Source organism: Lissotriton helveticus, chromosome 7 (genome assembly GCF_964261635.1).
Source record: "Lissotriton helveticus chromosome 7, aLisHel1.1, whole genome shotgun sequence".
Lineage (NCBI taxonomy): Eukaryota > Metazoa > Chordata > Amphibia > Caudata > Salamandridae > Lissotriton > Lissotriton helveticus.
In genome coordinates, this window is record NC_136068.1 from 1,645,515,059 (window position 1) to 1,645,659,237 (window position 144,179).

Genomic DNA, 144,179 nt, shown 5'->3' on the forward strand with positions numbered 1-144,179 from the left:
CACCGTAGAGCCGTTCATAGTGGCTGAGCACACCGTCCGCAAGGACATCCAGCTCCTCTGCGGTGAAGGGACGAGACCGGATCTCTCGTACTCTCTGCATGGCAAGGTCCAGGACTGTGGCACTACAGCAGCAGTTGTTGGATAGCTCAGCAGCAGCAGGTCGAGGTGACGGTCGCAGGCAGCAGTTATTCGATAGCTCAGCAGCAGCAGGTCGAGGTGACGGTCGCAGGCAGCAGTTGTTGGATAGCTCAGCAGCAGCAGGTCGAGGTGACGGTCGCAGGCAGCAGTGGCTGGAAGCAGTGAATGTGTGCTGAAGAAATCCACACATATATAGGGCCCTGAGCTCATATCTGTGGCACACGTCTGCAGCAATTGGTTTTCCCTGTATGCATCATTCAAAAAGAGCCAATGACTCACCCTGGTGTGGCGGTGCACGGCTTCCGCTATTTTTGAATGCGCTTACGCACTCCGCGTAACCTGTTTCCATTGACTACATGTGCACGGACCGTCACGGTCACACACCGGCAACCGCATGTGCACGCTACCGCGATGGTGCATCATTTGAAAATATTCACTCACTGGCGTCGCTATGGTGGTGCACGCATTCCGCGGGGGCGGTGCAGGCTAACACATACATTTGAATATGCAATTCAAAATGGCAGTTGATATCCCCCTTACAGTCACATTGCAGCACCCACCGCAGCCCGCCGGTCCTGGCCGGTCAACCACCGCCGGTCCTGACCGGTCACCCACCACCGGTCCTGGCCGGTCACCCACCGCCGGTCCTAGCTGGTCACCCACCGCCTGTCCTGGCCAGTCACCCACCGCCGGTCCTGGCCGGTCACCCACCGCCCCTCCTGGCCGGTCACCCACCGCCGGTCCTGGCCGGTCACCCACCGCCGGGTGCTGACGGTGGGTGAGCGGCCTGTGCATTGAGGTCACCATAGCATGGATGGCCCTGGCCGGTCAACCACCGCCGGTCCTGGACGGTCACCCACCGCCGGTCCTGGCTGGTCACCCACCGCCGTGTGCTGGTGGTGGGTGAGCGGCCAGGACCAGCGGTGGCTGAGCGGTCAGGACTGGCGGTGGGTGAGCGGCCAGGACCGGCGGTGGGTGAGCGGCCAGGACCGGCGGTGGGTGAGTGGTGTTGGTGACCTGTCCCGCTGGGCACTTGGGTGAGGGGGTGTTGGTGTGGCGCGGGATAACCACTCCCTCCACAGAGCAGTTTGCTGGCCCATGAGGTCCACAATTTGCCAAATACGAGTGTCCATGGACCGCAACAGCTGGCTGCTCTCTAGCGAGTCGTGGTGGGCCCGATCGGCCTCTGCCTGCGACCGCTCATAAGAGGCATGGACTCTGGCGATGGTCTCGTTCCCGATGGGTCTTGTTCCCGACCTCACCTAGCAACTGCACTCCTGGTTGTGAGCTGTGGCCTCACCTGTTACCTCTCCCACCCACTCTCCCTGCTATCCTGGGATGTCGATGGCCCATCATCGGGCGATGGGTCAGGCAGGGTGGCACAGGCAGGAGTGGTGGTGGTGGTGGTAGCTGCACAGCTCACAATGGCAGGTGTTGATGTAGTGACACAGGCCAAGGTGGTGGAGGCCGGGATGTCCTGGGAGCCTGATGGCCCTGGGAGTCTGCTTGGGCCAGCATGGTCCTCTGCACCCGAGCTGTCAATGGGATCGTCCCCAGAGAGTCCTGGCTGTGAGGGGGGCGACTGGTGCTGGCGGTTGCTGCTTTCGCCGGTCAAGTTGCGATCACCTGAGGGACAAGATTTTCAAAATTAATGCTGTGGACATGACATGTTTTTGGTAGCAACATTACAAATCACTATGGAATCAGGACATGGTTGTTGTTGTCATCATGTTGTTGTGGTTGACAGTACAGGGCAATATGGTGGCGTGGCGGTGGGAAGGCAATATTTGGATATGTGTGGTCCTGTCCTGCTTTTGGATGTTCCCCCTGAGAAGCTGTCTATCTACCTGTCAGGTTGCAGGAGGAGATGCACTGGTCAGCAAATGGTGGGCGGACTCAATCTCGCTCTGGGGTGAGACATGGGTGCTGGTCTCTCACACAACCCACCCACCTCTCACACACCCCCCAACCCCACCACCCTCCCTGTCGACATTGGGGCCTGCGGGGAGTTGTAGTGCTGGTCTCTCACATACCCCACCCATCTCTCACACACCCCCTCCCTGCCGACATGGGGGCCTGTGGGGAGTTGTAGTGCTGGTCTCACACACTCCACCCACCTCTCACACACTCCCCACCCCCCACCGCCCTCCCCGTAGACATGGGGGCCTCTTGGGAGTTGTAGTGCTGGTCTCTCACACACCCCACCCCCACCACCCTCCCTGTGAACATGGGGCTCTCTTGGGAGTTGTAGTGCTGGTCTCTCACACACCCCACCCACCTTTCTCACAACCCCCACCCCCACCACCCTCCCTGTCGACATGGGGGCCTATTGGGAGTTGTAGTGCTGGTCTCTCACACACCCCACCCACCTCTCACACATACCCCACCCCCCACCACCCTCCCTGTAGACATGGGGGCCTATTGGGAGTTGTAGTGGTGGTCTCTAACACCCCCCACCACCCTCCCTGTAGACATGGGGGCCTGTTGGGTGTTGTAGTGGTGGTCTCTAACACCCCCCACCCCCCACCACCCTCCCTGTAGACATGGGGGCCTGTGGGGAGTTGTAGTGCTGGTCTCTCACACCCCCCACCACCCTCCCTGTAGACATGGGGGCCTCTTGGGAGTTGTAGTGCTGGTCTCTCACACACCCAACCCCCACCACCCTCCCTGTCAACATGGGGGTCTATGGAGAGTTGTAGTGCTGGTCTCTCACCCCCCCACCCTCTACCACCCTCCCTGTAGACATGGGGGCCTCTTGGGAGTTGTAGTGCTGGTCTCTCACACACCCCACCCACCTCTCACACACCCCCCACCACCCTCCTTGTCGACATGGGGGCCTATTGGGAGTTGTAGTGCTGGTCTCTCACACACCCCACCCACCTCTCACACACCCCCACCCCCCACCACCCTCCCTGTAGACATGGGGGCCTGTGGGGAGTTGTAGTGCTGGTCTCTAACACCCCCCACCTCCCACCACCCTCCCTGTAGACATGGGGGCCTGTTGGGTGTTGTAGTGGTGGTCTCTAACACCCCCCACCCCCCACCACCCTCCCTGTAGACATGGGGGCCTGTGGGGAGTTGTAGTGCTGGTCTCTCACACACCCCACCCCCCACCACCCTCCCTGTCGACATAGGGGCCTCTTGGGAGTTGTAGTGCTGGTCTCTCACACACCCCACCCACCTTTCACACCCCCCACCCCCACCACCCTCCCTGTAGACATGGGGGCCTGTTGGGAGTAGTAGTGCTGGTCTCTAACATCCCCCAACCCCCACCACCCTCCCAGTAGACATGGGGGCCTGTTGGGTGTTGTAGTGGTGGTCTCTAACACCCCCCACGCCCCCACCACCCTCCCTGTAGACATGGGGGCCTGTGGGGAGTTGTAGTGCTGGTCTCTATCACTCCCTAACCCCCACCCCCCTCCCTGTAGACATGGGGGCCTGTGGGGAGTTGTAGTGCTGGCCTCTTACACACCCCACTCCCCACCACCCTCCCTGTAGACATGAGGGCCTCTTGGGAGTTGTAGTGCTGGTCTCTCATACACCCCACCCCCACCACCCTCCCTGTAGACATGGGGGCCTGTGGGGAGTTATAGTGCTGGTCTCTAACACCCCCCACCACCCTCCCTGTCGACATGGGGGCCTATTGGGAGTTGTAGTGCTGGTCTCTAACACCCCCCACCACCCTCCCTGCAGACATGGGGGCCTTTTGGGAGTTGTGGTGCTGGCTGCTTTGACAACATGCAAGGCTGGGAACATAGGAGGCAACATTTGTGTTTGGTCATGGTGGGTGCATTTGAGCCCAGGACTTAACATTTGGGTGACTATGTGGCACACATGCATGGATTGGAGCCAGGGAGATGTGTCTTGGCAGTTGTGCAAGGCAGACCATGGCAGTGTGATAGTGCTCATTGGTTTGTACTTACCAGCCTCTAGTCCCTCTTAGATTCCTTCCAGGCTCTCAGGGTGCAGTATGCCCAGCACCTTCTCCTCCCATTCTGCAAATGGATGGGCTTCGGGGGAGTGCCGCCGCCAGTGTGGTGTGTCCGCAGGTGGTTCTTGGCCCTGATGCCTTTCACCCTTGCCTTGAGGTCGTGCCACCGCCTCTGGATCTCGTGTTTGGTGCGTGGCACGGTCCCTGACGCATTGACTCTGGTCACTATCCCGTCCCACATGTTGTTTTTGGTTGCCAAGGTGGTGTGCTGGACTAGGGTGCCGAACAGATGTGGTTCGACACAGATGATTTCATCCACCATGCCCTTCAACTCACTGTCTGTGAACTTGGGATTTTTCTTTGGTGCCATGGTGTGTGATGTGCAAGGTGTTGGTGGGGTGGGGTGGGATGTGCAGGTGTGTAGTGTGTAGGGATGGTGTTGTGGGGGTTTGTGTGGTGGGTGTGTTTGTGTGCAGGTTGTATGTGTGTTTGTATGTGTCTGCTGCTAGTGGTATTCTGGCTCTTGCTTGCAGCTATGCTGTGATGCAAAGGACTGTGGTAGTGGGAGGGATTCATGTTATACTCTGTGTGGTGGTGGTGTCCCAATGGTTGTTGCCAATCAGGTGTTCTGTGGGTGTGGTGATTTTGGTGCATTTTTCGGTGCTTGGGGGGGTGTCATTGGGGCGTGTAGTTGCTGGGGGTGGGTGTTTCAGGTGGTTGGGTGTCCTGTTTAGTGTGTTTTCTATTTACTTCCGTCTGCCATTTTGTAATCGGTTTGACGGCAGGGATGGTGTTTATGTGGTCCTTCCGCAGTCATGGTCCGTTTGGCGATGCATTGTTTCCGCGGTGGTCGAGGACGGTGGTGAGTTCCGTTAGAATGGCGGCGTTATCCTAATCGCGCGGCCGGAACCTCCGCAGGTATAGCGGCGGTTGGGCCTGTTCCCGCGGTCATGTTCATCCGCCGCGGAGGGTGTTTCTTTGGTACCATCCGCTTACGGCGGTCTTTGGTGTGCTCCGTCCCCCGCGGACGGTGTTTGATGAAATCCGTCCGCCGTGGTCGGAGGTTCTTGACATAAATATCCTAATTGCAACCGCGGATTCTCTGCGGTGCGGTCGGGAGTGTTTTTGCCGCGACCATGGCGGACCATTTCCGTCCGCCATCCTAATAGGCCCCAATTTTTGTTAATAGTCTCCGACTGTACGTGCCACCGAAGGATTCCTAGGATATTACTTCGATTTTAGTTGCTGTCTCTACACAGCCCCTTAATTGTGCCAGACTAACTGTTAAATAAGCCTCAGTCAGTCCAGAATACAGCTTCCTGTGTGATGTTGAAAGGTCCAGGATCCTCCTTTTCCCTCCCCTTACTCTTCCATCTTCACCAGCAGCCATAGATTCTTGGTAGGTTCTATCAAACTATAAAACTCCTGTTAGTTTCAGACCTTCTCTCCAAACCCCGATAGTCCACTCAGCATTTACATCCTCCTGAAGTGTTCCACTATGACTGATCTATTGCCAATAAACATATGGTGATCGAGTGCTTTATACATTTTGTAATATAACATGACAAAAATTTTTTAACACTTGATACCAATGTTAACTATTTCACTGCAATGTACAGAACAATACATTCCTGAAAATGCTTTGTTATCATCTCTGTCCTACATCTTGTTCATAAATGTGTGCCCTTGTCCAGGTCGATGTGCCTGGCCGCAGAGGATGAGGTGCATTGAAGAAATCTACCTAGTGGAGAAGTGTGGCTCAACGGTTAGAGCGGCAGACCCTGATGCAGAGGTCTGGCCTGGGACCAGGGTTCAATTCCCGCCTCGGCGGGTCTTGGGCTCAATTTCCTCGGACCTGATAAATCTCGCCTCGGTGCCTATTCTAATCATTGGTCCCACTCTGCAACTCTGGGCAATAGCTTGCTTAATCTCCACAATGGCCCCAACAGCGCTAGGATGCCTGGCTGCACCTTGGGGGTGCCCAGGAGTGGACACCCCAAGGGAAAAGCCAGGAAGGGTTCCACAGCGGTATGCGTACAAGCGCCAGAGATACCCCATGTGGGGTGTTTCGGGCGCTATACAAGGACTACAACACTTACATTTACCAGAGTAGGTAGAGCTTGCGTGAGGTACTGGACCTCTACCTGTCAGACCCGGGATACAGAAAAGCAAGGATTGTGCAGCAGGGCCATAAATGTGACTATGAATCTGGTTTCCAAGAACAGCGTCAAAACACTACTGCTAGAAAGATACTTAATGAACTGACTTTTTGGGCTATATAAACAGAACAGCTATGGACTTGCATAGCATAGACCTCTACTGTAATAACTCTACCAATTGTCATTGTAACCAACGGTGATGTGCGGATTTTTCTACAAACTCCACTTCCCTCTTGGTAACTCGTTTATTTATGGTGACATGCTGTATACTGTACAATGAATGAATGAATGAATTACGGACTTGTACCGCGCACAGCTACCCAAAGGCATCCCAGCGCCTTTCGCTCACTCATTCAATAGATTAGACAAACAGGTGAGTTTTTACCAGCCTCCTGAATTTTTGGTGGTTGGATTACAACCTGATGAAGTCAGGAAGGTTGTTCCAGAGGTTGGTCGCTTGAAGGGAGAAGCGTCTCCCGCCCGTACGTACTCTCCTTGTTTTTGGGACCACTAACAGATTTTTGTTGCTAGATCTGAGGGTCCGTGAGGGGAGGTAGGTGGAGAACATGGCTTGAATTAATCGAGGGCCAGTCTTATAGAATGCTTTGTGTACAGTGATCAAAGCCTTGAACTCTACCCTCCTTTGCACGGGTAGCCAATGTAAATGGCGCAACCCAGGTCTGGCGGATGTTCTCCGTGGGATGTCCAGCAATAGACGTGCGGCACAATTTTGCACAGTCTGAAGGGTTTTCAAGGTATTTTGCGGAGCTCCCAGATAGAGGGCGTTAGCGTAATCAAGCCGTGATAATATCAAGGCTTGTACCAGAATCCGCCTGGAATCGAATGGGAGGAGTTTGATGACTTTTCTGAGTTGTCTCAGCAAGGCAAAGCAGGTCCCTGCTACCTTGCGAGCTTGTACTCCAAGGTTAAGAGCGGGGTCGAGCCAAACCCCAAGGCTCTTAATTTGGTCTCTTGGCGGGGAGGCTGACCAAGGCATAATGGCCACCAACAGTCTGGTACGTTCCAGTCTTGCCCCCGCTTTATAAAACTCTAAAGGATTTTTAAAAAATGTAACGTGGCTTCTGATGTCATCAGTTCCATGCCCATTTTGTTACAGAGGATGCAGAAAATGGTATATCTGGTATTCGCTCTTAGAGTTGTTTTGGATGGCTTTTCAGCAGGAGGAAATCCATAAAAAGGAACACCAATGCGATCATAATATAGAAAGAATATGGTGCTACCAAGTGAAACTTGAACATCATGGATCGCAATAAGGCAGTGGAAGGTCTTGGAGGATCTTGCTAACTGTTAAGTCTCAGACATTTGTTAACCATAGATATTTAGAAGAATTCAACAATGAATCAAGGGATTAATCTAATCTGTGCAGATATCCGTGTAACCTGTAAGGAGGGAAGCCATTTGGATTTGTTACTGCTTTTCAGATATGAGTAGAAACCTCCCAAAAACAATGCAGGAGAATCAGAATGAAATATCCTGTATATTCTATAACAAGAAAGCAAGCTTGATCAATTGAAAATATTAGAGGCTGAACATCCCTTTCCACTGGGGCTGGGAGCACTTTCACGTACATGGTCCAGGGAAAATCAAGGGATGTGGTGACTGAGAGAAAAAGAGTCTGAGGAGGTGGGAAGAAGTAATTAGAATTTTAGTCTTGCATTTCTTTTGAAAAAATTACATATTGGAGGTTGTTATGCGGCTATTTGTTCTAGTTTATTAACTCCTTGATTCAAAAGCAGAAGATATCTCCCGAAGCTCCGGAATATCGGCATTTGGGGCTTCTGGGTTGGATGCCTTTTAGGGTATATCTTGGTGGAAGATGACTGAAATGGGACAGACAGGCTACAGGGGTTGTATCATATACAAGCAGGGAGGATGAGAGAAGAACTGGGCACCACTCGTTAGTTTCCCATTCAAAAACCTATTTATGGAATGGAGTAGGTCAAAGACCAAGGGACCAGAATTTAATCTATGGTGTTTTACTATTAAAAAGAACGGGAGTGCTTGGCTAAGGACCAGCATTTGTTTCCTCGGCATACACCTTCTGTTTTCTGTGAAACTGGAGGTGGATGAAAATAACTTAATGGAGTTGAAAGAGGGATGGACAATCAAACACAGCTGCCATCACATTAAGGATAAGTCGAGAAAGAAAAGCACAGCACTGTGCCCTTTAATGACTATCCAGAGGGTGTCATTCTAGACCTTGCTGTGAGCCAATACCTGCACTGTCCCATAATTTTCCATTTGGATTGAGTGATATGCGCGGTTTTTCTTGGGCTAAACTTGAAAAGAATATTAATACCATCCTGCCAGGGCCAGACTGGGAACTCAAAGCAGCCCTAGAACATTTGTCAGACCAGCCCCGGTACGGTGCATAGTGAGTGCAGCGAGTGAGCCTGACCACTACAAGGAGGGTTTGGGGGATTCTCCCCCAATACCATGTGGGTAAAAATGGTGCTTTCAACAAACTATTTTTCATTATTCATTCAAATGAATTAGCTTTTAAAGCATAGTAAATGATGACCTTACAGTACTCCAGGATACAATAATCTTTGTTGGCGCTCTTCAATGATTATATATGATCAACAAGAGAGGAAGGGTTTAGGAGGTCACTCTTCAACCCCTATTCAATATAATACAACAACAAAAGAGTACCTACTCAAAAAGACTATAAATATACAAGTGACACAGTCCCTACTTACTAGAAACCAAACTTGGAAAATGTATGTGTACAGAAATAAGGTCAAGCAGACTGAGAAAAGAAAAGGCTATTTCTTAAAAGAACCCTCACTCACCCTAGTGGTGACATGCTTCATCATGGGGTTCCCACAGGAGGGACCGAGTGCCCCCCCTGTGTGCTACAACGCCTGCAATTGCAGCGGAGCAGGTTGTCTTGAACGAAGTGTATCAATGAAAAGTGAATGGTGATGTGAGTGAGTGTTAACCCCTTCGACGCTCATGACGAGCTGGGCTCGTCATGAGGTAGCCTCCTCGCACGCTCATGACGAGCCCAGCTCGTCATGAATAATGGGTTTTTTAAAACATGAGCACAGGAGCGGAATTTCGCTAGCGCTCATGTGGTTAAAAGATCACAACTGGACCCAGACCAACTTTATTAGTGGACCAATTGCTCACATTAAAAACAGTGAGGACACGAAATGGTTTTTGATTAGAACCATTGTGACCTAAAGTGGGTGGTCAACATGTTTCTGCTGGTGGATGCGTATTCAGCTCAGCTTTCTTCAGGACCAGTGAAAAATTACATAAAAAACCCCCAGGGGTCCACGCTCGCTAAGGCGTGTCCACTCCGTGAGGGCAAGTGTGAAAAAATCAATCAAGGAAAAAAATTATTATTATTATTTTCCTATGCGACTCACGGTTTTACCCGCACCTTGCACTCCTGGAATTTGCCTGGAGAGTGTATCGCTCGTGGTTTGAGCAAGCCACATGGACTCACAGAGCGGCAGTGTCTTCACGCTGTGCTCCGTTGAGGGCACAACGACTCGCCGCCGAAAACCTAGACGTTAGGCATCTGCAGTCAATGATTCCCTCACTATTACCCTTAACCAGTTCCTCTCATCTCTCCATAGCCACTCCCTCACGTGTATTTCATTTGTTGTATAGCACCTCTAAAACTAGTGTAGGTTGTAGGATCACTTAACAGCACAGAAATACAGAGACAATGAATAATACATGTGTAAAACTAGTGTATAGGAAATGTTACAACAACAAAGGGAAAGGTGTAGGATTTATACATCATCCATACGGGTAGGTATTTTTTAAGAGTACTAGTGTGGAAAAGCACAAATCCAAGATTCAGTACATAACACAGTGGTTAGGGTTGGTTTACTAATAAAAATGTATTCCTACCGAAACAACCCCTTCGCAGCAGCATAAAGAAAATGAAAGACTCGAAAAACAAAAAAATTCTAACCTGTACCATGTAGTTTGCATGTAGCTCTTTGATGACACTTCATAACTTATGAACTGGTCTCTGTAACATAAGCAGCAACCCACTAAGCTATGCACAGAAAATACTGTTCAGAGATCTGCATGGTTACCATCCTCTGCAGCCTGCATATTAACCCTCTATGCTACCTAAGATGAGTCAAATCTGTCACTGGACAAACGGATCTCTCTCCAGCAGGTTCATTATTCACTAAAGTTATCTTGACACTTTTATTGTTGTCTGAAAACTACTGAATATATTAGGAAACTCTGCAGCAGGTGCTTTCAAAACTGCTGCACTGCGACAAAAACGGCCCCCAGTAGCAAACCCGGGCCCCCACCCTTCCAGCCTCCTGGGGAAATGCCTGATGCCCGATACGACCAGTTCAGTCTTGCATCCTTCGGAGGATCTGGGAAGGTACCTCAAATAAGGAAGTTTTCATTGGTGAATAGATCATAGCCCTGAGAATCGGCAACGTTGAGAGAGAAGCCTGTAGGCATACAAGTTGTCCCTGCAGGGACTAACCAAAAATCCCCCATCTTTAAATAAGCCAAGTGGAATTCTTAGTGGAGACTTGATAGCTGGGCATACTTTTAAGGAAAGGCATGAAACAATGGGCTACCCGAAAGTGTAAAGGGCGCAGCACTGGTGAAGAAAAAGCACACAGTGATGATTCTAATCACCTCACCAGTAGTATGTGAGGAGGAAATGGTTCTTACCTGTAATCTGAGTTTTTCATTCTAAATAATCTCTCGGATAGCTAAACTGTAAGTAGAACATCTTTGTGCATGTGCGAGGTCCAGCAATGTAATCCTAAATATACATATATATTATTATGAAAATGGCATGAGTATTGAAGGCATCATTTTATATCTTTTATAAATGGAACCAATCAAACAAAATTAGAAGTGACAAAGTGCATTCTACTGAAAACATCAGTCCAGAAATGTATATTAAACTGAAGCATGACTCTGCAACAGGTGCTCCTATAAGTGACCAGGTGAGAGAGCAGACATTCCACTTAAAGGATTCTTGAGGTTGCCCTGTCTGATCACGCAGGAAAAGGGAAGCCAAGCAGCTGGGTTTTCTTGGTTGCTTAGAAAATGTGTCTTCTGAGATGCACATTATACTAATGGCGTCATCGCTCTTCTGAACTAGGAACAAACCATAGTCGACACCATTTTTCATAGAAGAAAATATTCTATCCGTAGGAAAAAGGATGTCCTAAAGATATGCTTTACACAACTAAACAAACTAATCAGCCTTTTAAAAATAATGAGGTTCAAAGTACATTCTTATGAGGCCTATCTTAGAAAAGAGAAATAACTTTAGCATCGTTTGAAACCTTCTTGGAGTAACTGTAAACCTGTTGCGTTCTTCTAAAGAAATGAAATATAATTCAGTTAAATGAGCACAAAGAAATATATAAGAAGTCATTATTTTAGAGATTCATTATTCTTATTAAACCCCATAGGAATAATCTAAGTAACTACCAATAATGAATGCTTCTTTGCTATTGAGAAAAGAAAAACATTTATGACAAAAAAAGTTCTGCAAACGTTTTCATTATTTTCTATTTTGTTATGTGTGAAGATTCTAGTACACATTTAGAATGTATCTTACTCTTTTCTGGTGTGTTTACATAAAAAATCATGTTTTCATTTGCTTTCTTGCACATACATTATTGCAGTCTTTGATCCCTGAATGCGCTGCATCTCTCGTGCACATTTTCTACGTTATTATTGTTAAGTCCCCATGTTAATTATTATCACAATGTTAGTCACTTGTTTTGTTAATAACATTCTATGAGCAGATTTGATCAAGCAAGATTATTACACAAAAATCATGCTTAATCAAGGGTAACGCTGGTCTCAGGAGTTCTCCAGGAATTCAATGGCTTCTACTGGTGACATCCGCCTCAATGTCATGAAGTACACGATTTACCTAATGGTCTTTGGCTGCCATCTTCGCATCACGACGTCCAAAGCCTGGCCGAGGAAAAGAAAAGACAAGACAGAATTAAATAAGAGAAAGCACATGAAAATAACGAGAAAAAGGAAGAAGTAAACAGTGAAGAAAGACTCATGCTTCTCCCCCTTCAAGTCTTAAAGTGTAAGAGAAAGAAACAGAAAGTGAGGAATGACAAGAACCAAGTGGCCTGGAGATCTAGCCAGTGGATCTAGCAAGGAAGACAAAGGCACAAGAGGAAGGCCTCGAGCAGGCAGATGTCAAGGAGAAGACAAGATCAGACACGATTGACAATACTAGGAAGAGGAAATAATCTCTGACGAGGGTACAGGAGAAGGAGAAGCACACGGTTTCAGTGGCTCAAGGGTCACCCCACAGACACAAGAAGATACCGGCTCCCAGCAAGCTTTTAGAGGGGTGTGATTATCACAGATTGGTGCCCAAGTTGGAAGAGGAAACGCCTACACACAGCCTTAGATAAAGAGCGGATCATAACAAAGAAGTTGAAAGGGAGACAGTGATGAGTGAAGGCAGGCACTTGTTTTTAGAGTTATTAAAACTATTATCACAAGACTAAAGTTTATTGATTGTAGTTGGTTTTTGACAGCAAATTCAAATTTCAAATCTTTATTTCGATCAAGTGATCATAAAAGATATACAATAACACATCATTTAAAATTCCGAGGCATCAATATTTCATTTGTGTTAAATACATACGTTTTTAAAAAATAATATTAAAACATGGGTGACAGTGTATCAGGGAAAAGGAATTTTCAAGAGTCTCCTGCCATCTTTATGTAACGAATTCGGGCGTGCCACATTGCTGTTAAAAATTTGGCTAGGGCAAACACAGTTGGCGGGGATAAATCTGTTTTTAAAACTCTGAATGCAGGGAGGAATGTTCTAAATCCCAAGTTTTTAAGCAGGGGGACGAGCCAGAATTGCCTGCTTTTTTGGTAAGCTCGGCAGAAAAAGATAACATGTACTTCGTTCTCCTTAGTATGGGCACAAGCAGGGCACATCTCTGTAGGGGACCGACCAGGCCATGATGAGGTGACAGCACAAAAGACCAAAGAGTTATATTAACCCTGAGGAAAGGGGAAAACGGAAAAAGGAAACAAGAGTTTTCCTAGGCAAAGAGAGACTAAATAAAGAGTTCAAAGAAAAAGAACAGAAATCAAAATCTCATACTTACCTGTGCTTATTCTTTTTTTTTCCGAGTTTTGATGCCAAGGCACACCCTTGTCCTGTAGTGAAATGAACCTGGGGAAAAGGATGACAAGCGGTAAAGGTGTTTCTGCATTCAAAATCTCCACCTATGAGACTTGTATGTTAAATTTCATGACAAATATACTTTTGTTTGAACAAACTTTGATTGTGCTCCCTAGCCAAATACAATAAGTATTAAAATGATATTCTGAGAGCCAGAGAGGTGATTTTTCTACAACTGCCAACATCCAAAGGGACACAGTTTTTTGACACTCACCAAAAGATGTCCTTCGTCTTTTTTCTGCACCAGAAATGGCACCATTCCAGTTCTAATACATCTTTGCTGAGAACAGTGATATTAAGATCTACTCCAAGATTTTCGCCAATAGATTAGCGTTAGTCATTAAAAAAATGGTATCTCCCCAACAACATGGGTTTGTCTCTGGTCGTGAAACTATTGATCAAATACGACGGGTAATAACATTATTTGACTATACCAAGGTTAGAGGAGACCCTATGGCCTTAATTCTCTTAGATGCAGAAAAGGCATTCGATAGGGTCTCCTGGCCTTTTTTATGGGTTGTCTTGAAGTATTATGGGATTGGGCATGGATTGTTAAGAGCAATTCAAAGTAAGTATAAAGAACCAATTGCCAAAATTGCTCTGATGGGGGCACAGTCCGGGGAAATCAATAAAATGCGTGGATCGAGACAAGGATGTCCGTGCTCCCCCTTGTTATTCACCATTTATATTGATCCTTTAATCAGGAAGATTCAGGAGAATCAATCAATTCAGCCTTTTTGTGCTAGAGGGAGAGACGTAAATTTTTTTAGATATGCAGATGACTTAGCTATTACAACAGCTGCTCCCCTTCAGGCATTAGAAGAAATAACTATTTTAACATCACAATTTGGTAAGATATCTGGCTATCATCTGAATGATGGTAAAACACAAATTGTAGGTAATGGCACGGTTACACATTGACCAGCGGATCGTATCAAGTGACAGATATTTAGGTATAGAAATAACCTCCAAGGATATAGTTCATATTAACCTTAAACCGTTACTCCAGAAAATTAACTCGGACTCTAGAAGAATGAATAACTTACATTTAATACTAATTGGAAGAAATAAAGTTTTAAAAATTATTTTCTTGCCCAAAATTCTATACTGTTTTAGAGCAATTCTTTAGACATTCACAAAGTCTGGTTTCAAAAGCTAGATCAGCTAGTCTCATCCTATGGTCTGGATGGTGCCCAAGAAGGGCTCTTAGATTTATTACTTTATCTAGAGACAGGGGAGGCTGGTCTTTCCCTAAATTTCAAATTTATTACTGGGTAACCATGTTAGAACAGATGGGAGAGTTGCTTAATGGGGCGAATTCGGGATGCTCAGAGATCTCAATTTATCATTTTGTTTATGGGACAGAAGCAAGAGGACTTCTTTTGCGCCATATAGATTTTGCCTACTTTAAGAGAGTCAAATTTAAGGTTTTATTAGGTGCTTACAGGGTCTGGACCACGGTCAGGAAAAAGTTTGGGATTTATTATTTATTAATACCTTACTTCTGGCACTTTTTCAAGATGAATACTTCAAAAACTGGGTTGAGAAAGGTTTCCAGTGTATAGGGGATCTTATACTGAATGCCGAAATGCTTACTTTTGAGGCTATCAAAGAGAAATTCGGGATCGAGAACAAATATTTTTTTAAATATTTACAGATAAGGGATTTTGTCACCAAAAGACTTAATAATCGGGACCGAATCCCTCTATTAGATCTAATTATTGGTGGCCAAGCCACAACATCTTCTTTATATAACATTGTTAATGAGAATATGAGGGATGACTTGGCCAAGCATTTCGAGAGATGGCATACTAGCTTAAAAGCTGGGCAACGTGATTGTGAAGCCTCTCTTTTGTTTAGCCAAACAACATGTATCTCCGCCAATCTGCAGGTACAATGCTTTAAGACCTGGGGTAATTTATATATTACTCCGGTGCGTATCCATCGATGGGGGGGATTTGGGGGACACGCTGTCCTCGTGCGGGTTGCTGGCTGCAGACAGCACTCATATGTTTGCCACTTGCTCTGGTCTCTCTCAACTGCTGGCTAAAATTAAACAGTGCTTAGAATACATACTGGGATATGTAGTATTACTGACCCCTCAGGTTAGTATGTTAGGGATTTCTAACTAAGAAATGGAGGAAGCAGATCGGAAAATGTTGTACATAGCAATGGCGGTATTTCGGCTCTGTTTGGCCGCGGTCTTGTTCGATACAATTCCACCCTCGATGCATGTCTGGTTTAGTAAATTATTATTTATATATAATTGGGAGATATCTGTGTTTAGAAGAAGGGGGAGTAGGGTTAGGGACAAAGGCGAAATGATCTGGGAGTCTTGAACTAAATGGTTAAATAAGGACTAATTGTTAATATGATCGGAAGTACCCCCTAGTCTGTTATGTTAGTGTAGTGTTGTCTTATGTGGGGATCCACCGTGGGTGGGGGGTTTGGGGGATAAAATGGAAAAAAAATTATTTTGGGCGTTAGATATGGCTTTTTCTTCTTTCTTATTGTATGTGAATATATGTCATACTGATTTCAAGTCTATTTTATTTATTGCACAGTTACTTAAAACCATTTGCAATATATCACAATTTAAAATGCAAGGGAGTGATTAAATGTCAGTTATAACTCTTTTCTATCCGTAGCAAAACAAAAAACAGTATAAAAGTTAAAAAGTTGATTAAGTTTAAAAGACATTGGCATAGATTTATCAACCGAAATTGCGATCGCAATAGCTGCGAGACAGCTATTGCGATCGCAATTCCTGCTCCCGCAATTCATCATGAAAAAAAACAGTAAATTGTGAATTCGCAAACATAAATTCGCAGAATCAATGTGGAACCCCCTTAGTGAATCTGTAACAGCGATTTTCCACTTATTCTGCGAATTATTTTGCGAGTTCGCAAATAAATCGCAAATTCAATTCATCAAACAACGCAAATTGCGAAAAACCCCAAAATCGCTAAATGCGAGTCGCAATTTAAGGAGAAGTCAAACCAAGTGGTAACCATAAAGTTCATTTGGAAAAAATAATAATAATTTTAACAAGAAACAGGGGCAGGGTAAAACAAACACACTTGAGGAGACACAGTAGGAGCATGAGGACATTCACAATGCCAGGTCTATACATTGGGGCAAGGCGGCTGAGGCTCCAGGCTGCAGCCCGGAACCAACGCAGGATCCAGGAGTGCATCTTCCGGCTGTGGATAACACTCCTGGGCCAGACTGAAGAGGAGATCTACTCCAAATACAGGCTGAATGGGGCAATGATAACTAAGCTCATCTGAGACCCTGACCCCCTAATGCAGCACCCAACAAGGAGGACCAATGCCGTGCCCACCCATGTCCAGGTCCTGTGCTGCCTGCACCTCCTGGCCTTCGGAAGCTTCCAGGGGATAGTTGCATATGCAGGGGGGATCTCCCAGAGCACACTCCCAGAGCACACTGTCACGCTGCCCATGGAGTTTCTGGACGCCATGCTGTGCCGGATACACCACTACATAACCTTCCCAAGCACCCAACAGGACTTAAACCAAAGAAATCTTGATTTCTATAACACCGCGCAATTCCCCCATGTAATTGGCTGCATTGACTGTACCCACATCCACATCTGCACACCCGCTGAGACATAATACATGTACCGGAACCGCAAGTCCTACCACTCACTAAACATCCAGATGGTCTGCAATGCAAAGACATTCATCACCGACATAGTGGCCCAATACCCGGGGAGCACGCATGATTCGTTCATCTTCAGGCACAGCGGCATACACACCCGCTTGGCCAGGGGTGACTTTGGTGAACGACATCTCCTAGGTAAGTACACATGCCCACATACAGTATGTCAAGACCATGTAGCTGCGCATAACAGGCACTGACCCTCTGCTCCCATCCTTCAGGTGACGGCGCCTACAGCCTCCGTGAGTACCTCCTCACCCATACCTCAACCCTGCAACACCACAGGAACGGCGTTACAATGCTGAGCACATTCACACAAGAAATGTAATTGAGCAGACATTTGGGACGTTAAAGTGCCGATTCCGCATCCTACACAAGACTGGTAGGGCCCTCAAATACCAGCCTGAGGTCTGCTGCGCATCGTGGCCGTGTGTGCCATGCTCCAAAATATTGCTACCAAGCGGAGGATACCTGTGGAGATCTCTGGTAGTGAGTCGGAGGGGGACAACCGGCCACCTGCACATGTGCATCATGCACGCGGGGAGAATCCTGCGGAAGGACACAGGCGCCGCAACAACATTACACTGAACTATTTCTAGTGCACCCATACCCCTCACACCACACAACTCTGCACTCATGCATGCCACATGAAATAATGACATGAGTAATATTTGAATTCAAAATAAATTCTCATTCTATTTTTTTAACAAGATCTAGAACTTATTTGTATTTTAAAACAACATAACTGCTGTATTGCATCATACGGCCTCTTGAATGCAGAGGAGGCATGCTTGTTGCATCAGCATGGCACTGCTGCGAATGTTTAGCCATTCACTGGTGCCTCCTGCCGGACGCACCCTGTCGTCTCTCCGAATCCACGTCGGCAGTGCCTGGCCGTGATGCGGCACTGGGCCTGGTACTGTGGCGCTGTTCTGGTGCCACCCGCACAGACAGGCTGCTCAGGCTGGATGTGCCCTCACTGGCATCATCAACCCCCCCTTGCATGGGCATGGCCAACACCTGTTGGTTTTGGATTGCCGTGGTGACCTGCTCCAGGGCCTTTGCAACATCCTGGCTGCATTGCACCATTTGAAATTGCATTGCCAGGGAGCGGCGTGACAGTTGTGATGTTGCATTCCCGATCAGGTGGTTTGACCTGGTATATGCTGATAGCCAGGTCAGCATCTGGTGGTGGCGGCGGCGGGTGATGTCCTGCTGCGACACCATCAGTTGGCTGTTCTCCTTAACTGCAGCAGTCAACTCCTGCACACTTTCGGTGAGCTTATTCACATTGCGTGCAGTCTTGTACAGCTGCAGCTGCATGGCTGCCCTGTGCTGTGCCTGCTTGCGGTGCACAGCTAGCATCCAGCGTTTGATCCCTAGCCCTGGATCTTGGGCCTGTTGCTCCCTCTCTGCTCGTGTGCCCCCGTTGCGCTGCTGCCTCAACCGGCCGCTTGCCGGCGACTGCAAAGTGGCTGTGTGGCGTGTCTGTCTCCTGGGTGGTGGTGGGGCCTGTTCCACTGCCATGCGTGACGCATGAGGTGTTTGCACTCCTCCTGTGGCTGCAGGGGTGGCCCTGTCCGCATGTGGAGGTGGTGGTACTGGTGCAGGTGCAGGTGTGTGTGACGGTCCGGGTTGTGGGGCAGGATGGCTCTCTCCCTCCGTCTCCTCTGGGGTCTCCTCGATGTGGAGTGCCTCGCTGTCTGTGGTCTCTGCTTCGGCAGCACCTGTGATGTAAATGGGTGCATGATTATTGATATGAATCTTGCACATGGGATGTTGTAACATGCATGCAGGCTTGAATTCCCTGACTGGCTTTATGGATATGTTTCGCTTGACAGTTCTGGCTGTGTGTGGCTATCAGGGTACTATTCTCATACTACAGGTCCCACAATGCAATAGTGCGTTTCTGATGTGCAGGGACTGCATTACTGGGGTTGTCAAATGGCTAGCTCGGGAGGCATGGGCATTCTTAGGGGACGGGGTCGCTGTTGCATGTCTCTTACCTTGTGAATGTGTGTGGGTCAGAAGGTGTCCAGCCGAGTGACCCCCACGCAGGCTCCAGGGTTGATGGTGTCCGTAACCAGGTCTTCAAGTGGTGTGTTGGCGGCAACTGTGGGGTCTCCTCCTCCCGTGGCATGTTGCTCCCCCAGCCTCTCTGCTATGCGCTCCTTGGCACGCCCTCTGAGGTCATACCACCTCTTCTTCAGGTCATCAATTGACCGCTGGGTCACTCCTACGGCGTTTACCTTCGCCTTGATACGCAGCCAAATGCGCCTTTTGTCTGCCTCAGGCACCTTTCTGGATAGCTTCCCAAAAAGCTTTTCATGGTCCCTGCTGACTCCCTCAATCAGGAACTCCAGCTCCTGTTCTGAAAACTTTATTTTTCTTTTCCTGCCAGTTTCACTGGCTCCTGCTGCATCCTGGGACAATCTGATGTTGGTTGTCTGTTCTGCTTTGGGGCTGCAGTGTGTTTCTTCTAGAGCTCAGGGCTGTGCCTCCTCCTCTCTCCAGCTCTGTGTTCAGAATAAGTAAGGGAACTGCCTACTTCCTGGTTGTGATGTCATCATTGTGCTCAAAATGCGACTTCCCGTTTTTGCGATCTCGCAATTTGCGATTTTGGTAATTGCGAAATCGCAATTTCAGGTTGGGAAAACAGGAGATTCTGCTAATTTTCTGCGATTTTTGGAAATTCGCATTCGGCGATTGCGGCCGATTGCGAATCGCATTTTTTAATCGCATTTTTGGATGCATCCCATTCTGCGAATTCCAATTTGCGATTCGGTATTTTTCGCAAATTGGAATTCGCAGAATGGGTGCTTGATGCATCTGGGGGTTAATCACCAAAGTGTCACTTCTTTTATGCAGATCGAGAGTATTTTTGTGCAATTGTCTGATTCATCACCTTCCCAAGTCCTCTCACATCACTCCTGTTTTGAAATATCTCCACTGGCTTCCCATTTGCCAGAGATCCCTCTTTAAGATGGGCTGCCTGGCCTTCATGGCTCGTACCTGCACTGCCCCGGCCTTCATCAACTCTCGTATTATCCCCTACACTCCTAAACGTGCCCTTCGTTCCTCCAATCAATCTCTCCTCACTGTTCCACGGTTCCGTAGATCTAAAACTGGAGGCACTAGATTCTCTGTACTAGCTCCCCGTTTCTGGAACATCCTCCCTCTGTCGATCAGATCTATACCAGTCTACTCCCAATTCCGCAAAGCTCTCAAGACTCTTTTGTTTCTCTTAGCGTACTCTAGCTGATCTCCTTCGGCAATACCTACTCTTTAGCTCTTTACCTTTAGCGTCAGGAAGCCGCTTGGTCGCAGTGCGCTTTATCAAGAACTTTCTTCATTTCATTTCATTTTCTTTGTCATGTCTAGAGCGAATGTCCTGCATGATTTCCCAATTCTGGCCAGATCAGTTGTTAATGAGCAAGTGAATATGGCTGTAACTGCTTTTTTTGTCGTTCGAACACCCTTACGTAGCCATATGGGTTTTAGTAGCTTCCGCCAGCATTGTAAGAGAACCGTATAACAGCACATCAAATGTGGCAGTGATTCTATTTTGAAATCGCATATTCTGCATCAAAATTTATTTTCCAAGGTTTTCCAGCCCGGATTTAGCTCTTTTATTGGGAGAGATACAAGTCTGGCACATTGAATGTTTTTAGGGCCTTTCTCCCAAGTGCTTGATGAAGATAATGCTGGGATTTATATTCCTTGTAGGCTGCTATCACCCCAGATGGACCGCTTCCTTTTTTAAGATTTGTTAAATCGATTTCTCTTGACAATTGATAGCAATGTTTGTTTATTGCCTTTTTAATAATCAGATAGGTTATGCCTTCCTGGATCCAGTTTTGTTTTCTTAACAACAAAACCTGGTCCTGGTTCTCAGAGGTGTCCATTGTAACATCACCCGTCTACTACTGTGTGTAGATGTACTTAATCTACCATCCACGTTACTTTCCTAGACAGGGTGTGCCTCAATTATGTATTACTAAAAACCGTTGTGTATCTATGTGTACCTGTGTTACTACCTCCCAAACACTACACTTAGCGCCCTGGAAAGAAAATTGTTTGTGAGGCAGGAAGGATCCTCACGGGAGCAATTACCAGGGAACTACTGACTGGTACTCGTCAGTTTGTTCCTCTTATCATCATTGGCTCCTTCCAACCATAAACGAAAATGATGTGAAAAAAGAGTAAGTGATTTTAAAAAACTCAAATTGATCCTACCTACTTACATCTATATTCACCCGCCCCCGGGGTAAGAGAACCGCTATTCAATGCTCTACCCTACTAAAAATGAGTTAGATATCCCTAGCTAAATGGTACTTTTTATTCTTGCTGGGTATCTACTCCTATTAAAACCTACACTCTTCAGTTGAGCTTCTTTTTAACCTATGAGAAGCCAACATGTTTCGTTGCCTATCTTACTTGGTCGGCAACTTCTTCAGGGCTGGGGTTTTTGTTGCCACACACTGCTGTAAACATCCAGCGCTCATACCTCGTGGTGGTCACCTGTTGGCATACCTGTGGCCACCAGTGTTCCGGACTTCGTTGTAGGTCCTCGTTAATTGCTTGCGGTCGCGTTATGTCAACCGGCACCTTCAGTAGGCTGATGCTCTATCGGGCTCTCGTTCCAGTTTTGTTTTGCCAAGCCCAAAACTTCTACTGCTTCCTGCAGATAAGCCTGCCATGGATTGGGTGAACCATCAAAGATGGCTTTTAACCTGCTCTTCAAGCTCCGTCTGGCGCTTAAAGTACAGAAAAGTAGTATTTTGCATGCGCACCTAGGCATTCTTTGTTCTGGTGCACCAGGCCAAATTCCAGGCGAATGCCCCTATTGCATGTGTATTTCGGTAGTTTGAAAATACGTTTATACGGCCGACACTGTGCTTTATCCATCATTGTACTCATTTTGCCTGGGAAAGCCTGCTGGGCGTATACCGTGACTGCCCTTATTTTTTATTGTAATACCTTTCTGATTGGAATGGTGGTGGGGCTCTGCATTTTCTCTTGTCGTTTGCACAAAGCATATATTTTTGATTCCACCTTAGATTTCATTTTATGTAAGTGCATATTAGCTTTTCCTGAGTCGTTCAACCAACACCTACGGTAATTGTAGAAGTTTGAGAAGGTTATTGTCTCCTTTCCCACCTGCCATTTTAGGAGTGTTTTTCTATTACAGTTCCCGAAGATCCAAACTTTGGTCTTTTCTGGGTTTATCTTTAATTCATTATTCAGATTGTAGGCGTTTAGAGCATTGAGGGCCTTTTGTAAACCTGTTTACGTGTGATCCATCACCACAAGGTCATCCGCATATTGTAAGATTTGAATTTTGCTGACACCAATTTTTGGAACTGCTAGGTTTGCACTTTGGATCGTCTTGCCCAAGTCTGCAGTATAGTAAATTAAAAAGTGTTGGGGCAAGTATGCATCCCTGTTTTAAGCCCTGATTTGTAAAATACTTTTTTGTTGTAATGTCGTTTACCAGTTTGACTCTGATGCAAGTATTGCTATATAGAGAGACAATGGCATTAAGGAGGCCAGGTGGAATTTCCCAGTTGCGCAATTTGGACCAAAGGTTGCCACGTGGCACTCCGTCGAACGCTGCTGAATAATCTATGAAGCAGGCATAGACTGGTTTCTTTTCCCCAACAATTGGCTTGCTGACCTAAATATGATATTGCCGTAATGTTGTCGATAGTTGAGCAGCCTTTGCGGAACCCTGTTTGATAAAAGGGGAGAATTTCATTTTCATCGACCCATCTGATTAGTTCTGTCAGCAAGGTATTTGCATAGGCTTTCCCTTCGATGTCCAGCAGGGCTATTAATCTGGCACCTTGCCATGTACTCGGCTTTCGGTGAATAGGCCGGATAGGACTCTCCCCCAATAATGTGGATCTTCCCTGAACATCGCAGCCGGGAGACCGTTCGGTCCTGTTGACCCATCTTTCCTTATCTTTTTAATCACTTTTTCAACAGCTCTTACATCCTGGTCTTTAAGCATGGCTGTATTTGTGGGGTTTGTGGATTCCGCGTCATTGTTTATGCTCTCTGTATACACCATAGCGCTTCCACGTTTAGTGCATTCTTCCTTGTCCGCGTATGTTGCATCTACATGTCTCACCCATGCATCAGCGTGTACTGCATTACTCCGGACTGCTCTATTATTATCCAGCTCTGGTATATATTGCCAGAGTTGTCGGTGTTTGTGAGGTTTTGTTAATTTGTGGATTTTGATCCACTCTTATTCAAGCCTGTTTTGCTTGATTGTGCAGAGCAGTTGTTTCTGTTCTTTGTGCAGTTTGTTGTACTTATCCCATGTATTTTTCGAGCTGGCGATCTTATATGCTCTTTTTGCCCTTCTTAAATTACGATTTATATCAGCCAATTTTTCATTATTGTCCGTGAATTGTGTAATGGTCTTCTCCTTAGGGTTGGGCTCAGCTCTCTTCAGGCATGTTTTCAGGTCATTTGTCCACGCTGACCAATTTTCCCTATTGGGCGCAACGCCTGGGTTGCTCTCTGTGTGTTCTTGTTTTTCTTTCCAATATTTTAGAGCCGTCACCTGATGAGTGTTCCATTTTATTCTTCTCACCAGGGCGTGTCCTTTGGCGCCTGTTGATTGGGAGACCGTTATATTTCTTTCTCGTTCTTTGGTAGTAACATTAAGTTCTACTGGAGTAATGCATGATCGCTTGTGTCATCTGTCTTAATTTCAAAATCTTCAATTTGGAGTCTAGCTGGTCACATAGAAAAATATCGTCAATTGTGGAGCTGTTCTTAAATGTAGTTCTCTCTTGGATGTTTAGGTCTGGCCTTTTAAGTACTCAGCTGAAGTAAGTTTGTACTCTAGTAAAAGGTTATTGAAGATTCTTTTGGCACTAGTTAGGTAATTCCTTTCGCACTGTTTTGTTCCTAAGTGGTGCAAATTGAAGTCGCCCACAAGCAGTTTCGCCGAAGACCGATATATGCATAACATTTCCTGTATTGTTGTAATCATATATTTTGTAGTCTTTAGTTTCCTTTGGGCTGGTGTATTTAAATATACCTTAATTAAAAGCAAAGAGACAATGTTTTCCTTGACACTTTTTCCTTCCATTAGCAGTGCTTGTAACATGTTTGAATTGGTGTTTATATTCCTAACAGTTGATTGTTTTGCATGTTTGACATAAATCGAGATCCCACTTGATGGTCTTTCATGTTTAGTGGCAAGTTGATGGAAAGCTGCATACCCTTCCAAGTGTGCCTGTTCAGTTGCCCAGGTTTCTTGTAGGCATAAGATATCGCCCTCTAGCAATTTATTTTTTGCTGTTACTTGTCTAAGGGCTTTTTGTAAGCCAGCCACATTCCAGGAGACACGTTTGAGACTTTTATATATTTTTTGCACTTGACCTGGTTTGCTTGTGTTTCCCTCTGTTAATAAGTTTGTTCTGGACTTTGCTTTAGGATCCCCCGAGAAGTCTGCCTTGTGTCAGGTATGACGAGTGGAACTATGAGTGTCACTGTAGTTCCCATTATAATTCCCCCACCATTGGGTTTTTTGGAGTGCCTCTTCTTTTATTGTTCTATGTGCAGTTGCTTCCCCCTGGATGTTTACAATGATACTTAGGTTATTATAATTCTGTTCTGGTTGTTTCTTCGAGGTACCTTTCAATATGCTACGCAAGTGTTGCTTTGCTTTCTTTATGTCGTTAGCCGTGTTTGATAGTTCAAGTAAGATTTGCAGGTATTTTTCTTGCTCAGATGTCGTGACTACTATACCCCAATTTTTGAAGGTATCCATTTCCAAGAGCACAGCTTCTGTGATGTAATGATTTGTCCAGGTCACTACCGTGTTTTCCTGGTTGGGGTTTTCGTCACTTGGTTCGAAGTGAACACTCTCCATGTCTGCACTTGTTATGTTAGACAAAGATGGAATATGTTGTAGGAGCTTTAATAGGTTGCCCCTATTTATGATGTCATGTCTGCCCTTTGATTCATAAGATGGCTGGAAGACACTTAGTCGTGCGTCTCTTCTATCGGCCGGCTAGGAATTGTTGCAAGTCGCAGTGTGCGGGGATTTAGTTGCATTGGGCTTAGTCTCACCTGAAGGCTTAGATGTAGCCCCTGAGATTGGGTCTTTCCTTCCCCCTTTTTATTTTTGGGGTATTCATTTAGAGTTTTGTCCAAGCTAATGGTTATTGTGTCTGTAAGATCCCTCTTTGCTGCCTCCTCTTGCTCGGGTTTCTTCCAAGTTTCTCAATGGCCAGATGTTCAACTTTCTTCTGCTTTTCTCTGGTAGCTAATTCAATTGGACTGTTCAGCGTCACCATTTCCTGATTATTTATTTGCTTTTGTCTGTTTGGAAAAAATTGGGTATCGTTTTTTATTTGATTGCTGGTCCTGTTTCTGGTTTAATGTAGTTACTGGTTCATTTAAGCCATGGGTTGGCTGTCCCCAGCTTCTTCTAAGTTGTGTTGTCTTCTCAGCTTTGTTTGTTTTTTTTGTTTTTTTTCATACGTCTGGTCATTTTCAATTGTGTTAACTAAGTTAAAGCTCCTTGTTTTTCCTCCAGATTTGAGTTTTCTGTGGTAACTGTCGATTGATTGGCCAGGGCTGAGTCAGAAACTATGCTTAATTTATTTGGTTCTTCTTCTCTGTCGATGTTCTGAGGCCGTGCTAGGATATTATTAAGCTTGTTATCGTCGATTACCCTGGTCTTTAAGTCCTCAATAAGGGTAGTCAGAACTTCCTGAATTGTTGCCAATTTGGCAATTGTTGGGCAACAGGCACATTCGTGTTTAATGTGGTCGCGTAGGCCTGTGCTCGCATAATTAGAGAGTTGAGATCAGAAAGTTTTTGGTCAATCCCTGCAATTGCATTTGACATGATGTTTAGCAGGTCTACTTGCACATCAATCTTGTTTGAATGGTAGTTTAGTGCCTCAAAAGTAAGTTGTGATGTTTTGAAGAAGATATCTCATATTGTCCCTGAGTCGGTTGGGGACGCTATTTTAGTTGTTGGTGCTGGTGCGTGGGTATGAAAGCTTTGGTTAAAATTTGCTCCTTTAGGCGATTTTAATATTGGTGATGATATTACAGATTGTGAGGTTTCCTCTGGTGTATTGATATTCTGATCCGCTTCCTCATAGTATGCTTGCTTTGGTGTTTGGTTGAGAATTTTTACCTGGACCTCTTTTGGTTGTTGAGCCTTAGTGCTAGTGCAATGATCCTGTGCTTTTTGCCTGAGTGAACTATCAGGCACCTCTTGTGGACATTCTGTCGCGTGCGGAGATTGTTCTCTAGATGTAATTAGCTCCAGATCTGTTATGGACCCCCATGAATTATCTTGACGTTCCATTGGTTCTTGGTGTAGCATATACTCGGTTGGGCCCATAGCTATTCTTGGGTCATTTGGTTTGTCAAGGCCTTTATATCGTATACTCCATTTGTATCCTTTGGTTGTGTGTCCCTAGTTTTCTTGTTTATTGATGTGATTGGTGGGGGTAATTGATTATCTCCCTCTTGTTTGTTGAGCATTATCCCTGTAGGGTCTTTTAAGAATTCTATCTTACTTGGTCCATTATTTGTTCTTATAAAGGGGCGAAAGATTGGCGATATTAGTGTTTGCGCCTCCCCCTCAGTTTTTGCTTTGTTGTTGTTCGCCGGTATTCCTTGCGCTTTTCTTTTACTTTTTGTTGCAAGGCAAGGCGCTCTGTCTCTTCCAGACCTCATATTTTAATGTGCTGTGTTGTGTTGTGCGCAACACAGCACCTCAAACCAGGGCTAGAAGCCCTAAAGTCAAAGAGCTGCAATCCGCGCCCTTGCTCCGGCTCGTCCGCTTGGCCGCTTGCCACACGGCCGCTGTAACTCCCTCACCTGATCTAGTCTGGGCATGGCAGGGCAGGGTACCAAGAACCAAGAACCAGGGCACATGCAGCGATTCAAGCACTTTAGACAATTATGGTGTCCTTCCTCACACCGCTCCACTCCGCTCAGTAACTCTGCGTTAGCTTCAGTGGTAACAGAGCAAAAGAACAAAAAATGCTAAAGTTCATATGTCTGTTCAATAAATGAGACCATTATACACTGTGGGTGTCCCCGTTAGAGCACCAAGTGCATAGAACCATTGCAAACCTCAAGTGTTTAAACTGTTTATGTGTTTTAATTATTGAGCGCCAAGCATGTCAAGGAGCTAACTGTGGTTATGCCTTATCAAGTTGCAGCAGAAAGGAGCAGAAAGGAGTGTACTTCACAGATTTATAACCCCTTCAGTAGCTGCCCATTCAACGAAAGTTCTGCTTTTCCCCTTCTCACCTTCAGCCGTCTAGTCCGGGCTTCCTGAGATCCGCAGTAAAGTGAGATGGCACCCGCCCTGACCCAGCCACTCTCTTTTTATCGGCCGGGTGGGAGCTCCGTTCCTGCTCACGCTGGCTAACCACTGGGGTCGCACTGCTTTCCTCGCTATGGCGAGGATGGAGGCTCTCCTGAGATGGCTCGCCTCGCAATGCTCTTGCCGACCCGCCGACCCACCGACCACCGCACTCTGGCGATGTCAGGAGTGGAGGCTCCGCTCCCGCTGCTCCTGCTGCACCTGCCGCTCAGCCTTCCCGAGCACATGGGATAAGCGCTGAGAAAGGTGCTGAGACCTGAAAACGGCCAGCCGACGGCTGAACCCCTTCTGAGACCAGTGCGTGGGATCCGGGGCACCCGGGGGACCTGGGGCTGAAGGGTAGGACCGACGGTGGGAGGCAGCAGTTCGGCGTCCTCGCTACCCGCTCCTCGCCTCTCGTTCTCACTCTCTTCTCTTTCGGCAAACACGAAAAACCAGACCATACTGATTTGTTTTTTAATCTGTATTTGATGTCCAATAAAAAAGCTTTAAAAGAAAAAGGAAAGAATACACACTGTAGCACTGAATAACCAGCAAATACAAGGTCAAAAACAGGAGGCCAAAAAGCAAAACATCTGTGTTGTAGATAGATGTAAATGGATCACAGGATACTTCTGGTTAAGTTACGGGATAGGTTTATTAAGGCACATAGCAGAGCAGTACACCTCGCCAGCTGACCAGACCATCACTGGAGATGCTACAAGAGGTGTGGGAAAAACCCGAGATCAGTGATGCTGAAGAAGTAGAACACAAGCTTACCATGCTCCAGCAATCTCTCACCGTAGCCATGGATAAAATTGCCCCCCTGAAAACTTTCAAACAGCACCCCGTAGCCAAACAGGAAAAATGGTACACCGAGGCTCTTAGGAAAGAGAAGCAAGAATGCAGGAGGATAGAGAAAAGATGGAGGAAATCACACTCTGAGGAGAACAAAAGGGCACATCGTGCAGCGCAAAACAACTATTACAAACATATCAAAGCTGCCCGTAAAAACAGTATCGCTCAACAACTCATAGAAGCCGATAATTCTCCTAAAGAATTGTATAGGATCCTTGAAACTTTTACAAAACCCATGGCTTGTATATGCCCAGATGACTTCTCACAAAGTTTATGTGAAGAAGTTTCATCATACTTCGAGAACAAAATAGAAGCCATCTACGAAAAAATTCTTGTATCCCAACCAAATAGTGATATCCTGAAGGCCCCCTCCCCAAATAAAAATACTAATTCCACACTAACTACATTCCCTCCTGTCAATACTGAAGAGCTTTACACAATAATGACCCAAGTAAAATCTGGATCACCGAATGACCTTATTCCTGTTAAGACTCTAACTTCCCTCCGTACCCTGCTAGCCCCCCACATTCAGGATGTAATCAATCAGTCTCTGAAAGAGGGAAAAGTACCAGCTGAGTGGAAAAACGCAGTAGTGAACCCCATCCGCAAGAATGCGGCGCTCCCGTGGACGGAGCTCTCCAACCTCCGTCCCATCTCCCTTCTGCCTTATTACAGCAAGATGGCCGAGAAACATGTCAATACACACCTGTCCAGTTACATCGAGGCAGCGGGCGGCCTAGACCACTCGCAATCTGGTTTTAGGCCCAACCATAGCACCGAATCAGCCCTCCTCTCAATGACAGATAACATCAGAATGTCACTTGACAGGGGGAGCTCAGTGATTCTGGTGCTATTGGATTTGTCCGCTGCCTTCGACACGGTGTCGCACAAAATCCTCCTCGACCGTCTGAAGGCAGTGGGAGTAAAAGGGACCGCCCTTGCGTGGCTTGAAAGCTTTCTTGCAGACAGACAGCAAGGGGTCAAACTGGGCTCCCATAAATCTGTCTGCAGGAAGCTTACCAAGGGTGTACCACAGGGCTCATGTCTGAGCCCCACGTTATTCAACGTATACGTGGCCCCTTTGGCAGAGATTATTAGATCATATGGGTTCTTTCCAATCTCTTACGCTGACGACACTCAGCTGTTGTTCCCCTTTCAGACCATAACACCTGCAGTCTTGAAATCCTTCCAAGATGGAATGAGAGCGGTGGCGGGTTGGATGGCCCGGAACTTCCTCCAATGCAATGTGTCCAAGACGGAAGTCATGTTGTTTGGAGGGGCCACCATGCTCTGGTCGCCGGATTGGTGGCCACTCGAGCTAGGACCTGTCCCAGTGCCCAAACTAACCATTAAAAATCTGGGAGTACGCCTGGACCAAGCCCTGATCATGAAAGATCATGTCAGTCAGGTTACGGGAACATGCTTCCGTACAATAGGTCTTCTACGGCGTATCTTCCCTTTCCTACCCAACACCCATAGGAAGACACTGGTACAGGCACTAGTTCTTGGACGAGTGGACTACTGTAATAGTCTACTCACTTCCGCCAACCAGGAACAACTACGCAAACTGCAGGTAGTGCAGAATACTGCAGCAAGACTCATCCTGAATGCCCCTCCCCGCACCCCTTCTCGTCCCCTTCTTTCCCACCTTCATTGGCTCCCGGTGCAACAACGAATAGACTTCAAAATTTGCTGTATCATGCACAAGTGCATATATGGGTCGGGTCCCAAATACCTAAAAGAGATTTTTCTTCCCTATTCCCCTGGACGTGCTCTGCGTTCCAGCAACACCATGCTGCTGCAAGTACCCAAAGTCACTAAAGCTAGGCAGGGGGGGCGAGCACCCTCCCTCAAAGGCCCTATGCTGTGGAACTCTCTCCCACCCCAACTGAGGCTGATCACTAACCTCTTTTCCTTTAGGAAAAAACTAAAGACTCACTTGTTCGCACAATAATAATCCGGCCATTCTCTCTATCTCACCATTACTACAATTTGGCCCACTCTTGCAGAAGCTACGCGCAGAGATACCCCTTCGGGGCTGATTCAGGCGCGCTACAAGACTATAAATATATAAATAAATAAATAAACTGACAAGTGTGGAACCTTCAAGTACAAATTAGAATGCACATAGGTATACTGGGAGGCTTAAGAGGTGTGAACATAGAGAAAGTCTAATGACCAAAGACAACCATATTGCGAAGAGTATAAATTTACTACAGTCTGAGGCTGATCCCGCTGAAAAAGCTAAGTCTAGCAGTTAGTCTATTATTTTGATTGAGAAGGATTGTGGAGGGATAGAAAAGGGAAGGTCTGCGTTTATATAGTGCTTGCTACCCCTGATGAGGTGTTGTTGATGAGCTTTTCAGTGAGTAGTGAGGAATTACTATAGGAAAATATGAATTTAATTTGAGTGGTGAACTTTTTATTCTGTTATTTAGATTGAAAGGAGTAGTGGAGGGATGGAAGAGGGAAGAGTCTTGATTTTTTGGGGGAGTTCATAGCAATAGGAGGGGTTTTGGGATGAATAAATGGGAGGTGGAGAGGGAGGAGTCAGAGGGAAGGCTTAGGAAGGCTTGTTTGGTAGATGTGAATAGTAAAAGAGGTATATGATGGTGCAAGGACGGGTAGAGGAGGTAAGAGTCTAGAAAGGGTTATTTTGAGGATCATAGTAGTGGTATGGGGTTTGGGATCAGTGAGACAGTGGAGGTAGAGGACATATTAATAGAGGAATGGGGTGAAAAATAGCATAGTGAATTAGAAAGAGTAGTAGAATTAGGTTAGTATCATTATTAATCCAGTCCATAAATAATTAAGCATTAAACTCCAGATTACATCAAATTAAAAATAGAGAGACAAGAAATTAATTCACACTATATTAATCATTCAGGTCTCGGTTGCTTTTACCTATAGGAGTCCACAGGAAGTACATTTCTACAGAAAGAGTATGCTCATTGGGCAAAAGCTGCAGGTACATAAGCGCCACTTGTGCCTACCGGAAATTAAGGGATTTCAAAAGGGGTCGAAGGAACTGCCTCCTTGAGTAGCGAAAAAATATTTACATAAAAATACAAAATGTACGGCATACTATGGAGAACTAGAGTCACAACCACAAGGCCATCTCGGGTTTGAATGAATATATCCTAATGGGGTAGCCAACAGGTGGTGAAGCTGATTAAACCAAAATCAGGCCACCAGAAAACTGTAACTTGCACTGGTGATGGTGAAAAGATAATTCTCCATGCCCTGTACTGATTTCAACAACACATGCCCCCTCACTTGGGGTTACAAGAGTTCAATATCTTCGAGATGGGCGGAGGCATGCTTGAAAAGTAAGTCCTTTACTGTATTGAGCTCTTGAGGATTCAAAGAGTCATATTTGAAAAAATATCAGCCCTACCTAACCTGGTGAGGGTCTCTTTCACATACGATATCTAAGAAATTTTTAGCACATGATCTAATGACAAACAATCTGACATAACCAGGCGGTTTAGCTCAGCACCTTCCCTGGACCGTAACATCCCCTAGCACAACCGGGGCTTCACTGCCACCATATCAACCATATCATTTACTCCAAGATGTTTGTGTATGTAGAACAAAGGTGTACTCTGGAAGACCTTCAAAAGCAGAAGTCGCGGACCCACCGTTACTTAGAGCCTTGTGAGCAGAGGTGTACCCCCATACTTCGCTTCCATATAAAACCTTGGAGATACATTAGGACGTGTCAAGCTTTAAAAGCACGCCTGTCGACCACAATCCCAACCTCTGGGAATAGCTAGTAATGTCCCCTATTGATTTATTCATGTCACCCTTCATTCCCTCTATCAGCAGTTTCCAGTTCAATTTTGCATCAAGCATTGTTTCCAGGTAAGAAAAAGCCGGAACATTTGCTGGAGTATGGGGCCCAGCTTTAAATGTTTAGGACTTAGTGGACCGAGGGCCAACTTCCAAAACATAAGATTTTGTAAAGTTGACCATCAGGTCCAGTCTGTCAATAAAAGAGACAAATCTGTCAATTAAAACCAGCAGGCCCCTTGCTAGGCGTGCCATAAGCATAGCTTTGTTTGTGTATAATAGAACTGGCAATAATTTCTTGCTGACTGTAGAGCAGTAAGACTGAGTAGAGAGAGAGCAATTTTTAGACTGTTAATAAAAATAGTAAACAAAAAGGGGGCAAGTATACATCCTAGGCAGACACCCCTTGTACATTTGAACTGCTCTGAAAGGCCCACCCCCTGAGAGTATCTAACCGCTACCATGGTGTGAGTAGGGAGATCCATCAATGGAATAACAATATCCGGGTCAGCGCCTAAGGAAGAAAGTAAGTCTCACAATATTTTGAATTCACCCAATCAAAAGCGGACATAAGGTCCATAAATGCTAAAAACAGGGTGCCAGGTTGGGCCACCATGTATTTGTTGACCAGCAAATAGAGGTTAAGACATTGCTCGGTGGATGATCTGCCTGGGCAAAAACCAAACTGAACCTCAGATATTAACTGGTTTATAATGAATGAATGAGTTGCTTCATGTCAGCCCGTGTAGATAACCTGGTCAATAAGTCCCTGCCTAGGACCTTAACTACTGTGTCAAGAAGGGAGATAGGACGATAACATTGTGGGTTGTAATTATCACCCTACTTAAAGACCAGTATAATAGAGGTAGATGACCAAGCCGGCATTGTCCCCTTTCCTTGCTGCTGCTTTTACCACCGTGGTCAAAACTGGACCCCAAACCTCGATATTATCCTAAAAAAGGTCCGGAGGGAAGAGGTTCAAGAAGAGTCAGAGAGTTGAGAGCGGAATAGGATGAGAAATAGGTTAGTTCATTGGATATGCTGAATTAGAAGCAAAGTAATAAATATATAGGTACATAAGTACATGGAAGGTGTGTGTAAATATATATATCAGTTAGGACCTACCACAGGAAAAGCGTGTTTTGATTTCTCAATATCTTTGGCGATGGTTGTCGAATCTTCGCAAAATTTTCAAAACTAGTGGTCAGCTCTGGTCTGGGGTTCCCAAAATGTGTTTTCCACATGTAATTTTCCACAGGAAACTTTAGACACAGCTACAGTCCGAACTGCTGAACGAAATTACATGAAATTTGGCAAAAAGGTAGCCCTTGGTTCAGAAAGAGCCCTTTTTGTTAAATGGTGTAAATTCATTCAGTAGTTACTGAGAAATTTGTAATGGAAAAGGTTTTGATATATAGGGATGCAGTGGGTTCGCGAACCCTCCCGAGCAAGAGCTTCACTGTGATTGGCTGCCAACACTTCAAACCAGGAAGTGTTGACAGCCATCTTGTGACTCAGTAGTACCGAGTCACTAGAAAACAGTAAAACAAAGTTGGAAAGCAAGAAAAGAGGCAGGGTAGAAACACCCTGACCCCTAGGTCTGCCCAGGGGGTCCCACAAGGATCCCAGGTCCCAAAAAAACATTTTTTATAAAATAATTCGGTGAAATTCCCGTTAGGGTTGCCAATCCCGTTGAAAAAAAAAGAATTAGGCGTGGGCTCCTGCGCTTCATTTAATTGAGGTCCCCAGGTGGGCTAGGTCCCGGAGGCACTGCCCAAAAATATTAGGGGGGCCCGTGGGAGCCCCTGCAGCCTCGGGGACTGCAACCTCCCCAGGGCTATGTTTATGATTTGCGGGAGGGCACACAGCCCTCCTGCAGCCCCGGGGACAACCACACCCCAGAGCTTGTTTAATTTGCGGGGGCCTCCAAGGCCAAATTTTCACGTGGGGCACATGGCCCCCCACATGTCCCATGGACCGCCACCCCCCCATGTCATTAATGGTATAAATTCTGGGGTCTGTTACGGACCTCTGAGCCCCGGGGAGCACCACCTACCCGGGGCTTCAATCAGATTGGGAGGGGAACTTCGCGTCCCCCATCCTGGTGCCCTCGATGGCCCTGGTGACCGCCACCCCCAAGGGCCAGCTCCTGCAGTGTCCTGGGGTGCCCACACCCGGGTCATGCTGTTTGCTATGACAGATGGAAGCCGTTTGGCTTCCGCCCTGTCATAGTAAACTTGCTGTGGAATTTGGAAGCAAGAGCAGGGAAACCTGCTCTCTCTTCCAAAATCCAAAACAGATTGCTTTTCCACACGGGGAGCTCCATGTGGAAAAGCAATGCCGACTCCTGCAGGAGGCGGGGAGCCAGCAGGGAATGTGGGGGCATTGGGGCTCCCCCCACGGTCCCTAACTATGGGCGGCCGCGCATGCGCATTCCTCACGAGAAATGCGCATGCGCGGCCGCCCGCGCATGCGCATTAGGATCCGAAATGGTGGCGCGCATCGCGGGACGGCGAGAGGGAGCCCCGGGGACGCGGCAGACAAGGTAAGTGTTTTAAAAAGCTTTTTATACATTTATTTATGTATTTAGGGAGGGCGGGAGGGAGGCGGGTGGCGGCCGGCTACGCTCCGTCTGCGGAGCGCGCGTAGTGCCGCCTGGCTACGCCGGCTACGCAAAATGCGTAGGAGGTGGCACTCCGTGCACGGAGCGTAGCTGGCCGCCCAGGCTTACTTTAATCCCCTCTGTCCAATCCATTTAATGTCTATATTTTTCACAGCTAGCTCTTTGTCAATACCTCTGTGTTCAGCATACCTTTTGAACCAGAATACATATCTGTGCCCAGCAATCCACACTGAAAGCATCTTGAAGTGATCTTTGTAGGCAATCAAAACATGTCTGTAGCTGAGGTAGTCAGTTAGTAGATTGAGAGATGTCTAAAATGGCAGAGAAAATGCTATTTTTAAGAACGTAGAGATTTGATTGGCTGTTAAGACGATTATACATTCAAAAATAATGTGCATTTTACTTTGTTAAAAAGCATGCTTCTTTTTGGTTAGTAACAAATGTTAGGTACAGCAGAAAGGACGAGGGCATGTTTTGCAAAAGCAACCACACCTGCTGTTCTTATTTGCCACATTCTGTGGTGATGACAACGCCGGTTTTCTTAAGGGATGTTTATGTGAAGATTTTCATGAGGAAAAACAAAACGCCAGCCGACACGTGTTTCGTCAACAGGTCAATGCCTGTGACTCTTCGGGGCTTAAAGCGCTCAGTGCGGGTATTGAAAGACCGGTGATAATTCCAACCCGGTTAGCGGGTCTTGAGACAGCCCTGGTATGGCCGTCATCGAAACGAAGAGTTTGAAACGGGCGGGTACGTCCGTAGAGAGTGGAGCCTTGTAGTGCAGGGTCTATGTCGTTACTCGTCTCTCGCCGATGGAGTGTACTGAGCGCTAATATTAAGCCACTTTGCAACTATTTGAGTTTCCTTGGTTAGCGTTCAAAACATTGTCTCTTACTCAATAAGGTCTCCAATAAATGTCCCAGAGTCTTTTCTCCAAAAGAAATGTAGTCCGCGAATTCTCTAATGCTAGAAAGTCTAGATAAGCTTACCGGATTTTCTTTAATTTGGCTTACTCTTGATTTATTACCAGTTCCGGGGCTTGAAATAATCTCTCTTGTGTGTTTTTCCCTTGTCTTGCAGGTTTAGAATAATGCTGTTAGCATAGCCTCCAAAGAAGGAAGATGCTACAGCGCTCCGGAAGGACTCGGGACCGGGAGGAGGTGAGAACCACGGTGAAGACGCTGAGAATAAGGGAGCAGGTTCCAAGACGTCTTCTCTGGAAGGTAGGTGTTGGCGGGGGTTTCCAAAACGGGTGCGCAGCTTCCAGCGGTGACACGACTAAGCGAAGCACCGTTTGGAAGCGGGTGGGGTTTATATACTCTGGCATACATGAGGCATACACAAGCGCTCCATCAGATCTGCGCTTACACGTGTATTCTATTTGACAGTTCAACCGCCAGGTTCAAATGAGTGCAGAAACTAAACGCCCAGTTTGCCCATGTGAAAAACAAGCACTGATACATAGAAGTTCAACCAATACATGATAATACAGCTGAATAGGAGTATAAATGAAACAGATAACAAAACAGTTCAATGAAAGTACAGTACTGGGGGTCATTTTAAGAGATTGTAAAGGCTGTATACATAATAAGGCAGCAAAATAAGTGCTACAGTCAACATTTGACCGATGATTCGGATGAAACCCTAACATCTTAATACAAGAAAAAATATTCTACATTGTCTATGAAAATGATAACTCCACATTGATTGGCATAAAATTATAGGGTATTCAATCATAAATATATAATCTACTGAACCAGGTGGTTGAGTTGCCCACTGGGGCACAGCATTTATGACAATACATGATATTATAGCTAAATACATGACGTAGTATATGTATTTTTGACAATGATTTTGTATTGTTTGCGATTCCTACAATTTTGATCACGTTCAGGTAATATTTTATGCCAGAGTTTCGTAAATTATGTATTTATGATTGAGTACGCTATAATATTATGACAACCATTACGGAGTTATCATTCTCATAGACATTGTAGAATACTTTTTTTGCGTTAAGATTGCCGCCACATTTTTACTCACTATCAAAGTCACGTTGTTATGATGTAGTCCTCTTTCTATTTCTTGTGAATGATTTTAAATATGGAAGAGCGATATTGAATTTTGTTAACCGTGATGAAGGCGTAAGCCAAAATGCGTCCTTGTGCCATTAAACTTACTTGAAGCATAATGGAGTGTCTGGGTATTTCCTGCTGAACGGGAGGAAGATTTACTGCATAATAGCATTATCTGGGAACCCAAATCTAGACCGCGCGTCTGACAGCCTCATAACTAATGGGAACTGGTGTTTGGGATATTTTAAAAAGTAATGAGGCTGACCCCCTTGTGCTAACCTGTACGTCGTGGGGACACAGATTTTTTGTTATCAACAATTCACTTTACAATTGTTAACTGTGCAAGAAGACGTGGTAGCACAGATCAAGGCCCGATGAGACAAAGCCATATGGCGGTGCAGAGCGGTGTCAGCATGCTTGGAGCCTAGCTGGGTGAGCCCTTGCTGAGAAGTTCATGGGGCGGACCACTTCGGAGGACGTGGTGGGCAATCGGGAACAGAGGTGAGTGTGTTTTGCTCATTCACGGGACTCTGGAATTGCGGGGCGCACGCGTGGGGTCAAGGAGCAGGGAGCTGATTGAATTACGGGACCAACAGGTTTCGGAGAGTCAGCACCACATGGTTGGGACACCATGAAGTAAAAATGGCTGCAGGTCTTGAAGCCAAAAGGAAGGAAACTACAACCAAGTTATTCTTTACCCAGATGGTTGCTGGTGGTAGCAGTACATTAACTGTAACACAGAATATGATGGGGGAAATTAGAGTTCAAACACTATATGAGCAACTTCAAAAATGGCATAAAAAAGAACTGTCCAAGTGGTGGCAAGCTGAATTGCTCCAAAGATACATTGATGTAGGGCGAGTTCCAAGTGGGCGAAGAATATTTACAATTCCAACTTATGAAGATCTGTATTCGGACATGTTGGAAGAATGGTCCAATAATTCCACTTCGTGCTCTATAACAATGATGCATTTCCTTGTAAAATATGCTCTCAAGGACAGAAGCAAGTTGATTGAGCAAATCAATGGCATTATTACTGAGCTGGGGAAATTGGTGCCTAAAGAAGCAGGGTAATCTGGAGGATGAAATTACTGCAAAAAAACTGTGGAAGTTACCTTAGAATTTTAAGGACTATCAGGCAAGGTGGACTTTAACTTTCCACAAAATATACAACCACATGTTTGAGAACCACAATAGAAATCAGCGAAAGTGATGTCTCAGATGGGAGTCTGTCTGATGCCTCAGTGTCAGCTTTGAGCCAGGGCACTACTCATGAGAATCAGAAGAATAATTTTTTACAACAATTCAAAATGTTAAATCAAGGAAGGACAGAGCAATTCCTGGAACAAAATGCTCAGAGGGGCATTTGACGAGTAGGCAGAGGAAGAACCAGAGGAATAAACTAGCAAAAGAAATGAGGAAGAACTAACAAATTAAATTAAATTAAAGCCTGTGGAAATGCTGACAAGGGGCTAGAAAGTGAAACCATGAATTTGGTGAATTTGTTGCAGCGAAATCTTTCGTTGGAAGAATGGGAACTCCTTTCACTGGGTTTGACATTTTGTCGATCTGCAAACCTCAACTATGCACAAACTAGAATTGATTTGTAATATTTTTCCAGGAAATTGAAACTTAAGAAGTGGTTTGACACTCAGCATGTAAAGAGAAAGTCTCAAAATATAACAACAGAGTTAAGCAATTTGAATATTGATGATGTTGAGATGTTACATACATTAATAACACTTGATGAATTTTGTGATCATCATGAAGATGCTGTTTTGAATTTAGATAATTGTAATCTAGAATTGGATGTTAATCCAGGAAGTACTTTTAAACCAAATGCAATATTTTTTACCTAATATTCAATGTAATGCGATTGAAATTTTCGAAACGGGAGTAATGAAAGATCTTAAAAAGATTAGGTATAGAACTTTACCAATAAATATGAAGAATATCAATATCTCCCAGACTCAAGCAATAGAGAGATTGAGAACAGACATTTTTATTGTGATCCGCCAATCAGATAAAGGCGGAAATGTGGTGGTTTTGGATAAAACTATGTACTGAAGTGAATGGATGAGACAACTGAATGATGTCAACTGGTATTGTATCTCTAATAATAATGAGGCATTAAGATCCAACAGAAGATTTGGTGATATGCTAATAGATTGGAGACAGAAGGGGCTATTGGAATGGAAAGAGTTTAATTATCTGAAATGCACCAGTCCTAAAATGCCGATATATCTCTTGCCCAAACTGCACAAGGATGCAGAAAATCTACCTGGTAGGCCTATTGTTTCATCAATAGGCTCCTTATTGGAGAATACTTCTAGAGTTATTGATCACTACATAAGACCATTTGTAATGGGGTTGCCAGCATATCTAGGGGATACTACACTCTTTCTAACAATAATTGATGGCATCCATTGGGAAGAAGAATATATTCTTCTAACCTTGGATGTCAACAGTTTATACACAAGTATTCAGCATGATTTGGGCTTGCAAGCTGTGAGACACTTTAAAGAAACGCTCAATATGTTTATTTTTCCACTCTGAAATGATTTTAGATATAATTTATTTATGCCTAAATAATAATTGTTTTATCTTTGATAATTCCATCTACAAGCAGTCACAGGGCACAGCGATGGGCACCTGCTTCCCCCTCAGCTATGCAAATGTATTCATGGGCTGGTGGAAGGAGCAGGTGGCCACCCAGCTGGAGGAGTTTGAAAAAATGTGTAGTCCTGTGGCTACATTTTATTGATGATATATTTTGTATTTGGAAGGGTGATGAAGATTTTGCCAAGAGTTTTGTGCGCAAGCTTAACACCAATTCTTGCAATTTGTTTTTTACCGAGCACATCAGTAAAACAACAATTGAATTGAAAAAGGAAAGTTCCGGACTAAGCTATACAGACAGTTAACAACAGGAAATACTCTGTTGAATGCACCTCCTTTTAACCTGATATATTGTATCCCATATGGGGAACTATTACGGGCTAAACGTAATTGCAGTACTGAAACAGCATTCCCTCATAAAAAATAAATCATGTGCAAACTTTTTGCAGAACCAGGATATAGCCAAAAGATCATTGAGCAAGCTAGTAAAAGAGTTGAGTCAGTGACTGGGAATGAGCTATTGCATCCAGTGACACAAGAGGAGAGTTCTGAAAATATAAGATTTATAACAACATTTTCAGCTCAAGCACATGAATTGTGAAGGTGTTAAGCAAACATTAGCATGTTCTTATGACTGATAAAAATGTGTCCAATTATTTGAATTGTAATCCGCAGATTACTTTTTAAAAAAGCAGGTCTTTGCGTGATGAACTGAGTGTCAACCTGGTTACAAGAGATGAGATGCCGAGAACAGTGGGGCACCCAGGTTTTCGTTACTGTAGAGATTGCAAAGCGTGCAGTAACAGCATACATTGTTTGAAGTTCCGAATACCAAACTCAAGGAGAGAATTTATGATCAACAAACCTGTGAGTTGCAATACTACTTACTGTGTGTATGCTCTAATTTGCCCTTGTAACAAAATGTACACAGGGAGCACTATACATCGTGCTAAGGAACGTGTTTTGGAGCAAGTACGTACTATCAGGCACAATGACAAGCACTACCCAGTGGTGCGTCATTTTTTTACATTTCATATTGAAAATTAGAAATTACTAAGAATGTTGGTAATTGATTCAGTGCCTGTTAATGCAAGGGGTGGCTAAAATTCCAGCGAGGAATTAGCAATCCTTCAGAATTTTTAGGAATGTGTGAATAGAGTTTCCAGAATCTGTTCAGCTGGCTTTTTTTTATGTTTTTACAATTTGTATTTGATTTGAGCCACACAGCTGCAGGGACTTTCACCTTCTTCTTTGTTGATAATTATTAGCATGGAACCATTGTTTCAATTACTTCTAACACAATAGATGAACGCTTGTGTTAATGTGCCCACTGGAGCAGGATTTTAAGAATGCCTACTTAACTGCGTGGTTGAATTGCCCACTGGGGCAAAGCCTTTATTACAATACCTGATATTATAGTTGAATACATGACATATTATATGTATTTCTGACAATGAATTTGTATTGTTCGCTATTTATGTGATTTTGATCACGTTCAGGTGATATATTTTGTGACGGAGTTTCGTAGATTATGTATTTATGATTGAATACACTATAATTTTATCACAACCATTAAGGAGTTATCATTCTCATAGACATTGTAGAATTCTTTGTCTTGTGCTAAGATGGCCGCCACGTTTTTACTCACTATCAAAGTCACGTTGCTATGGTGTAGTCCTATTTCTATTTTATGTGAATGAATTTAAATATGGATGATTGATATTGAATTTGGTGGACCGTGATGAAGGCGTAAGCCGAAACGCGTTGTTGTGTCATTAAACTTACTTTAAGCATATTGGAGTGTCTGGGTATTTCCTGCTGACCGGGAGGAAGATTTACTGCATAATAGGGTTATTCAGCAACCAAAATCCAGACCGCCAGCCTGACAGCCTCATAACTAACCGGAACTGGTGTTTTGGATATATAGGGCCAAATGCTATTGCAGTACAGAGGAGGCCTTCTCACAAGAACAGGATGTTCTGTTGATCAGATTTGCTGAAAGAGGTTACTCAAAATGGGTTCTCCGCAGAGCATGAGAGAAAGTTCCCTCAGTTTCAAGAAGTGCTACTCTGGAAGACAAATCCAATACCACTAGTACAATACAGGATGACCACAACACTACCAGAGTTATCCTTACATAGAGTAATCATGCCAAAGAAGTCCAAAAGATACTAGCCAGAAACTGGGACATCTTAACCAAAGACCCCCGTCATTGGGCATTCTATCACAGAGAGACCATGCATCACGTATTACAAGGGACATAATCTCTGGGACACCCTTGTTAGAGGTCATATTACCACATACGCCAATCCCAACAACTTTGCTTTTCAGGGATTTTTTCCATGCAGCCATTGCAAGGCTTGAAGCAACAGTACGATAAGGAAAGAATATCCCAACAAATCCCAACAAAACCAATCAAAAACAATCACATCAATCAATTTCTCACATGTTGTACCACTTATGTGATTTATGTACTTGAGTTCCCGTGTGACCTTTGGTATGTGAGAAGTACCAAGCACATGTCCAAGAAACGTGTTATGGAACACATGCGTGCCAGAAGAAATAAAGATCAGAAGTACTCCGTCGCAAGACATTTTGAAGCCCTCCACTATTCAGACAGCTCCAAACTTAGATATTTCATTCTAGAACAGGTTCTCACAAATCCTTGTGGATGTAACAGACAACTGATATTAAGAAAAAGGGAGTCAAAATACATAATTGATTTGGGAACCCGACATCCAAAAAGGACGAGGAAATGGCAATACATCTGTACAATGATTGAGGTTCCCCTGACATGGGTTTTCTGGCATGCTTTACAGTTTATTTATTCTTATGTTTATATTTTTATATACCGCTGTAGACACGATTCCATGCTATTTCTGTTAACTGACTCAAGAGATATCATGTAATCTTAGATTACTATGTTACATTGCATTTACAGACATCAGCTAATGTTAGAAATGTATGTAAATCTCTCTCTATTCTTCTTACAGGAGGAAAGGAAGGGACCATCAGATTCAATTTTCTCTATTTTTTGCTTCCCTGCCCTTTTCTTCACTTTTGGAGCATTTCTTGGATTCGATCTCATCTACCCCAGATAAGAACTGTTCACATACATATCTTATATATATTTATTTTTTTATTGAATTAATTGTTATATTTTGAGCACTTTTGGTTTGTTTTCTTCCTACAACAAATGTTACTGGATACATTTATTTGAAACAAAATCTGGACTGAGACAGTACATGCTACTACATAGACACCATGTCTAGAATTACAGAGTTACCCACTAGGGGCATGTATTCAGTTAAGAATCTACACATGCTTTAATTTTTAATACAAAATATTCTCTATGACATCTGAAAAAATGAAAATTCACTACAAGCCCTGTATTGTGGTATTTAACAAGAACAGTTGACAATGGACTTAAAACCCACTGGTGGAATGCATTCACTTTAAAACACGCTATGGACGGTGATTACGACGTTTCATTTATATCCATTAAAAGGAGACAAGGTGTCTCCAAACTATGCTAGCATTTTGCACTTTGCATAATATTCAACATGTGATGTTCACTTCTCCACTCCAATATGGCTGAGAAAGTTGCATGCTACATTCAGGCACTTTGAGATGTAGTCCTTTTACACTGTAGATTAAAGTTGCATTAAAAAAAACTCCGGCTTTTAAGTGTTGTTGTACTTGAAAATAATGTATTTGTCTTTTTGTTTGTAATTCAACAGTGAAGCAATTGTGGATAAATAGTTATGATAAAAGAATTACTTATTTATGCAGTCACTTATATACATGTTAAAACATAGAATAAAGTAACTGTAAGTAATATGTGCATTTTTTAACCATAGCTAATGAATATCAATATTTTTAGAAACATTAATTATTATACACGTTAATGCAACGCAATAAACATATGTATGTACATAACTATAGTCCAAATAAATTCTTATAAACAGAGGGATATGCTGTTTATTTATGCTTACATATGGTGGTTATGTGGGCAAGAGCAAATTCTTGAGTAGTATTCTGTAGATAAGGGGGTTATCCAGGGCTCCTATGTTCGGGGGAAAGAGTTCCATAGTTTGACTGCTTATTCAGAGAAGAATTTGCCACTCATGTTTTTTTCCTTGTACGGTGGGATTTTGAAGCAAGGTGCCATTCTAGAGCAGAGGTTCCTTTGTTGAATGTATTTTGTGATTTTAATCCTGATGAAGAGCAGTTCTGTTCAATGTATTGCTTTGTGGGTGATTCAAATCAGCTTGAATGTGGGTCTTCTGGCAACTGGTAACCAATGCAAGGCTTTTGAGGCAGGGAAGATGTAGGCTTGTGGCTTTATATGTAAGAGTAGTCTGGCAGCAAAGTTCTGAATCTGTTGTAGTCTTTTCATAGTTGTTAAAGATGATCTGTGAGAAAGGCTATTGGCATAATCGAGTTTGAACAGGAGAGCGATGGTAGCCTGGAACTTGTGTGGAGTTCCCAAATGTGGGAAGATGCGTTGCAGAGTTTTTATGGTAACAAAACTTGATCTTGCTAGTTGGTTCACTTGGGCATTCATTGATAGTTTGGAGTCCATGAAGTTTCTTACTTCCTTCGATACTTTAGGCAGTGTTCCCAGATCATCAGGTCATGTGGCGGGTGGGTCATAATTTTTTCCAATCACCACACGTGAGTATTTCCATTTTGGAAGCATTAATTTGAGATTGTTCCTTGTCATCCATTAATCCACAGCTCTGAGACAACTGCAAATTGGTGGCTTTCCAATGTATTTGGGGTATTCCAGTTGAAGGAGTATTTGTGTGTCATCTGCATACTTATAGCACGTGAGGTGAAATTGACTGATCAGTGCCAGTAATGACTTCATGTAGATGTTGAAAAGCATGGGTGAGATGATAGTCTTGAGGTGCCCCTGTTTTCGTGTTATGCGTTTTGGACGAGAAAGGGGGGTATGGATGACATTAGTTCCGTTGTGAAGTTAGGATGTGATCCAGTCCAGATCAGTCCACTTCATGGAGTTTTTGTATCAGAGTGTCATGGTCAACTATGTCAAAGGTAGCCTAGAGGTTCAAAAGAAGTAGCGCAGCAACCCCTTTGTAGTGAACTGTGTTTTTAAGGTCATCCCAGATAGCAGCGAAGTCAGATTCTGTGCCTCTTCCTGGATGAAATCCCGTTTGGAAGTCTGAAAGTAGGGCATTATCGTCAATGAATTGTAAACATCTGGGAGAATGCTGCTCTTTCTATCAGATTGCCTAAGAAAGGTCCATGTGTAATCGGGCTGTAGTTGCCAGGGTTCAGCGTGTCCAGGTTTATTTTCTTACGTAATTGGCGTATGTATGACTTTTTCAGTTCTTCTGGAAATTTCCCAGTAGTTAAGGAATTCTTGATGATTCTTCTTACTGGAGTGGCAGCAGAGATTGTTAGAAGAATTCTCTTGAAGGTTTGGGCGGACAAGGGTCAGAAGGGCTGCCGGCAGGCCTGCTTTCTTCGACCAGGTCCATAAGCTCACTGTGTGAAATTGGCTTGAATGAATGGAGATGCTGAGTTGGCGTGTTCTTGGATTTTGATTTTGGAAAAGGGTCGGTGCTGGTACTTTTTCTTTGTTATAAATATGAGTCCAACGTGTCTTCTTTGGCCGTGTAATGATTTGCCAATTTGTGAAACCTTTAGTAACAGAATAAGTTGTTTCTAGGCAATTTGGTTTTTGAAATTCAGTGAGAATTTTGTAGAATTCTTGATTTTTAGTATTTCTGACTTCTCTCTGAATACTACCTTGTCTAGGCTTTTTTGATAGCTGACTTGTATAATCTGTTAAGTTTCTATAGGTGAAGTTTGTCTTGATTGGTGTTTGTTTTGAGCTAGGCACGTTGCAGCTTTCTTTTGTTTCATCTCTTTTAATTCTGTATTTCTCCAAGGTGCCTGTTTTCTTTTGTTCTGTTGTGTCATTTTTAGTGGTATTCGAATATCTAAAGCTTCCTGTAGCCACTTATATAGATTTTGAACAGATTTTATTGTGTCTAGATCTGTACTGCATGTTAGTTGTGTTTCTAAGTGTTCCAACTTGAGTTTGCTTCACGGTTGATAGGTGGATTCACGTGAGGTAGTTTTAGGTGTGTGCTTTGTGTTGTTTTAAGTTGAAAAGCAAGCAAATGGTGGTCTGACCATGTGACTAGAGTCATTGCTTGAAGGTAACTAGTTCTCTATCAGAAAAAAGGACATCTAGGATGTGTCCAGCAATGGGTTTGTGGATGATCTGATGCAGGTTCAGTGCATATAGGCCAGCGGTGATTGTTTTTGGATGGAGCATATTGGGTTTGTCAAACCAAATGTTGAGGTCACCCAAAATGCATAAGTTGGAGTGTAGTGTTATCAGGTTTGAAACTGTGTCTAGAAGTGTGTCTCAGAATGTTGCATTGCTAGGTGGAGGTCAGTAGGAAGTTACAGGAGGAAGATGGTATAGGATTTCATCTGATGAAAAGGGCCTCACAACTTTGTATGGAGATGTCATCAGCTTTAGTGATGTGTAGTGTTTGCCTGAACACAGCAGCTAGGCCACTTCCTCTTTTGCGTATGAGATTTTTTTTTCTTTTTTCTTTTTGTCCTCATCTGCCTTCTCACTGCCCCGCATTCCACGATACCACCCTTGGGCTACTCATCTCATATGTTAACTCTGCTCTTCGGAGGAAATTTGCCACACAGATTGCAATCCGGACATCTCCTCTGGGGCAAGCCCCTTTAGTGTGTTTGGATGGAGGGACCTTCTTGAAACCTTAACCAGCCTTCCTCACATTCTCCTCCAACCGGGGAGGGCTAACAGCCAACCAAGATAGCAGACAGGCTCAATCATAGGACTTATCACACATATTTCTCTGCCACCCAACCCTTCACCCAAAACATGACAAAAAGGTCCAAAATCTATATATTTTTTTATGCCGATCCAAAATATCCAGCTTAGCAATAACTCTCATAGATCTTATCCAGTTCAATTCTATTGGGGGGTCTGAAGAAACCCAGAGTTTACAGATCTCTCTTCGAGCCAGTAATATAGCATAAAACATAAGTTTCGCATTGTCATCTGTGCCCTTACCTTGTAAGTCCAATCTTCCCGACATAACAAGTTCAGGGCTTACCTTGATCTGCCGGCCCAGAGCTGTTGACAAACACGTACTTACAGCCTCCCAAAATTCTTTTATCGCTGGGCTGGTCACTAACATATGGAGAACATCCTCTGTGGGACTCTTACATTTCGGACACACCACCATTCCGCCGGACTTAAACTTCGCAAGTTTTCTGGGAGACCAATATGCCCTGTGGAGCGTAAACAAGTGGTTTCTCCTTAAATTTGCAGGTTTAACAATTTTGTATAGTATAGACATTGTTACTTGCCATTGGTCTTCTGAAGCGATATCTGGCAAGCACTCTCCCCACAGGGTCGCCGGCAACGTAAAAATACCGTCCTCCATCTCCAGTATTGACCAATACCACAGCGCGACTTCTTTTTTGATCTGCGATTCTGACCCCAACTTCTCTTCAAAATCATTGTGATGACCCATTAGGTTTTCCTTACCCGCCACCAAGCTTTGAATCTGCAGGTATTTAAACCTGGAGAATTTCTGACCCCACTCCTGCTCACAATACCCCCATGGAGCCAGGGTGCCCTCCGGAAATAGATCTTCCCACCTCTGCGGTCCATCCACTCTCATTGCTTTTGCCAGTGCATCCTTAGACCAGGGAGGGGATCCTGGCGTATCCCAAATCGGAGCCATAGTACTGTAGTACGGAATTTTTGCTACCCTCCTGATTTTAAACCAGGCCGCCGCTAGATCTTTCAGCACTCTTAATCTGATCTTTTTAAAGTACTTTGGATCGGCAAATTTATACATAATGCCATGCTGGTTAACATTCTCCATTCTGAGCAGCACAGACAACAGTTTCCCTATAACTGAACTCCCCGGAGTACCCAACAAAACTCTGCAGTTTTTCAACAAAAAAGCCCATGAATAAATCTGGAAGTCCGGGGCCGCCAGCCCTCCCTTCAGAAGTTTTCTCCTGATCTTCTTCCACGACAAGCGGGACCCTCTTGAGGCCCATATAAATGAACCTATCTCACTCTGAAGTCTTACAAACCAGTCTTTCTCAAATAAAAGCGGCAGCGAATCAAACCGAAAAGTTATCTTAGGTAGGACCATCATCTTCACCAGATTGACACGACCGTACAGCGTTAGCGGGAGATGGGCACACCCTCGCAAAGCAGCAGTGATCTCCTTCCTGACGCTAACAAAATTGGCTTTGGTAAGCTCCCGTATATCTTGTGTTATCCTCACTCCTAGATAACGCATCTCCAATTTGCAGGCTATACCCTCTGCATTTAAATTCCAAGACATAACCTCTGTCTTATCACCATTTATAAGGTATCCAGAGGCAGCCCCAAACTCCTTTGTTAGTTCAACTAATCAGCTCATTGACTGCTGCAGCTTAGGGGTTAAGATGACTATATCATCGGCGTATAGCCCGATTTTCCTCGACCATCCCTCAAATTCAAACTGGGTGATCCTCTCTGCTTCTCTAATCATACAGGCTAGGGGTTCAATATAAAGATCAAATAAAAGGGGAGAAAGGGGACACCCTTGTCTAGTACCTCTCATAATTTGTATTGGCTGAGTTAATGTCCAGTTGACTAATACCCTGGACGTGGGGGAGTGGTATAATAGTGCCAGAACCGAACTAAAATTTAAACCCAACTTAAGATGCTTTATCAAGGCCTGTAGGTACGCCCAGTTCACTCGATCAAACGCCTTGGCGGCATCCAGCGCGATGACTGCCAAGGGAAGGTTATGGGCAGAAGCCATATCTATACTCCCAATAAGGGAGAAAATTAATTCCTTCAGATACCTGCCCTTGATAAAACCTTTCTGGTCTTCGCGTACTAGCTGGGAGACAACTTTACTGAGCCTATCCGCCATCATCTTTGCGAAAAGCTTGTAATCACAGTTCAATAGTGAAATTGGCATGTATGAATCCATGTACTTTGGTGGCTTTCCAGGCTTAGGCAGTAATATAATGTTCGCCTCATTCCATGAAGGCGGAAAAGAAGCCTTTCCCAAAAAAACCTTATTAAATAACTGCGTTAAAAAAGGCGCTAGGATACCTATCAGCATCTTATAGACCTCCGCTGGAAGCCCATCGGGCCCTGGTGCCTTCCCTTTCTTCACCTGTTTGATTACGCCTTCCACTTCTACCTGCGATATCTCCTGGTTTAGAACTTCCTGAAGATCCTCCGAGAGTGGTTTCATCACCTCTAACCATCGCCCTACTACCTGCGCATCAGGATTAAGATCTTCTTTGTAAACTTCCTCAAAATATCTGTGAAAGGCTTCCGCTATGCCCTTAGTATCCGTAACCATCAGACCAGACTCCCCCTCTTTCACTTCCTTGATCAAATTCCGTACCCGATCCTTTCTCGCCTTCCAGGCTAGCAGTTTACTACTCCCCTCTCCATACTCGAAATGCGCCAAATGACTGGCGTCCCATTTTTCCTTAACCCTTTGACTTAGAACAGCCACCAACTCTGCTTTTAACTCCACCAACTCCTGCACAATCCTTTCCTCCACCTCAAAGCCACCCAAACTTATAACCTCTGCCTCACTCTGATGGATTTTCTTTTCCAATTCAGCTACTCTGTTAAAGTATATTCTCCTTTTTTTAGCTCCCAAAGCACCTAGCGTACCTCGAAGAAAAGCCTTGCATGTCTCCCAAACAGTCTCAATTTTTGCTGACCCCACATTCTTCTCTAGAAAAACTCCAGTCTCCTGGCACAAACTAACCAGGGCTTCCTGATCATAAAGGACTGTACGATCCAACCTCCAGGTTGAGCCCAACATACCGCTCTCGACCTTTAAAGACAAAATGATAGCTGAGGGATCCGAGAGGTGAACCCCTACATGGGCTACCTGTGTCACGCAATCCGTCATTCTAAAATCTATCAAGAAATAATCTATCCGTGATTTGTGACTGTACTTTTTGTAATACAAAGTATAACCTAATAGCTGACCAGACCTCCGTCTCCAAATATCACATAGTCCTGACTGGGCCATCAATCCCTTCACTCTATTTGACATTTTCATGTTCGCCAACACCCTACTATTTGATGATCGATCTAACTTATGGTCCACCACTGTATTGAAATCACCTGCCATAATAATTCTACCCGAGAAACATAGTACTTCCCTGGCCAGCTCATCTAAAGGCCCTACATCATCTTGATTTGGACCGTAGTACCCAATAATGGTGTACAACTGACCTGTTATCTTTAAACTCAGAATCAGCCATCTACCCCTGACGTCTGCCACTTCACCCTTAACTAAACAATCTACCCCTTGCCTAATCAAAACTGCGATTCCTTTAGTGACTGCCAGTTGTGGAGTATAAAAAGCATGAGCCAGCCAATGTTGAGACGAAAAAAATGGTTTACTCCCCACCCCAGTTAAGTGAGTCTCTTGCAAAATCATAATGTGCACTAGAGAATCCCTCAAATATTTCAAAATTAGATCACTCCTTGACTTTACACGCAAACCATTTACATTCCATGACAGGAATGTTGACTCCCTCAAACTACCCCCTTTCATAACACACCCAGTGACCAATCTCATACCGCCTAGCGGAGAGAAAGCTTCTAAGGACGTTTGTTACATTTTTTCCCTTTACCCACCCTCCCACTACCCCCAACCCCTACCCTACTACAACCCTGCAACCCGCCCCCCACCCTGGAAAACCCAACCAAATTTTCTATGGCCCTTCCTTGCCTCTTTGGGTACCTGCGACGGATGGTGGACAGTCCCTATTAACTATAGTCACAAAAAAATATGTACTTCTGCGCGGCATACAGTCTACCAGTTTAAAACATTTTAGATGCCTTAACTACATGCACTCGCTCTGACACTGCTCCAAGAAACCATCTACATCCTCTACATGAGATTTTGTGTAATAGTGTAGAAGAATGGCTTCATGCAGGATTAGAGCCATATTATCTCCCAACCATGAGTCAGTTCTGAAGAGTATGTCAAGTTTTGTGTCAGTGAGAAGGTCGTAGATGTGATGTTTGTTTTTACAAAGCAATCAAGCATTTATTAGTAGACAGTTTAGAGAATGTGCTTTGGCAATAGTGTGACTTTGTTTTGTAGAAGAGTGAGCAGTATTTTATGGGCTTGTAGCATGTGTGTCCTTAGTGTTAAATGGGTCTGGGTGTGGAGATGGTGGTTGAGAGTAAGCTGGTGAGCTGTGTTGTTTTTGTAGTGTAACCTTGCTGAGCAGTAGACGTGGAGAAGTGAAGTTTTGAGGAGTGGTATGTTGATTATTTTGTTTCCCTCTGTTTAGGGCAGAAGGTGTATTAGTTAGGGGTGGTGGTGCAACATGTGGGTAATGTAGTAAGGTTCTAAATTGCCCAATGGATGAGAAGCAGTTAAAAGAGATTTATTGAGTTGCTGTATATGTGTAAGTAGTGGTAGAAGAGATCATAATAATAATAATAGAGACATTTTTAAAGCGCATGGTTATGCCATCTCGGCGTGTCCCCACGCTGAGTGAGAGGGAGGAGCAGTACCTCGCAGCTAGAGGCCACTACATGCTGCCGGAGAAAAGATATGTTTTAAGCATCTTTCTAAACTTGATCTCAGAGTTTTCCAGCCTGAATTGTTGTGGGAGCTTATTCCAATTCTGAGCAGCCCGGTACCTGAAAGAACGATCCCCCATCCTGGCCTTCTTTAACTTAGGGATCACCAATAGCCCGGTGCCCGTCGACCTCAGCGATCTTCTTGGCGCATATCTGGTGATCAAGTCGTTCAGATAAGACGGGCCAGCATTGTTAAGAATTCGATGACAAGTGCATAGTGTCTTAAACATAACTCTTTCCTTCACTGGCAACCAGTGTAATGAGTTAAAGGCTTTTTTTGAAGCCGCCCTTCTAGGCTGCCTAAGGACCAGCCGTGCGGCGGCGTTCTGCAGAACCTGTAGTCATCCAAGAGCCTTGTTTGTGGCCCCAAGATAAAGTATGTTGGCATAATCGAGGCGCGATGTTATGAGCGCGTGGACCATGGTCTTTCTTGCCCCTACCGGAAGAAGATCCAGCGTTTTACGCAGATTTTTCAAAACACCAAAACGCTTTCCAACTACCTTTCTTATGTGTCCTTCATAGGAAAGAGCAGGATCTACCCAAACCCCCAGATTTTTAGCCTCGATGCACGGTACAGGGGCAGGATCCAAGCTCGCAGGCCACCATTCCATCAACCAGCACGAGGTACTGCCTCCCACCACCAGCACCTCGATCTTGCTGCCATTCAGTTTCAGGCAGTTCTTATCCATCCAGGAGGCGAGCTCCTGCATGCACGCTCTGAAGTTGGATGCAGCAATCTCTGGAGCCTGGGATAGGGAGATCAACAGCTGGGTGTCATCCGCATAGGAGACCACCCCAACTCCAAAGCCCTGCACTATCTCTGCCAGCGGCAACATATATAAATTAAACAAAGTGGGACTGAGGGCACAGCATTCTCCTTAAATCCCTAACGACTGATCAGGGGCTGGCGACTAGAACGCTCACCATCCCCCCTGCCGACCGGAAGTGCCTGTCTCAACCCTTCCTCGCCCTCCGTGCAACGTTGCTATTCACCGCGTCGGACCGGGGCGGGAAGGAGGAGATCGAGAACAGGCCTTGGAAGAACTGAAACGTGCCCTTCTAGAGCAGGTAAGTGCAGGCTAAAAGTAATTTAAAAGCACAGGTAGCACACAGAATTAAAATGCACGCTCCTGGTACAGCACCCACAGCCTTCAGCAGCGAGTAAAACAGCAGTAAGAGGCCCTGCCACAGCCCACTCACCTCCACCCACTCAGCAAGTTTGGCTTTGTAGTTTGTTCGCTGTTTGTATCATTTGTGTAGTCTGGAAGGTGAGTGTATGTTTGTAGTTTGTGATGGAAAGAATTCTGAGGTGTGTGTGAGATATTTTGTTCTGCTGGTGTGAGTGTTGTATTGTTTTTGAGGAGTGGTGAAAGGAGGTGCTGATGTATTTGTTTTCTGAGAAGGAGTTGTATGTAGAGTATTGTTTGTGAGTGGAAGTTGTAAGGTAAAGGGGATGTTGATGTGTTTGTGACTAGAGTGTGTGTTGTAGGTAGGAGGAGTTAAACTAGAATTAAGCGTGTCTGTGTTAGATTTGATTGCTGAAAGAGGTAATATGTGTGGTGCAGTGGAGTGTAAGTTCTGTGTGGTTGTGTTATTGTGGTAGAATGAAGAGGTGGGTGTTGGTGGATGAAAGGGTGAGTACAGTTTTGTTAGTGACAAAAAGGGGTCTATTGGAATATTTAGAGCAGGAAGTGTGTGTCTGGATGGGATATAGTTAAGTATGGTCTGGAACTGGTTTGTGTTAGTGATGAGTGGATTGGTTACTGGCTAAAAAATTGAGTTGTGTACTGTTTAGAAGTGAAGGTGCAAATGTGTGGTAGCAGGGATAGAAAAGTGTATAGACTTGGTTTCTGGGGTTTTGTAGTAGGTGCTAAACATTTAACACCGTCAAGGGTTAGTTTGTAGTAAATGAGTAGAGTACATGTGCTGCAAGTGTGTTGATATGTTTGTGGTTGTGGATGGGTAGGGTGGGTTCTAGCTTATTAAAATTTGGGCAGCATTTCTGGCCCTAGTCCCAACCTGTCTTGAACAGGCTCAAACAGGCAATTGCGCTGGTCCTCTCCATCCATAGCCTCTTCACCCGGGCTGAGATGCCTGAGCTTAAATAACCCTAGTAATCAGGTGACCCCTTCGGCCAATGGGAACCCAGACCTAACCCGACCAATCACAACACTAGCCCTAAGTCCTAGAACCAATAGGATACCAGCCTCTTACAGCTAATCACAGCCCTAGTCCCAACAGCTAATAGGAAGCCAAACACTAAACTCTAGCTCCAATAGCAGAAGCTTATATAAAGTGACTGAGACCTCAGGCACATTTTGCTGGGCAGGGGGATGGAATTTGCTCCTCAATTCAGAATCTCCTAGGAGTCAGACAGGCTCAATCCTCACTTCGGAGTTCTGCAGCTAAGGGCCTAAAAGCATTGCCATCTAACAATTCTGTTATTCCGACACTTAAACAACTAACTTCCCTAGCCAAAAAAACGATTGCTACAATCCCTATCCAGAGACAGCTTAAACAACTAACAGCAGATTACTGCAGTCTTAAAGCACCCTCTCCTCGGTCTTTGAGGTTTAATATTTTAGTTTTAGGGGGAGAAAATCTGGTTTCACTCACTTGCTTAGACAAAAGGAAGCTGGGAGTGGATTGCTTAACACACAGCACAGTGTAAGCGAGAAATTAGGAGGGAATTTAGGAGGGAAAAACAGGTAGTCATGGGCAATTGCAAAGAGATTTTGGACTACAAAGTCCACAATGCTACAGGGAAATTGATGCAGTCCCGGGCAGGTAAAAAGTTCAATTCTTAAACAAAACAGGTGAAAATTGTGCCAGGCCAGGATTTGTTGTCCCAATGATTCTTGTGGAATGAATAGTTTTTCATCATGAAAAAGATACCCATATTTTATATTGTTCTGGGTTTTTTGTAACCACACTTGATTATCTACAGTTTGAGACACCTTTTTAACTTGAGTGACAGCTATAACTTTGTCAGGAGGTATGATACATTTTGGTGGGAAACAATTGTCTTTGTTTTCTCCTTCATCTAGCCTAGATAAAGCATCAGATAATATTTGTTTCTGTCCAGGACGGTATGGTATGAGAAAGTCGAATTCACTAAAAAAGTGTAACCATCTCATTTGTCTAATAGTGAGAGCTTTCACTGATGTGAAGTGCTGTACATTTTTATGATCTCTAATCTCGCATTCCACCAAAGCGTAATTTTGTTCTGCTTGGAGTAATTTACATCGGTAATATGCTAAATGGTGTAAATTGACTGCTTCTGAAGCGTCTGCTTCTATGACGAATGGTTGGTGTGGGTCTGGGTGAGAGAGAGAATGGGGGCTGTGATGAAAGCAGTTTTTAGGTTTTGAAAGGCCTTTTCAGCATCTTCTGTCCAATGAAAGTATTGTTCTTTTCCTAATCACTGCGTAATGGGTGTGACTATTGCGTAAACCTAACATGGAACACAGACTTTTCCAATTTTGCATATAAAGAATTTTCTCCAAGCTTTGTGCCAAAATCTCTCAATTATACATCTATTCTAGTAGTAGTCGACATGCTCTCCAAAATGAGCCATTCTATTCCCTTAAGAAAACTACCTACAGCTACTGAATTTAGCTATATCTTTTCATACTACATTGTAAAACTACATGGATTTCCAAGTAAAATTATTTCTGATTGAGGCCCCCAGTTCACTTCTAAATTTTGGAAAAACTTATGTTCGAAATTAGGAATAGAAGTAGCCCTATCATCAGCTTTTCATCCACAATCAGAGGGGCAAACAGAAAAAGTAATCCAGTATTTGGAACAGAGTTTACGTTGAATGAGATCAAGCACTTCCCCAAACAGAGTTCTCGTACAACAACATCACTCATGCTGCTCTGGGTTGCTCCCCCTTTAACTTCCTTACCGGTTATCAATTGAAAGCTACTCATAAATTAGGCAGAATGAGAACTGTCTCCCGTAAAACATCCAGGATTGGCCAGAGGAGGAGGGTTCTGGGTTACTACAGTCAATTGTAAATTTGGATCACAACGTAGAGACGAAGAGGCTTGAGGAGTAAAGGTAGTGGAACTAAACTTTGGTGGAGCTAAAATGGGAAGAGATTATGGTTCCTTTGTTTCTCTCCATTGAGTGAATTCAGACCTTCTTCTTTTAATTCCTCTTAGTGTGAGGTTCTCTTGTTTTAAATGCTGCATTTCTAAATGTAAGCCACAAATTAGTTCGGCTAGGTGTGAGGTATCCTGTGAGAGTTCCATGTTTTAGTCATAGCCAAGGAAGAACAAGTGGTGTTGGCTTAGCCTTCTGTTATGACAAGCCACTCACCTGAACTCCAGGCTGTTCTGCCTTGGCGACAACAACTCCCCAATTTCTCCGGGGCCTTACAGAACCACAGTTTAAGTAGAAAAACACACCAGCAATCCGGAAGAACCCAGGGGGAAAAGGAATTGGGATGAGAGACAAGAGAAAAGACAAACGAAGATACTGGGATTCTTTGCTGGGCTGAATGGTGCAATCTCTCTGAATTTCTTGAAATGCCTTGGACACTCAGGTTGAGTGTTCTGGATGTGTACAAGCCTCCTTCAATGGATGACCGCTTTCACATTAATGTACTGATTTGACAAAAGATAAATACACTTATTACTAATTACAATGGTATCTCAGCATAATATAAAACACACTTATTACTAATCACAACAGTAACCCAGCATAATATAAAACTGTTCTAAAACTCCTACCTTAAATTTTCGAAAAGAGTACCTTATAACAGTGAAGTATAATTTCTGCGTTATGCGTATTAGAGCAGTTATTATTGAAGCTGCCTCTTATGGTAATACCAACCTCCTGTGAATCAGAATAAATGCACACACACACACACACACACACACATATATATATATATATCCGTGATTTGGTTAAATCTTCTATCTGTTAATGGTATATGTCTATTTACTTCAGTCGTCCAACCTGGTCTAAATCATGAAAGATCCATCAAAGGAAAACCCCCCATATGAAATTGATAAATAGAAAAACTGTTTTTAAGAGTTTCTCATAAAAAGTGTACATATATATGTAGAAAATGTAAATCATGTTCATACATACATACATGTGTGGCTTTATGATTTTGAAATCTCTTTTAATGGTCAGTTCTCCATTTTAAAGTCCCCCCTTTTCTTTTTCTTTCTCTCTGGTAGAAATTGTAACCTATTTAATGAGTTGAAAACCTACAGAACAACTGTTGCCTGCTCTCGAACAATTCACATATATATTTTTATAAAATCTTATTTTTGCACTAGGGGTTCATTCAATTTGTACTTGTTTAACACTATTTAGATTTATTTACACAGTGGTATATTTTTGGGGGGGAAAGTGCTAATGCTTGGTAAGGGTTGCAATATACAAGATCACTCAATTGTGTGAAATTGGTAAATGAATGTACAATGTATTCAGCCTCTTATTCATTTGTAAATATTATTATGATGTATTTCTGTGTAAAATAATGAATTACGTCTGTACTGTATGTGTATATATATGAAATATTGCTTATGTAGATATGTAAATAGATATTCTTTTTTTTTTTTTGGCTCTATTGCCTCTGGTTGTCCGTTTTGGCGGCAGGGGATTAAGAACCTCTGCTAAGGTGCAAGTTAGCTCCTGCTGGAGGTCCCCAAGTTTTTGGTATATGTCGGTAGTGAAATGCTGCGAAATTAAGGCACCTACAGCTTCCAATACCGGGACAGTCCGAGCATAAAGCTCAGCCACTTGCTCAGGATGTGTTACCAGTTTGTCCCATCTAACTCTGCGCCTATTGTTAGATAGAATCGCCCTTGAGTCGAGAGCGTCATTGGGCAAGCAGATGGCTTTAGGGGTGCCCGGGGAGGAAAGCTCCAGGATCAGCGCATTGTGTTCACTCTCACCTCTAGTAATAACCCTGAAATCGATGACCTTAGCCCAGGCACAGCTTTCAACAAATATATAGTCCAAGCGTGACTCTTGGCCAGGCTTGTTGAAAGTACATTTTGGGGGGATATCAGATTTTACGCGTCCATTACAGGCCCTAATTGAATGGTTAAGTGTTAGAGCCATGATTTGGACGACTAACGGCGTCCATGACCTGAGTGGGGGGCCCACTATTGGAGGTATTTTCCAATGCTCGTCCTCCTCCAGGTTCGCGCCATCCATCAGGCCCAGGAGGGACTCGAAGTGACAGTTCAGGTCGCCCCCTACCACAAGCGAGGTACCGTGAGGAATGGTGTTCAAAAATAGAGAAAGCTCCTTGATGGTTCTGGACTCACTTGTAATGTTCACAGGTCTCGAATAGACATTAACCAATGCGAGCCTTGAGGCGTTCGGCCACTCTAACACCAAGCATTGGACGTCTTCAGATGAAGTGTTCATGGCCCTGGCTTTACAGCCAAAGTGGGAGCCTACCCAAATAGTTAGGCCCCCAGACGGAAGGCCCTTCCCCCCCACCTAGCAGGAACTGAAAACAAAGCAAAACCACTACGTAGTTGATCCTCCCTAGCCCAGGTTTCCTGGAAGAGGCACACGTCATTCTTGTCTATGAAGGAGCCCCACTCAGGACAGGCCATTTTGTTACACAGACCAGCCAAGTTCCAGGACAATATAGATAGTGAGTCGGCCTTAATTCTCGTTCCCCGAATTGGGGAACAAGATCCTATCTTAGGTGTATTAATTAATAGGATATGTGAATTGTTTGGGCCAATATTCTGGTTGTCACAATTGTTAAGTCTATAGGGTGCGCATGCCAATGGCCTTAAATGGTTACTTTCCACGTGGTCAACTGCTTGAGACCTGCCTTCCCTCATACATGTGACAGTCCCCCTATGATGAATTAAATTAAGGGTAGGACCATCAGTTGCCCATAGTCGACCTGCTACTCCATAATTATGCTGAAGTCAGTCGACCTGGTCCAGGCAGCTAAACCGATTGTAATTAGGATGTTGGGTAGACATATGGATGTTATAAGGCTTGTCCCTACTTCCCCTGCTCTGCCCTCTGGATGCCACCCTTGTCCAGCCCTCCTCTGGCCCCCGGTTTGGGCAAAGAATCTCAGATAGATAAAAGAAGGACAGTGGGAGGGGCTGGATTATTGTGTCGGGATCACCGTCCGGCCAGTTACAAATATGATAAACAGTTCTGGGGTCCCTGAAGTTAACCAGGACGCAGTCACCACCAATGTTCCCTCTAATTTTTTTCCTCTGTGTGCGGCAGTGGAGGGTCTCTGTGCGCTGCAACCATGGCTATGTGCGCCAGGAACCAAACCGTGCGTGTCTGCGGTGCCAAATGGCACTCAAAACGTTTACTTTAAAAAGTGAAAAGATCATGCATTTTCACACATACAGAGCCAAAATAAGGGTCTTAAAGGCAGTTTGCAAATTTATTGTATTGCCGGTATTTTAATTGTTGTTTCTCTGACTACTGTTGTCTGTCATCCCCGCTGCCTGTACATGGTCCGTGCCCCTTTTTCTTCCCTCTGTTCCCCTCGCTGTCCCTGTGCTCTCTCTGCCCGGTCTTTCCTTCTGTACCCCTCGCTGCCCGTGTCTCTGCCCAGTTTTCCCTTCTGTTCCCCTCGCTGCCCCGTGCCTCTCTGCCCGTTCTGCCTTCCGTTCTTAGCTGCCCCTTGTTGGACCCGGCCTCGTGGCGTGGTTCGCGCCTGTCCCGCCACGCCCGGCGAGCTTAAGCCTGTGCCCTGAAGCCTGGTCGTCTCACCCCCGATAAGCCCGAGCCCCCCGTAAACCACGACCAGGCCCGCCTGTCCCCGTCCCGCTCCCGGCTCTGAACGCCTAACCTTGCATGCCCCACAAGGCCCGGCAGCCATTTTCCCTTCCCGAGATCCCTGTCTCCCTGGGCCTAGCGTGACCCCGGCCCCAGCGAAACCCAGACTCCAAAGGCGCGCCAGTCCCGGCTGGGGGTAAAGGGCTCCCCGAGTGTGATAAGCCAGGCAGTTTCGATCGCACCTTTGGCCTCCCTGAGTGCTGGATCCAGACCTGCTGGGCGTCTGGGAATTCCCAGACCCATTTCTCAAAGGATCAAAGAGCCAACCGCCGGACCTCGCCGACGACCAGCCCCCAGGGCTTGAGACCTCCGCCTGCGAGGGTCCGGACATCAAAGAGTCCCTGGACTATATTTGGACCCGCCCGGCAACTAGCGGGCAGTTGTATCTTGGACCTAAAGCCTGCTGATCTGATCGCGGCTGACCCTAAGAAGAACTCATCTGGAACCATCGGAACCCTGCTGACGCTGTCGCGGCTCAAGCTGAACTGGAACAGTCGGAGCCCTGCTGACGCTGTCACGGCTCAAGCTGAACTGTAACCATCGGAGCCCTGCTGACGCTGTCGCGGCTCAAGCTGAACTGTAACCATCGGAGCCCTGCTGACGCTGACGCGGCTCAAGCTGAACTGTAACCATCGGAGCCCTGCTGACGCTGTTGCGGCTCAAGCTGAACTGGAACCATCCAAGCCCTGCTGACGCTGTCGCGGCTTGTCCCCTCTAAGACCTCGGAGCCCTGCTGACGCTGTCGCGGCTCCTCCCGAACTGCTCCAGATCGAGCCCTGCTGACCTCGTCGCGGCTCGAGGGGTACTCTGGTCCGGCTGGACCATCTAGACCACCATCACGACCGAGCTGCCTCGACGTGAGGGAAGCAGCCAGTACGACCACCATCTTCCGTATCCCCCGGCTCGAGGATTGAGAGCTGTGCGCTGGATACGCCTTGTACCGGCCCAGAGACTAAAAGACTGTCCCGCTTTCCCCTTTTCGAACCCTCCAAGACCTTGTGGTCCTTCGATCACTGTGTAAATAAGAGTGCTTCCTTCTTTTATCCCTTATATAAAGAACTTATTACTAGAATCCCACGGCGTGGTGTCTGTTCGTAGGTGTGGTGTGAGCTCCGTGTGTACGATCGTAGACTCGAAGTCCTCCCCGGTGAGGACCTCACAATAAGACTCGGCAAGATCTGTAGGAGAGGTGGGTCTTGGGGTGACCGGGTGAGCATAACCTGGCCCTCGAAGATTGCCCCTTCTAACATTGGTGGCAGCGGTGGGATAAGAACCTACGTCTAGGGATCGTACAGTACTGACACACTACCCGAACAAAGAAAAACAACCATGAGCATCACGGAAGACAAGACTACCTTCCGGGTGGAGCTCCTGAAGGACTATACGCACCGGCAAATGAAGCAATTCTGCAAAGATCTCCACATCCCGACAACGGGATTAAACACCAAAGAAGACTTTCATCAAGCCCTGACCGCCTGGGTGGAGGCCGGAGCACAACATCCAGCACCGACAGAAACCGATGGAGAGGGAGCACCCCTGACCGAAATCCACGCCCCAGAGCAAGAAAGAGCAGAGTCCCCGACGCGGACTCACAGCATGGAGAGAGGTCTGTCTCGAGAGGAGATGACCGACCGAGAACGCAACCGAAACCACGAGCTGGAACTAGCCCGTATGAAAATGGAAGGAGAACTCAAACTGGCCGAGAAAAAGCTAGCCATCGAGTAGCTGCGGCTGCAAGGAGAACTGGAGGAGAAGAAACTCCAGAGAGAACACGAAGGGAAAAGACTCCAGCTGGAGCACGAGCGCAGCATGAAGGAGATCGAACTAAAGGCCCGGACCGAAGACAACAGAACATCGGCAACCCGAGAGTCCGTTCCCTCGGTGGAACCCAAGGTCCATATCCCCAAGGATGTGGTCAAAGAATATTATAAGAACGATGATATCCAGCAATGGTTCAAGGCTTACGAGGTCGCCATGACCTCTCACCGAGTTCCGCAGAAAGATTGGGGAGCCGGGCTGTGGGGTCGATTCTTGAGTGAAGGGAGAGACACCCTACTCGACCTACCATCTGCCGAACAGACCTCCTACAGCCACATGAAAGAAGCCCTCCTCACAAGGTACGGTCTCAACCCCCGGAAGCTGGCCGTCGAGGCCGATCGCGGGGTGAGCACCAGAGTACCCGGGGGCCTGGGGGAGACTCTGGCCGAAACGAACAAGGACCATCCCGCCCGAGGGGAGGGGGGTCAGAATAGACAGAGGGGATCCCAGATAGGGTCCCCACGCAGTCCCCCAGAAACCAGCCCGGCACCTCACCTCCCACAGCGCGCGCAGGGTTCCCCCCAGCCAAGCCAGGGCCCCGAGTCAGCCAAGCCTGCTTCCATTGCCAGCAACCAGGGCACTATGCCAATGACCCCCGCTGCCCGTTATTTAAGAAGCCTGCAGCTGCAGGGCCCCCAGTGCGCCACATCACCTCCGTAGCCCTAGAAGAAGAGGGAGAAGAGGAGTTCGAGGGAGCTGACCCCGCAGCTATGATGTTAGTCTCCCTGGGTGATAGGGAGATGGTCCCAGGAGCCCCCCTACCCGACAACACAGAGAAATACCGACAGCAGGTGACTGTCAATGGCCACCACATAGGGGCGCTCCGGGACACCGGGGCCAGTATCACCGCAGTCAAACGCCACCTAGTTACCGAAGCCCAGATTGTTCCCCACATCTCCTGCAGGGTGATCGCAGCTGATAACTCCGTCCGCACCTGCCGGATAGCTCAAGTCCCGTTCGAATGGGGGGGCGTCTCCGGAGAGTTACGAGTGGCGGTCCGCTCGGACATGCCCGTAGACTGCCTGCTCGGCAACGACCTAGAGAGCTCCCCATGGCAGCGGGTGGAGAAGAGGACCCACCTGGAGATGGTGGGCCTGCCCGAATGGGCCTGTGTGAACACCCGGTCGATGACCGCCCGAGGGGCAACTCCAGAGGCAGCACCGGCTACCCCCGAGGACCCCGGGGTCCCTGAATCCTCTGAGACCCCTGAGCTGTTCCCTGGGGAGAGCCCCCCCCCGACGCAGGTCCCCTCGGTCCTGGCATCGAACCGACCCCGAGCTTGGACGACCTTCCTGAGCTGGCCCAGTGGCGCCAGGAAGGAGGACCGACCCGAGAAGAATTCTTCCTAGAACAGACCTCCTGTCCGTCCTTGGTCGGGCCGCGGCAGCAGGCCGCCGCCCAGGCCGCCGGTGACCAGTCCGGCTCCCACTTTGTCTATTGGGAAAACGGCCTGTTGTACAGCGAACAAAAGTCTGCCGAGCTAGGGTCGGCCCGAGTGCTGGTAGTACCCCTACGCTTCCGCGGCTTCCTCCTGAACCTGGCCCATGATGTGCCCCTGGCGGGACACTTGGGTCAAGACAAAATGTATCACCGCCTAGTCACACACTTCTACTGGCCGGGCATGCGCTCGGATGTGGAGGCCCACTGCAAGTCCTGCCCCACATGTCAGTCTAGTGGAAAGAGCGGCGGGAGGCGCAAGGCCCCCCTCCAACCTTTCCCCGTGGTCAGTACCCCCTTTGAAAGGGTGGGAATCGACATCATGGGCCCCCTCGACCCCCGGACATCCTTGGGCCACCGCTTTATCCTTGTCCTGGTGGACCATGCCACCCGCTACCCCGAAGCCATTCCCCTCCGAACGGTGATGGCCCCCGTAGTGGGGCGGGCCCTCATGGGGATCTTCTCTCAGGTGGGGTTCCCCCGAGAAGTCGTCAGCGACCGAGGGACCAACTTCATCTCGAAATACATGAAGTCCCTCTGGCAACAATGTGGGGTGACGTACAAATTCACCACCCTATATCACCCCCAGGGTAACGGTCTGGTGGAGAGATTCAACCGGACCCTCAAGGGAATGATCATGGGTCTCGAAGAGCCCCTGAGGTGTAAGTGGGACGTCCTCCTTCCCTGTCTCCTCTTCGCATACCGCGAAGTCCCCCGGTAGTCCCTGGGGTTCAGCCCCTTCGAGCTCCTCTACGGGCACCCCGTCAGCGGTCCCCTTAGCCTGGTCAAGGAAGGTTGGGAGATGGCGGCCCCAGAGCCCCCTCCGGATGTGTTTCGATACATCCTGGCCCTCCGGAACCAGACTAGTAAGTTCCGGGAACTGGCCGAGGCCAACCTTGAGGCCAGTCAGGAAGAGATGAAACGGTGGTATGATCAGAATGCCACTCTGGTCGAGTTTCAACCCGGACAGCAGGTCTGGGTGATGGCCCCCGTGGAGCCCTGTGCCCTGCAAGACAAGTGGACAGGGCCCTTCAAGGTGGTAGAGCGCAAGAGTCAGGTGACCTACCTCATCGATGTAGAGTCCCCCAGGAACCCCTTACGGGTCCTTCACGTGAACCGCCTCAAGCCCCACTTCGCCCGGTCCGAGTTGAGCTTGCTCCTCGCCACGGACGACGGGGAAGAAGAAGAAACGGAGCCTCTCCCCGATCTCCTGTGTACCAGAGAGAAAGACGGCTCCGTAGAGGGAGTGAGTCTCTCCTCCTCCCTCTCTCCCGAGCAGCGCGAGGATTGTCGCCAGTTACTGGGGCAGTTCTCGGACCTCTTCTCCCTCACCCCCAGCATCACCAGCTGGTGCGTCCACGACGTGGACACCGGGGACAGTCCCCCGGTACAGCACCGAGCCTACCGCGTCCCCGACCGGGTCCGGGCCTGCATCAAGGCCGAGGTATCAAAGATGCTAGCACTCGGGGTGGTCGAAGCCTCTGACAGCCCATGGGCTAGCCCCGTGGTCCTGGTTCCGAAGACAGCTGCCCCCGGTGCTGTTCCCGAGCTGAGGTTCTGCGTCGACTACCGCGGGCTCAACGCAGTCACCAGAACCGACGCTCATCCCATCCCCCGAAAAGACAAACTTATTGATCGCCTCGGGGCTGCTCGCTTCCTCAGTACCTTCGACCTGACCAGCGGATACTGGCAGATCGCCCTCACCGAAGGGGCCCGAGAGAGGTCCGCCTTTTCCACCCCAGATGGTCACTACCATTTCCGAGTGATGCCTTTCGGAATGAAGAACGACCCCGCCACCTTCCAGAGGCTGGTGAACCAGGTACTGGCTGGGTTGGAAGAGTTCAGCGCTGCATATCTGGACGATATCGCAGTCTACAGTTCCCACTGGCCCGAGCACCTCCAACACCTCTGGGCGGTGCTGACCGCCCTGAGAAGGGCTGGTCTCACCATTAAGGCAAGCAAGTGCCAGATCGGACAAGGGTCCGTAATCTACCTCGGGCACCAGGTCAGAAGCGGCCTCGTAGCCCCCCTCCAGCTCAAGATCGATGCAATCGTGGCCTGGGAGGCCCCCACGACCCAGACGGAAGTGCGGGCGTTCCTAGGACTCACGGGGTACAACCGGAGATTTATCAAGGGGTACGGCAGCATTGTGACCCCCCTCACGGAGTTAACATCCAAAAATCAGCCGAAAAAGGTCAGCTGGACCCCCGCCTGCCAAGAGGCGTTCTAAACCTTGAAAGATGCCATGTGTACGGCCCCAGTCCTACAAGCCCCCGACTACTCCCGAGAGTTTGTAGTCCAGACGGACGCGTTCGAGCGTGGCATCGGAGCAGTTCTGTCCCAGGTGAACGAGAACGGCCTGGATCAGCCAGTGGCGTTCATTAGCCGGAGGCTACTCCCTCGAGAACAAAGGTGGAGCACCATCGAGCGGGAAGCCTTCGCAGTGGTTTGGGCCCTGAAGAAGCTGAGGCCCTACCTGTTCGGTACTCACTTCCGGGTTCAAACCGACCACCGACCTCTCCGGTGGCTAATGCAGATGAGAGGGGAGAATCCCAAATTGCTGTGCTGGTCCATCTCCCTCCAGGGGATGGACTTTACTGTGGAGCACCGGCCTGGTGTTGACCACGCCAACGCAGACGGCCTGTCCCGATTCTTCCGCCTCAGCGAAGAGAACCCCCAAGAGGATGGGTAGTTCTCCCCGCCTTCAGCTGGGGGGGACGCGTGTTGGACCCGGCCTCGTGGCGTGGTTCGCGTCTGTCCCGCCACGCCCGGCGAGCTTAAGCCTGTGCCCTGAAGCCTGGTCGTCTCACCCCCGATAAGCCCGAGCCCCCCGTAAACCACGACCAGGCCCGCCTGTCCCCGTCCCGCTCCCGGCTCTGAACGCCTAACCTTGCATGCCCCACAAGGCCCGGCAGCCATTTTCCCTTCCCAAGATCCCTGTCTCCCTGGGCCTAGCGTGACCCCGGCCCCAGCGAAACCCAGACTCCAAAGGCGCGCCAGTCCCGGCTGGGGGTAAAGGGCTCGCCGAGTGTGATAAGCCAGGCAGTTTCGATCGCACCTTTGGCCTCCCTGAGTGCTGGCTCCAGACCTGCTGGGCGTCTGGGAATTCCCGGACCCATTTCTCAAAGGATCAAAGAGCCAACCGCCGGACCTCGCCGACGACCAGCCCCCAGGGCTTGAGACCTCCGCCTGCGAGGGTCCGGACATCAAAGAGCCCTTGGACTATATTTGGACCCGCCCGGCAACTAGCGGGCAGTTGTTTCTTGGACCTAAAGCCTGCTGATCTGATCGCGGCTGACCCTAAGAAGAACTCATCTGGAACCATCGGAGCCCTGCTGACGCTGTCGCGGCTCAAGCTGAACTGGAACCATCGGAGCCCTGCTGACGCTGTCGCGGCTCAAGTTGAACTGTAACCATCGGAGCCCTGCTGACGCTGTCGCGGCTCAAGCTGAACTGTAACCATCGGAGCCCTGCTGACGCTTTCGCGGCTCAAGCTGAACTGTAACCATCGGAGCCCTGCTGACGCTGTCGCGGCTCAAGCTGAACTGGAACCATCCAAGCCCTGCTGACGCTGTCGCGGCTCGTCCCCTCTAAGACCTCGGAGCCCTGCTGACGCTGTCGGGGCTCCTCCCGAACTGCTCCAGATCGAGCCCTGCTGACCTCGTCGCGGCTCGAGGGGTACTCTGGTCCGGCTGGACCATCGAGACCACCATCACGACCGAGCTGCCTCGACGTGAGGGAAGCAGCCAGTACAACCACCATCTTCCGTATCCCCCGGCTCGAGGATTGAGAGCTGTGCGCTGGATACGCCTCGTACCGGCCCCGAGACTAAAAGACTGTCCCGCTTTCCCCTTTTCGAACCCTCCAAGACCTTGTGGTCCTTCGATCACTGTGTAAATAAGAGTGCTTCCTTCTTTTATCCCTTATATAAAGAACGTATTACTAGAATCCCACGTCGTGGTGTCTGTTCGTAGGTGTGGTGTGAGCTCCGTGTGTACGATCCTAGACTCGAAGTCCTCCCCGGTGAGGACCTCACAATAAGACTTGGCAAGATCTGTAGGAGAGGTGGGTCTTGGGGTAACCGGGTGAGCATAACCTGGCCCTCGAAGATTGCCCCTTCTAACACCCCTATATTTCTGTATTCTGTATTTTGCCTCTGTGCTATTAATTATTTGTGCCCGTCTGCCCTCTGTGCCACTCTTTTTTGTTCCTTTCTGCCCTCTGTCCCACTCGTTTTTATGCCCTTCTGCCCTCTGTCCCACTCGTTTTTGTGCCCTTCTGCCCTCGGTCCCACTCGTTTTTGGGCCCTTCTGCCCTCTGTCCCACTCGTTTTTGGGCCCTTCTGCCATCTGTCCCACTCGTTTTTATGCCCTTTTACCCTCTGTCCCACTCGTTTTTGGCCCTTCTGCCCTCTGTCCCACTCGTTTTTGTGCCCTTCTGCCATCTGCCCCACTCGTTTTTATGCCCTTCTGCCCTCTGTCCCACTCGTTTTTGTGCCCTTCTGCCCTCTGTCCCACTCGTTTTTGGGCCCTTCTGCCCTCTGTCCCACTCGTTTTTGTGCCCTTCTGCCATCTGTCCCACTCGTTTTTATTCCCTTCTGCCCTCTGTCCCACTCGTTTTTGTGCCCTTCTGCCCTCTGTCCCACTTGTTTTTGTGCCCTTCTGCCATCTGCCCCACTCGTTTTTATGCCCTTCTGACCTCTGTCCCACTCGTTTTTGTGCCCATCTGCCCTCTGTCCCACTCGTTTTTTGGGCCCTTCTGCCCTCTGTACCAGTCATTTTTGTGCCCTTCTGCCATCTGTCCCACTCGTTTTTATGCCCTTCTGCCCTCTGTCCTACTCGTTTTTGTGCCCTTCTGTCCTCTGTCCTTCTCGTTTTTATGCCCTTCTGCCCTACTCGTTTTTTTCCTTGTTTTATATGCCTCTTTTGCCTTCTGTTCCGTTCATTTCCCCAGCCGCTGTGCCCCCTGCGGTCCCGCCCTTCTGACTGCCCACTGTGGCATTTTGTTTAAATATTGCTGTTAATCGGAGCCCGTGAAGGGGCTCCGATTAACAGCAATATTTAAACAAAAGGCCACAGTCTACCCCGCGCTCCCACATAGCCACCAGCCCCCCGCCACCAGCCCCCCGTCTCCTTACCTACACTCGTCATGTTCCCGCCGCTCGCTTCTTCAAAGCGGCCGGCGGCGACTCTCTTACGTCCTGTGTGCGCGCTCCTAGCGAGTCAGTGTGCGGGGATGTAAGGAGAGGTGCCCTAGAGTGAACGGTGGTCACCACTAATGTTTTTGGTAGTATTGCCCACCCAGGAAACCCATCTAACCATCAAGATTTCACTAGAAATATATGGGGGGAGGGGTCTGTTTTTATTCAGCCAGCTTGCAACTTTGTTTTTGAGTGATACAAACGATTATGCAACTGGATTACCAAGCTCCGGAACTCCAGTTAAGACCACTACAAAGTGAGCTGCTTCAGGAGGTAGATCTATTACCATTTTCTTTGTTGATTTATTGCCCTCTGGAGCTTTTCGCTCACCGTGCAAGCTAGGCTTATTAGCCAACCTCACAGGGCTGAGCGGAGGGACAGTATGGGCGGTCCTATTTGAGGTGTGCTGGACTGTAGGTAGGGGGATTGCTGAGGAATCAATGTTCGCTATAGGCACTCCCCCCTCGTTACTGTCATGGTTCCCCTACGTGGTCTTAGCTGTTTGCAAATAATCTGCCACAGCCCCGGTGATTTCTTCTATATTTGTCAACCTAAATTCAATTTGGGCAAGTCTGGCATCCAAAGGGCCAAGCAGGGACTTCAAAAGAGTGCCTATATTAGAAGTCATTGGGTCTGCCCCAGCCAGAGTTGCACCACCACAATTAAAAATATTGGGCTGGACTGTGGGGAAACTCAGGGTGAAAGAAGTAGTAATTTCAGTAGTTGGTGGGGGAACCACATTACCTTGTACCTGGGCCTTAGGATCAGCGTGGCTAGCTTGTTTGGCTAACTTCGCCTTTTATCCCCCGCTTGTCTGTGCCCCACGTTTTCTCTTTGGGACGGCCCCCTCCCGATTCCCTCCGAGCTGACGAGTATTAAGCTCAGGCAGACTGTCAGCTATCGAGTTATCAGAGATATAAGGCATTGAAATAGATTCAGGGTATAGCCGGTAGAGAATCTCTGCACGTTGCAAGGCTACTCCTGGGCTTTGGCGAGACAGTAATTATTAATTAGTTATCGTGGTTTGGGGGAACAACAGGGGGGACTGTACACCTTTCAGGAGTTCTAGCGTTTGCTATATGCCCCAGCGAGGATCACTTAACAATGTCAATTTCCTGGGAAAGTCGCCGTTCTAAAATAGTTATTTCATGGGATAAAACCGAGTTTGCTCTAACCAGAAAATTGTCCAAAGTACCTGCCACATATGTGCCCTAAGAAGTATCTTTGTTCCTGGTCTCTCGGCCTGTCATTATCCTGCTTGGCGAGTGGTAAAATAACAGATGTTGGTTGAAGACCCTGGACACACCACAAAGTTCGCAGTAATAGCCAAGAGGGGTGGCCCGGTCCGGTCTTTCGCGGTCTAGAACGGGCTACAACAGGCCCGCACGTTGGCCCCGCCGCATGCCCTGCGCGCGCCCGCGCGCATCTTGCGTCGCTAGTAGGAGGAGTCAAATATATCTGTGCAGGCAGGGGGCGGGAACAATGAGGGAAGAGGCTGCAGCTGGTTAGGCAGTGGGCTGCTGATCCTCGCAGTCCCTCGTTAGAGAACACCCTCCAATGCAGGCAACACCAACTTCTGCGAGCGGCCACGAGAAGTATTTCAATGTCCAGGCAGAGGCGGGAACAATGAGGGAAGAGGCTGCAGCTGGTTAGGCAGTGGGCTGCTTGTCCTCGCAGTCCCTCGTTAGAGAACACCCTCTAATGCAGGCAACACCAACTTCTGCGAGCGGCTCCCACGGAGCGGAAGCCGCGAGAAGTATTTCAATGTCCAGGCAGGGGCGGGAACAATGAGGAAAGAGGCTGCAGCTGGTTAGGCAGCGGGCTGCTGGTCCTCGCAGTCCCTCGTTACAGAACATCCTCCAATGCAGGCAACACCAACTTCTGCGAGCGGCAATAGAGGCCATATGTACATATATAAGTCAAGAGGTATAGAAAATTGAGGCTGACAGAAATCAAGCATTTAAGCATCAATTCTGTAGAATAAGCGATGTGTATTAACACGAGATTGCAACAATGATTAGGCCTGCGCTCACATCAGTTTAAATTAATTCATGCACTGGCACTTTAGGGGAGTATGTCACATGACTCAAGCATTTACGAAAAAGAAAAAAACTGAAAAATATTTAAACCAATGGCTGAACCATGAGCGTGTCATGTGATCAAGTCCCTTGTGTGGGACGAAACGCATCATGGCTGCCGCTGCATCGCAAAAGGGTTACCATTAAAAATTGCAGCTGATTTGAGCCCATGTGGTCCGCGCTCTTTCTTTCACGCTGGATGTGAATTCGGGGGAAAGTTAACTGCTATATATATATATATATATATTGAAAAATGAGGGCGGATATGACATTCAGGCTCAACAAGGAGGAAGAGGTAATAAAGAAACATAAGGCTTTTAAATTCGAGCGGGATCATCTCGACTATCTTAACGGCCAAATATTTACCTATGCCAAACGATACAAAAATGTAAAAGCTCGTGCTAGAAAGACACACGTGAAAACATCTGGCAACACCCCAGGCACTATGTCCTCTACAGACATAAGCTCAAGAGAAAGCGAATCAGACAATGAGGGAGCTCTAACTACAACGGCGGGGTTTACAAAACTGTCCTTGGCCCAAGAAGTGAGCTGCATGTGCCAGGACCGCCGGGACACCCTAAGACCAAGAATAAAAACTGGGGGACAAAGCGCACAAGGACAAACAGGAGATGCAGCGAAAGGCGCAAATGTAGCGCCTGGAAAAACAAGCAGCGAGACAAAACCACGAAAAGGCCGCTGGAACAAGAAGGCTGCGAAAACACAGGGGCCGCCTCCTGTTCAGTAATCAACCTCACTTCGTTGAAATTGACCAACAAAGACAATAAGATCCTCAGCCTCGGACTTACATACTGCCCACCAAGTAACTTTAATTATGCTGACGTAAGAATGGATGCGTTCAGGTACATTAGGAAGCTCAAATTAAGAAAACATTTCAAGCTGCAACCAATGACAACAAAGAAAAATATGGAAATTTCAAACAGCCCTACTCTTTTAGAGGCTGGTGACTGTACTGGTTTTGAGGAAATCTGGGCCTTACAGGAGGAGGTATGTCCATCTAGGTCGATCCCATTGGTAACATCAAGAATTGACCAAGCTACCTGCAGTACCCCTTTCAAACCTAAATCAATTTTCCTACCGACCATGACACACGACAACTTAGATATCTACCAAGAACTCATCACGAAAGATCTAAAGAAATTATACACAATTACCAACAAAAAACACTTAGTGGTCAATAGAATGAATCAGAGCTACAACAACTTGATAAAAAAACTAGAATCAAATAAAAACATCATTGTCCGCCAGGTGGATAAAGGCGGAAATGTAGTTCTATGGCCATGTGAGATGTAATAGATGAGGCAGAATCCCAACTGAAGGATCAATCTTGTTATAAAAGGAGTAATTTGTCGGCAATCAAACTGGCATGGCAGGACCAGAACTCAAAATTGGTTGCATGGAGAAGCGGCAACCTAATTTCAAAAGAGGAATTATGATTCTTAAAGAAGGAATTTCCAGTCAGACCTTCGTTTTATTTGCTTCCTAAAGTTCATAAGTGTATGGACAAACCACCTGGGCACCCAATAATCTCCGCCATAAACAGTTCAACTGAGAACATCTCAACCTACATTGACTATTTTTTACAAGATAGTGTTAAAAATGTAAGATCTTATGTACAGGATTCTTCAGACTTTGTGCGTAAATTGAATGATATCACATGGAATTCAGAATGTTTGCTCATTACATTAGACGTGGCATCCTTGTACACGTCAATACGCCACAATGATGGAATAAGGGCAGTCAGCCATTATTTAAATCAATGTGCGATTGATTTCTCTGCCCACAATACTATGTCAATCTACATGATCAAGATCTGTCTGGAACAGAACTTTTTTCTGTTTAACAACCAAGTGTACCAGCAGGTCAGAGGGGTAGCCATGGGGGCCTGTTTTTCTCCCAGCCTAGCGTGCTTGCACATGGGCTGGTGGGAGGAACAGGTCCTCATGGGACAACATCGGACTACCATGCAAAATCATGCCCCACTATATTTAAGGTACATAGATGACCTCTTTTTGATTTGGCAGGGATCAATGGATGAAGCACTCTCTTTTGTGGCACAATTGAACAACAATGATCTAAACCTAGAATTCACATCTACAATTAGCACATCGTCAATCTGTTTCCTTGACATAGAAGTGTACATAGAATCTGGAGGGTTAGCCACGAGACTATACAGAAAGCCAACAGCAGGCAACACACTCCTACACGCGGCCAGTCAGCATCCTCACCATTTGGTACGCAGTATCCCCTTTGAATATGCAGTACTCAGGCGGAGTGTACTAAAGCTACACAGGATCTCTAATCCTTCATGGTACTCACTTGTCTATCATTTATAGGCTGCTAACCGAAATATGCCTCAATGTAATCTAACTATTTTTTGGTTTTGCACTAACTGGTCGGATATCATCTTTTATGCAATTAATCATCAAAGGGAGGGGCCCCTCCTTTTTGTACTTGAAGAACCGAACTGCCAAAAAAGATTTTTTAATCATTTATTAATTGGCACTTTGCACTTTCATATAATTTTGCACTATGCTAGAATATCTGCTCCTTGGCACAATTTGAGGTATATCTATGTTTACATCTGAAATTAATATATGTACTTTTTATATGTCCTCACTTGGGGTATATGTATATAGGTTTTTTATTTCAAATAGGAAACAAAAGGTCTCAAATGAAATTGTACTAAAATATCCTATATGGTATTTACATATTTATACATTTATTTATATCTGCATTTATGACCATTGCGATCTTTTGCACATTTTCTATCACAGTTTATTATATTGTGTAAATTGTAAAACGTATTGAGACAGAACTCACTATGGTTTTTATTTTTAGATAGGGGAGAAAGGGGAAAATATTTCTTCCTCTTTCTTCATTAGTCTTTCTTTTTGTTTCATTGACTATAAACCTATGACGTTTGGAGGGTGTGAACCATTAGTCCGCCCTTTGTATTTACTATTTATACCTCACCAGTGACATTGCACTCACATCATGTGATCAAGACTGTGGATACAGTCGAAACGCGTCATGGCGGCATGCTGAGCTTTAATCTGCACGAATAAAGACACCTTTGTTTTGGCATCAGAATCGGGCTCCACTCTTCGTCATTTCTCCAGTTTGAACTAACAATTGGTGACGCCGTGGGCGTCTGGCGAGTATATATATATATATATATATATATATATATATATATATATATATATATATATATTCACTGAAAAAACCATAGGTTATAGACCATATATAGTTAGGAATTAGCATTTAAAAAACCTTATTTTACTCACACAAAACCATTGAAATTCCATATATAGTTAGTTGCACTAACTATATATCACACACCCGCAATCCACTGCTGATGATGTCACATATTACATCATTCATGACATGGTCAGTGACATCACTGATGACATCACTGATGACATCTCAAAGGACATCACTGATGACATCACTGATGACATCTCATTTGACATCAATGACCACATTACTGATGATATCATTCATGTGACAATACAATGCATCTCCTCACATTTTAATATAACCTCTGTTTCACCCAGTGTTAAATGCAGAGTATAATTTTTTAAACCATTGACAAACCAATACTAGTTACTACATACGCACTCACTGATTCCTACGTCTACACACACCTTCACTCATTCACCCATACAATCATTCATACATACAATCACTCATCTTTACAACACTATCATATGCACTCATACACCTATACAGACACTCACAGTCTGCCACTCATCCATGGAGTTACTCACACACCTAGTCAGTCCTGTAAAGAATCAATGTCACTTCCATTTTCTTGTCTATACAGTTAAACATAGAGCACCTTACATTTTCAAACATATACTAACACATACTTACCTTCTTATACAATCATTGATACAAGTACACATTGATCTGCACAGAGTCACACACCTCCCAGCCAGCCACATACACACTCAGTCTCCCATACAAATACTTGGGCAATCAATCAATAACCCATATAGTTACTCATATAGCTACTGATCAACACATGCAGCAGTTTACAGAACAACAGACATAATGATGCACAAATTAAGACAGTTTAGTCACTAACCCATGCACTCAGTGAGACATATTTAATCACTCACTCATACAGTCAGTCATGCACCTACTAAATCCTTCGTCCAGACACTTACACATCCACTCATTCTTCAATATGTAAGACATATTTAAACTTTACAGAAACAAAAAATCACTGGATGTTGTTATCAGTGATGTCATCAGTGATGTCATTTGAGATGTCATCAGTGATGTCATCAGTGATGTCACTGACCATGTCATGAATGATGTAATATGTGACATCATCAGCAGTGGATTGCGGGTGCGTGATATATAGTTAGTGCAACTAACTATATATGGAATTTCAATGGTTTTGTGTGAGTAAAATAAGGTTTTTTAAATGCTAATTCCTAACTATATATGGTCTATAACCTATGGTTTTTTCAGTGAATTTTTAAGGTTTTTTAAATGCTAATTCCTAACTATATATATGGTCTCTAACCTATGGTTTTTTCAGTGAATTTCAATGGTTTTTTAATAGCAAATATCCAAATTTAGGTGCATCCTTGATCCACAGCAACATATGTATATGAGGAGCACCTCTTGCTTGGTACTCCTTTCTCCAGAAGAAATCCAACACCTCTCCAAGAGGATTCTTCTTATTCATGATGAAAGACATCATAGCTTCAAATCTATGATTGAAGTACCTACATACATTGACTGGATCCAAAGAGCACAGTTCTCCGGGTGTCTTGAATTCGATGTTTTCTACGTTAGCATTTGCCTCTCATAGAAATTCAAGTAAGTCTTCCCAGCCATACTCGGCACAGCTCAGAGTGAGGAACCATGTGGGAGTTCCTAAGTTCCTCAGCATACATTTTAAATCACCATGACGACGGTACCAGTACTCATTAGTACCACGCTGACACGCCATGAGATTAATCAGATGAGAATCCAAAATACTGTCTTGGACATTGACTTTATCCATAAAGTCACTTGCCGAGATGTTTTGCATGTGTATACCACTTTTCAAGATGTGGTTCACTGCATATGACAGTCCAGACAGATCGCTTTCAAACAGGAGATGAAACAAATAAGGAATGCATTGTCGAAACCTAGGATCTCCTGCATACAATCCCAAAGTCCGGTATTCAGAAGCAGGAATTTGATGAGGTCGCTCATCATATCTTCCTCCCTGACCTGTTGGAAAAAGCTGTGGGAAACACCGAGCTTCCAAACTTTCCTCCCAAACACTAATGGGACTCCCTTTGGCTTGTTTCATTTGAAACAACTCAATAGCATTCCCCATGACTTCCTTGGAATGCAAAGGATGAACACTATAATGTTCATATATTTCCTCACTAGTAGAGGGTTCTACTTTCTCAATTTGACCAGCACACAAATCGCTATCCTCTTCCTCACTTACTTCCTCTTCTGCAACATATACATTCTTATAGTATTTATTATTTTTTTTCAAATACAATGTTGCCTTTTTAACTTTCCTAACATCTACTAAATCTTGCCATATTTTCTTATTCTTTGTCGGAACCCCATTAACTAAGATAACCAGAGGTTCCTCTTCCACTTTTTCTACTCCAATTGTGTTAATGTTTTTCTTCAAATCTAGAGGCAAATAAACAACTCTTCCCTTTAATCCTCTCTGTAAATCTGATGGAGGCAATTTCCCTGTCTTTGGCTCCATTCTTACAATAGCCTGAAAGGGATGGATACTTTGAATCAAAATAGATTCATAAGTATTTAAGTCCTTCAATTCAGAAGGAATCTCAACCAATTCCAGATTATTATGAACTGCTCTAGCAGGCATCTGGTTTTGTTTTAATTTGTTACAACAATAAGTACACACACGTTGATCCAATCCCAAATCAAAACAATTTTCTACCATCAAGTATGTTGCAAAATCCTTCCATTCACTATTATTTTCCCTTTCACTTTTTGCATATAAATCCACTAACTTAGTCTGATTCTTATAATAAGTGCGTCTACAACACACACAAGTGAAATTAGGCCTCTCACTTGATTTCATGTCAAACGTCGCAATTTCCCTCTGGAAATTATCTGTACTGGAAACATGTACACTATCTTCCAAATGACCCTCTACTTCTTGCTCAATTTCAACATTCTCCTCTTTACTTCCAAAGTAACAAAACTCAATTTCTTCACATATATTCTTCACATCTATTTCAGAACCATGCAAAAGAGCAGCGCATAATTGTTTCAGCATAATTTCTGGACTCTTAGCATAATACAACATTCTAACTAATTTCCTCACTTTGTTATGATGCACTGCTAGCATCCTGAAATGATGAAAAACACTCTGGCATACTCTCCTGGAAAGACAAGCCAGTGAATGACCATGCAAACCTGTCACTTCTCTTACTCTGCAAGGATCTAATTCTTGCAACAACCTCATTTTCTGCTTCAAACTTTTTTTGTTAAATGACCGTACAAAATCACAAAGCAAATTGATGGAATCCTGTCGCACACTGCAAATACTACTACACTTCCAGGTGTACACAGGACCCTTAGCACGTCTTCCTAAAACCTCATTACCTAACAACTCTTCTGCCTCTGTTGTCACAAGTTTTTCTTTTTCAACTGGACAACCATCTTTCACTTCATAAGCACGACCACTGATGTCAACTGCATGCACCAAATCATTATCCTGGAAATAACTCTCTTCATTAAAAAATGCCTCACAGCTTGAACTATGCATCCATTCTCCAGAAAAAACTTCACAAAAATTACTACGATTAACTATTCTCTTCCATCTACTATTTCTTTTGAAATCAAAAATTGCCTTGTTTAGCTTCCTAATTCTATTGATTATCAAAATAAATAACTTACGTTTAATTTCAAATGCCTGATCAATAACTTTCTCAACTTTTTTTTTTCTCTTATAAAAAACTAGTTTCTGTTGACCTTTCTTAATATTTTTTAACAAATTGCCAATTATCCTGTTGCGGAACATTCGTTTACGAATCTCCCTAAACTGTTGTTTCCTTCTACTATCATGCACAGATTTATCTCTTGCTCTAGCAGTAACATTTTCCATTGTCCTTTTCTTTCCATTTGATTTACTCCTCGTGTTATGGACTGAAACATTTTCTGTAGTAATATTTTTTTTATTACAAATATTTCTTATGAAATATTTAGAGCTCTTACCCGGTGCTTTCTTCGTGGCTTGAGAAATCTTTTTGTTAGAGGACTGCTGCATTTTTTTTTTCTCCTGCTGTCTTTGACGTTTTGCAGCCTTTATCTGTCTTTGTATTGTAGGCATATTAAAATCTTGAAATGATCTGCAGTTGAATCTGAGGAAAAATATAATAAAAAATGTTAATAAACATTATTATCAAACAGTAAATCAGTAATAGTGATCAAAAACATAACACACTACTTGACATTTTAATTTGAAGATTTTTTAGTCATTGCCAATTTTACAATACAGAAATACCAGAAAAGAAATGACATTTATATTTATGTTACCTATGCTATTTTATATGTGAATCTGATCTAATTTTATGAGCATATTTTAATATTTTATTGAAGACACTACACATAACCTGTTTTTGAAGGTGTCTTTATTTTTAAATTAAACGGTTTACCTTTTTACTTTTTATTGATTATAAATTTTAAAAATAAATGTTTATAATTCCAAAGGCTCAAGCAGGTCAGCTTCCCATCCTATATCATATAATTCGGACAAATCTGCATCCTCATCACGCTCTTCTTCATCCTCAGGATTTAAATCATCCAAGGGATCAACATCCACTGATGTATCAATTACGAGTTCAATGATGAGGTCAAAATCAACTGATTGCTGATTGTCGCTCATGTTGATGTTGTCTTTATCTTTAAAGAAAGATAACAACAATGAGATGTTGCAGAGTAAGAAACAAATCTCAGAGATTATAATAGTAAAATTGTTTAACAAGATTAACATTTTGCAGCTATTATTTAGCCATGTCCAGCAATGCTGAGCAGGTGAAGCCTATGTCTAATTTTTCACTGAACAGGACTCATCTCTTCTTAACCTTGGATAAGCCTCAACGACTCTGTGTCCCCTGCACATACTCAAATGTTAAAGTGCAGATTTATATTAAATGGCACATCCCCAGGCATGCACCAGTTAATGTGCACCACTGCTTTACCACCCATGGTGTGCCGCATTTACAATCAGATAGGAGAAAGCTGCGTCAAAACCCTGCGCCTGATTGAAGCTGGCATAGGTCTTGACGCAGCATTGTGGAGATGGGGCACCCCTGAGCCTTGCTGGAGCTGCATCGCACTTGCGATACAACTCCAGCAATGCACCACCTTTACGGCACAGATGCGTCACGCATCTGTGCCGTTTTTGCCCCATGCTGCACCACATTGTAAATGCAGCACAACATGGGTGGCGGAACAGTGGCGCAGGATGACTGTCACATCCCTGGTGATGCGCCAGTCATCATAAATCTATCCCTAAGCTTCTTATCTTGTTACAGATGAACTGCCATATGTATCATCAAAATATTTTACATTTTCTAAATAGCGAATTTTAAGGAATAAATAGCGATTCTTTACCATTCCTAATTTGCGATGAGCAAATTGCTAATTGCAAGTTACCCATTCATTTCCATGGCCTAGGAGGCTAATATGAATGAAGGTTTAATTTGCGATTAGCAATTTGCTCATCACAAAGTAGGAATTTTTCCAAGGGTGCAGGGGTGTCTCAAGAACACCTGCTGCACCCCTGAAAAACAAATTTGGGGGCATATGGCACACATACATGCCCTAAGGGCATGTGTTGGCGTCATATGGCACCTTTTGTTTTTTTGAAAAAAAGCTTTTTGAAAAGAATTCACAAATTATCACTAATTTACCACAATAGTTTCCAAATCCTTAATGTCATTTTTTACATAGTTTTTGTTTGATACATTGCATTTAAGTAGTCACAAAATTTACAAATGCTTCAGTGCAATCGCAAAATAAGGAATAGCAAATTTTGCTACTCCTTATTTTGCTTCAAAGTTGTTTGATACATACCATTTGTCTAATTAACATTCGCAAAGGCCGAAATTCATAGAATTTTGATCTTTGCAAATGCTAATTAGCTTGATACATATGGCCCCAAGTGAGGCCTGTCTTGCGACATGGTGCATCTTTTGCATTACTGCTGATTGGGTTTTATGTGGTACGTTTTTTTTTTACACCATGACATATCTGCCTAAATGCATCAATTTTTAATGTTGTCACCTCATAGCAAATATTTTGCACCACCGCTGCATCATAAAAGTGACGCACAGTGGCACAAAAGAGGCATACACCTATCATAAATCTGTCCCTAGCATTTTAAATGATTAATCCAGGATGACAATAAAGTGTGTCCTATCCAGAGGTTTGTTTAAGGTGAGGCCTACTCAGGATTGCAGATCAAAGTTACGCTTGATGAAGAATACAGAGGAGATAATACATATAAAGGACTACCAATGAAGTAAGTAATGTGCACTTTATTGCACCAGTCATCATAAATGTATCCTTAAGCTTCTTATCTTGTTACAGATGAACCACCATATGTACCATCAAACTATTTTCCATTTCCTAAATAGCAAATTGTAAGGAATAAATAGCAATTCTTTACTATTCCTAATTTGCAATGAGCAAATTGCTAATTGCAAATTACCCATTCATTTCCATGGGCTAGGAGGCTCATAGGAATTAAGGTTGCAATTTGTGATTAGCAATTAGCTCATCACAAAATAGGATTTTTTTCAAGCGTGCAGGGGTATCTCAAGAACACCCTGCTGCACCCCTGAAAAAGAAATTTGAGAGCACATGGCACACCTACATGCCCTAATGGCATGTATGGGCGTCATATGGGACCTTTTTTTTTTGTTGAAAAAAATGCTTTTTGAAAAGAATTCGCAAATTACCACAAACTAGAAGTTGGTGGTAGTTTCCAAATCCTTAATATCATTTTTTACATATTTTTTTTTTGATACATTGCATTTAAGGAATCGCAAATTTTGAATTATTGACATTTTAAGTAATTTCCACATGTGCAGTGTTTTCAAAATATAATTTGAAAATCGTTTTTGGGGAAAAGTAATGGTTTGCAAATTTATGACAAGGACATAATGGTGTATGCTTCTCTATAAGGCATTTCAGTGTCTCTAATGTCATTTTTCCCATATTACATTATAAGACCTTTCCCCATGAAGCACATTCCTTGTAAATATGCTCCCACCTGTGCATTGCAAATTTAGATTTTGACTGTTTCAGTCACATAGCCATGTTGAAAGTGACCCAAAAAAATTGCAAACGTTTTAAAATAACACATTCATGTGTCTTAAGGACATTTTAAGTCATTTCCCCATGGACAATGTTTTCTAAGTGGCACAAAAGAGGTATACACCTATCATAAATCTGTCCCTAGCATTTTAAATGATTAATTCAGGATGACAATAGGATGTGGCCTATCCAGAGGTTTGTTTAAGGTGAGGCCTACTCAGGATTGCAGATTAAAGTTACGCTTGATGAAGAATACAGAGGAGATAATTCATGTAAAGGCCTACCAATGAAGTAAGTGATTTCTACTTCATTGCGCCAGTCATCATAAATGTATCCCTAAGCTTCTTATCTTGTTAGACATCAACCGCCATATGTATCATATAACTATTTTGCATTTCCAAAAAAGCGAATTTTAAGGAATAAATAGCGATTCTTTACCATTCCAAATTTGCGATGAGAAAATTGCTAATTGCAAATTACCCATTCATTTCCATGAGCTAGGAGGCTCATATAAATGAAGGTGCAATTTGCGATTAACAATTTGCTCATCACAAATTAGGAATTTATTCCAAAGGTGCAGGGGTGTCTCAAGAACACCCTGCTGCAACCCTAAAAAAGAAATTTGGGGGCATATGGCGCACATAAATTTTAACAACATTCCTTTACCTCAACAACGATTTTCAAATCATAACTTCAAAACACTACACATGGGAAAATTACTTAAATTGTCCTTAAGACACATAAAAGCGTTTTTTGATTGGCTTTCCTGCATGGTAGGGTCACTTTTAACATGGCTATGTAACACAAACATTCAAAATCAAAATTTTCCATGCACAGGTGGGAGCATATTTACAAGCAATTTGCGCCACAGAGAAAGGTCTTACATTAAAATGGGAAAAATAACATCAGGGACAGTCAATTGCCTTATAAAGAACCATACACCATTATGTCCTTCTCATGAATTTAAAAACAATTCCTTTTTCCCAAAAACGATTTTCAAATCATAATTTCTAAACACTGCACATGAGAAAATGACTTGAAATGTCATTGAAACACATGAAAGCGTTTTTTGATTGGCTTTCCTGCATGGTTGGGTCACTTTTAACATGGCTATGTAACACAAACATTCAAAATTAAAATTTTCCATGCACATGTGAGAGCATATTTACACACAATTTGCGCCACAGAGAAAGGTCTTACACTAAAATGAGAAAAATAACATCAGGGACAGTCAATTGCCTTATAAAGAACCATACACCATTATATCCTTGTCATGAATTTAAAAACAATTCCTTTTCCACAAAAACGATTTTCAAATCATAATTTCTAAACACTGCACATGGGAAAATGACTTAAAATGTCATTAAAACACATGAAATCATTTTTTGATTGACTTTCCAGCATGGTTGGGTCACTTTTAACATGGCTATATAACACTAACATTCAAAATCAAATTTTTCCATGCACATGTGAGAGCATATTTACAAGCAATTTGCGCCACATAAATCATAATTTTCTCCTTAAAGCACACTATTCTCTATCTAAAATAAAGAAATATTTTCTCACCTTAGCAAATACTTTGAGTTTGAAAACAGTCTAAGAAACACACCAATTTGTCTTCAGCAGAGCAAAAGGTATGCACTCCAGAGTCTGCAGCTATCAAAAGCACAGAAATGCTGTAATTCTTCACACATATTTCTCATGTCACCCAATCAAAACTCTTCCCTCACTTTTTTTCAAATGAAAACCCTTCCCCCCTCTGCCATTTCTGCCTATTTTCCATAGCAACCACCTCTTGGAGAAACTCTGGTGTTTGCAAGTTCACACAACAATGTTGCAATTGAACTCTGAACTCTCAGTGCACCTGCATATCCAGTGCTTTCTTTCATTTAATGATTTTTTATTGACCACTCAAAATACATCTCTCAAACAACACATCTGTACACCCTAACTTTCTGTTTTCATCAATCAAAATCCACCAATCACTGTTACTGCTTCATGAACACAGAAACTCCATAGTTTTTTTCATTTCAAACTCTCATTTTTTCAACTGCCATTTCATTGCCACACTTCATCTGACTGCAGGAGAACCTTCTCTCACCATGTTTTCTGTCTGGATTGTTGGTCATAGTTATATTCACTGGGCTCAAAGGTACGTTGAAAGCAGGAATTTACCTAACCTCAATTTACAAGATGTGGAAATTAAGTGGTTTGGCCACAGAGGATTAAAATGTCACCAATTGATACCATTGGTGAAAACCTTTATGCATTTGCCAAAACCTGACCTGTTAATTGTGCACTGTGGAGGTAATGACTTGGGCACTTTGACTGGTGTAGGTCTGGAAATGCTTTTAAAGGACACCTTTGAGCAATTAATGGCACTTTTTCCTCAGACTGCCTTGGTATATTCCAATATATGCCAAAGACAGAAATGGAGGTGGTCAAACCAATTTTGTCCACAAATTGAGAAGTCGAGGAAGCATGTAAACAAATCTGTTTCAGCTTACATGAGAGACCATGGAATGGGCTCCCTGTACAACAATAACTTGCGTTACTACATGCAAGATATCTACAGAGGAGATGGAGTTCACTTCTCAGATGAGGGCAACAGAATTTTCACTCTGAATTTAAGAATGTGCATTGGTACCTACTTATAAGTACCTAAATGTACCATAAACCCAAAAGCTCTTCTCAGAGCTACCCTACATCTAATCACTCACAATTATTATTTTACTCTAACTTTTTTCACTAATTTTCAACAAAGTACACTCCCTGGGGCGCTACCCGGTACGCGTACCGGGAGCTAACCTCGCGAAATTTTTAAAAAAAATGTTTTTTTTTCGCACATATGGGCCTCCTCAGCCACCCTCACAAAACCTAGGGGGTCAAGATAAGTCTACCGTGCCCCCTTCTACCTATTCTGAACATTATTTGCCCTCCATCTTGTATCATAATTCGACCGAAACACAAAATGGTGGACTCCCGTTACGCTTAAGGTTCGCGTACCGGGGCGCTCACCGGTTCGCGTACCGGGTCGCTTCCTGGGAAGCGCACCATCAAAAAAGGTGGGAAAGTAGTTCACACAAAAGCCACTTGAGACAATTTCACCAAATATACATTAGCTCATACTACATACCAATCCCTACCATTTTCACAAATTTGATTGGAATTCCATTTAGCCATTTAGCCTGTAGACCTCTCTAAATACCGTGAGGTAAATTACTTCACAAAACACATCTGAAGTGTTGGAATTGACAACCAATTAAAATGTTACTTTCATTTTCTACTTTTTTTACCTGACATTTGATTGGTTATGTACCCGAATATATATAAAGGAAGACAAGGAAACACAGCCATTTTGACTACTACTTCCTGGTGTACATTTCAATAGGATTTTCATTAATAACTTCAACTTCTTTTTAAAGGTAAGTTGTTATTTTTAAAACTGAAGTATATTGTGCACTTTAAGTTAATATGGCAAACTTTTTCTGTTAGTTATATACTATCCCTCTGTAGTACTTATAAATTTAGATACACTTTCTTATATTCCTACTTCCACTCTGATACTATACACTGCCCAAAGATAAATTCACTGTTAAAAACTGCCTATCTAAAATTAATCCCAACAGTGCCCTACCTCTACTAATATATATTTTTTTTATGCAAATTTCAGGGAAAATGGAAAGTGAACAAAAAATTTCATTTGAAATTGTCCTTCCAGAGTCCAACACAGAAATCATTGATCCAAATGAGATTGAATTTATGGATGAAACTTGGGACCAAGAACTACTGCAATGTGTACAAGCAGTAGATAACCTCCTTGCAAATGAGGACATTTTACAACCTCAGAGACTACAATGTATATTCCATGATAATAATGAAATTTCTGACAATGAAATGTTAGAAAGTTTAATAAATTATGAAACACAATAAAAAATGCTTAAAAAATAAAAAAAAATAAAAAATAATCAACAAAACCAACAATCAATTAACATACAGCATTAGAAAAGTCTATCATTCATTTTTCATTGTAGTACGCTCCCCAGAACGCTTCCCGGTTCGCGTACCGGGCGCTAACCACGAAAAAAAACAAACAAAAAAAATTATTTTTTTTTGCCCCGCGGGACCTCTTTAAAACCTCCACATTAAACCTAGGGGGTCAGCGAGGATCTACTATGCCCCCTTATAGTTATTTCCCCCTTTGTTTTGGCCTCCTCTTGTCTCTCGATCCTACCGAGAGACAAGATGGCGGCCGCTCCGGACTGTTTAGAATGTTGACAGACACCGGAGAGCCAATCAGCTTCGCTACGCGAAGTTCCGTTACGCGAAAAGTACGCGTACCGGGGCGCTGCCTGGTCCGCGCTTACAGATATATATCTTTTTTTGACCGTTAATTTCTCAAAATCCACTGCAGCACATATATTAAGACCTACAAAAGGCACATCGGGCTACCAGTCCCTACAATTTTGCCAAGTTTCGTGCAAATCCATTCAGCCGTTCGGGCTAAAAGTGAGGCTAACCGCCCTATGGAAAACTCAATGTTAAAAACACGTTTTGGGACCCCCCTTTTTTCTCGGCCCCCCCTGGACCAACTCCCCCCAAATTTCCAGGGGCTGCTCAGAAACAAAATGTTCCATTTTCCTGAAAATTTCAGCCAATTCCGTCCACAAACACAAACACATTCCGCCAGTAGGTAATATATTACCTACTGGCGGTCGCCAGTAGGTATATATAGTTAGGATTTTTTCTCTATGGGTTTTTTGAAAATTCTATGTCTAATAACTTTGCCGTTTGTGGACGGAATTGGCTGAAATTTTCAGGAAAATGGCACATTTTGTTTCTGAGCAGCCTTTGAAAATTTGGGGGGGGTTCGTCAAGGGGGGGCCGAGAAAAAAGGGGGGTCCCAAAACGCGTTTTTCCCATGTTAATTTCCATAGGGCGGTTGGCCTCACTTTTAGCCCGAACGGCTGAATGGATTTGCACGAAACTTGGCAAAATTGTAGGGACTGGTAGCCCGATGTGCCTTTTGTAGGTCTCAATATATGTGCTCCAGTGGATTTTGAGAAATTAACGTTTAAAAAAAGATATATATCTGTAAGCGCGGACCAGGCAGCGGTCTGGTTCGCGGACTTTTCGCGCAACGGAGCTTTGTGAAGCGAAGCTGATTGGTTCTCCGGCGTCTGTCAACATTCCAAACAGTCCGTAGCGGCCGCCATTTTGAATGTTTCCGTTACATAGGCATGTTAAAGGTGACTGAAACATGCTGCAAAGGCAATCAAAAAATGCTTTTATGTGTCTTAAGGACATTTTAAGTCATTTCCCCATGTGCAGTGTTTTCAAATTATGAGTTGAAAATCGTTTTTGAGGTAAAGGAATGTTTTCAAAATTTATGTGCGCCATATGACCCCAAATTTTTTTTTCAGGGGTGCAGCAGGGTGTTCTTGAGATACCCCTGCACCGTCGGAAAAATTCGTAATTTGCGATGAGGTAATTGCTAATCGCAAATTGCACCTTCATTCCTATGGGCCTCCTGCTGCATGGAAATGAATGGGTAATCTTGCTGAAATGCAAAGTCGAATCTGTATTTAAAAGGGTCTGCACCTCTGTACGGGTGTTCGCTATGTGAAGCACGAAAGTTTCACGGGCCGAACTCAAGGCCACCTCTCTCTGAGACAAAAGAGCTCTTATTCTTGCCATGCTGTTGAAATGTGCTCCCAAGGTTGGTATTTGTGGCCAGATTGAAAACTCCCTATGTTCATGTGTGGGAGGAAATAGAACATTTCTGCAGCAAATAACCCGTTCATTTACTGTTACGATAAAATGAATACTTTTAATTAACCCAGAACAATCTTCATTATTGAGCATCAAATAACTACCATTTTCCAAGAACTTGAACGTGGGGATGATAGCAGGAACTGGCGTGCCTTGCAACACGCAAGCCATATTTGGTCGGTGTTTGTTGCATGAACCGTGTAACTGTCTGTGCCTACACATTAGTGAATGATCTGGCGTCTCAGTGCATTCCTCTCCATTCAGATAAAGTTCTTGATCATCTTTGAAAATCTGTATGTGTATGGAAGCGACCAGACTTGATGAAGAAAACCACTACCTAAAGGTTAATAACGACCTATTGGTATATATTTCATACAATTTGAAAACTTATATAAAGCAAAAGGCAGCGTTATTAAACCGTGGATAAGGCACGTTGCCAAAGCAGTCAACCTTTTGGATTTATACTGGAAATGTTAAAGGAAGAATTACGGAGTAGGGCCTGTAAATCTTTAATAGACAACGAGTAAAATTACTCCAACCATCGTATTCCTCTAACTCCGGGATAGTAGGGGTGTTTAATTTTTTAGAAGTAGCCAATCCAAAGCATTTGGTCTGGGAAATTGTTTCATTCACAAACAACATATGTTTTGGGATGAGACATGCACGGTGGAAAGCCTCAGTGCCTTGTACCTGCCAGGTTCGTGAACCCCAAACTGATGTAGATCCTGGATATTTTTACTCTGTATTACGTTAGCATGGTCTCATTACTGGTTTAAACGCCATTTTTCCTTTTTTGTAACTTCTGCACACGACACTTAGTTGTTGCTTTAGCTTTCAGCCTACCTGCGTCAAGATCTATGCCTGCTTCAAGCAGGCGCAGGGTTTTGATGTAGCTTTGTCCTATCTGATTGTAAATGCGGCACACCGTGGGTGGCAGAGCAGCGGTGCACGTTAACTGGTGCATCCCTGGGGATGTGCTAGTTAATATAAATCTGCCCCTTTACATTTAATTATGTGCAGGGGACACAGAGTAGGTGAGGTTTATCCAAGGTTAAGAAGAGATGAGTCCTGTTCAGTGAAAAATTGGAGATAGGCTTCAGTATATTATATACTTAAGTAGTGTGTTAAGTTTTTGATGACTGTTATTAATTTACTGTTGGGTAATAGTGGTTAATAACATTTTTTATTATATTTTACCACAGATTCAACTGCACATTATTTCAAGATTTTAGGATGCCTAGCAAAGAAAGAGTAAGAAAGGCTGGAAAACGTCAAAGACAGCAGAAGCATGGAATATTGCAGCAGTCCTCTAACAAAAAGATTTGTCAAGTCACCAAGAAAGCACCGGGTAAGAGTCGAAAAACAGTCATAAGAAATATGTGTAGTAAAAAAAATATTACTACAGAAAATGTTTCACTCCAGAAAAGGAGACCGAATTCAAATGGTAAGGAAAGGCCAATGAGAAATGTTACTGCTAGAGTAAGAGATAACTCTATGCATGAAAGTAGAAGGAAACAACAGTTTAGGGATATTCGTAAACGAATGTTCCGCAACAGGATAATTGGGAATTTGTTAAAAAATATTAAGAAAGGTCAGCAGAAAGTGGTTTTTTATAAGAGAAAAAAAATAGTTGAGAAAGTTATTGATCAGGCATTTGAAATTAAACGTAAGTTATTTATTTTGACAATCAATAGAATTAGGAAGCTAAACAAGGTAATTTATGATTTCAAAAGAAATAGTAGATGGAAGAGAATAGTTAATCGTAGTAATTTTTGTGAAGTTTTTTCTGGAGAATGGATGCATAGTTCAAGCTCTGAGGCATTTTTTAATGAGGAGAGTTATTTCCAGGATAATGATTTGGTGCATGCAGTTGACACCAGTGGTCGAGCTTATGAAGTGAAAGATGGTTGTCCAGTTGAAAAAGAAAAACTTGTGAGAACAGAGATAGAAGAGGTGTTAGGTAATGAGGTTTTAGGGAGACGTCCTAAGGGTCCTGTGTACACCTGGAAGTGTAGTAGTATTTGCAGTGTACGACAGGATTCCATCAATTTGCTTTGTGATTTTATACGGTCATTTAGTAAGAAAAGTTTGAAGCAGAAAATGAAGTTGTTGCAAGAATTAGATCCTTGCAGAGTGAGAGAAGTGATAGGTTTGCATGGTCATTCACTGGCTTGTCTTTCCAGGAGAGTATGCCAGAGTGTTTTTCATCATTTCAGGATGCTAGCAGTGCATCATAATAAAGTGAGGAAATTAGTTAGAATGTTGTATTATGCTAAGAGTCCAGCAATTATGCTAAAACAATTATGCGCTGCTCTTTTGCATGGTTCTGAAATAGATGTGAAGAATATATGTGAAGAAATTGAGTTTTGTTACTTTGGAAGTAAAGAGGAGAATGTTGAAATTGACCAAGAAGAAGAGAGTAATGTGGAAGATAGTGTACAGGTTTCCAGTACAGATAATTTCCAGAGGGAAATTGCGACGTTTGAGGTGAAATCAAGTGAGAGGCCAAATTTCACTTGTGTGTGTTGTCGACGCACTTATTATAAGAATCAGACTAAGTTAGTGGATTTATATGGAAAAAGTGAAAGGGAAAATAATAGTGAATGGAAGGATTTTACAACATACTTGATGGTAGAAAATTGTTTTGATTTGGGATTGGATCAACGTGTGTGTACTTATTGTTGTAACAAATTAAATCAAAACCAGATGCCTGCTAGAGCAGTTCATAATAATCTGGAATTGGTTGAAATTCCTTCTGAATTGAAGGATTTAAATACTTATGAATCTATTTTGATTCAAAGTATCCATCCCTTTCAGGCTATTGTAAGAATGGAGCCAAAGACAGGGAAATTGCCTCCATCAGATTTACAGAGAGGATTAAAGGGAAGAGTTGTTTATTTGCCTCTAGATTTGAAGAAAAACATTAACACAATTGGAGTAGAAAAAGTGGAAGAGGAACCTCTGGTTATCTTAGTTAATGGGGTTCCGACAAAGAATAAGAAAATATGGCAAGATTTAGTAGATGTTAGGAAAGTCAAAAGGGCAACATTGTATTTGAAAAAATATAATAAATACTATAAAAATGTATATGTTGCAGAAGAGGAAGTAAGTGAGGAAGAGGATAGCGATTTGTGTGCTGGTCAAATTGAGAAAGTAGAACCCTGTACTAGTGAAGAAATATATGAACATTATAGTGTTCATCCTTTGCATTCCAAGGAAGTCATGGGGAATGCTATTGAGTTGTTTCAAATGAAACAAGCGAAAGGGAGTCCCATTAGTGTTTGGGAGGAAAGTTTGGAAGCTCGGTGTTTCCCACAGCTTTTTCCAACAGGTCAGGGAGGAAGATATGATGAGCGACCTCATCAAATTCCTGCTTCTGAATACCGGACTTTGCGATTGTATGCAGGAGATCCTAGGTTTCGACAATGCATTCCTTATTTGTTTCATCTCCTGTTTGAAAGCGATCTGTCTGGACTGTCATATGCAGTGAACCACATCTTGAAAAGTGGTATACACATGCAAAACATCTCGGCAAGTGACTTTATGGATAAAGTCAATGTCCAAGACAGTATTTTGGATTCTCACCTGATTAATCTCATGGCGTGTCAGCGTGGTACTAATGAGTACTGGTACCGTCGTCATGGTGATTTAAAATGTATGCTGAGGAACTTAGGAACTCCCACATGGTTCCTCACTTTGAGCTGTGCTGAGTATGGCTGGGAAGACTTACTTGAATTTCTACGAGAGGCAAATGCTAACGTAGAAAACATCGAATTCAAGACACCCGGAGAACTGTGCTCTTTGGATCCAGTCAATGTATGTAGGTACTTCAATCATAGATTTGAAGGTATGATGTCTTTCATCATGAATAAGAAGAATCCACCTCTTGGAGAGGTGTTGGATTTCTTCTGGAGGAAGGAGTACCAAGCAAGAGGTGCTCCTCATATACATATGTTGCTGTGGATCAAGGATGCACCTAAATTTGGAACGGATGCAGACGACTCAGTGATGAGTTTCATAGAACAGTATTCTACGTGTGCTGTTCCAAACGCAAAGGAGAAAAAAAGCCTAAGAGAAAAAGTTCTACGTTTCCAAAGCCATCGATGTGGAAAGTACTGTCGTCGTAAATTCCGGAACAAAGACAAGTTCTACACCAAATGTCGTTTCGGCTTTCCACGATCGGTGATTTCTAAAGGAAGAGTGAACAGTTTGATGTCTTCGCTGCGACATAATGTGATGAAGAAATCACCTAAAAACACATACAATTTGAAGAGGAACGAAGAGTCTAAGTACATCAACGACTACAACCCGGTGATTTTGTCCATGTGGAATGCTAACATGGATATACAGTTTGTGGCTGATAACTGTATGGCTGTGGCTAGGTATGTGACATCTTACATCACCAAAAAAGAGAAGACAGAATTGAAGGATATGTGGGAGGACATTTCCCATGAAAAGAGCCTCAGCAAGAAGTTGTACAGTTTCAGTCTGAAGATGTTGTCGCATCGAGAAATCGGAGCTTACGAATGTTCTGACCGGTTGTCTTCAGCAAGTCTCTATGCCAAGTCCAGGAGTATCGTTTGGGCGAGTGTTGGTCTTGCTGCAACGCGTAATCGAGTTCTGAAACCTGTGCGGGAAATTGAGTATTTGGCGGAAAAGGAGCCAAACAGTACCGACATTTTGAAGAGCAACATGTTGGATACATATTATCCAAATCGAAGCAGTCACCTCGAGAATGTTTGTCTGTATGAGGTTCTGCAAAATTACATATTCAAGAGGAACATCAAAGAAGATACTGAGAAAGGAGTGTATGCTGTAATAGGAAGTGAGGGATGTCTGGTCAAGCAAAGAAAATGCCACTTGATAAACCATCGAAAATTGAGTGGCGAATCTCCTGAAAAAAAGGAGTTTTTCTATTTAGCACTTTTGCAACTTTTTAAGCCTTGGCGTGCAGAAGAGGAACTGCTTGGAGATTTCCTCTGTTACGAAGACTCTTTCAATGCTGCCAAGGAGACCATAGAATGTCCTGCTTTTCCCAAATATGTAGAAATGTTGAATGTGGAAATTGAGCAGGAAGCAACGATTGCAGCCGAGATTGCCAGAGACAGTTCTCAGGACAGTCAGAGTTCTGCTTCATTGAGTCAGGATCCACTAGGAGGACCTCTTATCGAAAATGAAGCTGCCACTGCTATGAATGAAGTGGAAAGAGCCATGGCACATGCTCAGGAGGATGCGGTTAACTTAGAAGAGTTGGAAAGACAACTCAACGTTGAGCAGAGGAAAATATATGACGAACTTACCATGCAAATTGATCATGGATTAAGTCATGATAAGAAAGAGTGCTCATGTACGTCGTTGAAGCCTGTCCGACTGTACGTGAGTGGAGAAGCGGGAACTGGAAAAAGTTTCCTTATTAAAGCAATTTCATGTTATTTGCAGGAAAGGACAGAGTCATCGCTGTCTTGTGTTGTCACCGCTCCAACTGGACTGGCAGCACATAACATTAAAGGGATTACTTTACATCGTTTACTGATGCTGCCAGTGGAGCATGACAACAAATTAGAATATCACAAGCTATCTGGAGATGCTTGTTTTGAAGTTTCAAGAGTCTTGAGGAAAATGAAACTTCTTATCATTGACGAAGTAAGCATGGTTTCCAATGTTATGCTTGCCTTTGTGCATTTGAGAATGCAAGAAGTTCTCAAAACAGAGTATGATGTGTTATTTGGTGGCAAACACATCATTGTTTTTGGAGATCTTCTGCAGCTGACACCAGTGAAAGGGCAACCTGTGTTCAAAATGCTCACGCATGAAGATACCAGGAAGTGCTTAGGGAGTATTGGCAACGTCAATATATGGTTAAACTTCAATTATGCTGAACTGCATGAAAATATGCGTCAGGCAAAGGATGAAGTTTACAAGACTATTCTACAAGATGTTAGAATTGGAAAAGTGACCGAGCATGGGAAAGAAGCTTTACATGCACGATTACTGACAAATTTATATCCAGACGAAGATGTTGTGCCTGAGAATATTTTTCAGAAAGTTACTGAGAAAAAATCTGGAATATGTTTGATGCCAACTCTTGCAGAATGTGCCAAATTCAACAACAAAATGTTGCATTTAGAAAAGCAAGAGATTGTGAAATTGGAAGCTATTGACAGAGTAGAGCATATGGGATCAACAATTATTTTGTCTGAGAATCTGAAAACAAAATTGGATTCATTAGAGAAGAGTATATCTAAAACTGCGGGTTTTGAAAAGACTCTGAATGTGTGCTTGAACTGCCGTATAATTTTAAGAAGGAATTTACATGTTGAAAGAGGTCTGGTAAATGGATCAATGGGTAATGTTGTTGATTTTGTGAAATACAGAAATAGAGATGGAATTGAATTTTTAAAAATTAAATTTGATGGCATTGAGGAAGTACAGCTAATTGCTCGTTGTTCTGCTAGATTTTTGCTTGTAAAAGACTTATATGTTCGTCGTAAGCAGTTTCCTGTTTGCTTGGCATATGCGGTGACAATCCATAAATCGCAAGGTTTAAGTGTAGACTGTGCATTGGTGAATATTGGCAGTTCTGTGTTCAAGGAGGGTATGGCATATGTGGCATTGTCACGAGTTAGGACTTTATCGGGATTGTACTTGATTGAGTGTGATGTCACAAACATTTGTGCGGATCTAGATTGTGTTAAGGAATACAATAGGTTGAGAAGAGAGTATGCGCCACATTTGCCTCAGTATCCTTTGTTTGAGAAACGTGTGGTAGGCCGGAAACGAAGAAATGTGACCAATACTGGGGAGGTTGTAGCAAAAAGACGAAAAGTTGATGAACCTGAAATTATAAGCAGAAACAAAAAGGATTCTGTTGAAGATGTTGTTGGTTTTCAATTTGAAAACAGTTCTGGTGTCAACTGCTATGCTAATGTAGTGGTTAATGTTGTCTTTTCTCTAGAAACTTTAAAAGAACAGATTGTGGTCAATTCGGATCAAAGATTTTGCAGTTTGTTAAATTCTGTGTTAGAGAAATGTAGCACTGATAGAACAAACATAGAAAGTGTGTCTGAAATTCGAAATCTGTTAGACAGATGTTCAGGCCAAACACAATTCTCTCAAAATAGTCAGCAAGATTGTCAGGAGTTTTTAATGTATATGCTTAATGTATTGCATGATGAAGGTGTAGATGTAGATCACCTGTTTGGGCTTTCTTATCAATGGCAGCATGACTGCGAGAACTGTAGGGTATCAGCTACTACTAGTGTAGACTCAGAAAGATTTATATATTTAACTTTGCCAGACAGTAAATCAGTCTCTTTTAATAAGCTAGTAAAAGCAGCTGATCACAACATGGAGTGTAGCCAATGTAAATCTGAAATGATGTCCACTTTATTTATACGAACATATGGCCAGTATGTCATTTTAATGTTCCAACGATGTAGGCCTGATGGAACAAAATTGACAACTTTAATTAAAAAATTTGTGGCTTCACAGTTGTCAATATCAGGAAGGACTTTTGTAACTGTAGCAATTATATATCATGATGGTCCTTCAATAACATCAGGACATTATACAGCTTATTTAAAGTGTAGAAATGGCTGGTCATTCTGCAATGATTCTGTTTTAATTTTCAAAAAGAAATTGCCATATGACCTTAAAAACTCTTACCTGGTGTTTTTAAAACCAAAATTTTAGGGAAAGAATCTCGGGATGTGCTCTGAGGAATTTCAAGAAGTTCTCATGGCTCCTACACTATTTGGCCTTGAGGATAAGTGTAGTACAGAGACATAACTTTTTACCATAACACTGGACGTTATTGAGAAATACGTGCACTTTGAATGAGTTCAGAAAAACTATTTCTTTTTATAAGCTAATTGAAGCAGCGAATCAAAACATGGAGTAGAGGGAATGTAAGTCTGCAATGCTGTCTACTGTTTTACATTGCTTTGTGATTAAAAGTGATGTAGAGAATTAAATAATTGTACTAGTCATAAAGGTAGTGTAAGTCTGCTTCATAGTAAGCAGTATCAGTGTGATAGGAAATGTAGAACATGATTGAGCAAGAAGGGGAAGATATTACTAGTCCAGGATTGTGTAAATGATCTTCAACATTTTAATTCTGAAAGTTGCGGAAATGCGAAAAGACGGGATTGGCTTACAAGAAATCCAAGAGTTATACATGGCTCTGACACGATTTGGCCTTGTGGAATCGTGTGGTAGAGAGCGAGAAGTCATTTATTGTATGTAACATGTTTTTGAAAACGATGGAGGTTTTCTTTCAGAAAGTGGCGGGTTGAAAGTAATAACAGCACAACAGAGTGTAAGCTGTTCATAGGACATCCTTGGCCGTCATGGAAAGTAAGTTAACTTTAAGGAGTTCTGAATTCTGATTTGTAATGTATGGGTTTTTTAAACACAATCATTTTGATTGTGTTTTTTTTTCCCCGCTGTTATATGATGAATACCTTCAAGTCACTGTTTTAGTGAAATTTGATACATTCTGAGAACAGCAAAAATAAACCATTTAACATGTATAATTAATTCTGTTCTGTTTGCATTTATGATGTACATGTAGAACTGTGTAGGAGGCATGGAGAAGGTGAGGCTTCTGTCAGTGTCAAAGTTGTTGCATACAGTGCTCATATTCTACGTAGTCTTTTATATTTCATTACTTTCACTGTTTCTGACAGATCTAAAAAAATTTTTTTTAAAAGAACAGTAAGTATAAGGGAAGGAAACAGACAGTTATGTTAAAAGAAACACAGCTATAGGGAATAAACTAGGGATACTGTTACCCGCAATCCTCTGCTGATGATGTCACTGAGCATGTCATGAATGATGTAATATGTGACATCATCAGCAGTGGATTACGGGTAATAGTATCTCTAGTTTACTCCCCTATAGCTGTCTTTCTTTTAACATAACTGTCTGTTTCCTTCCCTTATACTTACTGTTCTTTTTTATAAAAAAAATTTTTGGTTCGCTTCCGGTTCGCGTACCGGGGAGCGAACTGGGAAGCGAACTAAGAGAAATAGAGGTTGGCACAGTTGCAAATATTGTACCAATTTTTTTATAACGGGGAGGTAGTTCTGAAAAGAACTTTTTTTTAAATTGTTTTTGTTGTTTTATATTTTTTTTATTATTTTTCTGAACATTTTTTTACTTTTTTTGAATTTTTCTGAACAGTTTTATATTTTTTTTGTTTTTTTTCGGAGGGGGCAACGAAAACGATTCATTGTAAAGGGCTCAACAGGAGGAAGAAAACAAAAAAAAGAATTTATTGTTTGGGGAGTTTCGGACAAACATGAGCATGATTGTTAATAGCTCTGTTGATCAGAGTGATGCTACTTTCTGCGTAGCAAATGATTCCACTGCAATGTACGCAGACTTGTTTTACTTCACGAAATCTCGTTTGTATATTTGGCACCATCTCCCTGCCCTCTGGTCCCGTTACTTCCGGTACAACAGATCTTCTGGCCATAATAGGGAGATTATCTAGGTCGTCCTGTTCCTCTTCTTCCTCTTCTTGCTGAATTATAACTTTAGCAGGTGGTCCACTCTTCCTTGGATGTGGTGGAGGTGGTGGGGAAGCACCAGCTGAAGCTAGTAAAGAAGCCATTGCTCACTGGTAACAAAGGGTCTTTCTCTCACAATGATGAAAGTCAGAGTGAGGAAAGAAGGAGGGATTTTCACCATTTGGGAAAAAAAATAGTTCTCAACCAATGAAAAGTGTTCATTTTAGATCATATGACCTAGTCTTACATCATTAGGAAACCGAAAGTGAAATGAACCAATGAAAAGTGTTATTACCAAGTCACATGACCTGCTGTGTTTACGTTACGCGCTTTGCAGGGCCTCCCGGTTTGCTTCCAGAAACCTGTGCTTTGCGACTCGGTAAGCGTACGAGTTCGCTAACGTAGCACGTCATATGACGTATCACGCGACAACGCGAAACGTCATGCGGACGGGAGGCGTCACGATGTTGTTTTCTAACGCGGCAGTTGCGGTAAAGAAACGTTTACCGGCTCGCGGTCTATTTCGCGGCATCAAGGTCAGCTAACGGGAAGCTTCCCGATTCGCGAAGCGGGAACGAAGAAAAAAAAATATTTAAAAAAAAAAATTATTCATAAACATATAAAATATATTTTTGGATTTAAAGAAGAATACATTTGACAGCTACAGATATTAGCTGTTAAAAAACCAATGAAATTCACAGAAAAAACCATAGGTTATAGACCATATATAGTTAGGAATTAGCATTTACAAAACCTTGAAAATTCACTGAAAAAACCATAGGTTATAGACCATATATAGTTAGGAATTAGCATTTAAAAAACCTTATTTTACTCACACAAAACCATTGAAATTCCATATATAGTTAGTTGCACTAACTATATATCGCGCACCCGTAATCCACTGCTGATGATGTCACATATTACATCATTCATGACATGGTCAGTGACATCACTGATGACATCACTGATGACATCTCAAATGACATCACTGATGATATCTCATTTGACATCAATGGTCACATCAATGATGATATCATTAATGTGACAATACAATGCATCTCCTCACACTTTAATATAACCTCTGTTACACCCAGTGTTAAATACAGAGTATAATTTTTGAAACCATTGACACACCAATACTAGTTACTACATACCCACTCACTGATTCCTACGTCTACACACACATTCACTCATTCACCCATACAATCATTCATACATACAATCACTCATCTTTACAACACTATCATATGCACTCATACACCTATACAGACACTCACACTCTGCCACTCATCCATGGAGTTACTCACACACCTAGTCAGTCCTGTAAAGAATCAATCACAGTTCCATTTTCTAATCTACACAGTTAAACATAGAGTACCTTACATTTTAAAACATATACTAACACATACTTACTCTCTTATAGAATCACTGATACAAGTACACATTGATCTGCACAGAGTCACACACCTCCCAGCCAGTCATACACACACTCAGTCTCCCATACAAATACTTGTGCAACCAATCAATAACCCATATAGCTACTTATATAGCTACTGATCAACACATGCAGCAGCTTGCACAACAACAGACATGCTGATGCACACTTTCAGACAGTTTAGTCACTAACCCGTGCATTTAGTAAGACGCATTTAATCACTCACTCATACAGTCAATCACGCACCTACTAAAACCTTCATTGAGACACTTATACATCCACTCATTCTTCAATATGTAAAACATATTTAAACTTTACAGAAACACATAATCACTGGATGTTGTCATCAGTGATGTCATTTGAGATGTCATCAGTGATGTCATCAGTGATGTCACTGACCATGTCATGAATGATGTAATATGTGACATCATCAGCAGTGGATTACGGGTGCGCGATATATAGTTAGTGCAACTAACTATATATGGAATTTCAATGGTTTTGTGTGAGTAAAATAAGGTTTTTTAAATGCTAATTCCTAACTATATATGGTCTATAACCTATGGTTTTTTCAGTGAATATATATATATATATAGAGAGAGAGAGAGAGAGAGAGAGAGAGAGAGAAACTTTTCTCATCATTATTTGTTATACATATTGTGTATATGTCCTATGTCCAATACCTAAGGTTTGTCTGTAACAGGCTTTAGCTTGATATTCCTAAAAACAAATAAATTACCAAAAAATAAATAAAAAGCAACGGAGAGAGGAGTAATGCTCAAATAAAATTAAATAATGTCTATCACAGCCTGTCCCTGGTATGCTGGTTTAGACTGTTGTTTTGGTCCTATTGTGTAGCAAAAGTATGGTTTACTCTTCACCATAATAGAATGTTCCTTCAGTGTCTTTTCAATTCAATGTCTTTTATGCGCGCATAGAAATTCAACTGAGTCTTCCGGACAGTCTAAGATCCACTTGAACGATTGTGGAATATAAAGTAGTTCAAGTCTTTTGTGTGCGTTTTATTTAGAATCAATAATTTTAATTGCGTAGTAAAGCATCTTACTACACAGCTCAGCTGCCTACATCCAATTGCCGGCAGAGCGTAGTCTCTTGACAACATACACGGTGTGCAGGTCTACAACCCAGAGGGCGACCCCACGAAAGAAATATTGGGCCATAACAAACAGCCAGGGCGGTTGCGTAGATACCACTTTTAAAGCAGAAACAAACAAACAAAAAGAGACAAACACCCAACTCCTCCACCCCCCAAACCCCCCCCACCAACACCACCCCCACCATGCTCCGCATCAGCTTCTAACTCCACTGCCCACTCTCCACAACCACCAGGCGCATCCGTCCACCACTCAGACAAACTTGGCGACCCCCCCAAGGCACTAAAGGAATGAGCTGAAGAATTTGTAGATACTTCGGGCACGTGACCTCCCTCAGAAAGGAGTTGTAGGAATGGACCCCATAGCTTGGCATATTCAGAGCCCTTCCTGTCCATGCGCAGCGAAAGGCGTTCCATAGCCAAAAGATCCTAAAGCCTTTGGATCCATTCCCACGGGTCAGGTGAGGCAGAGGAACCCCACTGCGCAAATAGGATCTGCTGCGCTGCCAGCAAAGCTAATGCAATCTGTCTACCCCTCAGCGAGCGCAAAGGAAACGACTTAGGATGAGGGAGTCCCAGCAGCGTGTGCTCAGGTGGCCGGGGAAATGTGTTCTGGAACGCATCGTCTAAGTCATCAAGAATCACTTTCCAATACCACACTAACTTCGGACAGTGCCACAACAGGTGCACCGAAGTACCCAGAAGGCCACATCCCCACCAGCAGAGGCTCGACTTCGCTACATCCCATGCCTTGACGCGTGCCGGAGTATAGTACCAATAAGCGGCCACCTTATAGGTAGACTTGGTACCCGTAGTGTTAGAGGCAGTGTGGAGTACACAATAAAAGACTTGCTCCCATTCTTTACGTGTCAATGGGCGCCCCAACTCCGTCTCCCAGTGAACCTGCGCCTTCGTACGCTGTTTCTTGGGGTGCAACAAAATCATCGCATACAGTTCAGATATAAGCTTATGGTCATCCTTCTTGCAAACTAACCATTTTTCAAAGGCAGTCATGGGGTGGGACATGGAAGCGAAATTAGATGGTTGGGTCACCCAGTGCACCAACTGCGAGTGGCAGACATAAGTAGTCCTTACACAAATGGGGGAAAGGAATCAAGCCTTCAAGGTCAAAGAGGGAGCCCACCCTTTTAAAGCCCTCCTCCCACCAGCGGTGGAAGACTAGGGACCCACACCCCGGCGGAAAATCTGGGTTATCAACAATGGGAGTCATAGGGGAGCGAAATGTAGTCCAAACCCTACGCTGCGCCAATTGATCCCAGACTTTCAAAGTCGGCGAAGTCCCCGGGGAAGAGTAAAGGACCCATGCCCTGTGGTTACGAGGCAGCCACAACTCACGCCAGATGTTGCAACCTGCTACCGTCTGGTCCATAAAGTTCCAGTGTTTGCTGGACAAGGACCTATTCCACTCTATGACATATCGAAGACAGGTCACTTGATAGTAATCCGTCAGCAAGGGGAAGCCCATCCCACCTGCAGACTTTGGCGCGGTGAAGAGGGACAATGCAAGCCTTGGCAGTTTGTTGCTCCACAAGAATGTATTAAGGAGCCCCTGTAGTTTACGAAGAGTGCCCAGCGGGAGTGTAGTGTAGTTCCTATTATCCCAATAGGCTCTGCGCATTGGAATAATACCTCCAATAGTATAGACCTAGACCAGACGTTAACTAGGTCTTCTACTGTCGATATTAGACTTAAAGTTTTGGGTTTGCCAGCTAGCTCAGAGTTCACTGGAAACTTTCTCGAATAGGCAAGGAGGAGTTGAACCTCCCTGGATAGACAAGAAGGGATTTAGTTTCTGACAACCATAGAACATGACAACTTTGCTCTCCCCTAATCAAGAGTGTATCTCTAGAGTCGTGTGAAAACAAAAGACAACTTATTTTACTCAGTCAGTACGTGCATTCTTAGTTTCACCAGATTGTAGAGAAAAGGAAGAGACGGGCGTGTTCAATAAAAGATGTTATTTATTGATCAGTCTCTTTTCTCGTACAAGAGAAATGAATCGATATTATTGCAATACTTATGGTTAAGTAAAGTGCATACAATAAAAGCTGAAGTATAAAATAATACTGTAAAAACATTGATATGGTTTCTAAGCCATACGTTATTTAAAATGGACAGAATAGATACATACACATATACATTTGACTAATCGTACTCAACTGGTGCTTCTAACCACGCCTACCCCGGTGTACCTGACCTAAGCCTAATACGTGGGCGGGGATAGAAAGTAGTAGTTTAAGTTAAGTTTGTTTTGCCAAGTGACTGATTCAAGAATTCTCTGCAAGGGGTTATTCAGTTCCGTACCTTGAATCTAGGATGATTGAGGGATGGTATCTCTCATCTTTGGTCTCGATATTCCAGGCTGCCTGCAAGGGCTGCTCGGAAGCGCCGGAGCTGGATTTCTCGGCAGGAGAAGGGCAGCGTCTCGTTCTCAGCGTGTCAGGAAGGCGGGGCAGCTAGTGGGCTTCGCTCTCTGCTGGGCTTCGGGAAGTCTCGCTGCTCCGATCTCGTCACCACCGCGTGTGTTTGCTTAAGGCAATATCGGTAATATTTATACCTGTAAGGTGCCGAGATTGACGTAAGGATGGACATAGATACGTCAATAAGGATGTCATACGAGCTGGTCGTTAGCGCATTCTTTTACTGAAGTTCTCGGTGAAATCAAAACAATGGCCGCAGGGTTTTTCCCAGGTTGTCATAGGTTTGATTTGTTTTGAGAGCTCTGTATGCCTTATCAGGGGCTGGAGGAATATTGCTTGCCTAATTAGATGGCAAGCGTTATGACCTAATCAGATAACGCGCTCCTGTGCCGTGGTCTGGCGTAATCAGATAACGGTTTCTGCATCATGGGATGGCTGCTAGTTAACTCGGTAACCAGAATAGGGTCAGGAATAGGGGCATCGATACAGAACCTATAGGAATACATCAAACCCACTCCACGCTAACTATGGCCATATTTACGAATCTAGGCATAGTAAAACATACTGTAGAGTATCGTGTATACCTTACCACCCCAAAATATACATAATGCATTTTGAAATTATGTCATATGTACTATATGCACTCAAGCAGTAGAATAATGCTAAAATAATCACGCATATGTATACATTATTAGTAATTGAATATTAGAATTACACATGAAATGGCTCTTAATACAGGAGAAAAGTTCGAGACCACTTCATCACAGTTCAAAAATATTTATAAACATACCAGCGGGCAGCTAATGTCTATGAAGTTTCTAAAAATAGAAATTAGTTCTCTAAGAATAGTTCTTACTTTAAGCAGAAGAAAAGTGTCCCGTAAAATTTAACAAAAATATTTTGGGGCTGCTAAAAAATTGCTGTCCGTGAACTGGAGGAAAAGTCGATCTTGCTACTTTATTATTAAAGTTGAAGGCCAAATTCAAGGTGTCGGGAACGCCGTGTGCTAGCTTGTTCAAGAGTCATTATTTCTGCTCTGGTGAGAACATCATATCGTTGAGACTGCTGAAAAAGCTGTCAACAGCTTCCTGTGAGAGTTCCACTAACTCGGAAAAGGATGTAACCATGCATTCATGTGCATGATTGTCTCCATTGACGTTTTGATTAGTATTGCTGACAGAAGGTTGTACCTGATCGATGCTGCTTTCATTTTAATCTTCACTACCCCTTAATCGTAGTGGTGAAGTTTCCACGAATGCCGTCATCAGGATTGGCAGCCGTTGAGGGCAGCACAATGCATGAGCCTTTACCGGACCCAACAATGTTTCTGCATCCATTGGCGCATCCGATTGTAGCGTCAGACAGGTGTCCAACACGCATTCTTCTCCGCACAGCATGCACCTTAATTCAGGTAAAACACATCTTTGCCATATCGGCCGAAATGAAAGAAACCAAGTCATGTTTAGGTCTCTAAGCCGGGTTAGTCCCAGGATTTTTGATATCCGGTCCCGGTATCCAATGGCTCGGATTGTTTCTTCCCTTGTCGCAGGTGTTTTGTCTGTGACATGGTTTGCCATAACGAAATATAAGGACTAAGAATAGGATTCCTGCAATTAGTCCCAAAATGAGGGGAACTCCTCCAAAAATCGAATGGACGAAGTCTGGAAAAATACCCAGTATGGCTTTGAATGGTGTTAATGCCATCGAAAATACTGTCTTAAATGCATTTGAGACTCCACTGGTATCAGAAATATTTAAGATTTCATTCAGGATTTCTGCGAAATGTATGGGGGAATTAGTTGATAACAATGAGTGAATCTCTGCAGTCGTCCTTGCGACTAGGAGATCATACGTTTCTTTTGATGACGTGAGCCTGGTCGGCGTCTGAAGAAGCACTGTTTTCATTCTGCTTAAAGTATCAACTCAAATAGAAGTAATTTTCACGTTAGGCCATGCCCTTGCCTCCCTGTCTGGAAATGAGCTGGAGAACAATAAGCGTCCACAGCACATGACCTTCGCAGTCGTACTGATGAGATAAGGAACCCCGGGCTGTAGACTACAACATCTGCGATCCACAATTAGAATGTAACTCCCGTTATAGAGTCTTTTAAAGAATGGTTCTATCTCTGTTGCAGGTGTGCCTAGCTGGTGACATGAAAGGTTATTTGAGTTCCCTTCACAGGCTCCATGCAAACTAATTCCATTACACAGAAGTGTACCGCTTAGTGACATCGCACAATTATTGCCACTAAGAAACACTTTCTGTCCTTTATTACTGACACATGCATGTGAATAGGGCAAGTTCCATGTTGTCTTAATGTACCCTTTTCCCAATTTTTCGTACATGCCAGCCTGTATATATTTTTGGCAGTATTGAAACCTGAAAGTAGATATCGGAATATTAATTATCCCATGTATTATCCATTCAATGACAGGTCGTTCTGACATTGTCAATGGTAATCTCTCGAGTTTCTCAATGCTCAGGATTGTATAATCAGCACCCTTCTGTGCCATACTGATCTGTTTATCAGTAAGGTTAAAGATATGGAATAGTGACGTTGTGTTGATTAAATGCCAAGGCACATAGCCTGAACGCAGATTTTGTAACGTCCAGCCAAGCTGTACAATAGAACGCAATTGAGACTGACCGTGTTGTAACAACAGTAAGTCTTGCGATATTATGTCGATTGCTGATGACACAATGCTGTCCAATGAAAAGATTCTGGAGGACAGAGTCATTAACCCATTGTCCACTACAGAAAGCGATTTTTCCAAATGAATACGGTCAATTTCCCGTATACTTTCTGCTGTCTCAATTTGAGTTATCTTCCAGGCCTCGTTGTAAGCTGCATATATAGAGGCTGCTATGAAGCGTTTTTGACGCTGTTTGCGTGGTCCCATAATGAAATCACGCAAGTCAGCACCATCAGTAAGTAAAGTTAGGTGTTGCTTAATTTCTGTCAGTGTGGAAGTTTTTAGCCATTGAAGGCAGAGTTTGCCCACACTGTAGGTGGTGATTATCCCTGGGTGTTGTCTTTGGGAATATCTAGGGTCTGGCCTGGTCAATTTGAACCCCTGTGTTTTGTTCAGGAATCTGTCTTGACAGTTATTAGTATCTGTGGGCCAGATCAACCATTGTTTCCAATCAGGATTTGTTCTGTTTTGGTTTAATACATAGTTTACGTCTATCTCTTCATCTGCAGAGTTATTGCTGTTCATTGTTGGTTTTGGAACAGACGGTTTATTTAAGTCTTTGATTTTGGCTAATCCAAGACAGGTAGTTTGTTGAATAGTTTCATTCAAGAATATAATTTGTTCTGGGATCATGCAGGCTCTAAACAATGATTCTATACCTTGTACTTGCCATTCTTTTGTACCCCAAACACTTTTCACTTCAACATTTTTGTCCCAATAATCAAAACCAAATGTATTCATTTGTTCAAAAAATGAGTCCGAATATATCAATTTTGTGTTTGTAAGCATGGTTTTTGTTCCTGTCTTATTTGACAATTTGAAATAAAATGTTTCAGCATTACTTGTGTTGAACCCTGAAAAGTATGAATATTTGTCATAAAAGGTTCTTGAGCTTCCTTTTGGAGGGGTTGCACAATGTTCCCATTGATTATAATTTAAAACATTTCTAGGTTGTGCTGATTTATGTAAAAAATGGTTACCATAGTGGTTGTAGCAGTACATACTATCATAATTAGATGAACCCTGCAAATAATCATGTTTGGTAAATTTAGCAGACATCACTAGATCAGACATCATGTTATTAATACTTTCAAAGTCCCAATCATCAGCAAATGAGTTTGGTTTTACAAAGTCACTCAACGAGATCTTGATTTGGTGTGGATATTTGAGGATTTCGACCGGACCATAAATTTCATAGTCAATATTGTCCCATGCTACCCCACCCGGTATAGGATTGGCTGTGAAATTGACTGAAGAAAGTTCTCTTTTCTTTACGTGTGAAGACGTGTGTGGCTTGAGGATCAAGTTGATTTTCTGGCTTGCTGTGTCCATTTTAGCATATTTTCCCTCAATGAAGCGTCCCAAACATAGTATCATGATGAGCCAAAGTATCAGGATAAATACACCAAAGGACACCCAAAATTCAATCCATGGAGAAATCAGATAGGTTTCTTTCAGTTGTTTCAAAAGTTCCTTAGCTTTGTCTTTAAGAGTTTTTGTTGATGGCTGTGTCTTTGATTCATTTAGATCTTCAGAAGAATCTTCAAAGTTGATGAAGTAGCCGGATGCCGTTCTGTCTATTGTTCCAATTGCTTCAGGATTACTGTTTCTTGCAGCTTCAGCATATTTATTTGTTACTTCATTGTAGGTTGGTGTGTCTCTACTAAATGTTTTTATTTGGGTTTTCAGAGGTGTGAGTTCTATTGCATTGTTGCATAGTCCTTGTTGTTGTTCTGTAGGCGTTTCGAATGTGATTAGCCTTTTAGTTAGCACCTCTGTACTTGTAGCAAACCTCGGTGTTCTACTACTTATCGGGAGTCCACTTGGCCTACTGTTTGTTATCGGCCACATGATTGTGGTTTTACCAGGTCGATGGATACAACTCGGTTCTCCTTTTTACCAGCAAGCGGCGGTAGTACAACTGATCTTGTCCCGTTGATGGACAAGACAGGAACTGCTTTTCTGTAAGAAGGCCCAAATTCCTTCTTTACCGCGATCTTTTCTCTGACTAGATCCCCGATTTTTGGAATCCAGACAGGTCTTGCTGGGACAGGTGGTGGTTCTTCAGTGGTTGTTGGCTGCTGTTTCAACTTTATGTTGCTCAGGTCTTTTCTTGTTTCGTTTAAGTCCTGTAAAATAGCCAAACGATCTTTGATATCAAAGCTTTTTTCTTTTACCACTGAAGTCTGACTGTCAAGATCTAAGACTAGCATCCTAGTTCCAAACAGTAATTCGTACGGACTGAATCCCCTCAGAGAATTTCTTGGCAAGTTGTTTAGACTACGTTGGACACTTATTAGATGTTTGACCCACCCAGCTCCCGAACCTAATACCTTTGCTGTTATAGATTGCTTTATGTCACGGTTTTTTCTTTCAACAATTCCGTTTCCCTCGGAATGAAATGGACAAGAATACCGCAATGCAACGCCCATGCTGGCCATGGCCTCCTTATAAGCTCTAGAGCTAAAAGCAGGACCCTGGTCCGAATGCAGCATGCCAATTGCGTATGTGCCGATAAAGACTCGCAAATCTTTTATAACAGTTCTGGCGTCAGCCGTTCGCTGGGGCCACATCCATATGAATCTCGTGCATGAATCCACTGCGACCAAGATATATTTATAGTTACCATCCCTTTGTAAGGGACCACAGTGGTCCAGGTAAACACAGGCTAATGGTTTATCCGAGATTAGAAGGGGCGTCTGTGCTGGTCGTCTCACTGTTGATACTTTCATTTTTTGACATATTTCACATTCTAGAACATAGTTCCTGGTTTGTCTTCTCATTTGTGGCCACCAGTATCTCTGTTTTAATAACGATACTGTGGCTGAGACGCCAGCATGTACAGAAGCAAGTCCTTCGTGTGCCGCTATGATGAGTCCTAACCTATGTTCCATGTTTGGAATTACTCTATCACCCACTCCAGGGATTCGAGCAAATGGAACATTATTTGCATCAGTTATGTATGAGTACTTTACTGGAAAGCCTTTCAGGAGTGTTTCTATCGCATCTTTTACTGTAGCGCTGACAGCTTGTAATATATCGCTGTCTATTTTTGTTTTTGACCGAGTGATGGCAGCTACAGAAGCCGTTTGCACAGCTGCCTTCGCGGCCTCATCAGCCAATGAATTCCCTGCAACGTGAACGCCATCACGTTGATGACTCAGTGTATGTATCACGTGAGTCTTTGGTAGTTCCTTTTGTAAAAGAACTACTTGTTCCCAAAGCATTTTATGCTTGATTGTGCCTCCTTTTGCATCCTTAAAACCATTCTGAAGCCAGATCTGCAAGTATTCATTGTAAGACTGAACGCAATAATACGAATCACACACTATGAGTGTGGGGAATTCTCGCTCGGTATTTTCAAGCGCCATCTTGAATGCTAGTAGTTCTGCTCGCTGAGCTGTACAATCTCCTAGAGATTGTGTTTTAGTGACCGCTGGTTTGAATTTCCCATCGTGCCAGCGACCTTTTACAATCGCACACGCAGCACTGTAAGCTTGTTTACCTCCTACTGCAGGTTGTGCTGATCCGTCTGTATATATTATACAGCCGTAATGTTCTAGAGGCAGAATTTCGGTCGGCGGTGGACATTCGAATTCGTATTGGAGAAACTCTTGTGTTTTTAAGTTAGGATCAAATTCGTATGCCACGTCTGTTGCAGCAAGAGAATTAGCCCATTGAATCCATCTCGGATGGAGCGCTTTAGCATTCGGTATGCTTGCTTTTGTTACAGCCTCCAGGGCTGGTATCGGTGTAACGATTATTATTCGTTTACCTTGTGAAAGGGCTCGTTCTTTTGCTATAGCTGTCTGTGTTGCAGTAAGAATTTTTTCCGTTGGGCTAAATTTCATTTCAGCTTTAGTGTACAAGTGGGATTTGAATGCAATTGGTACCTTTTCTCCCTCATTCGAGGTCAGGTATGTGAATCCGCATCTTCCTGGGATGACTCGAATCACAAGGTTGCGTGTGTTATCACGTGTTTCTAATTTTGTTTTAATTAACATATCTGTTTGTAAGGATCTCAGAATTTCTGTGTGTTTTTGAGTCCAATTTGATTTTTTAAAATCTGGTTTTATTAGATCATAAAGGGGTTTGACCCTTTCTGCGTAATTTGCAATGTATGTTCTTCCGAAATTTAGGAAGCCTAGAATTGACTGTAGGTTTTTTAGTGTTCTAGGTGCTTGGAGTACGGCACATTTCTCTAGGAAATTGTCAGCCAGGCTTTTGCCTTCACTTGATAATTCATATCCTAAGAACAGGACTGTTAGATGGGCAATTCTAGATTTTTTAAAGTTGAATTTGTAACCCTCTGCTGCGAACCCAAGTATTATGGTGTTCACTCTCTTCAAGTGAGTATCCAAGTCATCGTCTGTTAGGTATATGTCGTCGACATACGATAATGCTTCGTCGTCATATGTTTGTAGTAACTCTGTTACCCTCGCTGAGAATACTCCTGGGCTGTTCTTGTACCCCTGGGGTAACCGACAGAATTCTTTTTGAGCGCCATTTATTGAGAACGCTGATAAGTATCTGCTCTCTGGTGCTATATTTTGACAAAAGAATCCATTAGAGATGTCTAATGTTGTTTTATATTTTTTGCGCACTATGTTATTCATTAGTGCAGCACTATGCGAGTTTTGTACTGCAAAAGTTTTGCAACATGAGTTAAGGTGTCTGTAATCCAAAACTAGACGATATGAATTGTCTGGTTTGGAGACAGGAAACAAAGGGTTGTTCATTTGTGAGGTGCAAGTTTCAATCACCCCCTGGTATGTATTCTAGTTGATCTAGAATTTCTTTTACCTGTTTTTTAGCTTCTTGCTTGATTGGATACTGCCTTTGCGCAGTAGGTTGTGATTTTAACTGGATTTTGTGAGGAGGAGAGTCCTCATCCCATCCTACATGATTTTTATATAAAGCAGGAGCTTGAGCTACTGCCCACTTTCTTGCAAGTGTATATTTTTGAGAAGGCAGGCATAATTATTTCTTCGCCATGTGGGCACTCCCTGACGAACTCTGGTGGCCAATCTTTTTCAGCTAGCAGGATGTCATAGCCCTTGGAGAGATTATCCCAAAAAAGGCCCCTTGTTTTTCTAGTCTTATCCCCTTCTATACGTAAAGTTATTTCATATATTTTGTGAGGTTTGCTAACTCTGGTGTCTGCAGTTTCCACCTGAATGTATTCATTCGTGTCCACTGTCTCCAGATGATTCATAAGGACTTTGCGTGCTATGCTCACTTCTGCTGCGCTGTCTAGCATTGTCTGAGCCCACTCTCCGTTTTTCAGCTGTGTCCTCAGTATTCTCGGCATTGTTGAATACTTTAATACTGGCTACCTTCTTTTTTGGAAACTGTATTTTTTTATTTGGATGAGCAGGTTCCTTGTCTTTGGACTTGACGTGCCCTTCCCTGGGTTCCGATCGTCCTCTTCTTTCCGATTTCTGTGAGGAAGTCTGAAAAGATTGAGAGGGACGTGTATCAAAGTCTTGATATCTATCAGGTTTCTTTATGTTATCCCTATTTCTAAGGTTGTATTTTTTCACAGAGGGCTCCCTTTGGGGAGACTTGGGTCCTTGGTCCGGAGATCTTTCTCTCCGCCGAGGAGACCTTCCTCTGGACTGGAATCTCTTTTCTTTTGGATTGGATTGTTTGTTTCCATCCCAGTTCTTCTTTTGACTGTTTAGATTATTTTTAATAAATATTTTTTCAGGACTTTCAATTAGTTGGGGCTTCACTGGTATTCCACCCAAACTATCTCTACCTAGTTTTTCATAGGATTTTTCTATAATTCTGGCAATTTCAGCTGGTTGGTCTGCTCTATCTGTCTCTTTTAACCTCTGGCGGATCGCCACATTCGCTGCTTCTCCTTTTATGTTGGCTAGTAATATTGCCGAGACCTGCTTGAAGTCTTTTAGCAATTTCATACCAAGAGTTAAAGCGGGTTCTGGACCGTATTCGTCTTGAATTTGTTTTAGCACATCTGGTATTACCGACATGGATGGTACACCGTGTGTTTTTGTGTAAATGGAAGCAAAGACTGTACCCCAAGTGTCACAGTCCTCCACGTGTGGTGCGATTCCCATTGGAAGACAGATAGTCAGAATCCTGTGTTTATCCACAGGGGTGGTGTCTGGAAACACCGCCTCTATTTGGGTGATTTTTTGTGCTAACCAGAATGGTATTTGTTCCCGTTTAGCTGGTACTTTACCTAGGCAGGACTGTATGTTCTGTGGTGTAATTTTATTTGTGTTCCCCTGATGAGGGGTCAGCTGTGGGATTTTAACTACAGGTTGGATGGTTGAAGTCCGCATTACATATTGGACTAGTTGTCTATATATTTTAATTAATTGTTTTAGTTGTACTAAAACATCTGCTGCAGACATTCTTTCGATGTCTGGATGTGGTGTGTATCCGGCTAGGACCGGCCACGTTGCTACTGGTCTACCTAGTGGACCGAGCCTGGTGATGTGATTATTATGTTTTAGGGCGCCATTAAACAAGAGCAGATGCTCTTGGAATTTGAGTGGTACTTCCACTTCCTCGAAAGGAGTGTAGGTATCCGGAGGTTCCTCTATTTTATAACAGTGGAACTCCTTTGTTACAGCATTTGCTGCTGGAAAGTTTATCCATGAATAGAATACCTCTGTCTGCCGATATTCGTGTGCCTCAATTACGAATATGACTGTACCACCTCTTGGTGTCAGTCCATTTTCTATAAGTTTTAACGTTATAGATCTTCTTATGTTGACCGGGATGAGTATTATATCCGGGTCTGCTTCTTGCATAGTATTATCAGCTGCTATTACTTCAGCTGCTACTCTAGCTCTCTCTCTTTCATCATCACTGTCTGGCATTTTACTGTCAGGATGGTTATTCTGTTTGTTTGCAGATCAGGTTTCTTGTGGAAACAAAGATGAGATGCACAATATTTTGGAACAGTGTATCCTTCAACGTTGATTGAAACAAGAACCATACATAGGAGTTCCCTCCTGCGAGGTTTGGCGGATTTTACCTCTCACCCACTCCAGACGTCTTTGGAGTATTATGGGAAAAAGGGGTCTGAGTGAAAAAGCACGACTGAGTTACTCTAAAGTCTTGCGTTAGTTTTATCGCCTATCCAAACACGTTGGGCGCCATGTAGTGTAGTTCCTATTATCCCAATAGGCTCTGCGCATTGGAATAATACCTCCAATAGTATAGACCTAGACCAGACGTTAACTAGGTCTTCTACTGTCGATATTAGACTTAAAGTTTTGGGTTTGCCAGCTAGCTCAGAGTTCACTAGAAACTTTCTCGAATAGGCAAGGAGGAGTTGAACCTCCCTGGATAGACAAGAAGGGATTTAGTTTCTGACAACCATAGAACATGACAACTTTGCTCTCCCCTAATCAAGAGTGTATCTCTAGAGTCGTGTGAAAACAAGACAACTTATTTTACTCAGTCAGTACGTGCATTCTTAGTTTCACCAGATTGTAGAGAAAAGGAAGAGACAGGCTTGTTCAATAAAAGATGTTATTTATTGATCAGTCTCTTTTCTCGTACAAGAGAAATGAATCGATATTATTGCAATACTTATGGTTAAGTAAAGTGCATACAATAAAAGCAGAAGTATAAAATAATACTGTAAAAACATTGATATGGTTTCTAAGCCATACGTTATTTAAAATGGACAGAATAGATACATACACATATACATTTGACTAATCGTACTCAACTGGTGCTTCTAACCACGCCTACCCCGGTGTACCTGACCTAAGCCTAATACGTGGGCGGGGATAGAAAGTAGTAGTTTAAGCTAAGTTTGTTTTGCCAAGTGACTGATTCAAGAATTCTCTGCAAGGGGTTATTCAGTTCCGTACCTTGAATCTAGGATGATTGAGGGATGGTATCTCTCATCTTTGGTCTTGATATTCCAGGCTGCCTGCAAGGGCTGCTCGGAAGCGCCGGAGCTGGATTTCTCGGCAGGAGAAAGGCAGCGTCTCGTTCTCAGCGCGTCAGGAAGGCGGGGCAGCTAGTGGGCTTCGCTCTCTGCTGGGCTTCGGGAAGTCTCGCTGCTCCGATCTCGTCACCACCGTGTGTGTTTGCTTAAGGCAATATCGGTAATATTTATACCTGTAAGGTGCCGAGATTGACGTAAGGATGGACATAGATACGTCAATAAGGATGTCATACGAGCTGGTCGTTAGCGCATTCTTTTACTGAAGTTCTCGGTGAAATCAAAACAATGGCCGCAGGGTTTTTCCCAGGTTGTCATAGGTTTGATTTGTTTTGAGAACTCCGTATGCCTTATCAGGGGCTGGAGGAATATTGCTTGCCTAATTAGATGGCAAGCGTTATGACCTAATGAGATAACGCGCTCCTGTGCCGTGGTCTGGCATAATCAGATAACGGTTTCTGCATCATGGGATGGCTGCTAGTTAACTCGGTAACCAGAATAGGGTCAGGAATAGGGGGATCGATACAGAACCTATAGGAATACATCACAGGAGACTCACAGGTAGCATCTGAAAAAGGTAGAGGACATGCGGAAGCACCGTCATTTTTACCGCCGCCAGCCTCCCGTACCAAGCCAAGTTGAGGCGGGCCCAGTCAGAAAGTGCCTTGGTAGTCTGATCCACCAGCAGCTTATAGTTGAGAGAGGCCGTTTTAGCTATAGAAGAGATCAGTTGGATACCCAGGTATTGAATATCAGAATGTACCCATTGAAAGGCAAAGTCCTGCCGTAAATCCTGCACCTCTGCATCGGGAATAGAAATGTTAAGGATTTGCAATTTTGAGAAATTTACTTTAAATCCTGCAACCTTACTGAATTCGAGGAGTTCTGCCGATAGGTACCGCAGGGAGGAGTGGGGATGGGTAAGCAACAGGATAACATCATCGGCATATAAGCTAATTTTGTGCGTATCAGCACCAAACTTAATCCCGGTGATACCCATATTTGACTGTATACGTTGGGCAAAAAGCTCCAGATAGAGCGCAAAAAGCAACAGGGACAAGAGACACCCCTGTCGTGTCACTCTAGTGATGCGGAAAAGGGCTGACTTACACCCATTCACTCGCACCGCTGCCTTAGGGGCCGCATAGAGGCACCAAACCCAACGTACAAAGTTGTAGCCCATCCCAAAGCCCTTCAAAACTGTAAACAGATATTCCCAGTCCACTCTATCGAAGGCCTTTTCTGCATCAATGGAAAGAAAAAAGGCCTGAGCCCGAGAATGGTGGACCAGGTGAAGAAGCACTCGGTCTCCCTGGTGGGAACCCGAAGATGAAGCATGTCACCAACTAGGTTGGTGAGTGAGGGTTCTTTTAAAAAATATAGTTTTTTTCCATCACACCGGCCCCCTTCCGTTCTTTTTACTTTAATTGTTGTTATCAAATGAAGCTAGTCATTGAATGTCAAGCAGGAGCGGTTAAAATACCCTAGGTGCACGGCTGCTGATTTCCCTTCATATGTTGCACGTTTGACTGCTGGTGAGCGTTTAATTAACATACTCATGCCAAAGCAACACAGCGCATGCTGAGCATCGAATTTTGTTGAGATTTATACAGAAGGAAGGGTAATAGCATAGACTAAAACTATTACATTGCTCATTTACTTTGCTCATTCGTCATCATTTGAAGCAACTGTGAAATCATTGCTCATTTACTTTGCTCATTCATCATCATTTGAAGCAACTGTGCAATCATCGTATTCTACTTTGGGGTGAGGTGTTTGCAGATGTGCAATGACCATAACACTCTGTCCTTTTAATATTAGGAAGTCGGGGGAAACACGAGCGCTGGATTTGACTGCTCAAGCCAATACTGGCACTGCTCACATGCTGTTTACTAACATAAACTGCATGAAAGCAGTATTTGCATTGGCTTAGGAGTCAGGCATAGCCTGCACACATAAGTCAGTGGGGGAAGGGGTGGGATGTTCGCAGATCATGGCCAATAAGGGTATAGCTTTCTTGTGAAGCCGGGAATTTATGCCCATGTTCACTCCCTTCCGTTGGATGCAGCAATCTCTTCTTTTCACGTGCATTGCCAATGATGGCATTGTGCGGGAAGGAGAAAGAAGTGATGTTATACAGTCACCATAGCCTGACCCTCAATAGGCGTCCAGATAAGGTTGGAAATGCTGATAAGGAATACGTGGACAATCCGGAGAGGAGCGTTAAACATGAAAAGTTGTATCCTCTCCTGCAGACGGGATCTCTTATTTATTATGATTAAAAGTAAGTTGTGCTTGTCTGTATTTGTGTGTGTTGATGTGTGCCTGTGTGCGCATAGTGTGTACAGACATGCAGTTTTGTGCGTCTCTATGCTGGTGTGTTCATGGGTGTTTTTATGTTGTCTGTGGGGCTGATTCACAGAACTAATCTGAGAAAAAAATCCTAAACTTACTACTTTTGGTATTCACCGAAGACATTTAGTAGTAGTAAAGTTAGGATTTTGTCTTAAGTTAGGATTTTGTCTTAAGTTAAATTTAAGTTTGTCTTAAATATTGGTCTTAAGCCAAAATCCTAACTTAAGGCATAAAAAATCCTAACTTAAGACAAAATCCTAACTTTACTACTACTAAATGCCTTCTGTGAATACCAAAAGTAACAAGTTTAGGATTTTGTCTCAGATTAGTTCTGTGAATCTGCCTCATTGTCGGGACTCCCTCATTCTTCCGATTATTCACGCTTCCCTTCATTGTTTTTAGGTCGAGCGTATGTGCTGTTCAGCAAGACTGGTGTAGTGGAGTATGGAAGAGAAGCTTCGCTCACTCTCCGCCCATGTTTCTCATTGGCTTGTGTCAGTATCCTTCCTAAATGCTAGCGTCTGATTCGTGAAGAGGCTTATTAGTCTCTCATTACTACCGCCTTGTCTTCATCTGTAACCTCCCATGGCGACTGGCCCCTTTACTTCGGTTGTTACAATGTACGTGTTCTTAAGTGGTAAGCACTATTTTCTTTAAAGACTTTCTCTTGCTGCAGGCATGACGTGCTTTACTTACATTCAGCCTGCCATGCCCACTTTCTCTTTTGAAGCAGCTGGGACAATGACAGCCGCTTCTTTGAAATTCAATAGGTCTCGCATTTCAGTGCGAGACCTATTGCATTGCAAATTTCTTTTTTTTGTCAGCCGCTATCCTTTCGGACGATTTTTTTATGTAAGGCTTCTCTTTCCTGCTCCAACAGGCTTTTTTAGAAGCATTCTGCAAAGACTTGCACTTTTTATGTTTTTTACTTATTGTGAACGCAAAATTAACGGATAACTACAGCATGGGATGCCTCTTTTATCTGAAGGAAGACCTCCCACTACTGAAAATTTCTACTTTCCATGACCATGGAGTGCCTTCCCAGTGTGTTCTTGTGGTTAGAGTGTTTGCCTTTTATTGCAGTATTATCCATGTACTTGTGTTTGGTACCCTCTTGCAACTTGCACTCACCACTTTGCCCCTGTAACACACGGTTTGCTTCCTCTCACATATTTTTTACCTTGGATACTTGCACAAGTGTCGCCTTTGCCTACGTAACGTTTGTTCTTGTGCCTGAGTGTCTAGCATATATTGCAGTATTATACCTCAAATTATACTTTGTTTTCTCTTGTAGCCTGCACACCTGTCACTTTTTCCTCCTGTGCACTTTTTACTACCTCATGTATTTTTGGTTGCTCACAATTTTTACTACCTCATGTATTTTTGTTTGCTCACAATTATCACTTTACCGTATGTAACGTAACGTTTGCTTTTGCAATCTGTTGTTCGTGTAATGTTCTCAGTTTGTATCATTTCTGTTCCTATTGTGAAGCGCTCTGCCGCCTTTGGGTGAAGTCTGCGCTATATAAAATTGCATAAATAAAATAAAATAAATAAATAAGTCTGAATGTGTGCAGCATTAACTGTCTAAAACGAAGCTCACCTCAGCAATGTTCTCGCTCAATAGCTAGGCAATGGCAAACGAGCAGCAGGTCAGGCTCAGCCCACCCTCTTCCGTGAGTCGACTCCGCCTGCATGCACCTATTGCGGAGGACAGACAGCTACAGCTTTGCTATTGGCTGTTGAAGAAGCCAGCCAGAATACAGCACACAGCACCCTATATTGGTAGGTCCTCTCGTTGCGGTACAACTTAAACCCCAGCTGGAAGTGTAGGTCCCGTGGTCCTTAGCAGGCCCGGCTCCAGGAATTCTTATTTGGGTGGGCCAAGGGTGTATTTGGGTGGGCCACTGGGACTCAATTTGTCTCATATATTTCTGGGCAGGCCTGCTTCAGGGCCCTCATTTATCTCTTCTTACTCTTGCAAGGCCCAGTAAAACGCACTCTTTTACAAATCTCTTTCTAAATGTTATTACTCTCAAAAAGTGTTTTTTCCTTATAATGTTCCTTTGATGGGAAGAGGAGGTTTCTGAGGTGGGAGTTATCAGGCGAGTGACACTTCTCGGGCTCCCTCTGTGCGAGCCTTCAGGGAGAATCCCTCTTCATTACTACCTCCACCTGACCCCAGACTCTGCAACACACTCCCTTACAGGCTTGAATATCCACTAGTCCTCTCCAGTGCACCTTATGCTACAGCTGACCTTGGGACCCAGCCCCATATCAGTCACCATCGGGCTCCACTTTCATTTTGCCCGGTAAAAACATTAGAAAAATCACCTTCAAACTTTAAACATTGAATATAGCAGTAAATGTAATTAGCACGCACTTTAAAGTATGTTTCACAGTAGCCCTTATGACCCGACTGCTAATTAAATAAACAAAAACAGAAAGGCCAGGGCCGGCTTTATCGCTGATGCCAAAGTCTTTTTTGGTGCCACACCAATAACCTCTTTCTCCGTAAATACCTTTACTACCACCTTCCAACAGTGCCACTCATCCCTCCATGACCCCCCTATTGACCTCCTCCTCAGATTTCCTCACTGCCTCACGCCACAAGTGCCCCTCATATCCCCATAGTCCCTCCCCCTCATTACCCCCTCCTTGGAGACCAGTACCCCTTATCTCTTTGTAGCCCCTCCCACTCAAGACCTCCTCGTCTAACTCCCTCACTACCACTCTACACCAGTGCCCCTCATCTCTCCCTAGCTCCCCTTCAACCCCATGACCTTTTCCTCGGATTCCCTAACTGTCATCCTCTACCAGTGCCCCTCATCGCTCCATAGCCCCTCCCACTACCTCCTACTCGGATTCCCTCACTGCCACCCTCCACCAGCGCCCCTCATCTTTACGTAGCCCCTTTCTCATATGCATTTCATTTGTTGTATAGCGCTACTCATATCAGTGTAGTGTGTGTCAGTACTTTACACCACACACACATTATACAGAGACAATGAATCATACAAGTATGTAAATCAGTCTATAGGGAATGTCACATAAGCCAATGAGGATTACAAGGTGTATGAATCACATGTCATCCATACTGGTGGGCAGTATATTTTAAAAGGGTTTGGTATGGGGAAACACAACCTTAGGATTTAAAGACTATTCCATGGGGGTCAGCTTTACTGATAAAAATGTATATCTGTCCAAACATACTCATTTTAGCAACATTAGAATAATGAAAGACTGGGGAAGTTTTAACTATATCACAAAACAAAAAAAGCGAAGTTCTAACTATACCATTCATGTTTGTAGACAGCTCTTAGATGACAGTTCATAGGTCACTGTCCTATGATACGATTGTAACTTCTGAACTCCAAGTAACACAAGGATCTCTGGGACAAAGGCAGTAGCCCACTGAGCTATCCAGATACAATACAGTTCATCTGCATTTAAAACTACTAACAAACAAATGATTGCTCTCCAGAAGGATCATTAATCACCAGCGTTATCTGGGCATTTTGTATTGTCTTATTACTGTCCTACATCGGCCATGATAAAGATAAAAACTGTTTAAATGAAGCTCACAGGAAGTATGTGTCTTGCTGGGCCTGTGCAGATTTTAAAAAGAAAAAAATGTAGTAACGCATTCTCTTACCTGCTCCATTAGTCAAACTTTGTGTCACAGTCTGATGTGATAAGCCACTGCAGGGGTTAGGAAAGGTGACTAAGAATAAACAAACTTCTTTTTGCCTGTGCTGCATAGAAAAAGAAATATCAACGCAGCAGGAAAATAGGCAAAGATTACCAAAGGTTACCAGTGTCAAAGAAAGGATTTGTCACCTTTCGCTGTGCTGAGATGAAGGGGTGAAAAAAGTAAACACAGCCTCGTTAACATGTTAATGGTCTTTAAAGACCTGTGAAGTACTCGGGTGCGCGGGGCTGCGATAATCTTTAAATCTGCCTGTGTGTGTGCGCCCGGGAAAGCTGTCTCGGCCCAGGCTGACACACACGACCTGCGCGTTGCACGCCTGCCTTCCAGCCCTCACTGCTGAGGGCCAAGGCTCCTGTTTGGGTGGGCCTGGCCCACCCGGCCCACCCGCTAGAACCGGGCCTGGTACTTAGTTGTGTGGTGTGGGGGGGATCGGTGTCAAAAAAAAAGAAAAGCATTAGATCAAGGAACAAGTTAGTAGTGTGCTTACGCTCTCATATTGATCTTTTACTAACCTGAGTAATGTGAATTTGCGAGTTTGCTCACCTGCACAAAACAAGAGAGACCGGGATTAGTGAAACGCTCAAAAAGACTTATGTTTTGGAACAATCCAGAACTAATACAGGCTTGTTTTGGAAATATGTAGTACTAATACAGTTTTCAATTGCAGTGTTACAACTGCATTGTGATTGAAACTCGTATTAAGCTTATTGTGAATTATTGACTAACAAATCATTTGCTGTCAACAAGACAGTATCGTGGATGCCTTATTAATTAACCCGTAACTGGTACATACACATTTGTGTGTGTTCTAGTTTAATTAAATGCAACAAATCAGGCTATTGTAGTGGCATACTAACATATACACTTCTGTCATTAGGAGTTCGAACCCATATCAAAGTGCAAAGACAGACACACTACCAACTGCGTAGGAGGGAACACAAGGTCTCTCTCAGTCCGTTCGCCATTCCCATTCGGGGCTTTTACCTCATCAGTGTTGAATTGTTCGTGGGAGAGGCTATTGCCATTGGGGAGAACTTGGGAAGAGGCGTCAGGAGGGCCGTGTTGCTCCCATGGGACCCATGGCAGAGGTTAGTGCTTGCCAGAAGGAGCCTCTTATCCTTTTTGAAGGGGAGTAAAGAACGCTTGCAGAATGATGGCTTGTCCATAATAAAAGGGAGTTACAACATTTAGCAAGAAGGCCGCATGAGTACTCAGTACCAAGTAGTCCAGGAAAAAGGTGGTGCATTGAGGTTGCACTGAAAATGCTAAACAGTAGTGTTACAGAAAGTAAATCACTTGTGCTTCTTATGGATCCTACTAACCAGAGTCCTCACTTTAGAGCAGATGCCAAAGTAGTACCTCTCCGGATGAAAATCACACCAAAAGCCCTTCCCACCGGACCTGGCTGTCAAGGCAGTAGCGATTCAAGAACATAGACACCCAAGTCGCAGCCTGGCAGATATCAAGGACATGCACTCTGTGAACCAATGCATTGGTAGATCTTAAGTCATTACGATGAGGAAAAAGACAGTCTTCAAAGTCAGGATTTGCAGCGAGCAACTATGCATTGCTTCGAAGGGCATACACAAGAAATATCAAGATAATTTTAAAATCTTTTAACTGGATAATCAACTTTTAATAAATTAGATCACAAGCGATTTAAACATGGACGGTTTGTCTGCCAAACGTAGAAATACCAAAGAGCAGACATTTAACCTTGCACATTTTAATGCCCTGCTGGTCCAAAGATGAAACAAAGAAAAGGTTGTCTGGCAACTTTCTATGCAGCAAGTCTTATGAGCGCAGCACCAGGCCACATATTAGCCCAAGCAACCAGCATAAATGGATGTTATGGAAGGTTGCATGATCGCAATAATGACATTCACTACCTCAACCAGTGGCTCATGCAGTCAGTTGCCCGCATTTAAACTACCCCATGTAAGTGTACATTGCTCAGATTCTGGAGGAGGACTCTGCCTTGTTGCTGTGACAAAAGAACTTAGCAGAGTGGCAGCCTGATCGGAGGACAGATGCTCATACCCAGAAGTTCAGTGTACCATACTTTCAGGATCCAATCCAGGGCCACTGGGATGACTTGGGCATGATTGTTCCTGATCTTTTTTAAGACTTGAGGCAGGGTCGGGAAGGTGAGTAGGAGTCCTGTGTTCCATTTCAGCCAGAATGCATCTTGCACAAACTCCATCGTGCGAAACATTCGGCATTATGCGTTCTACGGCGGCAACAAAAAGCTATAGCCATAGTTCTTCTGTTGGAAGATGCCTGGTGACACCTCTGGATGTAAACACCACTTGTGATCTGCCACACGTCGCCTGCTCAACTTGTCCACACTGGCATTCAAGGACCTGCCACTGGTTCACGATCAGGGTACAGCCTTGGATCCCTCCACACCAAGGCGCAGAGGGTCTTGGCACAGGACATTGGGCCCCACTCTGCCCTGCATAGTGAAAGAGCTGTCTGTGAGATCCAGCACCAACCTCCCCTTGATGGCAGGAAAACCTACAGAGCCAAACAGAACACCAATGGACTGATGTGGAGCCAGGCTTCTTTAGAGGTGAGGGCCCTCTGATCTCAATTTCTCCTAAATGACCCCCACAGCCCAGCAGGGACAGGTTTTTCACCGTTTTCAGCTCTGGGTGGAGAAGGTAGTGAAGGCTAAAGCGGGGCCAATTGAATTTGATCAGCAACCAATGCAGATTGTGTGCCATCTCCACTGCGATATGGATGGCATCTGTCACATTTAATTGATGCTGGACCCATTGGAGCTTCAGATTCCATTGCAGAGCCCGCATTTGCCACCAGTGGTAAAATATGAGGAGGATGAAGGAAACTAAGAGGCTAAAAAATCCTCAGAGCTATTCTCACTATGGTCCAAGACCAAGGCTGGAATATCAGGATCGTAGCCTGAATGTCCCGGGTCCCTTGTTGCACAGGGAAGGTCCTGAACTGTACTATGTCAAGGATAGCTCCAATCAATGGAAGCATCTGCGAAAGGATCAGGTGCGACTTATCGTTCCCCTGGAGGTAGTCTGCAACTGAATGTTCAAGCCAGATTTAAACAGCCATTTCTTGAGGTGAGGACGTTTGGTATCTCCGACAGCCTAAGGTCATTAACCAGCCATCTGGGTCCAGAGCAGGGGGGATCTGGGCCCAGAGCAGACAAGATCTGGGTCATTGTGAGCATTTTTAATTTGTTCTTCCACATAAAGACAATCAGAGGTCAAGTGTCCAAAATCACCCCGAGAGCCTTGTCCTTCTTTAGAACAAGGACTTACTACACATACACAGGGGTCCGTAGCCTCTCAGTAGCACACTTGGAAAGCAACACTCGTATCACTTGGCAGTAGAATGGACCGGTGCACACCTGACCTGAAATTCACTCCGACGTAGAGGATTATTTGGCAGGGTAAAAAGAAAAGGCCTGGCATAGCAATGTTTATCTATTTACAAGACCCATATGAAAGAAGTAATAGATAGCCACCTTGGGAGGGAATGGTGGCTAATGCCCCCTACTGGATAGGCATGAACCACATAGGGCAGACTCAAGTGGTTTGGTTGCTGTAGCAGCTAGGCAAGACACATGGGAGGATGGATGTCCCTGTTTTCTTATGCACTGCCTGCAGACCCACATCCACAGCCCTGAAAAGACTGTGGTGGCTACAGTACTGGTTGGGGAGACAGTCTCTCCCTATATGCAAACACTCTGGCAAAGCCTCAGAACTTTTTGAATTGGTGTGGAAACTGTTTGGCAGGGGGTCACCAGACACAAAGAACACACATCAATACTAATTTCCTTAAAGCGATCCAATGCAGAGTCTGTCTGCACTCTGAAAAGGTGGGCATATCCAGGTAGACCTGGACACCTCTGGAAAGTCCTTTGGAAAGCATCCACGCACACTGGCAAACTACACTAGTACAGACTGCCCAACCCAGGCAATCTGTAGTATTAAGACCGTTGTGGATGACACATTTGGCTGCATCTTGTCTATTATTAAGTCTTCAGGAACTGCCCTGGCCATTTCCCATAGGGTATGTGTATAATGACTCAGTAAACAAACAGCATTTACTTGTTGCAATTCTAGAATAGTAAAAAGAAAACATAAACTTGACAAAAGTGTTGTGATTTTGCATGCTTCCCGTTGTCCCTATGTTCCCTGCTGCTCAGCCAGTATGTGAGGTCCTCAGAATATTGAGAGTGTTTAGAGTCGAAGAAGTGTCAGTTGAAGGAATGGGCTGAGCAGCAAGCATGCTCCTCGGGGACTATCTATAACCTACAACAACACTAGTAAATCTACTTCTTTTATGACCTATGAGCATCCATTCTTGATTATAACTAGTGTGGTAAATAAATAATTAATTACCGGTACTATTTTTGACTAGATATATATATTAACAGATAGCTCAATAAATAAGAGTCAAGATTCGAGGTAGCTGGAGTTTGCAGGTTTTAATCAAGCATAACGGACAGGAACAGGACAACCTGCACGGGAATAGGATGGCAGGGCCCGGCAGCTGCCGGGGCAGGATCTGGGATGGCTAGAGCAACTTTAATAACAGTGCATAACATATATATACTAAAACAATTGCATTACAGTCAATACAGTAGGCGTAGCAGTGGGCGGAGTTTGTAGCAGTCGCGAAAGATAAGGCATAAAGTAGGTGTAACAAGAGGTGTGTACATAGACATGTGATGTAAACGTAACAGAAGTGTCATAAATGGGGCGGAAACATGGAGGGGGCTACCTAAGGAGCCGGGACCTCTGACCTAGTGGTGCGCGCAAACTGGCAATGACGTGTTACTAGGAGGAACTGGGGGCTATGACTTCTGCACTAGAAGAGGAGACTAAAGTCTGCGGAGTCAGAGCGACATGTACCTAAAACCTATCTAGTATCTGATGTTTAGAGAACATGTTGATAGAATCCAAGAGTTATCAGGGTAAAGGCTAACAGACTCTAAGACTGGTGCATACATTATTCTACATGTAGTGCGTGTTGAAGAATATTAAATGAACATTAATACAGTATTTCTCTTACATGGAGACATAAAGGCTAGACTATGACTGAAACTATTGATGCGATTCAGTAGCTTAGGAATGCAGAGAAGGAGGGCTGGACTGATAACTAGAATCATAACATACTCTTGGCAGACTGGCAGGCAGAGCCAGGCCGAGCCGGGCACTGTGAGGCAGGAAGTAAGTGAAGGGTCAGGGATGCAGGTGGGGGCTGTATCGCTCCTCGGAGAGGATTCAGGAGACAGGAGCTGAATCTGAGTCCGGGCCCTTTTGAGGCCTAGAAACGGGGACTTTTACTGAATTAACGTGCACACTGTGAAACGAGGCAACATAGGTTTACATAGGCCTGATACTCGTAGCTTTCACGAGAACTGGAAACTGGCATACTAGAGATGGACACAACTGTAATTGCGTCTTTAATTGATCATAAGGGAATACATATGCATATTAATCATGCACATATAACATAGGATGGGGAACACGTAGGGACACAGAACATGGCAAAATTTACTTTTCCACATTCCCTCCTTGTCACTACGTTTCCATCAGGAAACATCAATATTCATGATACCATCTATCATTTCATACAGTATCATTTGCTCGTCTCGAATTGTCTTGGAACGGGACTTAGGACTAGGACTTGGAATACAGGATGTAGCACAAATGCCGCAAATCGCAGGGCCACATTGTATACAGAGGCAGCAACTGAAAATGATCATTACTGCTATACCTAGGAATGACAACACTTTCCATCCCCAGGCAGAAATTATACTCCAGAGCCAACCGGACCATGTCCAGGTGCCTGGATTCTGGTGTAACTGATGGGCAATTTTATGAAGTCTGGTTATAGCTGAATAAACAGACGGCGCGTTATTAGGAATGAAAATGCAGCAACTAGATCCGATGACTCTACATGCTCCTCCTCTATCGGCCAGTATGACGTCAAGAACGAGACGATTTTGGAGCACAACAAATCTCATAGCAGATTGCTCTTCGGTTAAGTTACCTAGAGCAGAAGTAGTCTCATTCACTACTGCTTCAAGGGTTCTGGTTAACCTACGGATTAACTTACTATTCTGGATAGGTCCTATAAAGAAGAAGAAACCTCTATTGAAGTCTGTATACTGTTCTAGAGCAGTTTCAGTTTGATCGACAATTGGGGACTCGATCTCTCTTTTATGTCTAATGTGTACTAGATGTGTGTTTCTATGATAATCAGATGGGGCTAGAAAAACTGGTGGCAGTAGGAAGGCAATATAACATGTTCCATCCCAATCGAGGGGCAGACGAACATATGCGGTCTGACCACAAACAAAATAAGAATGACGTGAGGCTTTGAAAATAGATTTCCCACTGTCACTATACTTGACTATTGTAGTACAATCACTATGTCCTACATGTGCGGAACCATTCTTTCTGACACATAATTCGCCTTTGACTGGCAGTACTGAAATAGCGGGTAAATCTGGAGTAGTATCAGACTGAACATTCAGGACCATAAAATTCGAAGAATAATTACCTAAATCATAAACTTCATTTTCTAGATCTAACCCTGTTCTATGGGTGAGACCTTGTTTGTCTGGAAAACATGTACTATTCAGAAGGGACATATCAGTTGAGGATGACGTTAAAGTGGACTATGCTCCACACGAACCATTATGTGAAAATGGATAAGGAAAGAGTGGCAGAACTCCCTTCGGTGTCTGGAAAGGGGGGAGTCGACCACACACCCAACAATTAGTGGCATTGCTGGTCTGGTGTGAATAGTGTAACATTCTAATAAATGTATTATTACGCATAGCGAGACGATAGGATAGCTCGTGAGGAGGCAGATCACTAAATGTGTGCTCTACTGTAGTATTAGAAAACTTATTTACATGAGAAATTGGAAAACATAAATGTAATGCATAACTTGTGCAGGTAACCATCAAACTCAAAAACATAAGAAAACTTAGAACGATGATACATCTGATAGAGTTTTGACTAACTCTCTCACTATGGGGGTCTATCTCATACATGTCAGATACCTGTCTAACCGTTTCACCCGAGGGGGACTTAGACAATTAAACTGGCTGACTTATTTTACTAGACCGGAGCTTTAACTTATACTCCTGCTGTGGAGTTTTCTCTAACAGAGGAACTTTCAGTTCAGGATTTAGATTAATGTCTTGTTTTAGGCAGTCTTTAGAAATGGAACAGTCTTTGGAATTGTCATTAAAAGTCTTTTTCCGGATTCCATGAAATTTCTTGATATGCGACAGGTGGACCCAACCCTTGCGGCCTTCCAACTTCACGGCCGTGCGGGTGGTCAGGAGGACTAGTCTCGGCTGTTTCCAACGAGGCTCCAGCGGACTTGAACGATCAAAGTTCCTTACAAAGACTAGGTCGCCTGGAATGACCTCATGCGGTTTCACTTCGGTATTGTCTGGAAATGTGGCGGCAACCTGTGAACGACAAGAGTGTAGGGCAGACATCAAGGAAGCTAGGTAATCTGTCAGCATATTACTGGAAACATCTGTAATACTTCGGGGTCTAGGTGTACCCCACATGTTCGGGGGGCGGCCGAATACGACCTCGTACGGGGACAGACCTGATCTGGAATGTGCGACCATGCGCATATAAAATAAAGCGACTGGCAGAGCTACTAGCCAGTCTACACCTTTCTCTTTACAGACTTTAGCAATGCGGATTTTTAGAGTCTGATTATGTCTCTCTACGAGACCGGCTGCTTCAGGATGGCGTACACAATGAAACTTCCACTGGTACCCTAACAGGAGGGACACATGCTTCATGAGTTCAGATGAGAATGGCTGGCCGTTGTCTGAATACACGACCCTAGGGAGTCCATAACGAGGAAAGAATTCACGAACCAACTGCTTGGCAGTGGTCGCGGCTGTGTAATCTGGGACTGGATATGCCTCTGTCCATCTGGACAAAGCGCATACAACTACGAGGACATACTTGAAACCTCGACATCGCTCCATCTGAATATAATCCATCTGGAGGACTTCAAAAGGGTGGTCAGGAGGCTGGAATCCCCCTTGTTCCACCGGGACACTTTTACCTGGATTGAACTGGCAACATATCATACAGGTACGGACTTTCTGCTTGGCTGCAGCTCGTAAGTGCCTGTTGAACCAAATGTCCTGGATACTGTCTAACATAGCTTTTTCTCCTAAATGTGCAGGACTATGTGCGGTATTGATAATGACTTGAACCATTGAGTCGGGGAGAAACCATGTGGCTTTTCCCTTCGTCAACCATCCTTGATCTGTCTGGACCCCTCCTTGTTCGGACCATTTCTTGATTTCATCGGGAGTAGCATGTAACTGTATGTCTATGACATCTTGTGTAGGGTCCTTAACTGTCATACAAGTAGTCGGATCTGGAGTGTGTGTCGGTGTCGTGTTAACTGGAATGTCTGGAGTCTGGGCTGTAAGCTTGGCTGTTCGATCTGCTAGATCATTACCTTGGGAAATAATGTCAGTAACTTTCGTATGTGCTTTGCACTTCATAATAGCGATAGCTGTCGGTAAATGGATTGCATCTAACAGAGCTTGAATGAGGAGACCATGCTGAATCTTGGTTCCATGAGAAGTCATAAAACCTCTTTCTTGCCAGAGCACTCCAAAGTCGTGTACGACTCCGAATGCGTAACGTGAATCTGTATATATGTTTACTTTCAGGTTCTTGGCACGTATGCAGGCTTGGGTCAGAGCGACTAGCTCTGCTGCTTGAGCGGACAGAGTATCAATACGGTGTGTCTCTATAACTTCAGTGTCAGTAGTCACTGCATACGCGGCTACTAGTTCTCCCGTACTTGTTCTCATACATGAACCGTCCACATAAAGTGTCAGGTCGGGATCAGGTAATGGAATGTCTGTCAAGTCTTGTCTTGGCTTAGTCATAGTGTTAACTACTTCCACGCAATCATGTGTGGCAGGATTTGAAATAACTGACGGTAACAGTGTAGCAGGATTTAGAACGTTGCAGCGTCTGATTTCTATGTGTGGCTGGAACAGTGTCAGTTCATAACCTGTTAAACGTGCAATTGTCAAATGCTGAGTCTGGGTTCGGTTTAAAAGAACTTCCACGGAGTGTGGAACTTGTACTGTCAGGGAGTGTCCTAACACTATGGAATCACTTTGTCTGATAGCTAATGCTGTGGCTGCAACTGACTTGAGGCACGCAGGCAGAGCCTGGGCTACTGGATCTAATGTGCTTGAAAAATAAGCACAAGGCTTGTATTGTCCTGCTTGATCTTGTGTGAGAACGGATAATGCTGTACCATCACGTTCTGTAACAAAAAGTGTAAAAGGCTTACTATAGTTCGGTGTAGCTAGAACAGGTGCTTGGCATAAGGCTTTCTTTAATTCATTAAAAACAAGTGTATGTTCGGATGTCCAAGGGAGGACAGTCGATACGGCTGCCTCCTGTGTCGTTAACTGTATCAGTGGCTTGGCTAGAAATGCATACTGAGGAATCCATTGTCTGCAATAGGAAGTGAGGCCGATAAATGCTCGTACCTCTTTCTGGGTCTTGGGCTGAGGAAGACTCGCTATTAACTGGATACGGTCAGGTGTCAACTGCCTACCCCTCTTGGACAGTAAGTGTCCTAAGTAGACCACTTGCTGGACACAGAATTGAAGCTTCAAAGGGGACACCTTGTGCCCCATCTCGGCTAGAAAATACAGGACTGTAAGTGACGCTCGCTCGCAGTCACGTTCAGAACGGGCTGTGATCAGTAGATCATCGACATACTGGAGCAGGGCAGTGTCAGTTGGCATGTGAATATTGTCTAGTTGTCTCTTAAGTGCTTGACTGTAAATACTAGGACTTTCTGTGAAACCTTGAGGAGCTCGTGTGAATTTATAGCTCCTTCCATTTAAACAGAATCCGAAAAGGAACTGGCTGTCTGGATGAATCGGGACACTGAAAAATGCATTTTTGAGGTCTATGACAGTGAAAAACGTAGCTTCAGAATCAATGGCTGTCAATAGGGATGAGATATCTGGAACAACTGGATACTGGGGAATGATACATTTATTAAGTTCTCGAAGGTCAATCACTAATCGATATACTGGAGGTGCATTTGGATCAGTACGTTTCATGACCGGAATGATAGGAGAACTACATACATTGGAGTCAGTTTCTACAACCACTCCTTGAGCAATGAGCTCGTCAATAATTTTAGATAAGGCTGCTACAGCCTCAGGTGGCAATCTGTACTGTCTGATTCGTGGTAACACTACACCTGGTTTCAGAGTCACACGATGAGGTGTGATGTGCATACAACCAACATCAGTTGGACCTTGTGCCCATAGATGCTGCGGGACATTCAGTAATCTTGGATCAAAATCACGTAATACATAGTGACCTTTAAAGTCTCTTAAAACAAACGTATTCCTTCTGGGGAGCAGCAAATAACTGCACCTAATTCTTTTAATATCTTGATGCCTAACAAATTTTCTGGACATGACTTGGTAAGTAACAAATCAGTAGTTCGGGACAATGGACCTACTTCTAGAGAAACTGGTTTGGAAATTTCATTAACTATTGGCTTTCCTGAGAATCCAAGGGAAACATTTCTAGAGCCTGAGAGCGGAGCCCCTGGAACCTCGTCATGACTGATAGTAGTCCTACTTGCCCCTGTATCAATCAGAAACTTTCTGTCTTTCCCTAATACTTGACTGTGAACATAGGGACCCTCTTGATCTACAGGTATCTCGATGAGAGGCAAGCCTACCTCCCTCTCTAGGCTGTTTCATGAATACTGCTGATACTCTGGATACTCGGACTGTGCATACTGGTACATTTGCTGTGTAACATGCTGTGTTGCAGCAATAGGCTGCGGTACTGTAACTGTCTGTTGTGCATTCTGTGGTAACTGGGAAGTCTGTGTAACTTGTTCTTGTCTAGGCGGACGTGGTCTTTCTTTAGTCTTACCGGTAGCTATGTTGTGTTTCAGAACTGCACACTCGTTTATAAAATGACCTGGCTCTTTACAATAATTGCAGGTCCCTTTCACAGGAACTGCAGGATGACTGGCTTGATTCGTACCCCTCTTCTGACTGTCTTGAGGAACAGATTGTGCAACTAATACTTTCATTTTCGTGTCTTTCATACGTCTCCTTTCATGATCTTGCTCTTCCCTGATTCTATTCTGGTGGTACTGGAGCATCTGGAGCATTTGGGACGTAGTATTAGCTTGCCATGTACTTTCGACTTTTAAAACTCGATTTTTAACTTGTGGACTTGAATTCTCGACTAGTTTAGTAACAAAAAGATGAGGGTATGACTCGCTACTCGTCTTCAGACCACTGTTAATAAAAAAAACATTTCTCGAATCTAGAATAAAAATCACTAGTGTCTTCGTCTTGTTTCTGTTTACAGGCTGAGATTGCATCCCAGTCTTCCTTTTTCGTGGCTAGTAATCTTGGCAAAACTTGTATTAACAGTTCAGGTAATTCTTTACATTTGTCTCCTAGACCGGTACCTGGTACACGTGTTTTATCTTCAGCTTCTAGAGCTGTCCAATCTATCTTTTTCTCTCCCACCTCCCATTCTTTTTCCTTGAGTTTTTCATATATGCCTGCAGGCAACAGGACCTTTAACATTTTAATGATATCTGGATACGTGTATTCTCCCATACGGAGCATGTCTTTTAATTCACGGTGGAACCCTGCTGGATCTTTATCGTGACACGGAATTAACTTCTTCATCTCTAAGAGTTCCATCTTGGTAATCGGGGTGTAAACAAATACTCGTTCTAGACCACCACCCGCTGTCCTAACTGGGTGTACTTCTCGTAACGGATGCTGTCTGTCTATGTAGAATGGTTTACTTTCTGGGGGTGAGACATGAACAAAATGCGGATTCAGAAACGTTCGGTATTTGTGGCGCTGTTCTAGAATGATACTAATTAAATCGGTACCTAGACCTTTCCATCTATACTGGAGTAAATCGTTTAGAACATCATGTAACGGACCTGGATCAGAATGTTGACCCTCATACAATGTGATGAGGTGCTGGATCATATACATACCCACCAGTCGCTGCTCGGCTGGGGGCAGTTTCAGAAACATTTGTGCCACTATTTCGTCTGGAAAAGTGGTAGAATCTGTAGCCCATCGGACTGCTGATCGGGCTAGTTCTTGTTCATGCATAGTACTAAGTTCACTATAACCGATTCGTGATTTCAGGATGTGATCGGTAGCTTGAAATACTTGCTCTAGAGAACACTGTTCTGGTACTGGAGAAGGAACAGTTTTCTTGTAGTCTAGACGTGAATGTCGGTCGGAAAGTCTAGTTCTACCCACATACGCTATTCTGGAGGGATTCTCGTCGTCTACCTCTTCAGTAGAAGAGTCATTTTCTTTCTCGCTTATTTGTGCTGCTTTGCGTTTCTCGTGTAGCCTTATTATTTCCTTACGAATTTTCTTATACATACTCTCTATACAACTGAGTGTCCTGTGTCTTCCCTCGGCTATATTATCACTCCACCTTGTCAGGACTTTCATTTCAGTCGGATCTTTATCTGGATAATCTTGTTCCCTTATTAGACAGTTAATTAGAAACTTTAATAGCATGAGCTGGGTCTCAGCTTTCCTTAGAGACATGATTTCTCCAATACTTTCTGGGTCTGTTCCTGTACGAATGAAACGATATATTCTGTCTAGATCTTCTTTCATATTCGGTAGGGTGTCCAAATACTCGGTCACCCGTCTTACACGCAATGAATATATAACCATATTATCATCGCCTGGGACTGGATCATAACGGCATTCGGTGAGAGCTCGCTTGATATTTGCAACGGACTGATGTTTGGGCGTACGCTGTAACGCACGTTCATGTAACTCGACTGACGTTACACGTTTGTGTGGCGGCGGGGTACCAGGAGGACCTCCCCCCGCGGCCCCTAAACTGGAATCGTCGACTGATACTCTTCGTGCTGGCAGAGTGACCGATGTAGCGGGTACTTGTAATGTAGGCTGGACCGGGGGTACCGTAACAGGTGCTGTAACAGGTGCCCCGGTGGCTGGAGGAACAGGAATTACATTATTTACAGGAGCTGGCGGAACGGGATTAGCATATTCGGGGACTGTGTCGTCCAAGTAGGACGAGAGAAAAATATCAGCTGCGGTCGGTTTGTGACGTAGCTTGGTCGGAACTAATGTTGGCGGAAAATTACTGGATGCCTCCGGGGTTGCTTTTGGCAAGCCCTCGGCAAGAAGAGGGTACATACCCTTAATAAGGGCATTCCTCTGTCTGTCTGACTGTTCGGCTTTAACTCGTTCACCTATTTCGATTAATTCCCTTTCTTGGGCTCTTTCTGAGGATTCTCTACTTAATTCTGCTTTTCTGATTTCTTTTTCGGTTCTTTTATGAGATTCTTTGCGCCATTACTCGATGGCATCTTTCTGGGACTGTCTGGATTTCTTTTTCCATAATGCTTCTTCTACTCGCATGATGCACTCGGCATCCCATGTGCCTGATACAGGCCATCTATATTTCTCTTCTAGATCTTTAGTATACTCGACCCATAAGTCTAGATATAATATGGCACTTATGCCATGCTTATGATACATAAAATGACCTGGACTGTCCCTAGGCGGGACAGGAACTGCTTCCTCGAGCAGACCTTTTCTAGTTCTTAACTGACGTAACTTGGAGAACAGAGGCATGATTTAGACTAGAATACTGAACACAATACGATACACGATAAACACAATAATGACTGAGAAAACAAATCATTCATACCACGACATTGAAAACACATTGAAATAACATTTAAAATAACAGTTCGGACAGAAACATTACCTGGAATACTTGAGAACAGAACACATGAATTTCTCGAGAACAGAACTTACTAGAATTACTAGATGCACTGCTGAAACAGTACGAAACATACCGGTCCCATAAAGAGACACGTCAGGACCCGCATCCACCTAGGTGGACACTTCGTGTTGGATCTGTGTACCCAAACCCACGGACCAGAGACAAATTAATTGACCCTGTCTAGATACTACCCCAGCAACGGTACTCACCGGGCAGCAAGAACGGAAGGCCTCGGACTGGACTGGACTGCTACGACGACGGACTACGAACTTCGGACTTCAGTTACGGGTGGGCCTCCGGATACCTCGGACCTTGGACTCTCGGCTTGGGCTCTGGTCGGGACTCGCCGCGTTCCTCCACCGCCTCGTCTGGACGCTGGACCGCAACCTCCGTCTCCTCCGTGGGCCTGAGGGATACTTGAAGCAGAAATATCTGCACGTGGCCGGTATGGTTCCGTCACGGCTGCAGAGGGTCAGGGGGCTTGCGTGGCTTCTCCGGCGCGTGGCGAAAGGGCAAGTCCCTGTTCGGGCGCCATTATGTGGTAAATAAATAATTAATTACCGGTACTATTTTTGACTAGATATATATATTAACAGATAGCTCAATAAATAAGAGTCAAGATTCGAGGTAGCTGGAGTTTGCAGGTTTTAATCAAGCATAACGGACAGGAACAGGACAACCTGCACGGGAATAGGATGGCAGGGCCCGGCAGCTGCCGGGGCAGGATCTGGGATGGCTAGAGCAACTTTAATAACAGTGCATAACATATATATATACTAAAACAATTGCATTACAGTCAATACAGTAGGCGTAGCAGTGGGCGGAGTTTGTAGCAGTCGCGAAAGATAAGGCATAAAGTAGGTGTAACAAGAGGTGTGTACATAGACATGTGATGTAAACGTAACAGAAGTGTCATAAATGGGGCGGAAACATGGAGGGGGCTACCTAAGGAGCCGGGACCTCTGACCTAGTGGTGCGCGCAAACTGGCAATGACGTGTTACTAGGAGGAACTGGGGGCTATGACTTCTGCACTAGAAGAGGAGACTAAAGTCTGCGGAGTCAGAGCGACATGTACCTAAAACCTATCTAGTATCTGATGTTTAGAGAACATGTTGATAGAATCCAAGAGTTATCAGGGTAAAGGCTAACAGACTCTAAGACTGGTGCATACATTATTCTACATGTAGTGCGTGTTGAAGAATATTAAATGAACATTAATACAGTATTTCTCTTACATGGAGACATAAAGGCTAGACTATGACTGAAACTATTGATGCGATTCAGTAGCTTAGGAATGCAGAGAAGGAGGGCTGGACTGATAACTAGAATCATAACATACTCTTGGCAGACTGGCAGGCAGAGCCAGGCCGAGCCGGGCACTGTGAGGCAGGAAGTAAGTGAAGGGTCAGGGATGCAGGTGGGGGCTGTATCGCTCCTCGGAGAGGATTCAGGAGACAGGAGCTGAATCTGAGTCCGGGCCCTTTTGAGGCCTAGAAACGGGGACTTTTACTGAATTAACGTGCACACTGTGAAACGAGGCAACATAGGTTTACATAGGCCTGATACTCGTAGCTTTCACGAGAACTGGAAACTGGCATACTAGAGATGGACACAACTGTAATTGCGTCTTTAATTGATCATAAGGGAATACATATGCATATTAATCATGCACATATAACATAGGATGGGGAACACGTAGGGACACAGAACATGGCAAAATTTACTTTTCCACACTAGGCTGTCCGGTTTTAGGTTTAAACCTATAATAACTGAGAAAAAACACAAAAGGGAACTAGCCCTCATCAGTGTAAACATATAAACACTGAAAAATACCCGCTGAACCACAAACTAATAGCCATTCAAAGAAAGGAAAAGGAGAGTGAAAGAGTATATTTTTTTCTTCCTGAAGGGGAACAATACAATGTAACTTTGTTATGCAAGCGAGCAGCAAGAAAGACTGGGCTAACATTATTCTGCTTGAGTTGTGTTGTTTAGGGATGTCACAACAGAGAATGTTTCCCACGTGGCCTAAATTCTTTTAACAATATCATATCATTTTTCCTTTCAAAAAGGTCCTACAAAACATAGTGGACAAGTTTATTTATTTCATTTATATATCTTCTTTATTTGTTCTTTTTATACTTTTTTTTGCAAAAATTATTTTTTGTATACTTTTTTTTTAATTCTTTAGATTCATATCTCATAAAAGTTAGTACATGTATCTAATTAACAGTGCATAAATAGTCAATATGTGAACAATAAAAAATACCATACAGAGAACACTTTACACTCACTCTCATCTATTCATCATACATACACTCTCATACAATCCAAATATACTCTTTATTCTGTGTCTAAGGAGTCACAGATCTTTCTGTGAGCTGTCACGCTAGGTCGATGCGTTTTGGTGGATTTGGTCCACCTTCCTCAGGACCTTTTGACAGAACAAAGCTCGTCACAACAATTTATGGACTCTGTATGGTTATCCTAACTAGATTTCAGAATGATGGTCTCTCTGCGGATTTACAGCTGTCAATTCGTTGGATAGTTCATCCTAATGCAATTTCTGTTTAGTGCTGTCTTTCACGTAGCGCAGTTCCTAATTTATTTGTCATCATGTTGGGTATGCATCATTTATCACGAAGCTCTCTCATTTAAAAATGTAATCTCAAATTTCACCCTTAGGGTTGAAGACGATCTTTTCTCACTTTTTCATAGACTTCCATATATTTCCAATTTGATGCGTGTGGCCTTAATGCGCAATTCTCGTCTTTCGTCTTCAAGGATGTCAGCAATTCCCATTCCTTTGAAAAACGTTTAGTGATGTCACTAAAATATTCTTTCTTCCTTTTGCTTTTTTCAGTTTTGTGGGATTTGGTATAAGGACGCAGGGTTTAGAAGCAATGTTTTAGGTCCTATTTAATGATTTTATAAATTGTAGAGATTCAGGAAATATCAAAATCATATTTGACATTTTGGCTGCGTTTGATTAATTCACTGATAGGTAAAATGGCTGGTTCATGAGAATCTTTCCTAAAATTTGCCATCACATTTGCCTACAGAGAAAGGGTAAAAACCCTTGATACATCAGCCCCCAGTTTCTAGTGAGTCAGTATGGATAGTAAGTGGATTGCCAAAACCCTAGGCTTTAAACATTCAATGCAAGGTATAATACCAATCATATGTAAAAGGAGTACTATCACCAAGCATCTGGGATAGAGGTGAAAACATGACACCAGACTTTTGGAAAACCTTTGAAGGTTTCCTCGATGTTTGTGAATCAGTGTCAATTGAAAATCTGGATTCTGTAGCCATGCGAGTTTGCAAATCAGGCATCGATAAGTCAGTTGGGTAAGTGTAGTCAGTTTCATCAAGTTGAGTAATAAAGGACTAGAAACTGCAGGGATCTCGAGGGCAACATCAGGCACTAGATCAGAAGCCGGGGCCAAAACAGAATTTCTTAAAATCGAAGGACATGAGACTGCCGGTATCATACTAAGAAGATTCGGCCACTCTGTGTATCTTGACATTGTCAATGGAGATATACCCCTTTTCCTTACGACCTGGAAGTGGTGGTAAAATGACTGTTCTTGTGCCCTTCACACCAAGCACCGGAACTTGAGCTCAATAAGAGGGACCACATTCTTTCTTGTTTTTGATCTTCTCTCGAACCAGTTCTCCAACCGTAAGGGTAGCCAGCCAACTACCGGGATCTGCAACGCATCATTCGAGGTGGAGGCCAAGTGTTCCTTTGCAAGACTGTCTCTCGTCTCTTGTAGATTCTGTAAAACATGGCAATGTTCATCTAGGTCAAAGGGGGCAGCAACCGCTGCCTTGTCTAGACCGTCAAGGTCTGGGACAAACATTTTGACACCAAAGAGCATTTCGTATGGGGTCCGCCCACCCAGAGACCTACTAGAGAGATTATTTAGAGCACGCTGCATGCTATTGAGGTGGGCCAGCCAGTTCCTGCCAGTGCCTATAACTCTAGCTGTCAAAGACTGCTTTAAATCTCGGTTCATTTGTTCCAAAACACTATTACCCTCAGGTCTGTATGGAGACGAAAACTTGACTTGGACCCCCAACGAAGTCATGGCATCCTTATACGCATTAGAGGCGAAAGCCAGACCCTGATCCGAATGGAAGGTACCACAGGCAAAAATCCCTACAAAGACACGCAAGTCTCTTATTACAGTTCGTGAATCAGCGCTGCTGTGAGGCCACACCCACACAAAGCGTGTGCATGAATCAACTGCTACTAAGATGTACTTATACGCAGTATCAGAAGAAAAAGGACCGCAGTGATCTAAGTAAACAAAACCAAGTGGTTTATTAGAAATGTACAACTGTGTCTGGGGCAGACGCGCAGCAGCTGAAGGTTTAATCTGCTGGCAAATGTTGAAATGAAGGACATAATCACGCGTCTGTTTGTACAGTCCCAGCCACCAGAAACGTTGTTGTAACTGAGATACAGTAGCCGAAACGCCCGCATGCACAGACGCAACACCTTCATGGGCTGCAGTAATCAGCGCTGGCCTGCGGTCCGCGTTGGGAATTAACCTCTCACCAACATCAGGTATTTTCACATAAGGAACTTTATCAGGACTTAAGTGGTATGAATATTTTGAAGGGAACCCCTTAGGATATTTACTTCCCTTCTCAGTCGCAGCAAAGGCTGCCAAGTTATCATCATCAATCTTACTTTTGGAACGTGTAACTGCTGCAACCAAATATGTCGATACTGCTGATTTTGCACCCTCATCGGCCAAAGAATTGCCAACAGCGTGAACTCCCACGCACTGATGACCGAGAGTACGAATTATAAACACGAGTGGCAACTGCTCTTTAAGCTCAGCTACTCAGACCCAGATCATTTTATGTTTTATTGTGCTACCCTTGGAATCACAAAAATCATTCTGAATCCAAAAGAACAGGTTTTCGTTGTAAGACTGGACACAGTAGTAAGAATCACTCACAATAAGCGTCATCACACTAGGATCAGCGTACTCCAATGCAAGCATCAGAGCACGAAGTTCTGCCAATTGTGCGGTGCAGTCCCCTAAAGTCTGCGTGTGCACGACCCTGGACTTGAACTCATCATTCACCATGGCACCTACCACAATGGTGCAAGCTAAAAAGTATGCGTGCTTAGACCCATGCGCAACTTGTGCTGAACCATCAGTGTACATGACTATCAGTGTATATGATGCAATGGAAATCCTCCAAAGGCCGCATAGTCAAAGGCGCAGGATGAACAAATTCATACTGCAAAAACTCTTGCGGCTGTAGGGAGGCATCAAAAATAAATGTGACATCCGGAGACGTCAATGATGCTGCCCATTGTATCCACCGTGGGTGCAAAGCTTTAGAATTCGGTAGACTGGCTTTCGTCACTGCCTCTAGTGCAGGATTCGGGGTAACAACCAACATGCGTTTTCCCTGCGACAGCGCACGTTCTTTAAGAATCGCCATTTGCGCTGCTGTCAAAACTTTTTCCACAGTGGAAAATCGCATTTTTAGCCGAAGTGTACAAGTGTGACTTGTAAGCAATAGGTACTGTGTCTCCTTCGTTAAAAGTAAGGTAAGTGAAACCCAGCGCCCCAGGGATGATTCTTATCACCAGGTCGATGTGAGTCAGTAAGAATTTAGATCCTAGAAGATCAGCCTGCAAAGATTGCAACATAGCTGTATGTTCCGGCAGCCAGCAAGATTCAGTAAAAGTAGGTTGTATCAAAGCATACAAAGGCTTGATACGCTGGGCATATTGAGGAATGTATGTACACCCGAAATTCAAAAATCCCAGCAAGGACTGTAACTTTTTCAGAGTTGTAGGAGCGTGCAGTTGTGCGCATTTCGCCAAGAAGTGAGAAGCCAATCCCCGACCTTCATTGTTGACCTTGTATCCCAGAAACAACACTGTGTACTCTGCAATGTGAGACTTTGCAATGTGGAATTTGTAACCAAAGTCCGCAAAGTTACAAATTATGCGGTCAACGCGACACAAATGTGCCCAAATCTCGTCTTCTGTGAGGTATATGTCATCCACATACGAACACGCATCCGGGTCCACTCTCTCCAAGAGAGAGACTATACGGGCAGCAAACACGCCTGGACTATTCTTATAGCCCATCGCTAGGCGTTTAAATTGGTGCTGTTGGCCCCCACAGGTAAAACTGGTCCATTGGGAACTAAGACCATCTAAATTGTGGGCAAAAAAAAAAAAATGTTGGAATTGTCAAGTGTGGTTTTTAACCGTTTTCGCACAAGACCATCCACTAAAGCAGAGCCGTGGGTATTCTGTACTGCACAGGTACGACAATGCGAGTTCAAATGCCGGTAATCCAATACCAAACGGTATGAGCCGTCTGGCTTGGTCACAGTAAAAAGAGGGTTATTCATCGGTGACACACAAGTTTCAGTTACACCTTGATATTACAATTGTTCAAGGATTTCCGCAACGGAAGCCTTAGCTTCGCGTTGGTTGGGATATTAAGGTTGAGGCTGTGGCATAGTCCGTAAGGGAATCTCGTGGTGTGGGGAAAATCTATCCCGACCACAGTGAGTACGGTACAAAGCCAGCGCAAGGGCTTTAGCCCACTCTTCTGCAAAATTCAGCGCATGCTCCTTTGAGACAGTGTGCGCGAAACTAGGGAGGATCACCTTCTCCCCTCTCGGAGCTGTGAGGACAAAAGGTGGGGGCTAGTCAGCCACCGCTAACAAAATGTCAGAGGTAGTCGTAAGATTTTCCCAAAATACCCCTTTTTTGGTACGTTGTATGTCACCTTCAATTAAAAGGACAATGTTATAAAGTCTATCAAGGGGAGATACTCTGGCATAAGCTGTCTCCACAACAACATACTGGTCAGTCGCTGTCACCTTCAGTAGTGGACGCAGGGCCTCTCGCACAATGTTAATCTCCACCGCACTGTCCAACAACGTCAGTGCCCATGTCAGATTCCGAAGCTGCGTTCTCACTATCTGTGGCATATCTCTCTGTTAAAGCGGCAACCTTTTTCTTCTGAAACTGGGGTCTTTTCGGTATCCAATCGTACTGCTTGCCTTTACTATCTTTTGGGCGGGGCTGGCCCCTCCCTGCTGGCCACCCCAACCTCTGCCGCCTCCTCCACCACCGGTCGATGAGGCAGATGAGTCCTGAAAAGAACGAGGAGAGCATTCTTCAGAAACCTGAAAACAATTGGGAGATTTTATTGTCGCGCGATCGCGCAAGTCATAAACACGTTCTGTAGGTGCAGGCACTGGTGGTGCAGGATGTGACCCCTGTTTCTGTTGCTGTTGTTTACCCTGTTTTTGTTTTTTCAGCCAATTTTGCTTCTTAGCCTTGGGCTGGTCGTCTGTTTCCGACTTCTGCCCTTGGGGTTGTTTTTTTCTCTTTTGTAGAGAAAGGCTTGACACCCAAACTATTAGGGCCCATGGTCTTATAAGCGGCCGTAATAATTTTCGGTAACTGGCGGGGTTTATCGGGAACAGCCTGCAAACCATTAGACACCTGAAAGCTTACCGCATCTCCCTTGACATTCGCAAGTACGAAATCGGAAACTACGTCAAAACTGCCGCATAGCCGCATACCCAATTCAACCGCTGCCTCAGGTCCGTGCTCATCTTGAACACGCTTAATGACCGAGGGAAGGACGGTCATTGACGGAGTGCCGAAGCACCTCGTGTACACTGCCGCAAAAATCTTACCCCAAGACTCACAGTCACCTGCCTCTGGTATCAAGTCTTTTGGCAAACTAATTGTCAGAATCCTGTGTTTTTCAACAGGATTCGTGTTAGGAAATACTGCTTCCAGCTGGTCACTTTTCTCGGCAAGCCAGAAAGGCATATTATACTTATCTGGGGGCGCTTGCCCATCACTGCATTAACCATAACAGGACTAAGCTTCATACCGCTCGGTCCGGCTGGAAGCGCCGCGCCACCCCGGACCCCGCCCGGGAGATTGCGGGTAATGTATTGCACTAACGGCCTAATTACACTAATTGAAACTGCATGTAGCAGCCGTAAATCTGCAATGGGAACCGCTCCATGTTGAGGATGCGGTGTAAATCCAGTCAAAACCTACCAGGTAGCGCCTGGAATGGACAAAGGACCTAACCTTAGGACTAACAAAGTGTGGGGTAGGGCACCATTAAACCAAACTCGGTGCTGCCCAGCATTAATTGGAACTTCCTGTGTCCTATATGGAACATATTCCTGTGGCACGGCAGTAGCAGTATAAGTGTCGTACACACCAGTATTTGCGTTCACTGCAGGGAAGGTCACCCACGAATGGAAAATTTTATAAGGGTAAGCTACTTCCGCACTCACTACCATAATAACTGCCATGCCCTCTAACCCGACGTTATAAGCCTGCAAATGATTGCAAACCGCAATTCGACTATGTTGCGGTATGTCAACGTCAGCCATATTGACACAGCAAGAAAGTGGTACAACAAAAAACTACGTAGCACAACTGGGTAGTAATTCAAAAGGAAACCGTTTGAAAAGATTCGAGCTTGAAAAGACCTGTGTAACTATAGGTAGGTTTGTCCGACACCACTGTCTTCCGGAAACAATAGCGAAGGGGGTTAAGGACTGATATAAGCACTACTCAAGCGTCATGTAATAAGACCACCAACAATTGGGCGCCATGTCGCAGGGATTCTGCTCCTACACAGAACTGTGCATAGAGACTTGGAACCTCAGTCACTTAGGGTGTGCCAAAACTCACCTTAATAGCCAAAATCACCTACCAGACTAGCAATTAGTGTCTCACTGGTTCTTCCATACCCCCAATGATTAGTCAACCCAGAACATGGACTTAGAGTACCTCAAGTAACGTGAACACATGAACACTCTTTCGTTATACTATCATACCAGTCCAGAACGAGGAGTAAATGAGGACACGTGCAAGTTTGAAATATTTATTTCTAATGCTGTGTTCTCAGGTGCAGTATCTTAGCTAATACAAGCAAACATATTATAAGCAACAAGGTTATCAGCATAATTACTATTCCAAAAAATACAAAGGGAGAAAGCATGTTAAAATGCTAAAGGGAAGAAGGCTAAATGGCACCTCATCCTTACCCTCCCTTGCTAGTATATTATATTATATCTACAGAAGGTCTCTTTGGGTTTTAGAAGGGCGGCCCCATACCTCTGGTCTTAGTAGAAAGGGATCACATCATCTTCTACACAAGCTCTCTGCATGCGAATATTCATCAAGTGTGTGTGCATGCTCTGCGTAGTGCATTATTAAACGCGCCAAAACCAGAGTTGGCCACAGCTGCATATATGTTATGTCTAGGACGTGCGCTGATCAGACCGAGTAACAACCACTGTGTTGAAATAACCTTGAAGGCCTCGGCACTCACTGTTCAGACATAGCTTACCAAGCAAAACATATTATTCTCGTGTGAAGCAAAATATTCTACTAGGCTCAAAGCATTATTAACAATATGTGCTGTGTGCAGAAGCAGCAGAAAGGAAAAATGGTGTTTAAACTTCAATAAGCTCATGCTAACTTAACACAGTGTGAAAGCAAAGCCTATCTCTATGATAGTGAAGTGAAAAAAGTACAATCTACTCCATTCTCGGATTTTTACAGGAAACCATAACTGCTGTTGTAGACATAATAAAACAACTAGAGTCTAAAAACACCCTTGTCTGCCAAGTGTTCAGCATAAATGGTGTAGAGGTGAAACATCTCTTTGAGAGTAGATAGGCAACACCATTACTGACTTTGGCACTGCAACATGTTCCATGTTAGAGTGCTTGCCACTTGGTAAGCAATGCAATGTTGACAAGCAATTCAGGAACTTTCATTTTACAATGTATGAGAAATGGCTTGCAATGATGCATAGTGTCCTTTCACCAACCATGGCAATTAAAGTCAATGAAATCTCACTGTGGTACAAGTTCTAGATCACTTTAGTAAAGGGGAATTTTCTCCATAGTTTCAAAAGTGTTACTTCATTTTTGACCGCTTCAATAGCTCTGAGGGCATGAGCGCCGAGTTCAACACAAATGTTCCCGAACCTGCCAAAAGAAGTGCAATCTTTAAGTGCACCACGATTGGCATGGAAAGCTAAGTCAGTGGCCAGAGTTAGCAAATTGTGTATTGGCTGTTTTGGCGTTGCTCATCTCAAGTGCCAATGATGAGAGGGCCTTTCCACAGAAAAAAAGTATACATGGGACGGAAAAGTGAGCGCATATGACTCACAGAAGAAGTATTGTATGGTGTACTGCAATAAGTCTGATTTGCAAAAAAGTATTTGGATTTCATATATACTGTATGTACACTGTCTATATACCATTGACCATCAGTGCAGAAACCAAGCAATAATACAAAGCAAACCATTCCATAAACACCGGAAAACACTGTTTCTGTTGTTTTTAATGGAGCAAAAATGTGTAACCACTGTTTTTTTAAGGTATTAAAATCACTTGAAAACACTGGAAAAAACCCACCAGAATTCACAAAAATAGAGACTGAAAAAAGGAAAGCCTAATTATAACAAAAAGCCTCTTGGATTCCCTATTAGGAGGAGTGGTTAGGAAGGAGGTGGTATTAATTTCAAGGGTTGAGGACTTTAAAAGAGAGCAAGGGCTTAGAAGAAGCTAGCCCAGGCTGTGGAATCTCTGTCAGGAGGTTTGTTTTGGTCTCAGAAGAAGACCGCTGTAAATCCAGCACCTCAGCAAAGACAGGGATGCGTTGGGTTTGACAGTTGTGGCATTTTATACCCATTTCCAAGGGCCCAGGACTGGATTGGCACAACTTGGAAGGGTAAGACTCTCAGATGGCCAAGTGATAGAGGCAGATGGGTTGGAACTCTGATGTCCTTGAGACTTCAAATAGGAGGCAAGCTAGCAAACCGTTGGAGTCACTTTGGTTCTGGGTTAGAGAGATGCAGATCCAGTACTTTTCATTCCCAGGCATGGAGGGCAGCATGTCAGCACAGTAGAACAGGAGTCCATCAGAGTAGCAGTCCCTTCAGCACAGCAGCCCTCCTTCCTGGTAGATCATCCACAGATCCAGAAGTGTTCTGAAGTGCTGGTGTCTCAAGTCCAGTACTTTTAGCCAGTTGTGCCTCTGGAGTAGGGGAGACTTCAAAGAAAGGCCTTTGAAGAGCACATGGTCCCAGCCCTTGCTCCACACTTACTACATAGGGGTATGCACAGATGTGTATTCAGAGACCGGCAGAAGGCACCAAATGGCTAAAGTAAGAAAATGCCAGCCTTCTAAAAGTAAGCACAAGGAGATGATGGACAGAGTGCTGAAACTTTTCAAACATTCCCCCCCCAGTCACAGATCTGGGTTGAATCCATCATCATTCTTTAGCTCACTTTGCCACCCCAGTTCAGACACAGCTAAATGCAAATCAATTGATTAACAGATGGTAACCAGACACATCAATGGGCGCTCAGCAAAATCTGGAAAGTACATTAAATAAAGTCTCCAGTGATGCTCGTAGGTGATAAGAGGTTGCACACCATACAACCCCAACACAATCCTCAAATACAGAAGACAGAAAAGATACAAGGCTTCCTCGAGCACTCATATATTAAGAGTAAATGTCCATAAAGATCCTTCTTCAAAAGAATACCAATTGAAGAATTATTCTTGTGAAGAAGGATCTTTATGGACATTTACTCTTAATATATGTGTGCTCGGGGAAGCCTTGTTTCTAAATGCAAATCAGTCTAGACCCAGTCTTGACCCTGTGCCTAATTTGTCACCCCAAGTGGGACGGGTATGCTCAGACGTGAGTCCCGTGCTCTCCATGCCACTGGAATCAAGCTATCCTGGCTGATGAAGGCTGATAGCCAGAAACCGGTCCTAGGATGCTTGATTCCGCTCCAGGGAAGACATGGCTTGGCAGTTCGGGCTGGACTGTTCCCATGAGGCACAGGGTCAAGACTGATTTGCATATGGCAATGTCTGAACTGGGGTGATGTGGTGAGCAAAATAACGATGGATTAAACCCATATCTGTGACTGGGGGTGAATGTTTTGCCATTGTGCAACATTCCATCCATCAATTGTTGTTTTTGCATTTGTCACCCCGAGTGGGACGGGTATGCTAAGACGTGAGTCCTGTGCTCTCCATGCCACTGGAATCAAGCTATCCTGGCTGATGAAGGCTGATAGCCAGAAACCGGTGCTAGGATGTTTGATTCTGCTCCAGGGAAGACATGGCTTGGCAGTTCGGGCAGGACTGTTCCCATGAGGCACAGGGTCAAGACTGATTTGCATATGGCCATGTCTGAACTGGGGTTATGTTATGTTATGTTATATTATATTTCATTTATATAGCGCACAGCTACTCGAAAGTGTCCCGGTGCTTACTTCTGAAAAGAAAGAGATGCTCACTAATCCGGTTAAAAGAGCAAAATTTTTAGTTTCTTCTTGAACAGCAGTGGATCTTGAATGCTATGCAAGGCCAGGGGCAACATATTCCATGCTGAACCTGCTCTGCGCACAAAGGAATTTCCACCAAATTGCTGACGCTTAAACTTCGGGGTCTGCATCAACAGCTGAGCAGAAGAGCGTGGCTGTCTCCCTGGTGTATAAAAGGCGAATCTCTTTTGCAAATAAATGGGACCTAGACCATAAAGAGCCCGATGAGCAATAGTCAGCATTTTAAATTTCAGATGAGATTCAACTGGAAGCCAGTGCAGAGAACGCAAATGAGTCCGAACGGAATTCCTGGATGGGAAACCCGCAAGAAGTCTGGCCGCCGAGTTTTGCACCACCTGCAATTTCTTCACAAGGAAACCCGGGAAGCCAACCAAGCATAATTCAAACGGGACAAAATCAGTGCATGGACCATGGTTTCTCTGGCAGTGCTAGGCAACAAGGGGAGAAACTTGCTCAAGCTTTTCAGCATGCCAAAACAAGTGCCATCCAGTTTCTTTACTTGCGTCACAAAGTTCAGATTTTCATCGAAGCAGATGCCAAGATTTTTGGCGGCGCCTTTCCTCTCAGAAGGGCGAGGGAAGCCAGGAGGCCAGAGCCTCTCTCTAAAATCTACCGGGAAAGAGGCATACAGCAGCACCACAGACTTCCCTTCGTTGCATTTCAGCTGTGCCTCTGCCAGCCAATGGAAGACTGAGGACAGGCAGTGTTGAGCTGACTCAACCGAGTCGTCAACAGCTAGTTGTTGTCAGCATATGCCATCACTTTAGCCCCCAGTGACTCCGCAAGGTACACCAGCTGAGTCACGTAGATGTTAAAAAGGAGAGGGCTGAGTGATGACCCCTGTGGTACCCCAGTGGACACAGGCGTATACGCAGATGCACTCCGAGGGAGCCACACCTGCTGTCGCCGACCTTCCAAGAAGGAGCTAATCCATTGCAAGGCCGTGCCAGAAATGCCTATTCCTGACAGGCGGTCGAGGAGCATGGCATGAGGCACCGTATCGAATGCCGCTGAGAGATCTAGCATAACCAACGCTACTCTCCCACCGGCATCCAAACACTCCTGGATCGCCTCGGTGACTTCAAACAATGCGGACTCCGTGCTATAAGAAGCATAAAAGCCAGATTGGGCC